The 132,952-nt window shown below is 40.3% G+C and overlaps 3 protein-coding genes across 8 annotated transcripts; 1 reads left to right on the plus strand and 2 right to left on the minus strand.

Moving 5' to 3' along the window:
• Nucleotides 1-568: 568 nt before the first annotated feature.
• Nucleotides 569-12,439, minus strand: prtfdc1b (phosphoribosyl transferase domain containing 1b). The gene is made up of 9 exons (XM_034138236.1): nt 12,288-12,439; nt 11,948-12,054; nt 6,059-6,242; nt 5,463-5,528; nt 3,470-3,487; nt 2,572-2,654; nt 2,327-2,373; nt 2,113-2,189; nt 569-1,417 (listed from the first exon to the last, which is right to left on the minus strand). The coding sequence occupies exons 1-9, from the start codon at nt 12,339-12,341 to the stop codon at nt 1,370-1,372; spliced, it is 684 nt and encodes a 227-aa protein (XP_033994127.1). The 5' UTR covers nt 12,342-12,439; the 3' UTR covers nt 569-1,369.
• Nucleotides 12,440-16,622: 4,183 nt separating this feature from the next.
• LOC117488957 (pre-B-cell leukemia transcription factor 1) lies at nt 16,623-65,660 on the minus strand. Of its 6 annotated transcripts, XM_034138146.1 has the most exons (10): nt 64,982-65,660; nt 64,149-64,222; nt 27,604-27,848; nt 27,207-27,257; nt 25,730-25,920; nt 25,332-25,467; nt 24,069-24,228; nt 23,054-23,166; nt 20,873-20,962; nt 16,623-17,028 (listed from the first exon to the last, which is right to left on the minus strand). In XM_034138146.1, exons 1-10 carry the CDS (start codon nt 65,164-65,166, stop codon nt 16,936-16,938), a joined length of 1,338 nt encoding a protein of 445 aa, XP_033994037.1. In that variant the 5' UTR covers nt 65,167-65,660; the 3' UTR covers nt 16,623-16,935. The 6 variants fall into 6 exon arrangements, with proteins under 6 accessions (XP_033994037.1, XP_033994038.1, XP_033994039.1 ...); XM_034138147.1 differs by lacking the exon at nt 27,207-27,257; XM_034138148.1 differs by lacking the exon at nt 23,054-23,166 and having other exon boundaries at nt 64,982-65,658.
• A 28,807-nt stretch (nt 65,661-94,467) lies between these two features.
• Nucleotides 94,468-100,643, plus strand: glula (glutamate-ammonia ligase (glutamine synthase) a). Its single transcript, XM_034137700.1, has 7 exons — nt 94,468-94,665; nt 95,328-95,515; nt 95,607-95,768; nt 98,845-98,991; nt 99,072-99,199; nt 99,311-99,510; nt 99,618-100,643. The coding sequence occupies exons 2-7, from the start codon at nt 95,350-95,352 to the stop codon at nt 99,928-99,930; spliced, it is 1,116 nt and encodes a 371-aa protein (XP_033993591.1). The 5' UTR covers nt 94,468-94,665; nt 95,328-95,349; the 3' UTR covers nt 99,931-100,643.
• Nucleotides 100,644-132,952: the final 32,309 nt, after the last annotated feature.

A 132,952-nucleotide genomic window follows, 5' to 3' on the forward strand; every position in this document is an offset into this window, starting at 1 on the left:
TGTAATACTATTAGGGTACTTCATATTTTCCTTAGTTATTAGGGCCTAATTCAGGTCAGAGTCAATTCACTACAATCCCCAGCCTGAGTCCATGAAAAGTACTGTTTTGTTTTTTTAGGCACATTGTGTTCCCTGCTTAAAGTCTGGGGAGTCATATGTCAGGTGTGTACAAAGAGCACTGCAGCTCAACACAACCATTCTATTTTTTTAATTAAAGAATTTCTAACCTCAATCTTCAGGATGCAACTGTTGGCAAGTCTTAAAATGAAAAAGATGCAATAATACACCAGTTAACAAAAGGTTAAGGAGTTTAAGAGCACTCCTCAATGAGCTAGTTTCCCTTGTCTTCACTAGTATGTAAAACATCCCAGCAACTCAGTAATATGATGTAGCACAAACATACATATTTAAATCACACAATTTAATATGTTTTGGTATATCACTAGCCTAAAAAAAACTTATGAGGTAGCCAGCCAAGACCTCACTTAAAACAAATTGTATTAATATATGTAGTGCATTATTTTAAGTCCGATAATGGGATAATATTAAACTGATAAATGACAAAGAAAATGTTTGAAATACTTTACTTGCATGTTATATTATAAAAGGAAATACAGAAATTAGATCACTATTACACTACATCTCAGTTTTAAAGTAGTATTACACTCAGTGTTTGCCCAGCATTAAAGGTGACAGCAGGAGAACTACAGTACCTAATGAAATACCAGACAGGCAATGTACACGTTAATAACATGTTAAAATATATCCCTAATTTCTTATTAAAACTCTGTTTCTGTCATTTTAAAAGAAGCTTTCCTTTGTTACCACACACTGACTTTAGAAAATGTATCACATTCATACAGGTCATGATTATCAAGTCTTTACAATGCATACAAGAAGCAAAGTTAAGATGAAATTTGCGTTAAAGTCAAACAAACTATGGCACAAAGTTGAGATTAAATTTGTGTTAAAGTCAAACAAACTATGGCACAAAGTTAAGATGAAATTTGCGTTAAAGTCAAACAAACTATGGCACAAAGTTGAGATGAAATTTGTGTTAAAGTCAAACAAACTATGGCACACAGTTTCCTTGCATTTCAATTATCAATACAGATAACTTCTGTAAACATTAAGAATGAAATGGCTACTTTAAAAGCAAAGTACACCATGTACTTGCTTTGATAAAATTACCAGATAAACGTCAGTGTCTATTGTTAAAACACATTTCATAGAAGGAATGTTAAAACAAATCAGGGGATGCTTGAGATCAAATGTCACGATAGCAGCTGTAAGTGAATGGCATCCCAGGGAAAATGTTCAGGCTTGCTGTTAGATGATCTGACGGTGGCCTCCTTTTGCAGTCCTTTTTTTAAATCTTGTATTTTGTTTTCCCACTTTCACTGATCACACAGATATGCTGAAAAAAAAGGAGAAATAGAACTCAGTACAAACCTATTTTTATTTAATGATGTAAGAAGGGGTGTTGTTCCCTTCTTCATGATTAGATTAAGATTACTCTGATAACATTTGACTTCAAATGTATTCTCGATTAAAACAATTTTGGGATCTATTCTGCACTAATAAAAGGTGCTTTGGCAAATTATGGTAAGAAAGCTGAGGTCAGGGTGTACAAGATTACGGAGTTTTCTCATTGGATTTCAATAATCTAACACACAAAGGTAAAACTATGACAAAAGGTGACATTCATGCTTATGTTGCTATTAGACAAATATAAACAGTTTTACTGAAATAAAATCTTAGTATTTCTAGATTCTCAATAACTTTATAAACAACAAGTTCTTAAAAATGCTGCCTGTTAAATCAATACAATTGGTAGGATTGGGGAACTTGCAACCAGTGTTATGAGTGATTTTTCAAAAAATCTGTTATTTCACAACATTTGGAGTTATTTAGGATTACTGTTCATGTCAGCAATAATCAGGTCCTTTTTTTGGATTTCTTTTTTCTAAAAGTGGTTTTGGAAAATAATATTCTCACTTGTAACGTTAATCCAGCCACTCCCTCAATGGTTAATGTTACTAGACAGTCATAATGACTTCTTTCACTAAAGAGTCATTGTTGTCTATAATTTAAAAAACAGCACCAACTCACATTTAGATCTCTAAAATACTCATTGTAGTCTAAGGCATATCCAACCACAAACCGATCAGGTATCTCAAAGCCGACATCTGAAATCAAAAGACAAAGTGGAATATTAATAGAAAATATTTCCATGGTCCAAAGACTCACTGACTAACAATCTGCAACGACTGTTTTAAGTGAGAATAAACCCATGAACACATAAAAGGGCTGGTCAGATACGTACAGTCAGGAAGACATGTTGAGTTATGTGGCACTCTCTTAACCAGCAATCTGGGAGGGAAAAAAAGCAGACATTATCATGAGATATCTCTTTCTAACTGTTAGGTTTAAATTTAAGAGTAGTAACCTGCATCACTTATTCTTTCTTTGTCTCCCTCTTTCTGTCTAGACTGGAAGGCGGATGTTGAGTGATTCACAAAGAGGAAAACTGTGCTAGTTTGGTTTTGAGGTCTTTAGAGTATAACTTACCCTGCTACTTTGATCAATTTGGGACTGAAGGATTCAACATACTTCAGGAGAGCCTTCATTGTCTTTCCGGTGCCCACAATGGCCTGTAAAGGAAAAGTTTAAAAAAAACTGGATTGAGAAAGCAAGAGCTTGCCAAGAAGTAAATGCAGATGAAAAAACAGACTTATTTTTACACTGCAGTACAAGTGAAAAGGAAAAGGTTGGTCAGACTGTACTTGTATTACATAACGGTTTATGAGCATTCTCTAAAATAACTTTACTTACACTTGAAAAAGAGGAATTTAAAACCAACATGTGATATTTGACACACAAACGCCTCTGTTGTCATGTAAATGTAGGTCAACAAGCCCTTCATATAGAAAGGATTGTCCCAACACACTTATGCTAAACATTTATTTTCACTTGTGACAGGATATGAGTGTAAAAACAGGTGGAAAGAGCACTAGATTATCCTGTTACTCATGTAGATGTGTTCATAATTTATAGTAGAACTATTGAAAAGGTAATCAAAACAATAGCAACTTTAAAAAATAAAATAAAGTATAAGACAATAACTGCAGGGCCATATTCACAAATGCTTAAGCACTGACTAATGACCATTGTTTCAAAATGCTGCAATGTCTACATAAAGAGAGTAACCATGACTCAGTGACCACAACGATGGCCTTCCTGTAAATGTCATTATTTCTCCTTCAAGGCTAACAAGAGTAGGTTTATGATCATATTTCCCAAATATAGGTCAGCCAACTTCAAAAGTTTCCTGAAGTTGAACTCAGGTCCTGTAAAGAGAATATGAGACTTTTAAGTGCCTTGACCTGGATAACCATCCAGGCTATGAAAACAACAGGCTTATTTGGTGGAGAAGAAAAACAGAGGAGCATAAACACGGTTGACTTACCTCCACAATCAGTACGTTCTTATGAGAGCATTTTGGGAAGAGAAGAGAGAGCAGAACAAACCATTATTCTTGGTTTGGAACAGAAATAAAACTGATTATCTTCATGTTAACCACACAAACAATGGTCATCTAAAAAGCAAAAAATAAACAATTACAGCTGAAAAAAAGAGGCAAGTAGTTTTCAATACTGTACTGCTTTGTTTGAAAAGCAACACAAATTTAAATTGTAATTTTGTAAAAGGAAATTAACATCTTTAAGCTTATTTTTTCTGGGAATAAGTAACAGCATAAGTGTTGAAACGTGGGCAATAACCATCCGTATTTGTTAATGCAGACCCTAAATCAGTAAGGGATAAAATAATCTATGGAAAATGTCCCTACAGTCGTTTAAATGCCACACTGAAATAGCTGAGATTCTGCAAATGTTTGACTAATTGGCTGAAGACAACTGGGCACTATTTATACTGACAATCAAAACTAAAGCTTCAGTTAACTCAGATAGGTCACAATTATAAAAAACAACTTAAACTGCCGTGTCATTGTCTACTTTACAAACAAAGGATTCAGCCAAGCATGCAGTCGTGCTTTGTTTAGGACTCATTATTCATACAGATTTATTTTGGAATGCAGTAAACCCTGGAGAAATGTAAAGGAATAAGTGATTTATTAAAAAGGTGAGCCACTGTCTGTCATATGCACTGTAGGGAGGATAAGGCATAAAATGAACTATGTAATATGTTCCTTGTCACACAATTGGTTTATCTCTTCCAGCAAACCATCGCAGCACTCTGTTACAAAAAGGTGACTAAATTTAGCCGTACATCACAGGGAGCTCAGGGATTTCACAAGCACACTTTAAATACTGAGAGCGAAGCAGCCGGCAGTGACTCAAGCTCACTACCTCACATCCTTTTCTTGTTGCCACGCCTGGCCATAGGGCATTTAGTGTGTGCGTGTGAGTGTGCGCTTAGCTAAGGGAGGTGCGTGTTTAGATCAGCTGATTTATATTAGCTAAAAATACTTTTGACTCCTGTAGTAGTAGTTAAGTAATCCATGACACGCACCACACGTGGGGAGAAAAATATCTTTAAAAAAACAACAATGAACTAACTATTTTGAAACTTGATTGATTGTTTAGGTTATTTTTCAGAACAAAAGGCTAGACTGTGAATCCAGCTTCTTAAATGGCAGGACTTGCTGCTCTTTTCCGTTTTATGTGAAACTAAAATATATGTTTGTGAGACAAAACTAGCAATTTCCAGTCGTAGTTTCAATTGTTATGTTCATACCACCCATATCCAAGTGCGTATTTCTTGACGTAGTGTGCATGAGTTACAGAGGAAAAACTATAATTCACTTGAAAATAGGCAAAGAAAGGAAATAAGTTGTCTGTCAGAATATTGGCTTCTCTTATTTCCATCCCCAGAAATGACTGTGACCATCCATAGTTTTGAAATTAGTCTGTACATTTCACTTAAAGTTAAAAGTATACACAGATATACACATATACAGATCTGGTGACACTACACAGTCACACACACACACCTACTCGAGCCCAGTGATGTACTACGTTTGAGTTCATGATAACAAGACAAGCAAATAAAGAGTGAGCCTGTAGCAACAATGATAGCAAGTTTATCCCCCCATTTACACAGATGCTACCCTTTGCTTCCACTGAGATCAAGTGAAGGAGGCCTTTAAACAATTACATTAGAACAATTGGTATCTGATGGCTGCTGGGTTTGTCAGAAACTGCCATCTTTGATCTCCGTCACGGAAGCACTGAACCATTTCCTCAGGATGGAGGGGGAGATAGCAGATGAGAGGGAAGGCTGCCCTCTTCAGGCTGACTTCTCTCAATACTCTGCATTTTCATGCCACTTGTAAAGAGTTTTTATTGGAATAGAGCTTATCATTATGTTTCACTGGACTCAAATGTAGTTCTTTATCTAAGTTGGGCTGGTTTTTTTAATGGTGTAGATGAGAAAATTACCTTTCCAGCTAAAAAAGACAAATCCTCTGCTCCGACTATGTGAAGATCCTCTGTTGACTGATCATTCTGAGGGATTCAAAATATAGAAAATCAACAAGTTAGTTAAATGAACGTTGGATATCCTATTTAAAAACAAACCATCATTGTCAGGTACAACAGATTTTTTTACGAGCCTATATTATTCATTCGTTTTTCTTAAGATTCATGGACACAAATCAGAATCAGTTTTATTACCAAGTACGTTTACACATATGAGGAATTTGCTTTGGTATAAGTGGTGCACAGAGACACCGAAAGAAGAATACGCAATCTTAGCTTGAATTATTTGACCAATTTAAGGTGTACTTGTATGTTATCTCACACGGGCAAATGCATATCACCTGTATAATTTCAAAATCTATGGTATTTTTCTGCTTTGCTTGTGATGCTGTAGCTACATGAGGCACATTTAAAGCAAAGTTACACAAAGGTACCAGTGTCATAATGTATTAAATATAACACACATCTTCTGACTATGTCATGGGACATATTCATTCAGTTTTCATACGTCCCTTAGCGTCAGAGTGCTGTTTGTGTCGCTTTGAGCAGGAGCTCACCAGGTAGCTCTTGAGTCGGATGAAGTGGACCCTCATGGGGAGGGTGCGGTTGGAGTTGCGGCTGAGGACCTTGATCTTGTCCACCAGGTCGACACAGAACTGGTAGCCTCCTTTCAGCACACACAGCACCACGATGTCATGGTCCCCCAGGTCATCCATGATGTTTCGAGCCAGACGTTCTGTCCTGTAAACAACGTGACACTCTAGCAAGCCATTTAATCTGTCTGGGACATTATCCAGCAGGCTGTCAATAAGGTCAATAAGGTGTCTTTGGTAGGTTTGGGTTTAAGGACTTGTTGCTTTGACAGCATTTTAGATATAATTATATCAGATTATATTATATCCAGACTTGTCTCGTCAACATCAGGCACGTGCATACAAAGTGGGCTTAAGCCCCTGCCCTTTTTCTTCCACCAGAGAAAGTGCCCTTTTTTTAATAAATTAATATATATCTACTGCTGTTTGCGCAGTTTCCCTTTCCAAAAATATATTGATTGAATACAAAATAAAAACATCAGGTCGGGAGATTAGACTGTGAAGTTCCGATGCTCTCTCTACCCTCCCTCCCCCCGTCTCCTGCACAGCGGTGCAGACAGTCATCGGCAGTCACTTCAGACAGACAGGTGTAAGCACCTCCCACTTTACAGTCCCACTTTATGCCGGCTTTTCTTGGCTTATGATGAACAAATTACTAAACTGCCAGTGCCTCGAGTTTACAGCTAATAAGCTAAAAGACAATAATAATTATAGTTAACTAAGGCTACTAGCTAATGGATAAGTTAGCTCAAGGTTTAGCTAAGGTAATTTATCATGGGCATACAGGCTGATGTACTGTACTTAAAGTGGACCTATCATGCTATATTTGAAAAATATATTGTAGGGCCATACCTATATAAAACATGTCTGTGAATTTTTTTTTTCAAAATACCAAACAGATCACCCATTGTAGCCATGCCTCATACTGCTCATACCCCTCTTTTGCAGCCCTGTTATGGCGCATTTCCACCATGGCGCGGAGCGCGGTTTAAGCGTGCCGTGTCGTGCCGGGCCCGTTTTTGGTTGCGTTTCCACTAGGCCTAGTTCCGGCCCGGGGGTACTTTTTCACCTCTTTTCTGGCCCGACAAAATCGTGGTTCTATCGGGGCCAACAAACAGGGCTGAGTCGGGCTGAGTTTGCTAAACTAGAGAGAGAATCGCTGGCAAGGGGGCTACAACAACAACAAGATGAACATATTTGACCGTGATTTAATTGTAATACACGTTTCAAAATGATGCTGAAGTAACAACATACTGATACCGGTTAGTAAAAACCATGAATTAATGCTTTGACAAGTCTGCAGACAGACGGCAGGCGAAAAACCTTTTAAAATGCGTGTTTTCTAAATGGAGATTGGCTAAGCTAACGTTGTATATGCTCCGTCCGTCCACACTCACAACAACGGCCTATACAGACATAAATAAAGCAGCGACTGTATTCACCATGACACAGACAGTCTGTGGTTTGTACTTGTTTAACTTTTGTCTAGTTTCTGAACAGATATGAGGAGCTGTGAGCTCTGAGTGCTAACAGCTAACGGCTGTGTTGTTTTTCTGGGGTTCTCATTGAAGATGACGTCACGGCTCCGCCTACACTGCGTTACTATAGATACTACCCCAGTTCCTAAACTGTAATGGAAGCGCAGCATGAAGTGAGCCGGCCCTAACGAGGCCCAACGCAGCCTAGCCATACCGAGCGAGGCCGACCGTGTGGTGGAAATGCGCCATAAGAGAAACGCAGATTTTGGGTCCTTAGCTTGAAAAAAATAAATAAGAGGAGGTGGAGCTAATGCCTGATCAGAATTCTACCAGAGATAAAAGGTAAATTCGGTTGTGATAAAACGCCATCCTGTTTAAACCACGTCAAGGATTATTTCTGAAATAGTATGGAGCTCAAATGCTTTTTCTCTTGCAGGTTTATCACAAGGTGAGTTCTTTTTTTAATTTCCTGCTTTTTAAACACATGTGCTCTTCAGTACAGGTTAGCTCTGAGTGTTAGCGAGGCTTGCTAATGTAAACAAAGACGTCCAAAACACGTCAGGCATTGTTTCTGATGGCAACTTTCTGTGGGTCCGCCGACGTCACCTCGGATGGACACGTCAGTTCGGATGGAAATCTGTATCCGCTCGTTGTACACCCGTTTTTAAAAGATTTGGGTACGGAGGAAAAGAGAGAGGGTTTTATTTTCTGATGCTGCGTGAGTTCCCCGACGCACCGGGGACACATATTTATGTATACAAGACATCACAAAGTGCATTTTGCATGATAGGTCCCCTTTAAGGGGGGACACTTAAAGTGAATACAGTAAAATGTGTATCTAATAACGTCATCACAATCGCCACATTGATATGCAAATTAGGCGTTAACTAGGCCTAATTAAAATGCGCTAATTTGCATGCAGTTACCAAGGCATTGCAGGTGAAAAGGATCAAACTAATGCCATATGCACACGGGAACGTTTGCGTTTATGCACAGTATGCGCTTTCAAAAAAGTCTTCCGTTCACATGCATTCGTTTCATTTAACGTGTCTGTTCAAACGAGACCGCTGGAAACGCTGTAGTACATATGCCGGGACTGTAAGTGGCGCTGTACTTCCACACGAGACCGCTCGAAAGCGCTGGACACGCTGTAGTACATATGCCGGGACTGTAAGTGGCGCTGTAACTTCCGCCACAAAATACACCAAAAGCAGCAAAGAAGACCCCGGAGCAATGTTGCCATGGCTACCCTTCTGTTTATGCCCCGCGGTGGATTTAGCAACAGTAGTTCATGTAATTCTCCATGTCCACTTGTTGCTGATGGTTGTGGTAGAGGAGCTGTAGATTTTGCACTAACATCTGTAGCATGGTCGAGCTGTAGATGTTGTACTAACATCTGTAGCATGGTCAGTAGCAGTAGCACTAGCAGTAGCTACTGACAGTAGCTACTGGCCATGCTACAGCAGTGAGCAGCAGAGGCGGGGAGAGGTGGGGCTATCGTTATTTTTTCAGGAAATATTCGTATAGAGGCGATTACACGGACTCGTTTGACCCCCCAGAGAGTTTCGTTTGCAAATCTATCCACCTTGGGACCCGTTATCGTTTGTGGGGTCCGTTTCTATTGGCCTCGTGTAAATAATAGGGCTATACGTAAGAGAAACTATGCAGATACAAGCCGTTTTGTCCTCGTGTAAACGGCACCTAAAAAACACATCACCTCACAACTTCCCCAGATAGTTACTTACGTCAAGTCAGTATTTTCCCCTGAAATGTTATGTTTAAATGCAGATTAGCTTTAAATCTATAGATGAATTCAGACATGGTAGTAAAACGAACACCATTTATATGTGTTTCTTTTATTTCCATTAGAGTGAAAGAAAACATGGAAGCAAAATAGACCAAAATAACAAGTACATGAAAAAACGATCTTTTTGCCTGTAATGTCCTTAAACAGTAACTTCATAATTTTGTTGGCTGCTCATTTAATAACTATTAATTGTACTAGTTTGTTGTCTGCTCTTGTGCTTAGTGAATACTAAAGAAGACCATTGTCTCTGTGTTAAGGCCCCTACACACCAGGCCGATATCGGCCGTCTTGCGTTGTTGGGCGAAAACGGGTTCCTTGTCGCCCAAAGACAATTTGGTGTGTCCCGAACCCTCGGCCGTGACACGCCTTATTTGGCCTTTCACGATCGACACCCGGCCGATTCAACATGTTGAATCGGCCAGGTGTTGGACACAAGCTATCGGGCCAAGAAACCACTCTGATCAGCTGTTCAGCTAGCAAATGAGAAGCGAAACGGAAGTGAGGGACGTAAACAAACGATTTAAATGTCCTCTCTTACCTCCCACACATAGCAGGGACATCTCTGATATCGGCGGGAGCGTCCCCGGCTGTCCTCTGCTGAGAGCTCCGTGATTTGTTTGGTCAAGTCCGGTTTTTCATCTCATCGTAAATTTAGCAAGAAGTGGCCATTATTACATTGCTGACTCAATAAACTACACACCCGCCAGAACACTGCGATCATCAGATGCAGGTCTATTAACTGTGATTTTATAGTATGTCTGCACTTTATGTGCTCATTTCATCATGCATGTATTTTTATATTCTAAAACATGTTTTCGTTGGACGAGAGTGAAAATGGAATGGCACCCGTAATTTGTTTGTATATCAGTCTGTTCTTCTTCTCTGTCTTCCGGTTGTTGCCTATTTTGAATGACGAATACACACTACCGCCGCCTGCTGGTAAGGAGAGTTATTGCCACTCACGCATGCGCAGTTCGTACGTGCTCGGCTGTAGTAAAGCGGTGTATTTCAGTGCGACACACGGCCAATACGCAGGAGAACTCGTCGATGGATCTGTCGGTGTCGGATGTCGGCGAGTTCTCTGGTGACTGCCTGGTGTGTCAGGGCCTTTAGCTGATTATTTTGTAGAATTCTGTTGAGTATTAACCTGTTAAGCCCTGAGCCTGTTTTTCAGGTCTCAGGCTCGAAAATGACATTCCCAGAACAAATGACCATATCTTCACTTCTAAAAGGGTTAAATTAATAATCTTTTTTCTCAAAGTAATGATAAACCTGTGAGTTGGATGTAGAAAAGTCAGAATCAATATAGATGTTTTTTATTTTAAAGAAAATTCAGATTTTACATAGTAAAAAACTGTAAATGATAGTGCCCGTCCAAAAATGATTTTTTACTTATAGTGAAGACTACCCTTGGATGATGGTAAGGTAGACTAAAAGCTTTAGGAATCCAAAGTACAACATATAATAAGTACCCTGTATCAAGATTGATGCAAAACAAGTGACATTTGACTTTTTTAGAGAGATTTAGCAAAAAGAAACCACTTCTGGGGTCATTTGGGTGGATTTTCCATATCTCTGGCCCCCCTTGCTCGATTTTGATGGTTGACACCTCTTTCTGACCGTTAGAGCCAATAGAATCGAAGGGGGAGTCCCCCACACACACTCATTGTGAAGAGAAAAGGTGCGGGCTTCGCGCATGCAGTTTTGCATTAGAGTGAAGCTACATTCTAGCTCTGACACCTAGAAACGGAATAGCATGGATTATCCGTTTTATTGGTCATGGATTATCAGAAATATTTTCAAAGGTGTTTAGATTCCTGTTTGTAAGTAAACATGCTATCTCAAAAACAGTAGCACATTTCATTGGAATTTGGTGAAAGGTTAGGCTACAAGTAAACATTTCTGGACTATCAGAACTATTTTAATACAGCGGCGCAATTTCTGAAGAATGTATGCTTTTCTTTTGTCATAATGAGGATGATACACTACACATATTTGAGTTTTGGACTGTTGGTCAACTAAAAAGACACTTGAAGATGTCACAACAATCCAAGTTATCATAAATGTAATGTTTCACTATTTACTGATGTTCCATAGTCAGAATAATATTTTGGCAGCTAATTCTTCATAGATTTAGAACAAATAAAATCACTGCATTCGTCACTATTTACAAAAATAATTTCTTCATCAACACAAAGACTTATACTGCCTTTGACTAAAAAGTATTCTGACACTTGTCATATTTCTTTATCACTGTATTGTGATGTAGATCAAGATTCAGGTCCACATTAATGTCTTCCATCAAAATCATAGACTTTAGAAATGTATGTGATATATCTATCATGATGCTTTATAATTTTCTGCTGGTGCGTTGTTTTTGGTTTTGTGTGACAGACAGTGATAATTTTATAGACATAGTGACCAAATCACAACAGTTGAAAACAGCACCATGTTTCTCTCAGCATTTTCAAAAGCAAGTATAGTTTGAGCCACCTCACAGCAGAAACACTTGGGAGGCTCAAAGGTTTTTGTTACAATGGCAGCAGAAGAGGGGTTTTGGGGCTGTACCTGTCCATAATGACACCATGTGGAACGACGACACAGTCTAAATCTCCGGAGTAGTGAGCCGGATAGCTGAAGAGATCTAAACTGTAGCCTGGCCAGTCATCGTCAATCTGCGAGCAAAAACATCAACTCAAATCATCATACTGCTTCACTGTTGATCGTTTAAAAGTTGCAAAACACCAAACGACTTGTATCACCAAAAGTTGCACGAACACACATGCGGGCAATACATTTACAAGGTGTGCAAAGTTGCCTGAATTTGTAAAAACTGCCTGAGCATCAATGGAAACTTTCCCCTGCGCTGTAGAACGCCATGCTTTCGTGTTTTCTCGTTTTAATTTACCACAATCCCGCCGCCTCCTCCGACTTGTGGTTGTTTGACGACAACGTCTGCCATGTTGTTTTCGTGTTGACCAAAAAAAAGTCTCTAGTTTGAGGAAAGTGGTGGTGCAAGAGGCTTTGGGGGGAGGTTTTGGCACAGTGCGGAGAGAGGAGGAGTAAAGGGAGGAGGAATGTTTGCATCCCTCTGTGATGTGTTATACTGCTCTGCTGCCGCCAGGGGCAGCATAACACTGACCATCTCTATCAATCACATGGATGCTGCATTTAGACAACACACACTGCCTGTTAATGGCTTCATTAGCTATACTAAGCAGTGATGGTGGTAAAGTATCACAATGTTATTTGTATGCTTGAATACAATAATATGTAAGTAGTCCTTCATTCAACATTTACATGTTAAGTGTAAAAGTAGAACAATGTACGCTTTTATAAGAAAAAATTGAAAGACACAATAGTGGAAAGTACCTTAATATATTTAGGCCTACTCAAGTAGCCTACTGTAGGCTACCGCACAATTTTCAGGTAATTGTACTATACTTTGTTATGCTGCTTTATACTTATACTCTACTAAATGTAATTAACTGTACTCCACTACATGTATATGATAGCAATAGTTACCTTGCAGATTAATATCACAAAAATGTTCTCAACAAATACATTAATATGTATTATTATGGATACACAGATATACCTTAATTGATCACTTGGTGAAATTCCCAAGCTTAATCAGCCTCATTTTGCTCTGCAACATTAAAGTGATGTGCACACAATAACACAGTTAAAAATAACAAAGATAATAAAAGAAACAACAATGTAAAAGATACAAATAAATAAACATTTTGTATTCTTTTTTCGTTTAGCCTTTGTCAAATAGTGATGTCAAAGGATAAATGTAAGGTATTTGATCTGTTGTTAAAGGTTTGAGATTTATTTTCCTCACTTCACCTTCATCTGGTGAGTGTTTTTGAACAGTTGTGTTATCAACGCCACCCTGTGGAGAGGGACGCTCTTGTCTTTTTTCACACTGCTTTTGTTCTAATCAAATCTTTTAGTTGGTAATCTGATGCAATAATTCATTTTCTTTATTCATACACCCTCTTGAACATTCTCAAACAATGACTCATTTAATGTGCCTTAACAAGAGAAAAGAAAAGACTTGACGGTCTGTAATTAAGGAGCTCCAGATGCCACACCCTGTCTCTGTGCACAATATAATTGGTGTCTTTGAGACAGAGTGTAAATGAGTGAATTTAGGACGAAGCATCCAGGGACTCGTCGTGTGGTCAGTCAGTCCGGCAGCAGCAGCGGGGTCCGGGCTGTTGTGTCACTGCACATTAGAGCAGTCTGCTGGGCTCTGCGAGAGGGGGGAGACAAGGTGTCTGAGCCTCCCTCCCATGCTCCTCTTCGGCAGCTGTAATTATAAACAGTGGTACAATGACAGCTGGGGAGGCAGATGTCAACACCAACATTAGATTTCAATCAGCCTGCACAGTGTCACCACCCCTAGGGAATGAGGAGGTGTAAAACCTACGCTGCATGACAACATCCCTAAAAAAATAACAGAAAAACCTCTGCACATCTTATTATATTTTTATGTTAGAGATGATAATGGAGAAGTCTTGATGTTGTGATCATCATGCTGATGAGCGTCTGAGTGCAGCCAGAGGATGTTTTTGGATGAAGTCTTGTCAGATTGTTTTTGATGCCCTCTCTGTTGGTGAGAGCAGGCCGGCTCCTTCGCTGCCCTCCAGGCGCAGAGAGCAGTCTGGCTTTGGCATTTCACACTCGCTCAGCAGTCAAGGCCTGTGACCGTCCGCAGACTTTACAACCAACTGCTCCCTCATACCCTGGCCCCTGTTGTTGGGCCAATTATGAATATTCAGTTGCTATGAAAGTAATTCTGTCAGACATGCAACTGTCCAGCCAGATAGTGTCAGTGGTATTGTTTGTAGTATTTGTAGGGAGGCTCTCTCAAGGACGTGACCGTGACCGTCAGATTTTGGATTATGTATGATGACAAAAACTGAGAGTAAGATGACCTAAATGCAATATGTTGCATTTAGGTCATCTTTTGATGTTAGTTTGTTTATTTTGTATTCCTCTGCAAGATTGACCTCCATTGTATTCAAAAAACTATAAACACATCAATAAACCCCATTCATGGTTGTAAAATGCAATATTTAGGCTTATTTTGGTGGTATTTCCTTAAAAACTGCACACACTCTGAACCACACATTTGTACCTGTCTTTATAGACTTACATCTTTACGAAAAATAAATTGGTGTGGGGTTGAGTGGTGAAGAAAAGTCAAATAAAAGGTATTGAGGGACAAACCACTACATTTTAGTCAATTGTTGGTGGTTTCATGGATTTTGTCAACATAATAACTTCAACACTATAGGTATACATTGATAATAATAATACATGGGATTTTTATAGCACTTTTCCTAATGCTCAAAGATGCATGTATTTGTTCTTATAAAATATTACATTTTCAGAAAACATGAATTTGAATAGATTTGTTTGTTGTATTATTGCTGATGTTTCTCCAATGTTTCTAAAAATTGGTTTTGGTATAGTGTGTAGACTAATATGTGGATAAGGAGCCATAATAGCAGGCAGGGAACACGCAGAGCCATAAAAGACTTTATGTCTACCAGCAGTCACTAACCTTGGTTGACAGTGACTGTGATTACCGTCTGATGCCTCTGTCTGATGCTGAGAAAAATAAAGAGTCTTTGCTCTCTTGTAAATTCCACAATAAAACGAAATGCTGAAGTATAATCTTGATGTATTACATATCATTTTTAATGTGTTGAAAACTCTTTCCAACAAAGCAAGTCAAGCACAATGAAGCACATAAACACATGATGAAAGTTCATGAGCTAATTCACGAGAGAAGTAAAGCAAAACAAACAAAGTAATAGTCTACATTTAGCATACCATTAAAAAATAACAAAATACAAAAAACAAATAGGCCACACAACATAAAAGTGTCTATAAACAAAGTTAGACTGCTCAGAAGACACATTATTTGACATGACTTATCCCTTATTTAGTGCTTAATGGGAAACATTTACAATGTTCATAGATGTTTGATACTGAAATAAATCAGTTTAATGGTACTGAGACAAGCATGAATTCAAATATCTACCTTTGTTTTGGTCTCAATTCTAGGGTTACTTAAGCAGTACCAGCAGAGTCATATATGTACTTGCTTTCTATGTAAATAAACGCCCAGAAGAGGACACCATTCATTAAAACGAGAAACATAATATTATATCGTCATCAGAGCAGGAGAGCAGCAGTTCAGGTACGTCCAGATGTTTTTTTCATGGCATTGATCGGTGGCTCCATGCTGAAGCATTTCTGGACCTGTGCTGTAGATTCAGGAGCAAGGATCCACCGTAAAACTATTAACATAATGACTTCCCTGTTTAAGTGGATTGTGGCTATGTATTGTAAAACAAACTCAGTTACAGACGCTCTTGACAAACTTTCTCTTCCGTAGAAAGTGATATTTCTTCTCGTATTTCTTTCTAAGGGACAGTGTTATTCAATTGGTTGTAGCACCAGAGCTACATGACAGAAGATAGTCATTAGGATGAGAAGAAAAAGACATAATGCTGTATTTATTTGATGAGAGAATATATATTATAACTGACTCCATGATGACACACTTTTCTTGATGGTTTTGTTTTGGTCACATCAGCATTTTGGCATTGTCAAAAACTTCCGTAGTGGCGGTGGTGGAACACAATAGGAAATGTCATAAAGAATTCAAGTAAATCAAAAAAAGTGTTCTCCTTGTCCAGCATGAAGCAAAAATCCTGTTTTTCTCTTTGCATCAGTGAGTCCTGCATTTCTTTGACTGTCACTCTACCAATATGCTGCAGAACCAAAACCAACAGAGTGAAAAATATAGTTTTTAAGGTGATATATATTCTACATCTTAATGAATGATGTCAAGCTTGTCCGATTTTGATGACAATTATTTATTTATTGTTTTACAGATAACATACTTCACAGGGTTACCTTAGAGGTAAAATCTCCTGACAGAACTCTGTTTTGACTCTCCGGAGACAGAGGGGAAGATGAACATACTTTTATCAAGCACACATTGTAAACAACTGAGCAATATTTAAGTCTAAATGGCGTACCATAGAATAGGTGAGAGACAACAAAATGTAAGTAAGAAGATGTGCCCCTTGCTTGCAAAGACAAAAGTTTCATTTTTACAAAACAAATAATGGTCACTGACATATTTATTCTACTTTTTTTTAGTGGCTGAGAGGTAGAATGAAGTATTTTCAGTTAAAACCAATGATTTGATTTATTTACTTTATCATATCATTTCATCATAATGGGTGAAAACATTACAAGTGATAAGTAACTCCAGCCCTCTGAATATAATGTGAAATCTGTACAAGTCTCCATTGATTGGGGTATTGTTTTGATTTTTATTGTGAAACCTTTTGTTTGTATCCCAAATGTCCAACGTTATAAGCAGAGGAAATATTACTTTTTTCTGGTAAGGATTTCACAGTACCTCTCCAAACTGTGGGGCAGTGTATTCCTTTGTTTAATACTGTGAATAGCAACGTCAGTCCATGTTTTTTTTTGTAGATGAGGTGGAGCGATGGATATATTCAGTTGGAAGTATCCGAATGAACGCTTCCGGGTCCTTCTGTGGGCGAAGTCACTGACGAAGGAGTCGGAGCATCTTGCCAGCCACCATTTGTCTGTGGAGATAAGACAGGAAGTACTTAGCTTCATGGTATCACATTGTACTGTTTGATACCAGTTTGGCATACAAGTGTCTTTAAGGACAAGGTTGGCACTATCCTATATTTTTCTTTCTGGAAGCAAATCCTATGAACACCTAAACAAACAATGAAGTGATCCCAGTATTGCCTTCGTAGAGCCTGATTCATCTTATTTCTAGAAAACGATTAAAAACATATCAGTGAGTCACAATGCTGGGCTGTACGCCATTTTTTCTGACCAATAAAACAGACACTGTTGTTTGTTTTAAGTCATCCCACATAAGCTGTTCTTCTGCAGTGAATACTCACTAAAGCAGCAAATGTGTATCAATCCGCTAATGAAAATATTAACTATACCTTTAATTTTAATTCTCTTTTAGTACAAAATGACATTGGCCAGCTGAGCTGTTATTATGTTTTATTAATGCACTATATATATTTATAAAATATTTACAGCCTTTTTTTAATAGAATAGTTGGATATTTTGAGGAAAGCACTTAGCACATTTTACCACTAGTTGTATGCATACTACATGGTATTTCGTTTTTTGTTTAGGCCGTATAATAAACCTGAGGGGGGTTGTCAAGAATAAAAGAAATCTGCGCAGCAAGCTTTGAAATAGTCCAGTCTTTGTAATTAAAACTCCATGTAACATTTCAGTTTTTGTACGGATTTAAAAATACATATAATGTGGAAATCAGGAGTAGCAACCTTTGAAGCTGTTGGTAGTGGTAGGTGGATTTTGTTACCTTTGGAGACCTTAGTACCATTTTTTGTTTACCTGTTGCCAGTATTTGTGTTAAGCTAAGCTAATCCTCTCCTTGCTGTGGCTTTATGGAGACAGACTATCACATTATTTGTTATGTTCTTTTTTGACGAGATCTTCTGACAATAACAGAAGTATAGAATATCCCCATCCTTATCCTTTATTTAAAATGAATGAAACAGGATATACTGCATCGCTCTGCTCTGAGTAGAGCTTTGAGTAGGTGTATTTGGTCCTTAAAGTAATACAAATTCAAATTTGAATATGAAAGCTTACTCAATAGCAGTGATTTCTGTCCAACTGCTACTTTACAGTCAGGAAGAAAAACTGACAAACACTGTTTTTAAGAGACTCTTCATTAAAAATATTATAGCGACACTTCCCTACATTTTTCCTGGAAACGGCATAATGTGAGATAAACAGAAGAGATGAAACACAGAATATGCAGACCTTTCATATATCTCAGAATACACCCCTGAGATGGTTGATAAAAGAATAAATTATCACAATGAAAAAATAGCTCTTTAAAGTGGAGCCCTTCTCAAATCGTGATAAAAGGTTGACTCAAGACCATTAAGGACATTAATTGCAATTTCCACGCTATTAGTGGAACTGGGGACATGCTTTGGCAGCCTCTTATTTCCAAACCCTGTTATTTGGCATAAAGACTGTCTATCACGGCATTCAGAGGCAAGAGGCGAGAAAAATAAAGAATGAGGGAAAAAACATTTCCAGTCTTTGAGCGAGGCAACACCCACCAGCAATTTGAGGGGTGTAATTGCCGTCAAGGATAAAGAAGGAGAGGTGAACCACGAGAGTTCAGTCAGTAGATCTTGAGAGGAAAAAATATTATCTAGGCTAAATAAATACAAGAAACAACATTTCATTCACTAGCTTTACCGAAACACTGCAATTTATGTTCAAAACTGAATTATTATAAACTAACTATTAAGGACTGTTTTCATCAACACCAATATCATTTTTTCTTTTGTGAGACTAATAAATGATTATTTTCACTTGGGCTGGATGATGTAGCCCTAAATATATTTCGCAATAAACTGCCACAATTAGTTTTATAATGATTAACGCAAATCCGAAAAAAACCATCATAACACAGCATCATATTTTAATTCCTCATGGATATTTCTTATTTATTTGTCTTGATTATAATAGTATTGTATTATAGACTACTTTGATTGGTTGAACTTAAGGTTATATGCCATTATTGAAGCTATTCTTATAAAGGATATTAAATAAAATCAGGCAATTCATTCTTTAATAAACTATTTAGTCCCAGTTTTACCACTCTTTCATTCATTACCATGACATTTAGTTCCTCTGAAAATAAATACCCTCGTTTCCTTACAGAAATACGGTATTTCTGACAATTGACTAATCATTGAAGCTTTACATTTCTAACTACCATCCTTGTTTGGATAACAAGAAAATACGTTAAAATATTTTATATGACGGAACACAAAGGTTATTTTTTGTCCAGATGGTTAGAACGGTTTGTAAGTATCTTGGGAATAACTTCAGAGCAGTGGTAAGATTTATTTAAAAACCTAATGGCCTTTTTAAAGTTCACATTTATTTTTTTGCAGAATTGGAGGCTAAGCTCTTTGACTTTATACTAATGTACTAATACTCATACCTGGACCAGTCATTTATAAGACTTTTATTTATAGTCAGTATTAAAATTGGATTGTCTTTGTTGCCAAGGCCAAAATCCTACTAACTAGATTGGATGTTTTTGTTTTAAGCATTTTGTCTACATTAAACACCTATTTCCAGTTGTGCCAGTTGTATGTTGGCTTGCTGCCTACATGTTCTTATTTTAGCACGGGGGGTGTTGCAGACTTGGCTGTCAGTGCCGCTGTTCCTGTGGATGAATGATTCGACCAATGTGCTTGGACTGTTAGCCCAAAGCCCCGCTCCTCGTGTCCCTGTGACTGTCGTATTGATTCTGTTCAGCCCTGCGCAGCCTGTCGCTATGGATCTACATGCGAACACATCGCCTCCAGTGTTGCCATGCCCCGCCCCGCCCTGCCCAACGTGGAGAAAACCGACCCGGCCTTAGACAGGCTAGTTAAATAGTTATTTTAAGAATGAGCAACTTGGAACTTTTTCTGTTAGCTGATCTTGGGAGGTATGATTTGCCCTATGATGCCAATGTTAGAGCAGCGGCGGGAGGGATGATGACACCTGTGTCCTTGTTCCTGTCGACTGCAGGTGTCTCGCTAACGCTAATATCCTGCGACAGACCAGGAGCGTGTCCAGCTCCTCAGCCTGGTAGCTGCCTCATTTCCTGCCACTGAGGGCACGTCTGGAGCAGGGGGGCAACCGGCTGGACCACAGCCCGAACTCTGCTAAGTGGCACCTCAACGCACACGCAGAATGACCCAATATTATACACAGGCATGGGAAGGAACAAATGATATGGAACTGCATTATATAATTAGGATTACAAAAAAAGCTATACACTGTTTCAGAAATAAGAAAGAAAAAGGATGTAACCTTTAGTACATTTTTGATTCTTTAAAGGGAAGATGTAAAGGATTAAAAGTGAGCAACATCACAGTAATGGGCACGTTCTGGCTTCCAGCGTGTGCACGTGCCTAAATCATTATCAAAATGAAGTCTGACTAGTGTACTTAAAGCAATGCTTTGTCAAATATAACCCCCCTCTATAGTTTGCCTACCAGTTTTCTCATAAGGCATGTAAAAACAACGATAGAAGAAGAATAGCTCTTCTCCTTTAACTACTACTTTTTCTCTTGCTACTTGCAAGTTTTCAAAAAAGGTTTCTTTTATCTTGTCTTTGTTTGCATATTTGTTATTAAGTAATCCAAAAGTAACACAAAGCAACCATGTTACTAAATCCTTGGATTAGGTAATTCACTAAAAAGAATTAACAGGCAATCAGCAATTGTATCGCAATACATTTAGTAAGTTACCCTGATTATACACATCTTGGAACTTGGGATTCATTTCAAAGTGAGACAGCAGAGGAAATGTAGAGGAGGACAGAAGGAGATTGTTTACAGGTCTTACGTTGATGCCCTGTGGACTGTACATCTGGCTGGCTGCGAGGCTGTCACTGTATCCTCCGGTCTGGCTGATAACATGGCGAAGGGTATCCACCTGGAACGGCAGGGACACAGACAAAAGGCCTGGTCAGACAAAAGCTCTGGATAACAAAGACAGCCATGCACAAGGAAAGGTCAGTCTGATAGTGAAAGGGTACAATAAACAGGAAAAGGTTACAAACAACGAATCTGAATGATTTGGCTGCTATTACAAGCTGGATAACAGACGTTGCAAAAGGACAAAAAAACAAGAAAAATGACAATGAGTAACTAATTATTCATTTATTTGTATTTGGGTTTTAATAACACATCAAAATCAGACATTAAAAATGTAACGGTGAGTCATTCTTCTACGTGTAGCTGCACACTACTCACAATATTGTTCACTGTGTAAGCAGACATAGAGGCTTGTTTTCAATGGCACACAAGCAGACTCCATCGTTTCTTTGTGTGGTTGTGTATTGTGTGATATATGTATATATTTCTAAATCTAGTGTATTGCTTTTAATTGTATGAATTGTTTTTTAATATCTACCTGCCAAGGGACTGCAGATGCACATTACCTGTACCTCTAACTCTGGCCCAACAGTCTGTGTGACCCTGTTAAATGATCTATTGAAATAAAATAAATGAACTCATGAATCTACTCATTAAAACATGTTAACCCATTGTTGCTGCCAATAAAAATGTGGTGCAACTGAGGTCAGATTTTTCATTTCCATGTCCTTCGCAGATTCACCACTGCAGCCCTTCAGGTTATGCATGAAAACACCCCTGCCTCAGGGATTTCCCAACAAAAAAACTCAACAAGCCAATCAAGTCGAAGTTGTACTTCATCTTTTGTCTTGGCTTTCTTTTAATTGTGAAACCCTGAGAGCGAGGCCATTCTTACATGTTCAGACAATAACCCTTTTAAAGGAACATGAGTTTTAATAATTAAAAGGCTAACCCTGAAGACCTCTTTACCTCTTATGAGGCTCGGTCCTTTTGCATATTCATTAACGACCTAAAGCGTTTGGAGAGCTGATCTGAATAGAAAAGGGGGGATGGAGGGATAGGGAAATGATGCCAAAAGCACCGAAACCAAATGAGAATATTACCACGGGTGGTGATTCCTTAATTTATGGTGAGAGTTGTAACACTGAGAAACATTGTGCTGGTCATCACTGTCCACTGGGGCAAGGTCAGGGCGCTGCAGTGCACCAGTGGCTATGTGAACTCTTGTCAGGAGTGCTGATGAGTGTTGCACCGTTTCCAAAACTGTCTGCAGTCGTCTACTCAATTGTGGGTTGACAATGACTTCTACGTTAATGTAGAGCTTCAGGCTAAGTGTAACCTTTGTTGCACTGTGTAGGTCAAGTTACTGTTGGCATCTGCACTCCAGACCGGACAGAGGTGGAACAATTTTAAATGCGATCTCAAGAGTTTGTCGACTTTCAGTCACTAAAGCCCCTTTTTCCCACTGGACAAAAAAAACCCACTCACACCTGCCATTTGTTTTCAGTATGAAAGGTCACATTCGGCATTCATTCCAGCGATAAATGATTCTGCAGTAGTCACAGATATTTATCGGCTCCAGCACCGATCGGCAGTGATAGATACATTACACCCAGATGGAGGATCTCATTTTTGTCTCCCTTTTTCTAGTGCCATGCTATGAGACACGTTATAGTTATTTGTATAGCAATTTATACAATCAACAGGGATTTGGGCAATTATTATAAGTAATTGTACAAAAAGTATTTTAAGTACAAAAAATACAATTTAACATCCTCTCCTTAAAGCCACCAGAGTCCTTGGACAACAACAGTAATGTTACCTCGCTGACCATTATAACACACACTTCATTCAAACAAACATCTCATCAAAAACGTTTTTGTTAGTCTTTCCACAAGATTCAGCAACTATGGTTCAGGAGAGACTGAATAAGTGACAAATATAAAAATAATAATAAAAATATTAACCACCATTTATAATCTACCCTCTTTCCGGTGTTTTAAAGACTTGACACGGCAAAAAAAGAAATTCCTACTCATCTACTAGAAATAGAAAAGGAGTACATTTACTATTTTCTAGCAGGTTTTCTCATGTTTAAAAACCTACATATTTTTGGTGGAAAAGGGTGTAAGCTTGGAGAGGCGCCTACCTGGGATTGTATGTTGGCCCCAACCTGCCCCCCTTGGTACGAGTCCCCATTGAGGGACTGCACACTCATGAACAAGTCTCCGGAATTTGACATGTTAAAAGAGCCAGCAGAACCTGAGAATACACAGAGGCAGAGAAGAGGAAAAGAGCAAGAGGGTAGGACAAAGGAAAGAGAAGAGAGAGACAAAGGAAGAAAAGAGTAAGAGAAAAAGGAGTTAAAATGATCATGCTTAAGCAAAAGTGCATTGAGTGGGTTAGTTGGTGGGGGCTGCCGGCATCATGAAAAAGGCTTTCTCTACAAACATGCTACAGAATATCACTGAAGCATAATCTACAAGGAAAAATCAACCAGCAAGATCCATGAGACAGAAAATCATCATAAAACTGTTTAAGTCCAGTTAAAACAAGCCTTATGGATTGTATTGTTGTTAAATGTCCAAGCTGCTAGTGTTTCATTAAGGAAGTAATAATTGATCCGCAGGAAGACCCAAAGAATTGTCTTCGTCCTTTAATGGACCCCAGCTCCCCAGATGTAAAGAGACCATCGCGTAACTTGATTTCAACACCCGGTCCTAATCCAATACAGTTGCGAAGTCTCTATATGACAAAAGACTCCGCTTGCCCTCTGAGCAGCTTAATGGCATGCACAGGGTCAACCGGACAAGAGGCAGGAAAAATTAACGTCCACAAGACCAAGAGGTCAATAACAGAGACGGAGAGAGAGAGGGAGGGAGAAACGGAGAACATGAGTGAGAGAGACAGACGGCAAAGGAAAGGAGGAAAAAGAGGGAAGAGCGAGAAAGCCTCATTATATTACTGTGTTAGTAAAGAAAGAGAGAGTCCTTCTGTTAGAAAGAAAAAACACCAGAGATCTTGAGTTGGGGATCAGGTGCAAAGAATAAGAACTTTATAGTGCTCTTTGTCATCTATCTGTTCTAGTATACAAATAATATGTTCCTATTCTTCTAACTATAGAGTTTATTTGTATTATAACTCAGTGGTCTGTAGGGGCTCACCTGCTGAATTGGGGGTGGATGGGGAGTTAGCCTGGCTGCCTTGAGCAGACACATTGGTTGCACTGACGGCGGTCCTCGCTGCGTACATGTTGGCCTCCTCTTGGAACTTGCCGATGTTTTTCTTGTACCGGATTCTTTTGTTCCCAAACCAGTTTGATACCTGTCAAAAAAAGCAATGACAAAACACAGCTGCTGAGTCGTAATGAATTTAAGCTGATATCCATGCACACATCAAGATGACCACAAGGGAAATAAGCACTTAGGCTTTAATGTGTTTCTATTCTCAATGATTTCTAACATGTAGAATTACTGCAGTCCAGTGGTATTTGTTTCTTTTAAATCATTGAATAAATTCAATCCAATTTAGAACCACTGGGCTAGAAAAAAAATCATTTGGAAACTGTTTTGCATTCTATGACCAAGATTACGTGGAACCCTTCTGACTGGACATTTCTCAATTAAAAACACCGCCATACAAATAATAATATGAACAGACATCTATATAAATTTTATCCAGCACATTTAGCAATGCTCTCAATATTAAACTTGTTTTTGTATAATTAGAAAAACAGTTTATATCTTTCAATTAAATCCTTAAAAAACATGTCTGTTTTAAAAACACAGATGACAATAGATTTTGTTCCATTCAATCACCTACACAATATCATTTGTGTGTTTACTATGAGCTCTAAGAAATTAATCAGCAACAAATTCTTACTGTAATACTTTCAGCACCATAACAGCCCATCCCACATGAGATAACACACCAAGAAGGAACATGCTGAGGGATGTAACAAATCTTTACATATATTTATGTTTTCACTGAATTTTGATTTAAACATTACCAAATGTGGAATCCGAGGGCATACATTCAGTAACATTTTACTTGCAGTGTTGAATATTAATACTCAATAGCTAAACCTGAATTATGCTTCTTGGACCAGTTAGCACAATACACGTGGCGGATTAGCGTTGGTTTGGTAAGGCTAGCTCCTTCCAAATGCAAACCAAATCACCAACATACACATTTTTCTTTTTTAAAGAGATGAAGATTTAGATCATATTACTTTCTTCTAAAATAATATAAAAATATATGACCATAAATGTTAATATAATGCAAAATATTGATACAATTACATGTCTTGTATCCCCCAGCTAATAGTTCATTTAGATTTGAGTTTTACTTATTGACCATAGAATCTTAAATCCTGCAAGGCCTCGATTGAGTAGCAATAATAATGTTTATTTTGTACGATTGGTTACCTGTGACATTGTGATGCTGCATTTCTTGGCCAGCTCTTCTTTGGCCTCCTCGCTGGGATAAGGGTTACTGAGGTGGGAGTAAAAGTACTCGTTTAGGATCTCTGTCGCCTGTTTGTTGAAGTTCCTCCTCTTTCGTCTGGCAGAAAGGAAACAGACAGAGCAGAACGTTATTAAAGATAAACCACTAGATGTATTCATTATTTACATCAGGATAGTTCAGTTTATTTGAACAATTCTGAAACAAAAAGGAACAAAAATAAAAAAATGGACATTCAGGAAATAAAAAAATCTGACCAGTGGCAACAAAAACACATTAACCTATATTTAAAATAAAGAATAATATTGGATCACAATGTATGGCTACTAAAACATTTTTTTGCCCACAGACACACACAGACCTGGCGTCGAGGAAGCGTGAGCGCAGGATCATGACGGCCTCGCAGGTGCTCTGTTTCAGCTGCATCTGGATGGAGTTGAACTTGCGGTGGATGATGCTGACCATGCGCTCAATCTCTTTGGGCGAGATGGGTCGTGTGCGAGACTGCTCCCTCAGCAAGTTCATCACATGGGTGGTGAACTCATTGCACGCCTGGATGCACAGACAGACAGGATTCATAAAAAGAAGACCTATCACGGCCGATCAACACTTACAGAATGAACAAAAGGCTGAAATTGGATTCTGGAGAGGCCGCACCTTCACTGGTGGGCCTTGGCCTCGTAGAAGCCTTTTTGACTGTCTATCAGCACCAGCGTTAGCGGGTATATGGATAGTCTAAATTAAAGCAGCAGACAGTGCGATGTTTCGCGCCAAACAAATGTAGCGGCGAGTCATACAGTGGAGGCTGCAAGACTCTGAATATTAAAAAGACTTCTCTTCAATGGAAGAGAAAATGTGACAAGTGAAGAGAAATCTAAAATGACAGCAGGCTTTCAGTCCCGTTAACGTTCAAGAGGTTTAAACTGTCTCGCTCTCTTTTTTACTCCATCTTTCAGTCTACCTCATTCTCTCTCTCTGTCTGAATCAGTCACTGGATATGACTGCGTTCAGAGTCAAGGTGTCTGTTGCTTGTCAACACCAGGGTTACGTCAGTCAAAGTGATGCAGAGAGCAGCCGTTCTGCTTGCACACACACGCCAGACACTACTCACTCATACGCGTGCGAGGTGTACATAGCGTGGTGACACAAAAATGCTCAGGTGTGTATTGACTGTGACAGTTAGCGATGACTAGCCTTCCTCGGAGAAGATGACAAACCCAGGACGCTTTGACTTCCGAGGAAATGACAAGATGTTACAGTCTTTGGAAAAGAGCTGGTGTGTGACTGATATAATGCTGCTTGCCTGCTGAAGATAACATCTCTGAAAGCTTGTGGTGTCACGAGTTGGCCTGTGAGAGCTGATTTTAAGAGCATTATGCTTGGTTAAAATATTCTGAGGACAATAGCTTACTTATATACCATTTAAACAGACTTATTCCGATTTTAGCTTCATAGGTGGAACTTTTTTCAACATGCACCGGACAGGCAAGGACAACTGAGGATAAGGACTCAGTTGCATGTTTTTTTTAAACATACAGAAACATAGGAATTGGGGTAAAGCATATACACTGGATATAAAAAGGATAAATGTAAATTCTACATCCCTGCATTCATGCATTTTCTTTTAATTATCATTAAAAATAAAATGTTTTTCAGCAGTCAGGTAGATTATTGTTCATCGCCCCTGAAACTGGTGTAAATCTGTGTAATGTACCACCACTACATCCTTTGTCCTCCATAGAGAAGACAGTAAACATGTTTGCAACTTAGTTATGTCAAGACACATATTTTTGTGCATGTCAACAACGTAATAATTTATAAAGATTAAAATCACTGACATTTTTTTTTAAGTTTTGTCCATATCCACCACCAGTCGAGACGATTTCCAACTTTTTCAGTAGTTGCACATTTAAACAGAAAAGAGAAATTTGAAATTACAACACATCCCATAGTCGTCACCTGAGTAGTGGGAAGATTTTGGAGGAGGAGACAATGATAAAACAATTAAATATACTGTTGCTTAAAAAACTAGTATTCAAAAGGTGGAACATTTAAAACAGTGCTTTTTCATTCCTATTATGGGGTTTGAATTAAAGCTTAGCGCAGGATTACTGTGTAACATCCACATTCATTGTGTGGTACATGGGAATACCACATATGCACATTTTCAAATGACAATATTAATTTGTGTTACAGAATAAATAAGAATAATAACAGCTGAGAAATGACCCCCACCTGTTCATATTTCTCCAGCTCTGTGTGGTAGATTTGTCTGATCTGAGACAGCTTGGCTCGGTAGTCGGAGTGTTCTGTTGAGTTGTCTGCTCCGACGCCGCCAGCGGCTGCCGCGGCGGCTGCTGCTGCCGCCGACCCGCCGCCTTTCTCCGGCCCGGCCACGCCCTCCGCCAGCAGCATGTTGTCCAGGCGCATCAGCTGAGGATCTGGAGGCTCCTCCTCCTGGCCGCCACGGATACTGAGCACTGTGGAAGACAGGAGAGGACGAGGTGAGAAACTGATACAGCCCTAGTTACATGGATGTTCAAAGTGAGAAGAAAGGTGTAATAATTCTGACTGAGAAAGAGTCTTAACTGCAGCCTACAGAGTGAACTCCTGTTATATGGCCATCGATGTAATAGTTCAAGTCTGTGCCATAAAACCCTGCCGCCTCACAGAAGCCGGCAGCTAGGCAGGACCATAAAACTATAATTTCATCGATTCTGACTATCATTTAATGTAAAAAAATAATTAACACAGCCTTCCACGAGAGTTCATCTTTCATTGCTCTCCTTATGCTCCGGCTATGTGTAGTTTTTGGCTGATGGCTATATTATCTTGTCAGATGCTTTCCAAACAGGAAAAACAGTAAGTAAGTAGGTAAGTAAGTAATAACACGTTAGACTCAGCTTGTTCATGCAAAGACACTTTCAAAAAAGAAAAATGAAGCTACTGTTAATCATTAAAATCCCTCCAGAAGAAGTTACACAAATATCAGAAAAAGAATCAAATGTATTGCCAAGTAGCTCTTGAGCAATATGCTTTGGTGTTTTTCTGCATAACATAAACATAGTTAGAGTATTGTTAAAATAAATGAATAACTAACATTAAGAGTAGAAGGAGAAGAATACAAAATATTATATAAAAGAAAAACTAAAAAAACAATATGTACAAGAAATATAAATATAGAATAGAAAAAAAACAGAAGGAAAATATGGACATATACTATTAAAATTATGTACAATGTTGCTGAAATATATACAACATATCTTCCTGAAATGGATTATAAGAGCAGTAAGGTGAAATTGTTGCAGTACTCCCTCAGTATTAAACTGTAACAAAAAAATATAATCTTAAGGTCAAACTCGATGTGCAGTTTTTAGGAGTGTCTACTCATAACACATAAATAACTACAGAGTTCTAACATTACACCTGGAACACCTGTGCAGTTTTCATATTGTAATCTCCATTTGGCAGGACAAAGGATGTCCGTGCAATGGACACTGAGGTCTGTTTACACACAGGTTGGGGGGGTCTGAACCTGCACGCATTCACACTCCAACAGCCGCTCAGCTCTCACTGACACTCGGCTCCCACCGTGCACAGAGTGAAGCATAAACACACAAAGAAAGCCCTGCTGAGACAGACACGCACAAACAACATACACATAATGTATGTACACATAACCAATGCAGTCTTGCTCACATCCACACACCCAGATAATCTGAGAAATATATGTAACACCGGCTCAAATTAAGTAGTGATGCGAGTCTTTTGGTAACCCATGATTTAAAGGGCCCATGTCATGGCCATTTCCACTGATCATAATTCCATTGTTGAGGTATACTAGAATAGATTTATATTGTGCAATTTTCCAAACTCACATTGGTTTCTCATACAGCATCTCTGTAAACTACGTGTATTTACTGAATTTCACTCTCTGCCTTTAACGGCTCGTTGGAGCTCCAATAGCTCCAGCCCCCACCCTCCCTGTGAGCACAGTGTGCTCTGATTGGTCGGGACCTTGTGAATCGCGCTGAGCTCCGTGGAGGTGTGGTTTCCTTGTTTAGCGATACACAGCGAAACACAGCCAAACTCATCCTGAGCACACACAAACTCACAGCCGAAGTAAAAACAATAAGTGTGGCTTGATATTGAGTAAGAAAAAGGTTGATAAACGCTGTGAGAATGGGTCTGCAGAGAGAATTTCGCCGCGATCCCAACTGTCTGTTATCAGCCTGCAGCCAGGGAGGAGAAATCAGCTGAGCTGCCTGCTCCCTGCACACAGATGTGTGTGTGAGGAAGTCCGTGGATTGGTCAATTTGGACCAATCAGCGGGGGCTTAACGTAACGGCTCCGCGGACGTAATGTAACAGCTCCACGGATTGGTCCATTTGGTTCCAGGTACCGCATGACCGTATAGCTCTGGGCGTGGCTACTGGGTATCCAGACGTCACGATGCCCAGGAAGAACATGAGAAATCTCCAACGAGGCGTTTTGGGGAGGTCTTTTCTGTGTTAGAGTTTTACTCCCTACAGGGTGTACTTTGAGGGTTTTTGACTCTGCAGACCGTTTACATGCATAAAAACCTTCATAACACACAAGGGGACGGGTAATAACCGGAAAAGCATGACATGGGACCTTTAAGACGATTTCAAGTCTTGTCACGATTAGATTGAAAAAACAATTCTGGATCTACTCAAGTTCACTGTGCCTTAACAAAGGCAGTGAGGCAAATGAAGGGTTGAAGTTAAGTGTTTTTAACAATATGAAGTCTTTATTTTTGTAAAGATGACACAAGGTATCTATTTACGCTAAGCGTGCACAAATCTTTTTTTCTGGGTATGTTTACATTTTAAGTTACTTAAAGAATAAAAAGCATACAAATAATTGCTGCCTGCTACATAAATACTATTGGTGAGTTAGGCTTAAAGCTTAAATCAGAAGCTTGACAATTTCCAAAACAAGTCTTACACACAGTCACACTGTAAAACTGTGAACAACACTATAGTGACACCATTTTCTACAGTGGTCCATTATCACAATATCTAGTTTTTTTTACATGAACTCATTTCTGCTGTAAGAAAATACATTCCCAATTTGGGATGAACTAAGGATCTATCTATCTATCTATCTATATATCTATCTATCTATCCATCCATCTATCTATCCATCTATCTATCTATCTATCTATCTATTGTAGAAATTACGTTTCTTTAATTAATTTTTAGAAGTTGTGAATTGATGTGTTGTTATCTCGATTATAAATGACTGTTTTCCCACATAAACCGTATAAAGCATAGCGGTTTTTCATCCTGAATTTTCATTTACAGACCAGCTGCACTGCTCTGCCTCTCTTGGCCACCAGAAGGCTCCCTCGGTAAAGCAGCAGAGCGTCCTGCTTTTCTCCGAGGTGCTGAAAACAGGCGACCAGGTGCAGCCCTCCATTCCATCCACTGTCTTCAAGGACAAAGACAAAGCCCACGCTGCCACAACATCTTTCATATTCACTTTAATCTACGCATCTATCAAAATGTTTGAGGAGGGCGATCTAATACTACACCCTGTATGTCTTCTCCATGATGACTGGGGACAGTGAGGGCAAATGACAGGTTGTGTGACAGAGCAGTGAAGCCATATTGTAGCCCACAGTCACAGCGACGGCTCTTTTGTAATGAGGATGTAAGGTTGAGTCGCCCTGTGACCTTTCTGGAGAGCAGGGGGTCCAGATGGATTCCCGGGGAGCTTGTCTACCCTGGTGCTTCTCTTTTCAAACCCCATCCCCCCCTCCTGCTCCTCTTTCCTTCCCTATCTTTTCCTCCTCCAGCAATAACATCATCCATTCCCATCAGCTCCAACACGTGAGCAAGCTCGGCTCAAGAGGCAAATGTCAATGGCTATCAGACGGCTGGAAAAGGTCAGGAGTTCAGATGTGGAGCAGACGCATGCGTGTGTGTGGGTGCCTTTGCACATGGGCTGGTGGACGGATATGTGGATATTTTTCATGTGAATCACACCAGCGGGAAATTATAACACTCGCCAATTTAATTCTGACAAAATAGTGGCACATCCCAACCAGAGGGGGAATCTAATGAGCCTAAGAGTGATTTATTCATTCTCTCCATGTCCCTGAGTGCACAACTAAAAGCATGAAATGGATTAAATAAATACAATTAATAAGGAAAATCAAACAATTCACTGTGCTGTGGCATAATTACCCTAACCACAGCCATCAGCTTTATTTATTTCTGTTCAGTAATAGCAATGAAATTGATTAGACCTCAATGCCAGTCAGAGTGCTCGTTGTGAACTCTGCAACCATGCACTATACATTAACATAATCACCTGACAGCGAGAAGGCCCTCTATTACAATACATCACATGCTCACATCACTTTTATTGCAACACCAGAAACCTTTCATACACACTTTCAAGTCTATTATACCAGAAACAAAGGCATGGAGTCCATACTGCGCTTTCCTTATTCCACAGGCAGTCACAGATTAGTATCTATAAAAGGAAGATGGCCATCATCTCATCTTGATCATTACCGACAGACTTAATTGAACAATGAGAGGACACAATTCCCCCTCTCTGTCGCTTCCTACCTCCCTCCCTCCTCCCTCCTTCCTCCACTCCTTTGTGCATGCACTTGTATAATTCCTTCTCTGAGATGTGGGGCACTAAACCCAAAAGGCAAGGCATAAAAAATGAATACGTATCATAAACAGTTTCCTGAATAATGAATGGAATTCTAAGAATAAGCCTTTGTTTTTGGCTATTGACTAAATTAATTTCTGCTGTTTTACTTCCTTAAGGGCTGGCTCAAACCCATTGCGCCACTGCCTGCTGTTTGCAGACAACAGGAGTGTAAATAAACATGACGATTAAGCCACCCACTCATACAGGGGATATCAAGGTGCACACACACAAACACAAACATACACTGTGTGCATGACTGTAAACACACACACACACACACACACACACACACACACACACACACACACACACACACACACACACACACACACACACACACACACACACACACACACACACACACACACACACACACACACACACACACACACACACACACACACACACACACACACACACACACACACACACACACACACACACACACACACACACACACACACACACACACACACACACACACACACACACACACACACACACACACACACACACACACACACACACACACACACACACACACACACACACACACACAGACTACCCTGAGCACCCAGCCGGCGCCCTGCGAGTGCTTTTAAATGAAAACATGTTTAATTAATGATGTTGAAGTATTCTGTCACAATTAGGAAGATTTACGGTCAAACAAGGCAGCAGTGATGTCCCTGACAGCCATGATGAAAGTTTACCCTTCCTGCCTCTGACTGGCAGTTATGCAGCCAACGCTGGACTGGATCCATTTCCCATCAATACAGTAATGCAATACACTCTGCAGCGCTGAAGTGTATATATGTGTGTGTGTGTGTGTCCTTCCTTCCCTAGCGCTTGTCCACATCACATGACCCCAGAGAGGGGCAGGCAGTGGCTGTGCTCTGTATTGATTGTGTGGGCACACGTCATCTAGGGTTTCAGCAGTTAATAAATCAGGCCTGCTCCTGACACAACCGTGTGTGTGTGTGTGTGTGTGTGTGTGTGTGTGTGTGTGTGTGTGTGTGTGTGTGTGTGTGGGCCTGTCACAGACCAGTCAGCAGGAGTGAAAGCGACAGCCACATGATAATGTAACATCACCACCATTCATCCCTGCCACACAGCATTCTGAGACAAAACAACAACAACCTAGGAACCTGAAAAAAGCAGCGTGATTTACAGCAGACATGACAAGTATCACTAATACAAATCCTCCCCTCCACGCTCCTCCAAGGAGTTCAGCTTCCTGCTCTCATCTGCATGTGATGCAAGCACAATAAAGCTCCACAGACTTCATGAGACGCAGCACGTTATTTTATGCTGACCCACACACCAGAGGTAAACTACAGTGCTAAGCAATGCTATTATCATTACTGAGAACACTAAATGAACATTATGTTACATTACATTTACTGTATATGTGGTCATTTCTACTGAAATTAATATGGGCTTTAATGTAGAAAGGACAGTTATTATGGGATTACTAACCGTATCACACAATAAAGTCTATGCAATGAAAACAATTGCTTTATTATAAATATTGTGTTATTAATTTAGTCTCAACTGTAAACGGAATGCTCTCAGTGGTGTAGACATGAACTCATAGGTCTTAAAATGTTCTCTTTAGTAGATTGGCAAGGATTATAAATCTTTCATATTTTCAACTCTTGCCAGAGACATTGTCCTTTTTATTCCATACCTTACACATGGCATCTGAACTACCCAAAATACACCTCCTACAACAGGAGTTTGGTGTGGAGATTTGGATATGTTATGTTAGCGGCAGTTAATGTAGCCTCGAGACACTAGCCTCACTTATCAGATTCTTGCAACTCCCTATGGAGCAACAAAATGCTTTCAACAACTTTAATCACACAAAGTAATACTCCCCGAAGAACTGTAAACAGAAAATGTGTAAACTCAGTGTTCATCCAAACCAAACAAGCAGCAAAACAAGGGCTTTTTCCTACATACAACAACAGACTGAAATTAGTCTAAAGGTAAGATTGGTTTTCTTAGTGCTCCATATATATTTTAGTTTAATTTTGATTTAAATGCCAACATTACAAATAAAGCATTCATCCTAAAAATGCAGCATTGTGCCATATTTCACATACAGTCACTACATAGTAGAGGTAAACTACAGTGCTATCGTTATAAATGTAATAATATCCAATTTACTGTATGTGGTCATTTTTTTAATCTGGGCTGTTATAAAGAAAGGATAGTCATTATGAAATCACCAAATATAGTTTAAGTCTATGCAGCAAGGAACAACTATTGTTTTAATCTGAATACTGTGTTGTTTAAATAGTTTCAAAATGTTCTGGTCTGTAAACTGAAAGCTAGATTTGTGGTGTATCATGGGAAACTTTCTTAGGCCAAAAATGTTCTCTCCATCACCAGATAATGGGAAGCTGTACAACCTCCGTACACAAGGGCATAGTCATAAAATACCTCTAAAACAGCTTTATGTTTTATCAGCCATCTCGAGTATCATGTGCAAAAGGGGGCAGAGCTGGGGTGTTTGTATCTGACACTGGGTGGGGGGAAGGGGGATACCAAGGACGAGGAAAAACACCAAAGAAATACTGGAGGGACCGGCCAAGACGAGGACATGTGGATGGCTCAGGCAAGGAGCGAAGAGAGTGATGGAAGAAAAATGAAAGGCGAAAAATTGAAATGGAATAGGAAAGCGAGGTGTCAATTAAAAAAATGAACCCCAGTGCATTTGGGAGGTGACAGCTGGTGGGAGACGAGCTGACAGGCGTCACATTAGGCGGATTTGGTGGCCGCTCCCCTCATCCCCTCCTTTTTTTATTTCCTCCTCTCCCTCTGTGTCTCTCCCTCGCTAGCTTTCTCCACTGGCGATCGGTAGTTTCTCATGCGACAGTGGTGGCGGCAGCAAGCGAGGCAAGAACTCAGCTTGGTGTTTTTCAGAACAAGTTCCCCCTGCAGCTACTCCTAATAATGGTAATTATCGTCATCATCTGAGGCTTAAGCAGGCCAGTTTGAGGCCTGAGGGGCTGGCCTGATAATGAGGCAGCCAGCGCCAGAGGAAAAGACCATTCGGAGCACCGCCCCGCCACCAAGCAGAGAACCCCCATTTAAGAGTCTTCATTAAAATAATTCATTATTCAGAATAGACAATACATTAGCCCCCTGGCTGTCAGTCTTTCTTAAGGTGTCTTACAATATATATATTCTTCATTGAATCAAACTCATGCTCTGCTCATACAGTTTGAACAGCTCCAGGCTGCACTGGAAACCACGGTAGCTGAATACAGTAGCTGAGGAGAAGTCACGAGCTTGTAGAGCAGCGAGCTGCACAGTCGGCCCTTAAGCAGAGAGACAAATGGCACTTTTCCACTGCAGCACGTAGCACGTAGCACGGTTGGCCCGGCCCGCTTTCTTTTGCTTTTCCACTAGGGGTAGTTCCGGCTCAGGGCTACTTTTTCACCTTTTTTCTGGCCCTCCAAAATCGAGGTTCTTACCGGGCCAACAACCGGGCTGAATATGCTAAACTAGTGACGTAAACACTCTCGACTGCTGAATGATCAGAGAGAATTGCTGGCAAGGGGGCTACAACTACAACAAAATGAACATATTTTACCGTGATTTAATTGTAATACACGTTTCAAAATGATGCAGAAGTAACAACATACTGATACCGGTTAGTAAAAACCATGAATTAATGCTTTGACAAGTCTGCAGACAGACGGCAGGCGAAAAACCTTTTAAAATGCGTGTTTTCTGACTGGAGATCGGATCGATCAGGCTAAGCTAACGTTGTATATGCTCCGACCGTCCACACTCACAACAACGGCCTACAGACATAAATAAACCAGCGACTGTACTCGCCATGACACAGACAGTCTGTGGTTTGTACTTGTTTAACTTTTGTCTAGTTTCTGAACAGATATGAGGAGCTGTGAGCTCTGAGTGCTAACAGCTAACGGCTGATGTTTTGGTTTTGTGGTTCGCATTGAAGATGACGTCACGGCAGTTTTACGCAGCGTCGCTCCGCCTACACTGCGTTACTATAGTTACTGCCCGAGCTACTAAACTGTAATGGAAACGCAGTATAAAGTGAGCCTGGCCTACCAAAGCCTAACCATACCGTGCTAAGCCGTGCTAGGTCCTGCAGTGGAAAAGCGCCAAAAGACATATATGGAGAGAGAACCACAGGAAAACATAAAGTACACTGGTCACACTAACTTTTTGTTAAAGCTTTGGCAGGGCTTGGTATATTATCACGTTTCTTAAGGGGGTTTTAAGCAATAATGATGTCTAAATTTGAACCTGGGCTAATATTTCTATTTCAACATATTTGATGAAAAAAACACCTAAGACCAATGACAATTCTAAATCCAAGGTAAAGCTTTAACTGTGCTTTAACCCGTTTAATCTTTAAAGCACATTGGTCCAAATTTAGGAGGTTTAATATTAGTAGTATTTAGTTTATACGCTACAAAAACACTTGAACATTTCACAAAATACTACAGAACATCGTACCAATTTGTCAGCAAATAAAGGCTTGGCTCTGATGAAGTGACAGCCAGCATAGTGATGCTGTCCAGGGCAACAGTTGGTGAGGAGGTGATGTGTGGAGGAGCCAGGAGGAGATGGTCCATGACAGTTAGCGTCCTGCCCTAACTGCTGCCCTACAAGCCCTCCCTACGCACCAGGACAAGACGTGAAACAAAAGGTCCAGTAACACAATCCACCTCAAGTCCCTGCGGTGTGTGTTCCTGTGCATGGCACATTTCATAAGGCTCCGCTCTTTGACTGGTGATGAGTTTATGCGAAGGTAATTAACAGTAATTAATCCTTAATTACAGCAATTAGCAGAGTCGCAGTAAATTAAGCCACATCTGGAGGCATGGAGCAGGGCTACACAAGCAGGGGCTGGGCTTTTTGACAAGGGGGAGACGCAGAGAGCATGTGACGGAGATTGTTTAGGTCTACCTGGGATGCTCAGGTTGCCGTCCCTGCTCCAGGCCCTCGGCTGGGATGTGATACAGCATGTGATCTCAGAGGTGGCTGATGGGGCAGGGTCTGATGAACAAAGAGGGCTGAGAGAGGAGCTTTATTTCTGAACAAAATTGTTTCATCTCAGGGAGAAAGGCTCCCTTAAGCTACCACGCAAGGACACCCACCATATGGCCGCTCGTAGACAATAGTGCTGGTGGTTCTGCTTCGCTGTGCTCGGCTTCACTCGACAACATGTGAACATGCCTTTTACACGACGGCGCTAGATAGCAAACCTGGCTGGCAGTTTTTCTTCCCGTGTGTACAAATTACACACAACTGGGAAAACTTACGTGAAGGCCTGCTCAAATCAAAGCAACAACTTGAAAACAGGTATTTATATATTATTTAAACTCTTTGCACACTGAAATATAATCTTCTTTGGGGCAATGTTATTTCAAAATTAGGACTTAGACCTCATTAACACAAAGAAGTCGTAACAAGAATCTTTCCAACTCTGGAAATGGGACAATCCCAGGAGCACCTGAATGCACCACTGGCCTTGGCGTGCCATTCTAGTTATTATTACCCTGTACAGAGTCCATTCAGTCACATGGTCCAGTCTGTACTATACTATTAAAACATATTCTGAGGGGTTACTTAGATTATCCCATGATGCATTTTGTCTCCAGTGGGAGCAATGTCTTCCATGATGACAATGCTCCTCCCCATAAAGCACAAGTGGTCACTGAGTGCTTTGAATGGCATGATAATGCTGTTAGCCATATACCCAAGCCTCTTCTGTATATAGATATGATCCAATTGTATATTCTATATATAGATACGATCCAAACTGGGCACCTACGTATCTACAGTACCTGGTCAAATAAGTGTTACATCAGGGAGTACATTTCCTTTCAGAATAATAAGAATTGACAGGTAAGGTCAGCTGTGATACTCCTATAGTGTAATGCTTTTGGCTTTACCTCCTATATTTTGAACTCAAAGATTGTACTGGAAGGATAACTGGCACGCTCTTTAGCTTCCCTCATGTCTGTGTAACAGAAGAAGCCCTGAAGCCTCCCACAAGTTCAGATCACACTCTGACAAAACTACAAAGGACACTTCTGTGGTCCCAAGACAAATCAAGGAAAAGCTACAAATATCAGCAAACAGTCAGTGTGTGGTGGGTGTTGCAGAAGGATTGAGATTGAAATTGCAGCTAATAATGTTTTAAATGATCGATTAATATCACAATATATTATTTGATTAAACAACTTTCTGTAGCCAATCATTATTTTCATTATTGGCCAATCTGCAGATGTTTCTCTTAACTGATTGATTGTCTATAAAATGTCAAGGCACATTTTAATTTCAATATGATGTCCAAGAGAAAGATATTAAGTTTGTGATCATTTATGAAACAGAACATTATTATTCCTCACATTTAGAAAACTGCACATTTTTGGGACTTTTCTTGAAAAAACATGATTAATATCAATAGTAGTCGCAGATTAATTGTCTTTCAATCAACGCATTAATTAAATCATAATCATAGATCTAGTTTTGTCCAAATCTGTGCTGAGGAAAATGCAACACATTCTGATAGTTCAGCAGATGTTTGGTATTTTAACTTGCCGCATTGAATCTGGCAGGTGGACCAATGCCATCCAAATGTTAGATAGGCTTTGAGGGCCCATTAATATTGTAACACTTGAGGGATTTGCTCCAGTGGGAAATATAGCCTTTCCCTGAATTTATCAGGGAGCCTCCCATCAAGGCAGACTAAATCATACCAGCTTTGTTTTGCTGTGTGTGCAGTTTGTTTGGACGCTGTCACGGCTACAGAAATCCCAGTGAGGTTTACTGTTTGGCCGAGACTGGTGATGCTTGGTCTGCCTCTCGCTGTCAGGAGAGAAACACAATGTGAGGGATCACTGTCAGTTAGTGAGACCAGCAACTGATCAAACAATTGGTTCCTTTCTTAACATCCGCTTCGCAATCCTCTCTTTAACCTCATCAGTGAACCAGATATAAGTGACGGATTTAGTTTGAATAAACAAAATAGACCACTTAAAAGACAAATGAGGTGGTAATTCCTTGTGCATGATTGGTCACTCCACACTACTGAAACTGACCTAATGCAGGAAAAATGTAAATCATATTTAAAGCATGTTTGCTATGAGAAGCTGCAGCCCCTGAACTAATGAGGACAAAAGCAGAACTGGAGTTCTTGGTATTTTTCTGTGTGTGGGTGTGTATGTGTATGTGTATATGTGTGTGTGTGTGTGTGTGTGTGTGTGTGTGTGTGTGTGTGTGTGTGTGTGTGTGTGTGTGTGTGTGTGTGTGTGTGTGTGTGTGTTGAAGGGGTCAGCTTGGGACAGAGGTTTAGAGCTGTAACAATGAATATGACAATGCAATGCCTGTAGGCAACGAGAGAGAAACATGGTGAAACAGAGAGGCAGTGTGTGTGTGTGTGTGTGTGTGTGTGTGTGTGTGTGTGTGTGTGTGTGTGTGTGTGTGTGTGTGTGTGTGTGTGTGTGTGTGTGTGTGTGTTTACAGCAGAGGTAGTGGTCCAGGCAGTCTAAGTGGCCCGGCTGGCAGGCCTACCACACCACTAGCGGATAAAGCCTAGTCATTAATCACAGGCCTGTGGGATCGTCCCACTGTAGCAGAATACTGGGTCAGGGGGAGCTCCTGCTGTCAATCATGATTTTGTGTGTGTGTGTGTGTGTGTGTGTGTGTGTGTGTGTGTGTGTGTGTGTGTGTAAATGTGTCTTAGTCGTGCATCGGGACTCTAAGCGGGGGAGTGTTTTTTTGATGAGAATGTGTCATTTTGCCTCCAGCTAAAAAAAGCATATAGTTCTGAGGAATTAATGCATTAATGCATACACCAGTGTGCAAGTGCTAGACGTCATTTACATGAAAAGCATATCGAGTCATCCGTCGGGAATGAAAGCACCATTTTCTGCCCTAAAAGCTGAAGTTTGATTTTAAAAAATAACGACAACACTGCTCTCTGTAATGCACCAAACTATTATACTATGCAGACAGCCCTGTGGCAACAGCGGCACATGCCAGAAACACTAATATCCCATTCAAATAAGAGAGAACGCATGTTCAACCAATGCTTGACCCATTTTTTTCATGCTTCTGTTGCAGGTTATTACACTTGCAGTAGAATAGATTTTACTAAACAAAAGCACACGCTGACCCATTCAGACCAATGTGAGTTGGGTCACTGTGCCGGTCTGAAAGGGTGACAAGGGAAATATCATCTGCCAAAACAAACATCAATTCTTTGGACTCAAAACATAAAAATAAAATCTGCTGAAACAGATGATTTAATGACAAAGGAACTAGGGATGCAAAATCATATTTGTATCAGTATTTTGCAAGTAAAGGCTTTAAAACAAAAATATTGGCATTGTATATTTCGTCCAATATGACAGGCTGATATGATAATAAAATGGCATTTTTAACATGTTTAGCTAAAGTAGTTTTTTTGTGAATGTGTACATTGAAAAAAAACATTGCGTCTAGATCTGTCTCAGCATGATAACGGTAGGTATAATAATATGAGATTCTTGGTGTGTGCTGCCATTAGGTGGAAAGAATATGTGCGTATACTAACAATTGGCCAGAGTGAGTTGAAAAAGATCATGCATCCCTAAGGTGATGGCTATATTAATACATCTTGGTATACTTTCTATATACTTGTTAGATATTGTGCTTATCAAACATGAGAGCCTTTGCTCATTTATGCCAATCAGAAGACATGAAGCAGTTGCATTGATGCTGTGGTCAGCTCTGTCGATATAGTGAAGTGCATAATGCAGAGGTAAGGATGGATCAGTCCTTCTTTGTTGCAAGATCAATAAAATATATACTATGCATTCATAAAAATAAGTCAATAAAATGTAAAACCTTACATAGGATTAAACCGCAACATTACCAAATTAAATCACATTAAATGTACTATAATGTAAGTTCAAACAGCACTTATAAACAACATTAGCGTTGTCACAATAACCCATATTTTTCGTCTCACTGCACAATAATTTAAATACACAAGAAAATGTTTTATTATTTTCACTCATTTGGTTCTGTATGCTGAAATTTCAAATGTTGCCTTCAGGGGTTCAACCTGTGCAGATGGTGCTGAGATAGTGGGGGGAAGGAGAGGAGAAAGAAGAAGGACGGTTTCAGATAGAGTCGCCGTTTGCAGCAAAACATTCAACAGTCAGACAGCCGTAACCATGGAAACAGCGTCAAACGATCTATCAGGGCTGCACTCAGTTCATTTTAACCACCTCACCAAACCGGGGCAGAGAACATACAGAGGACTGCACACGTGTGTCAAAAATGATCAACACCACCATGGTGTTACAGTTTATTCCTCTTGTAAAGGGACATGGTTTTTCTTTTTTTAATCCACGTCATTTCTCTACAATATGTTTCACTTTCTAAAGACCTCAGGGGAATTATATCTTTAGTTTTTACTTTTGTAATTATAATAAAAAATGTAAACAATTATAAAATCAGTTCTACTTGATCACATTAGGACAAAGCAGCAACTTAAAGGCAACACATTTTAAATAGTATAACTCCACTGTCAGTGTCTCTTAAAAAGCAACATATTTAAATAAAGAATGTTATTTAGTGTCAAGAAATACAAATGTCTTTACATTTAGACTTGGCAGAAGGGTTTTCTTTTGTAACATTGATCCTTTCTTTTCATTTTCCAACTGTAGGCCTACTGTATGACACTCAGTTAAAAAAATGTATGTAATGCATGTATATCAACATAGACTTTTCAGTTTTCTCTTTTTAATTGAATTATGTCAAATGGAGGCATAATACGCATTCAAATGTTTTTTTCAGTGTGGGGAAGTGTAACAAACAGTTAAATATTATGAAATTAACTTTATATGATAATGAACTGACTTTTCAAACTGGATCTGCCTCCCCTCCCTCCCTCCCCTCCCTCCCTCCCCCCCGGCCCCCTGGGTGAGACAGCAGTCGTATTCTGTCGGTCAGCCTCTATACACACCTGCATCCCCAGCTGGACCTCTCCTCTCTCCCTCCCTCCCCCCAGCTCTACAGCGCTCTACTCCCAGCTGCCCGTCTATTTATAGGCCCTGTTTCATTTCCACACCTGCAGGGAGGCAGAGTTGTCACAGTGGGCCCACAGAGCCTCTCTGGAATACTGCATGGGAATGAAAATGCACCTTGCTGATGCAGAAACTTATTCTTGTCACTCCCTCCCCGCGGGCTCGCATGATACTGTTTTGTAGTGGATGTGCCGTGCAGTATGTGGTGCAAAGACAACGAGTGAAAAGGAATCTGTGTAAATAAGATTCCCCTGTGAGGAGTGTGAGGTATATTGGGATGGATTGCACTTTTTGAATAATCAAAGCGCAGTCACACAGGCAGACGAACGCAAGCTAGATATGTTTTCAGTACATTTTCACACAATAGGCTCTGTGGACGTTCCTACTTCATAAGCTTGATTAACTAGAGGCAGATAGGTAATGTTAAGTAAATGCAACAACACATAAAAGTATTTTTTCCTCCTACATTTTCGTTTTTTCCTGTCATGCTTTTCTTTCAGGATGTAGTGGGCTGAGGATCCAGTCAGCGGATTACATTATCAGTCTGACCTAGTTGCCAGCTATCTCCTGAGACCTGAGGAGCCAGGCTTTCTGCACAGCCTTCCGCTGCTACAACACGCACACTGTGTAACTTTAATTTATCAGGGGGAAGAGGAGGGAGAAATGTGACAGGTTGACAGTTCTCTTTGCCTGCCACTCCGAGCTCTCCCTCTCCCCACAGTGTGCCGGTTAAGGGTCCTCACCATGGAACAGTACATTACCGAGAGTGACTTTTATTCAGCGTGGTGGAAACTCATCAGCAACCCTGGAACCCTCTTATTAACGTGGACATTTAAGGCCAGACTTACAGAGCATTATGGGGACCAGGAGCTACATTTCAGTCATTGTTCCCTGATTAAAATACCCAACAAAAGAAAAAAAGAAGCAAATACACTGTTATTCATATTCACCACCTCCATTGGTGGAGATCGCATTTAGGTCATACACTTAAATAAAAATAGCAATACAACAGATTAGAAATACTAAATGTACTTGGTACCAAGTGTTAGCAACAAAATATACCGCATTATAAGAACTTTACATAACTATATATCATATTATATTAACTAATTTAAGGTTTTGTATGATTCAGTAACAGTTATTACAGCTACATAATATAGATAGAGCAGGAAAAGGAGTATATTTCTCACTGAGGTGTTGTATAAGGTAGAATAAGATCTTATCTAATCTAGTATTTGAGTAAATGTACTTATTTACTTTACAATGCTGTTCATCTGAAAAAGACAAAGTGGATATTACCAGAATAATCATACCAGTAGGATTCCTTTTTATATTTTCTTAAGAATAACGTCTCCATACTAGCGTTTCATTAATTTATTAAATTCAATCATGTAGCCATTCAAGGCTAGGCATAATTTACGCATTCAAAAAGAACTATTTCGAGCTGTTCTTCGAAGAGCACAAAGGATTTAAAATCATAGCGCACACAGTTGTGTGAAAGGCAATACACCACGAGAACAAAAGACCAAACTAATCAGCCTGTAGATAAAAAAAATGAAAATGGAATTTGCAACAAAGGGAACACTGACGTACGGAGGAGGAGGAAAGGTGGATGTAAAACTGTTTCTGTAGACCTCATCAACATACTCTTAAACCTTGAAAAAGAGAAGATGTTCAGCAGAGGGAATATTACAGCATATAGACTCAGGGACAGATGATGATCATCCAAATAACAAAACAAGCTGGACTAAGATTACACCTGTTGTAAGATCACAACAAGATCAAAAAACCTAAATGGTCTTGATAATGTAAGTCACATCCAAATGATATGTTAACATTTCACACAAATGGGATGAACCACACATGCAGATTGAGCTGAGTCTTTTCGGGTCATGACTGTTTCCCCCAGTTGGAGAGAGAAATGGCCAATATGTTTTTTCTGTGGAAATTTGGGGGGGTGGAGGTGGGAGCGATGTGCTGCTGCCAGATTAGGCTACAGCCTGTGCCAGGGTTATAAACAGGCTGTTATCAGACCTCCAAACAGAATAATCCTCCCTGTATCAGCGCCCAAACATATGGGGCCACACAAAGCAGCAGCAGCCCCTGACAGACACCCCCTTTTAATTACACAGAGGAGGGGGGCAGGACCTTTCTCCCCGTGCCTTTTCCTTTTCTGCTTCGGTTTCTCTCTGTCTGCCTTCCTAGGAAATCTTTTCAAAAGGGCTCAGATGTAAAGTCAAAAACTGTTGAAATCTTCTTATTTTTTATTTGATCGCGAACTGATATCCATCTTTGGGTTTCGGACAAAACACAACATTAAAAGAACCCAATTTAGAAAAGACATTTTTAATTTCAAAATTGTGATAGACCAAAAGATGTAATTACCAGCAGATTAATCATTAATGAAAATAAGTGCTGCAGCCCTAGATTTGGACTACTAGTGGGACAAAAACATGCGAGCACACCCTGGGATTCGGGAATAATTGAATAAATTAATTGAAATCAGTAATGAAATATAATTCTTTTTGTCCAAGGCATCATTTTCATCCTGGGATTTCCCTATAAGATCAGTATGCAGTGTGTTTTAAGATTTTTAAGGAACAGTGTTCTGATTTTCTTTTGACATTTTATCAAGAAAATAATTAGCAGATTAATTGCTAATGAAAATAATAGTACATCTATATACCAAATAATAATATAAGACATCTATAAACCTTCTTTGTCCAAATTATTCGATGCAACAAAAACATGTCAATCCGCTCTACTCAAGTCTCAACTGTTTGGGGACTCTCGCCCCATCTGAAAGAAATAAATTCTCCCATCTTTTATATACTGCCTACAGATTTTAAAGTCTTGTTCAATAAAGTTTAAATGTCACAGAGGTGTAATAACGGGATCATATAAACGCTGGGCTTGGAAAAGCTATGCAAAAATGACTGCGTCCCTTTCCGCTTGTGTAATAAAGTTTTATTTGGCTGAATCTGCCAATAAAAGTGGGCTTTGAAGGTTGTCAATGGGGAGTAATTGGTCCGTTTTACAGGCGCGATCATATTTCTCCGAAGCTTTTTTTCATACGGCATGAATTAGTCTTGACAGCGGCACAAGGAGAATGTTCTTGTTAGAGATGTGACTTCCTCAACAACCTTCAACTATAACAGAAGGGCATATCAAATGGAAAAGAGAAAAACATCTGGAAATCCAGTACAGTGCAGGTAAACAACACTGGAAGATGAATATGCAGGTCTGTGCTGTGAGCCATTCTCTGAGATTTCACACGGACGACGATGGAGATACACAAAAACAGTCCATGCTTTTGGCAGCAGCAGAGCCCATTTCACACACCCCCAGACAGCAGAGAGAGTGTAGACCTTAATGACGTCCAATCTTCTCTGTCACGCCGGGCTGGAGGCTCACCAGGGCAAAAATCGACCGACAGCTCAAAGTGCTGTTAACCGGTTTTGAGAAGTCCTCGCTGATGCACAAAGCACACCTTTATGTCTAACATATGTTGCAAAAAGCATGCCATCACTGTCCTTCCCTACAATTAAAGTTCAGACATTCAAGCTGCATATAGAAAAACAAATATAGATTTTCCAACAATCAACCGTACAGTCGTGTGAAGCTTCAAAAACAGCCTTTCAAAATTACATGTTTGGTCTGAAGACAATTTCGCTTTTGATAAAAACATGCACTTATAATGTGTTTCATCATACCTACAGTAGTGAGACACAAAATGTCAACCACTGTAATGATTTGTTAACAAACACAGACCAAAGCCGACAATAACCTCGCAGAAAATAAAAGGAGGCATCTTTATTTTGCCATAGACGTTCACGATGAGACCTGAAGGCTTTTTGTCTGCACGCTTCTCAAACTATCTCTGTGTGAAGTCAATTTCTCTTGTGATTAAGACTTCAGTTGTGAAATATAAAGATATGTTACCTTGCTGCTTGTAACATAAAATGTGTGACTACAACTGTGATCTTGTTAATTGATCAAAGTCAAACCTAACCTTGATGAAACAGAGTAGAATTCACTTAAATCACCTTAAGATCTCAACACTTTAGAACCATAATTCTTCTTAATGACCCAATGACTTAATCTGCTTGTGGATATCTAAAACAAGATTAAATAACGGCAACATTGAGAAGTCAAGGAGATTTGGTTTTGTCATCAGGTCTTGACTCGCCATTTGATTTGATTTCACAGCTGGAGAAGCATTGGTAAGGAAATATCTGAGCTCAGCTGTAAGCCACAGTGTCAGTGTCTATCCATTCCGGTAAGAAAGGCCCAAAATAATAATCAAACACTCTTGCCTCTTTGGAGCAATGCTGCCAGGGCCACCGAAAACAGACAGACAAACACAATGAGTGTCTCCACATCCCTGCTCTGACAGGAGATGCTGGCAGAGTCGGGGTAAACGGACGGCGCGGTGCGGCACGGCAGCCCCTAATGATCTCCCCTCTGTTTCACTGGACTGAGAAAAGCCATTACCTCCCGCCACATTACCCTGCCATCCCTCACATGGTGGATGGCTCCTTTCTCCCATGAGCACCTTGCTCCAGTTATGGCTGGCAGTGCTCACCTCCTTACCGCCTCCTCCTCAACCCCGTCCACCCTCCTCCCTCTGAAACCCCCAGCTCTATACATCACATTTAACACTTTGACACTAACAGTCTATAATGTTTCTATTCTACAAAATCACTCTGCCAACTCCAGGATAGCAGAGCAGAGTGTGAGGAAAATAAATACCACTCTCAGCCGCTGGCATTAAATAAAAGTACAGAAAGAGCCTCATCCACACTCTGCCTCTCCGCCCTGCACCTGAGAGGTGCTCTGGCTGCAGTGGGAAAGGATCATTTCAATCGATACACATTACAGAGAAAAACTGACAGCAACAGCTCACACTTTACATGGAGGATTGTTTGCGGCATATAAAGAGGCCATATAACCATATTTTCAGAGACGTCAACACTCCTTGCAAGCACTTTATGGCTGAATGAAAGAAACATTTCACTGCATTAAATTATTAAAATCAAAAAGTGGCATGAATAAATAAAACCAGCCTGAATAAGTGATGTGACAAGACAGACTTGAGGCATGACCTTTGAAAGTGTCTCAATGTGTCAGCAGACAAAAAGGAAGGGACCTACTCTAAGGATATGGCTGGGTAAAGAATATTAAAAAAAGAGGGTGAATTGTATAAAAATTAAAATAACATAGGGTTTAAAAAAGGATATAAACAAAACATGTCTACTAAAAAACACAGACGCCCATTTCTCATTGCATCACAATTTGTTTCTTTTGTCTCTCTCTTTAATATAAGTGTTTACTTGGGCAAAATCCAATCATTTCATTCTCTCCAAGCGTATTTCGTGTATATAAACAAACATTTGCTCAACCTCGCTCGTGTATTAGCTTTAATGTATCGTCAGCAAGCTCGGCTTTGAGAGGGCATTAATTTCAATTCGCCGATTTAAACACTCCAGTTTGTCGCAATCCTTCATCGCAGTACGCCACCAAGTCAACACACACAATGGCCCTATTTTTCAATCTAATGGCGGAGCATTCTTGCCATTAGTGGAAAAAGAACAATACAGCTTTTGCCTTTGAACAAGCCACTCAAAATGTAACCCTGCATTTCAAAATGAATCTGAATAATTAATTGCAAGTTAAAACAGACATGAACCCCCAGAAACGCGGCTGAGGATGGGAGCTGGAAGTATTTTTTTTTGCCCTGAGGCCAGAAGATCGCTCATCTCACCAGAAAGCTGGAAAATCTAGTCTTTGAGGATAGAGTGTGTAATCTCCAGTGAATCTAATGAAACAAAGTAAAAGATAACGCCACATTTCATCACATCGGAGACAGAGTGCTTCCTCTGGCTCGCCCTTGAGGTGGCAGGAATCCATAATCTGAGGAAATCATTCTTTTTATGTAGTTGAGGTATCACAAGCCCCTGTTTGACCTGAGTATCAAGACAATTGATTTATGACTAAATCCGTGATTTAGAGCAAAAGTCTAAACCTAACCCTCAAATGACTATTATTTTTGTTTTTGTGTAAAAAACGTACAAAACTAACCACTTTCAATATCAATAAAGATGGCCTCTTCTTTCTTCTAAATGATTCCTCATTTAATAGTCACACAAATAGTGACCCAATATAAAGACAACCATATATATCAAGTGATGAATACGACATTTTGTGTACCCAAATGTTATTGCAATATCACATATTTACAGCACTGCATCCTCATATATGTCACAACCAGACATTTAGAAAAGCCATATCTCCTTTTCTGACTTGTCCTTGGCCCATTCCTTTGCAGAGAGCTTGTCTTTATTATTTAATTAAGCCACTACGGCCGTTACATTAATAATTGAGTGTGAGAGGAGACCCAGGGCAGCCGCAGGCTCTGGCGCATTGGGCTTCCTGGTGAGGAGTGTATTAAAAATGTGTGTGTTTATGTCCCCGGGGTGTCTGTCCTGGCTGCATAAAATTGAATTGGTTATATCTAATATATCATCCCCTAAGGGTGGCTGGCTGGGTGGGTGGATGGGGAGGAGCTGGGGAGAGCTGAGATGGTCGCATCCTGCCAGCAGGGAATGAGTCCGGTCTTAGAGATTCACAGAGACGCATGAGGCTGTGACGTTAATGTCCCTCAGAATCAAATCGATGGCTGTCTGAATCCTCAATGTGCATGGCCTTAAGCTAGGAGCACAAGACAAGCCCAGGACCAGATTAAACCCACTCGTTACTGCAGTCTTTGTTCACTTCTGGTGTCTGGTGATGCATTCAGTGCATCAGGGGGAATGGGTGGAGGATTTCTTATGAAAACGGATTACAACCAGATACAAAATACAGTCAAGAAAAAATAAAATAAAAGCTTATGGCATTCATATAGATACTAAGAGGATGAATGTTGGTGAAAATGTGAGCTTGTGAATGTAGAAGCAGGAAAAACATCACTCATGATCCCTCCTTTCACAGAGCGAGCGGCAAATACACGCTCCCTCTCTTGCCTTTCTCCACCTCTCTTCTTATCTGCTTCTCCCACCATCCCCCACTCCCACCTCCGCATCCAGCCAGCGCCGTGGCTTTATCCAACTCTGCACCTTTAAGGCCTCCAGACTCCAGAGGAATGAGCGTTTTAACACCACCATTAAGGTCAGGGCCTAAATTATTGATCTGCCACCTCTATCAGCATAACGGTCACGTAGCCAGTATCACAATCTAACCCTGCCGCCCTCGGCCAGATCGCTGCAGCTCCCTCAATTAGGGAGAGATTCTCATTACAAAGAGAGACAGCGAGAGGGAAAGAGAGCAAGGTAGGGGAGGGGAAAAAATGTGAGAGAGAGAGAGAGGTCCATTTCAGGCGGTGGAAAAAGGGGGACAGCAGGCATTCTTTACACCCATCGTCCTCCCCCTTAAAGTCTCCCATCATCCCCCCAGACAAGACCCAAAGATGACAGGTCTTATCCTCACCAAAATGCGGCCGATAAGGCAGCTGTAAAATAATAATAAAAGAATAATGTATGGAGGATGAAAGAGGAAGGCAGACAGGGAAGGAGGCAGAGAGAGAGAGAGAGAGAGCAGGCCAGGGAGGGGGCAGCAACATAAATAAAGATGCAGCACAGTTGTGCTGGATCTCCTAATGAATTCGGAAGGTCCTGGATCAATAACATCAGCGCGCTGACGACACATCACAAATGCCAAAGGAGCTCTCTGCCTCGAGCCCAGCCTGAAGAAAAACAGACATTTACTGCATCCTTCTGCTCTAAGAAAATGACTGAAAATGACCGAATGCATCAAAAATTGTCATGAGAGAGAACAGGGAAGAGTGTGTTTGTGTGCGATGCTGCTGTGAGGTGCATCAGGAAGCAGGAAGCAGCCTTGATGCTTGGTAATAGGGATGATTTCCACCTAGGAGATGCTGTGATAGTGCCCGTGCTATCTGTGCTATTAGCGATGCTGATGACAAATGGTTTCTTTGTCTCTATTCAGATTTATTTTCACAGCCGTCGGAGAAAAACACACTGAGTACATCATTACCCAGTACAAAAAGCCTGAAAAGAAGCAACCCCTGACATGACGGTCAAACTGTTTGCTGTAGTGAAGATCTATTGAGTGAGAAAACTACACAACATGTTGGAAAATGTTTTGGCAAATAGTCTCCTAGAAGTGGATCAAAGCAGACATTGACTCGGGTCTCTGAAAACGTGCCCTCTCTCCCCATTCGCTCATACACAATCATGGCCTAATGACATCCCATTAACATAATTGCCAACATAACTAGCGTTCCGTGTCTGAGAGCCATTCCCCAACTACACGTGAAAAAAAACAGAAAGATGAGAAGAGATGAAATTGAGCCAAACTGGGACCATCCCCAAAAACATATTGTGGGTGTTGAATTTGGATCCCCCCCACCCTCCTCGCCCGCTTTTCAAAGCTACAGCGCTTTGTGGAGACCCCCTGGGAAGCCTCTGGCATCTCAAGGAATGTGATGCCAGAGTATGTGTGTGTGTCTGGTGTGTTTGAGGGAACACGCGCACATGTTTGTATGCAGCGCAGATAGCGGGGTGGAAGAGCAGAGCTTCCTCCACATGTTGGTAGCTGCCTCAGCATTCAAAGATTGGGCCCGACGCACGCTTCACACCAAACACAACCTGCCAGGCGAAATGAAATTCTCATTATTTTTAATTAATCCCTAATTAAAATATATTACTCCACAGATTCCACAAATCTCTCTTAATATGCAAATGTGGCCAATTCAAGGATATTTACATATCATTAATTAAGGCAGGCACATTCTCTTAGTCTAATGAGCTGTGGCCTGGGTCTGCCAAGGAAAACTAAACGCCGGGCTCAGGAGTGAGTAAGCACAGCCACCGGGGGATGTTGGCTCTCTGTTGAGTCAGGACTATCAACCGTTAACGCCGGGGTGAAACAGACAACAACAACTCCGCTAAGGCTCGCAGGAAAAATCCACCCTGAAACACTTAAACATCATTAAAAAACTGCCACCAGCGATGTAGCAGCATCTTTGTGTCTATTTAGCGTGTTTTTTTCATCCTGAGGACCAAAGACCAAATTAAGGAGGATATGACATCATGCAGAGGTGTTTCCTGCAGAGCTATGAAGTACTATATGATATGTTATCACTGTCACAAGCATTATCACTCTGTAATACAACCCACTGTACATGCAGTGAATGCAACAAGTTCATGCCCTTCCTCTCTGGAGACAAGAAACGACTTGTGTGGACAGAAGGAAGTCATGAACTGGAACAAATGTAGACGAGGTAAACTGAGGTTACGCTCATAACATCCACTGAGATTTTCCCTGACGTACATCTAATTCTGTCACTTTCACATATTTTCTTTATCAGTATTTTCCTACCTTTAATTGGAGTTGCAATATTAAAACCCATCCACACTATTCTATTAAATTGAAATATTCTAAGTGTTTTTTGGCATCATTTTTATAACATATCTTAAAATCAGCCTGACATCTTGCAGTAGGTATGTTTGGATATATCGGGATGCCAGCTAGGATTAAGAAATAACATTTCTTACAATGAACAATTTAAGGCTGCACAGATCGAGACTGGGGCACGTAGTAAAGACATTTGACTAAATGTTATTTAAATCAAACAGAGTCAGATGTGTGGGAAATCACGGAACTGCATATTCAACAAAGGCAGACGTGCTTTATTTTAAGGGTTACAAGCTACAAAGCTAATAACACATAAAACTCCCCAGCAATATATAAAATAGATTTGAAAATAGCTTCACTCAATCGGCTGCAACATTAAAATGCATCTACATATTAATCTATTAATCAGTAATCTATTATAAAGCGCTTTGGCACCAGGAAAAGCGCTTTATAAATAACATGTACAATTATTAGAGACCATTCTGCATAATGTGTTTATTTCCTTCTGACTCTTTCAATGCATTGTGCTGAAAATACTTGTGATTGCTGCTTCAGATGGTTGCTCGGCACCTGCCGCCGCCTGATGGTGAATTGGTCCTTTAACAGTCATTTCAGTGCACCCTGTATGAGTAGCTTTTTATTAACTGCAGTAGCAGCTTCTTAATCATTAAAGTGGAGATGTGGAGTGTATCCAACCATTTTTGCATAGTTGTTCATGGAAACGATTCATGAATATCCTGTTGTATTAGGTGATGTGAAGGAGGGTAAGGAAATGAGGTGGGGTGAGATGTACTTTGTCCATCTCCTTGTTCTCCCCTTTTCCAGCTGCTCTAATTTGACACCTCGAGCATTGGAGGGGGGTTGGGCTAACTAGGTGGGGGAGTGAAAAGACACAGTGGAATTCATTAAGAATAGCAAAGCCCTCTCTCCCTTCAACCTCCCTTCAGCCTCCCTCCAACGCTAATGACATCAGAGGTTAGCAGGAGCGAGAGGGGGAGAGACAGAGGGAGAAACTAAGAGAGGGGGGAGATGTATGTAAAATAACAATATTCTATATGGAAAAGAGGAAAGTGCTGCAGCTTGTACACAAGATAGTATCTGTACACCAAGGCCTTGTACTCTTGGTTTGGTCCGAGTGTATTTCTGCATCCTTTTAACTTTCACACAAAATGAAAGAGGTTTCAAAAACTGCCGTTTTGCTTCTGACAGTCCTAATGCACTATGATGACATACCAACAACGACCGCAGACCTTCGAAAAACCCATTTATGCCACACTTTGTAGGTTGGATGGAGTGCAATCAGACCTTTTTCAACATTGTGATTACCACGTACTGGCACAGTAATCTGTGGCTGAGGAATTGGCTGGCTAATGGCTGTTTCACATCAGCCATCTATAGGGACCTTGTAGACAGGTAAAGTGGTGGTTGCAAGATATTGAAATGGCCAGTGCCACCTGGGATGAAAGACCTTTAAAAAAAGTATTAAGAACTTATTTTTTTTCCTTTTAAAAAGGAGCAACAGTGTGTAATACAAGAAGCGTTATATGTGCAGTCACTTTAAACAGTGTTTCTCAAATGGTGCCACAAAGACAGTACAACAGGAGGTACTCAGAAGGGGGTACGTGAAATACTTATAATTCAAATGTAAGTTTGACAAATCACATCTTTTGTCACATTAAATTCAATATTCGTATTTCAACGTCTTCGTTAACCGTCGTAAATGGTCAACTGCAACAACAAACGCAATGACGTGAACAATGACGTTTGTTCAGTGTGATCTGTAAGCCACTTTTGATGTTTAATGACAAACAATATTCAATAATATGGATATGTGGCAAGACAGAGGGATGTGAAAAATAAGCCAATGATTCTCAATAGATTATAAGTGCAAATCTTAAGGAATTATTATAGGTTAAGTATTATTAAGTTCCAAGATTGTAGTAAATCAGACACTGATGGTACAGCGCTTTCTTTTACCTTTATATATAGGCTACGAAAATAATGTTGTGCTGCTCAGGGGGTATTAGACTCAAAAACTATTTCAAAGGGGGTTCATTATTGATAAAAGTTGGAGAACCACGAGCTTAAAAATTCAAACACCACTTTTCCTCAAAGCCAAAGCCTCTGAAGCTGCTGCTTTATTTAAGACCTGGAGGAGAAATGATTGAGGGGCAAGATAAAAAAAGAAATGAAAAAAAGTTAAAATGCAGATCTGAAATCCTTGCTGAAAAAGTGTCCCGAGACCTTTCAGATGCTCATTTCCATTTATCTAGCAGTGACATTTTTCATGACGTACTCTCTGGCAAACTATCTGACTCATAAATCGAATTCAAGCCTATTACTGAAGAACTTTTAAAGCTATCCTTCATTAATGTTAATGGGGTTTTTTAGTGGAGGCCAGTGGTGGTTAGGACTACATGGCTGCTTTCCCAAGCTTGTTTAACAGGCTTCAGACAGAGATGGATGCTTCTTGCAGTCCGATAGGCTCCCTGAGCCATCTATCACCCAGAGGACCCACCCACAGAGCTGGCGTTCCAAAACAAAGGGCAGGCAGGAAAGCTCCTGATTGACAGCTTTATGTGTGTGGTGGCTAGTCAGACAGCAGAGAGGAGACACAGTATCTGTTTCTGGCCTCAGTGCTGGCCCTCTTTCCGAAAATGAGTTGTGAAGAACAGAACAAAATAATGAGTGAGCAGGGGAATCAATCAATACGCCGACACAGGAGATAAATGAGAGAATCAAACACACACAAAAAACATCCCTAATGTTGCTGAGTAGGTACAAAACTAATCAGGCAAATGAAGCTGCCCGAGCAACGTAAACTGTGAACGGAGAGCAGTGTGGAGGCATAAACAGTTATTATCATAAAGATTATTACCCTTACACCTCAAGACTCGCTAATTAGTGCAATAAACAGCCATATTCTAAAATGTATGGCTGGAGCGTGCAATAAAACCTGCTGAAACATGTAAATAACGCAAAGACACAAATAAAGGGATAACACACTGTTCTGCAGTCACTAAATTCCAGTTAAAAAAAACATCAAATCTATAATAATAAAACACATGTCCGAGTATAAACTGATTTTCTGCTGCTACAGCTGTATTCATTTTACTGGAGGCCACAGTTCCTCTCAGGGCTGTATATATTCTTGATATGCAGACAAAAAGGAAGATGGGGGGGAGGATGTTTCAGAAGAGACACACTAAATTTGGACAGTAAGTAGTATCACCCCGTTGGCGCGGTACACCGCACATTCGCAACGCCCCATTTAACCGCACACGGCGCTTCCCTCTACTGCCTTCATTTGCATACTTCAGCGAGGCCCTGACGGATGAAGACGGATGGGGCAAAATCAGCCTCACTGAAACAACTGTTTTATCAAGGTTAAACTATCCAAGAAGCTCTTAACCTCGGCGCCTTTATCACACTACAGCTCTCCCAATATCAATCTATCAATATGATCTTATCGGAAGGGAGGGGGCTGAAGATGCTCTTCATAAACGCAAGTAATAGGAACATAAAGGAATTTTATGCGTGTTTAGGGGAGGAGAGAGCTAAACATGGTGCTGAAGGACATGTCCAATAAAAAAAGGATACAAGGTGGTGCCAGCAAGCCAAATAAAATATAATAGAAGAAGAAGAGCTGCTCGCCCGAAGGCGTTAGAGGCATGTGCCGAGTCACGGGGTCGTCGGTTCAGATCTTGTGGACGAACGGTGAAAGCATGAATAAAAAACACTAAAAGCCTCTTCAACAACTAGGCTGAAAGTGAACTTGAACAAGCTACTGACACACACACAAACCCTGAAGGTGCCTTTTTATGTAAAAAGTAAAAACCATACAGGTCAACTTTTGAAAGCTCCCACCTATCTATAGCAGTGCTGCAATGAGTCATTCTTAATAAAAAGAGACAATAAATACAGATTTTTGAGTAGGATCACCTTGTGTATGGAAAAAGTCAAATATATTATTTTTAAATTAAACTACTATTATAGCTATACGATTATACATGTACAATGGTCATCAAATTCCTCCTATATCAATAGACACATAACAATTAATGAATGTAAAATGTCTTAATTTACGTTCTCATGTGATGTTGTGTAACTTAAAGGTGGGGTAGGTAATTTTGGAGAAACCATCTTATTACTAGTACTTTTTTTTTTTCTTAACATAGGTAACATAAATCTGTGGCTCTTTCCTGCTGTAACGATGCAAATTTCCCCTCTGTGGGACTAATAAAGGTATTCTGATTAGATTAAAATGCAGCAGTAATGAGGAAGACCAGTGTTCTACTTTTGCACACATTTGCAAAAAAATAAAATAATAATAATAATTTGGACAATTGATGAATTGTTCAATAAATATATCATGCAAAAAGAAAACATCAGGTATAGGACTTACAAAACAAGGCATTTAAAGATATCACCTTGGACTTGAGAAACTGGGATTGACATGTTTCATTAATTTTGACATCATGGGAACAAACTACCTCCTAACTTTTGATCTTTGAAGGGTAAAAACTCGGTTAGAAGTGGCTTGGTAATAAATGAACAGAACTATTTAATTTGCTGATTATGCTCAAGTAGAAAAAAGAAAATGACAGCAATTAACATAATTTCAGTTGGAGTTAACTGTCCAGAACTAACACCGCCAAAGGCAAGCTGGCAGACAGACGGCACGAAGGGAACCCACAGCTTTCACTCTCTGGGTCGCTGTACGGATATCTACAGTACAGGGAACCAGCGAGGAGGCATTATCAATCCTCATCGCTGGTACTATGAAAAATACTTTATATATCACATCAGACTTGAGACTATAAATATCAAGTTTTGATTATCTTTCACACTGAAACATATCATAGTCTAGAAATTAGTCATTTAATATCACACTAAGTAGGTTTTCAATATTAACAAGTCAAGCAGCTGGTGGTTGAGAAAATCGACACTTTTTCTGATGCAATTTCAGTTTAATGATAATTTGTAGCAATAATGTATAACTGATTCAAGTAAACAAAGGAAATGATCTCAGACTAATGGCAGTTTTGTCTTTCTAATTGTTTTTTTAACAGTAATGTAGACATAGCAAAGACAAAGTGTCTAATCCATATCATAGTGAGTTTTTTTGGTTATTGTCTTGACTCAGACATGCTGAGGGTTCCCTTGTTGTGCCTGGAAAAAACCGACACTACTTCAGAAGCAGATTAAAGGGCCCTTATCTGCCTCGATGAGAAGGTCTTTCCACTGCCAGGCAGCTAGGCCAAGTGCTGACCTCTGCTAACACTCATGCTCTAGCCCCTCTGTGCTAAATGCTACCTGTGGTGTCACATCTGCCCCGGGAAGTGATCCAAAACTGCAGCACCCCGAGTCTCTCTGGCCCCCACGGAATTAGCAGCAACAATCCCAAGAGACCGCCTGCCTGCCTATTTCTGCCCTGACAACACTCACTCTGGCACACACACACACAGAAATAGTAAATACCACACACCACACTGAAGATTGCCAGCATGAAGTCGTTTGATTTTGCAGCCACAAAAACAACTCTTTGTGTGGCTAAATTTATCACCACTCTCCGCCGCCGCCACAGTATTTGTGTCTTTCTCTACAGTTCGATATCTCCTCTTTTCTTTTTCTCTCAGAGTGTGTGTCTGCATTGTTCTTTGTCTGCGCGTTTCCTTTCCACTGAAGGTGCCGAGGTTACCAAGGCTCATCTGTGGCCCCTTTGTCTCTCACGGCAACAGCAAGGTTTATTAACATAAATTAGAATAGCTCACAGAGAGAGTACCTTGTCGCTATGCGTTACCCACGGCAACCTCACCTCCACTCTCAATCCACCTGAGTGTGTGTCTGTGCATGTGTGTGTTTGTGTGTGAAATAAAGAGAGAGAGAAAGAGAGAGAGAGCACACTCCCCTGCATCTAAATGTGAAACTACTCTGAAACGAGGGAGACACATCCACACCCATCTCTCCCCTGTCCTGATTAAAATAAATGGTGCTATCTGCACTGCATGACTCACTACACCATGGCATTACTATCAGTAATTGAAACATCCAATCACTACTGAGCCATCAGCCTCACTGCTCTTCCCCATCTGACTTTGTGGCACCTGATTGAACACCCCACTGTATGGGAAGTAATACAGGATATGCCTATGAGTATATATGAAGAAATACAGAAGAGAAAAACTGCATCAACGTGGGCGCAATTCATGTTCTTTTTTTTTCTCGTGATATTTGTCTGAGTTAAAGCTGCAGCAATAGGTTGATTAGTTAATGGACATACAAATAAACTATTTTGATAATCGATTCATTGTTAATGCAAAAATGGCAGAACATGTTGTTTTCAGCCTCACAAATATAAGGATTTCCCTCTGCTCTCTGGTTTATATTATATTTAACTGAATATATTTGCGGAACATGACATTTAAAGACCCTGGACCTTGAGAAACTGGGAAAGACATTATTCAATAATATCTGACATTTTATAGACCAAACAATTAATCAAAAAATAATTGGCAGAGTAGTCAATTATGGAAATAAACGTTAGTAGCAGCCCTAGTCTGTATGGGTCTGTGTGTACACAGGATATATTTCAATGTGTGTCTGTGTGTGTGTGTGTGTGTGTGTGTGTGTGTGTGTGTGTGTGTGTGTGTGTGTGTCACTGCTAACATCCTAAGCAGAGATCCGGGGAGAGTCGGGTAGCCTCATTGATTGGTGTTGATTCCATCTGGGCAGCGAGCAGCGACTGACAGTGGATCTAAGCCGCTGCGAAAGGCAACCATTAATCTTGGTCCCGTTTAAGCAGCATGTATTAATTTATGTCATTTTTACTAAGTCAGCCAGGGAAGAGCGCTTGCCATTTTACGTTTGACTGTTCATCTAAGGCGGGGGGGTTCCTTTTATACAACCACAGCATGCTGCCAACACGCCACTTACACCGTAGTGGCAGGGTGCCAGAGAAATGAGATCCCACACCCACGAATCTGCATGTAGGAGGTAGATTTTTGATATAAAAAAGGAAATGTCTCTTCAGTTAAACAGAGGGGGGAGAATAGGTGACATGGTGTGCATGTAAGCTAACAGATTTAATATGAGATATAAAAAACTAAACTGTGTAATTCAGAGGTAGTTGGAGTACACAGTTGGAGCCTCATGAACATATCAGTAATAAGATCTGCAGGTGTTTCAATGCCAACAATATGAGGATATATCCACCGGTCCAACTGCGTGAGGCAATTCCACCAGACTGTGGAAAATCCAATCATATCCAAACAGCACCAATAAGAAAAACAATGGCTGAGGCAATTGCAGCAGCAATAATGTCACCAGAGCTGTTTTGTAGACACTAAAAGCTGCTCCAGAGACAAACATCTGATATAAAAAAAAACTCCACTCTGCCATAGAGCAAATTTCCTCTCTAAAGCAATTTTATATTCGATAAGTGGGAAGGCATTCTTAGCGTAATGGATCTGAATATGATCTCTGTCAGAAAACTAAGAACACAGCCCTGTATAAAAGCCCGGTTTGCAGAATGGCCAGTACCGCTGCATCAGATAACCAGATTGAGAAGTGCAGGAAACAAAATATTGATAGAGATGCAATGCATTAATTGTTCTGTTGAGTAGTTGAACTGATAGATATCTGTTTCTCCTTCTTGCTATTTACATGAAGGTGAATTGTGAAAAGAGTATGTGGAGGGACAAATAGTTTACTGAAATATTAAACAGACAGGGACACACTTAACTTGCGTGCATGCAGAGACAACAAACAGATATGAAAACTTTGGTTAACTTAAGATGCTGAAAATAGCTGATACAACTTCCATTAAAAAATAAGCAAAAACCAACATAAAACACACCTAGCGACCCTAGCTTTGCTCACTCAACACACACACACACACACACACACACACACACTCGCCATACGTCGCCACACAGAGTATGACCATTCTACATCCAGATCTGTTATCACGGCTAATTACAACTCCCACCTCAGATATACAGGGCTGTAATTAGCCTCTTAAAACATGATTAACATGTCTCAATTAAGCCAGTCAACATTTGCATAATATATTAGCTGTCCTAATTGCGAGTGAGTTTATACCAGAGGACAGGAAACAGCAAAAACACACGCTGTTGGTTCTGAAGTGCACTGATGCTGTAGAGAATATAAATATAGAGGAAATGTCAGTGGGTAAAAAGGAATCCAGTCTATTTATGTTTGATATAACTCACTGTAGAAGCAGAGATAAACGTAAAACTATACACATCCCCGCAAAGACTGCTTCGAAAAATATATGACTTGTTTATTATTATTCACAGTGAGAAACGTTTCTGCTAAGTGGAGAAATAGTTTCCTATAAACACGCAAATCAAATCCCAGCAACATTTTCTAAGGAAAACTTTGCACTCGTTTAGAAGTTATTTATTCAAAGTCATTTATGAGAGAACAGACAGAGTCCTGTTCAGTCTTATTTCCGTGGAAACTAAAACATGGGGGGGATAAACTGCTGCTTCGGCACTTCCAACCCGGGGACAGATATACAGTCTCCCAGCCGCGCGGGGAAACCAAGGACATAGCCATTAGTTTCAGGACAGCGCCACATTGGAAACTAATGCCTCCATCTGTCACTGGAGATGAGAGGAGAGTAACAAAGAGAGGCAACACTAACCCCTGAACTCATCATGGACAGCCATGTCAATTAAATACTGAAAAACAGCAGCACTGGGAGCCATAGTGACCAGTCCGTCCACCGCTTCATGGGAGCTCAACTAGTACCTCCATCAACGTTTAACGATAATGTTACAGGAAGTGCCATAAATAGTCATTTGACATTTTATCATCATGCAGCTTTACATTTATCTCCAGCCTACGGACTACAGTTAAGACCGATTGATGAGAAATCAATTTGTTAATTTTACGAAAATGTGCAACTTAAGTGATTAATTATGTATGTTTTTTTTTGTTGCAAAAAGCCAAACTTGTGTTGTTTTCAGCCACTCGGATGGTGATGATTTGCCGTTTTTCTCTGTTTTACATTACTGTAGGTTGACTATTTCAAAATGTTGCACTGCTTGGTCAGACAAAACAAGAAATGTAGAGTCAAATTGGTCTTTTTTTTCCAAGGTTATAGACTAAAGGCGCTTTTCCACTGCAGCATGTAGCACGTTTTCTTTTGCTTTTCCACTAGGGGTATTTCCGGCTGAATATGCTAAACTAGTGACGTAAACACTCTCGACTGCTGAATGGTCAGAGAGAATCGCTGGCAAGGGGGCTACAACTACAACAAAATGAACATATTTTACCGTGATTTAATTGTAATGCACGTTTCAATATGATGCCGAAGTAACAACATACTGATACCGGTTAGTAAAAACCATGAATTAATGCTTTGACAAGTCTGCAGACAGACGGCAGGCGAAAAACCTTTTAAAATGTGTGTTTTCTGAATGGAGATCAGATCAATCAGGCTAAGTTAACGTTGTATATGCTCCGACCGTCCACACTCACAACAACGGCCTACAGACATAAATAAACCAGCGACTGTATTCGCCATGACACAGACAGTCTGTGGTTTGTACTTGTTTAACTTTTGTCTAGTTTCTGAACAGATATGAGGAGCTGTGAGCTCTGAGGGCTAGCAGCTAACGGCTGATGTTTTGGTTTTGTGGTTCGCATTGAAGATGACGTCACGGCAGTTTTACGCAGCGTCGCTCCGCCCGCCGAACAGCCGATCGCCCCGCCTACACTGCGTTACTATAGTTACTACCCCAGTTGGTAAACTGTAATGGAAACGCAGCATAAAGTGAACCTGGCCTACCAAGGCCTAACCATACCGTACTAAGCCATGCTAGGTCCTGCAGTGGAAAAGTGCCATAAACTATTTCTCATTTAAACAAGAAAGTAAGTGGCAGACTAATCAATAGTGAAAATAATTGTTAGTTGAAACCCTTCTCACAGCACAGCACTTTCAGGACAGTTATCGAAAGAAATGTCTAACGATGAAAACTACTTCTACCAAAAAATCCATGGTAGGACCCTTGAAAGTGACCAGACCAGGACAACTGATTCAGCAGGTCTACAGCTTTGATAAGTTCAAGCGGTGTAATGCATTATCCGTCTGATCACATTAGTCATGCAGGAGCTCTCCATCTGACCCGAGCGAGCATGGGGGTAATGTGAGGCTGCTGACACAGAGTGGCCTGACCAAACAGTCCCAGGCCTACAGATAGAGAGACACAGAGAGGGAGAGAGGGGGAGAAACAGGGAGAGTAGGCCTGAAATCTGACACCCAGAAACACTGACTTGGTGTCTGGCTTCTCTTACTTAGTCAACCTGTACGTGCCAGCTTCCCTCGCTGTAATGGTTCCACGCAAACAAAGAAGCTCTCCAACTCTCTTCACAGGATGTGAAGCAAACACAGGAAAACAAATTCTAAGTGCTTCTCAGGAAACTGTAGAAACAATGATGATAGTTTTTTTTTTATGTGTCAAGGGGCCGGTAGTCAGGACAAACATGAAATACAACACTGGCGGCCAAAAGGAACGTCTGTGAGTGGTAACTCAAACCTCCGCCGCTGGTTTTCCATAAGCCAGCGTGCAAACCTGAGCTTGTTTAAGCTTGCTAAATACTCTCTCGTCGTGACACAGGCCCGACCCCGGCACAAATATACAGGGAGCGGGGTGGGGTGGGGTCATCAGTTAAGGCCTGCTCTGTCTGCTATTGGCATGCACTCCCGCCTTGTTTGTCAGCTGCTTGCCAATGGACACCTCTCTGCTGCAATGTCCCATATTGCTGCTGTCAACACTCACACAACACTGATATACCATGAGGAGGAACATGCACCACACGTGAATAACTACATGCAACAAATGATATATGATCTAAAGAAATTTCTCCTCTCTTCAGTAAAAGGTTGAGGAGAAGCTGCTTTAAATCTGAACTGCTGCACTCGTCTCCTCCTGATCGCACTTCTTCTCAAAGACACTCTGACTGCAACAATGTAAAAAGCAAGGAGAAGCTGACTCTTTGTAAAGAATATAAAAAAGACCTGACAAATTACAGGCTGTACTCCGCTCGCATACACTGCACTCAGCACATTTGGCTGTAAATGCCATGGTGAAGGTTTGAGTCATTTTCTCTGTCACTGCAGTGAAAGGATTTTCAGTTTCGTCTGCACAAACCTCCTATGGGCGAAGATGAGCCGCAGCTCAGCTCTTCAAACATCGACAGGGAGGACAGAGAGAGGCAGCCATTAAGGCTCGATTCTCATAAATTGCTCGGGTTATTCTTAACTTTTAAATGCTTTTCTTTCTTTATCAAAACAACGCAGTTATTTACGACCTGCTGATTTGTGGCTTGGGGCATGCCTTTCAGAAACCCTTTGAGTAAAAATAGCGGATCCAATACATAAAAGAAGAGAGAGTTGAAATATGTTCATTTCCAAACTTGGTCCTAATTTGCAGGCTGAGGGGAGCCTCTCTCTCGTCACAAGCTCTGTGAAATCTCGGGTTGCCAAGAACGGTGGGAAGAGAGGAGAGGCAGGGGGAAAAGCCAGGAAAAGGTCCAAGTCACTTTGTTCTTCTTTTTGGAAACGAACTCTGGTTGAACCCAGGGAGACGCCAGACAGTTTACAAAGAGCCAGGCATTACTCTCTTACTTTTCCAAGCCTTGCAATTTAGAAACAGGGCCCCAACCTACTGTGGCTTCCTCCTAACAGACAGCACTCTTCAGCTTTCAAATCTGGTGAATATCCCAGAGTGTCATTTGTACTTTTTTTGTTTTGAAAACCTGTGCCAAACTCTGACTCATACAAATTAAATGTGGGTGAATAAGAGTTTATGTGAAATTAGGAAAAATGGTTTTCCCTCCACACCAGCTCTCTATTTTAAACATCATGGCTGTGACTGCGACCAGACAAAGCAACAGGGCTATCTCAGTAACCTCAAAGACAGCTTTAAAGTTGTGTTCACAGATAAGGTTGAATTGGATATTTTCTTTTATTTCCTCCCTTGAAATGCCACCTCTTAACCAGCGTTCTGTGCCACATCCCTCAGAGAATATTCCCAGGCTTTCATCATGTGAGCTACTCTTCTTTTAATCTGCTGTTAAGTGAGTAATAATTCACACATTCCCTTTCGTGACTTTGACCCATGTTGCAAACATAAACAGAAAATCCCTCTGACCTGCATCTGCATTTTAAAACAGCTCACTTAGCAACACTTTCAAATTGGGAAAACAGACAGAGAGGGGGGGAGAAAGCCCAGCTACAGAAAGGCCCAAATGTCGGCATGAAAACACTCCTGTCCAATGACAGCGCCTCATCTGGGGCCAGTGTTGTTCCCATGCATGGTGTGTGACATTTGTCAGGGAAACATGTCAGAAATCATAAGATTCTTAATTTTTTTTTAGCCAAGTAAATTACAGTGGCTTTGAGAAGAATGTGACAATGATCATGGTCTATATTATTTTCTTATAAAGAAATAATTGATATTATTGATAAATAATATTTTCAACACTATCAGTAAGTGCAAGCAGACAAAAACTAAAATCCAGCAAACAAAAGAAACTTCTTACCTGTTTTCTCCTTTATTTCACACAAGACGTTGAAGAGAGCAGGTTTCATTCTGTGGCAGTTCAGTGCATGTTTCCTAAAAAGAGGACAGGACATCCCTTTCCAGATCAATATTCAAACAAGTGTCAATAGTAACAAAGTCGCCTAAAAGATTCTTAGATAAAAAAAATTGATCATGAAGATGATTTTTTTTATATTTTTCTGCTGTTTTCACCTTTTAGATGTAGCTTAATTTTAAAACACTCAGGAGCCAAAGCAATTAAAATGTGAATCATATTTAAACTGAATCCATAGTCTTTGAATGAAATTATTTTAGTCACATAAATACACTATTAGACAGTATTTACTTGAAACATAAGCAACTAAATTAAACCAGTTACCCCTGTAACATGACTCATATGTATTTTGCATTATATTTATGATAATTACTGGGGGAAAAAAGTCAGTGGTCAAAACTATAGGAAAGGATCTGCAACATGTTATTATAGCAGAGGATTCCAGCGTAAACTCCTTTGTAACAAGGTAGAAGTGTTTTGAGTGCCAACTGCTCCACAGTTTAAGAAAACTGAAAAACAGATCATTCTTATCTACAATAATCGATAGTTTTGATGAACAAAATTACCCCAAAAGTTGTTATAAATATTCAAATATAAACCGTGGCAAGTTTTTGTTGTATATTTTTCGCTTTCGCGCAGCCACGGCACTTCATTGGGCGTAATTGCTTTCATTTAGAGACACGAACCACAATGTTATTATCTCCCCCGACATACCCAACAACATTGGCTAATATTTCCGCTCTCTGGTTAATTTAAGTGTTTTTTGTGTAAATCCTCACCTCGCCTGTGCTTCGTCTAAGCTTTGGTCTGTGATGGTCATTATTTGCTGTAATATGTCTCCGATGTCTTGCTTTCTTCCCTCTCCGTCCGTCCCCGTCGTGCCATCCTGCATATGCTGCGCCAGGCCGGGGTGTCCGGCCATGCCTACCCCGTGGGAGTGCATCAACCGAGTCTGATCGTCCATCCTTGACCACGGTCCCTGCTGCCTCGACTCCAACTTTTAAATTTTAATAGCAAGAGGGGTAAAAAGAAGAGAAAATATCCTCGGAAATTCCTCTGGATTCCTCTGCGTCTCTCTGAGCTCCGACACTCCTCCTTTTTCCTTGGTAAGCTTTTCTGGATTTGGGAGGAGGGATACTGACAAACCCTCTCCCTGCTCTCTCCCTGTTCGCTCTCTCTCTGCTCTCGCTCTCTCTCTCTCTCTCTTTCTCTCTCTTTCTCTCTCTTCGTGTCTCTCCCAGCTGGTTTAGGTGAAATCTGATCTGAATCGCTGCTTTTGGCTTTGGCCACTCCTGCACCGCTACTGTAGGGAAGAAAAAAAACAGGATTGAACATTAAAGGCTCCTAATGTGATTAAAAGTGGAGCGCGTTGAGCTCCTCTTATAAAACCTCGGATATGAAACGAGAGTTGATGCGCTAAAACACGCAAAAGACTAAACTTGCCTTGGAAGGTTTGGGACACAAACTAACCACCAATTGTTATTGTTTCGCTTATGTCTGGTAACTGACTCATAATCAGAGTATGGATGGAAAGCCTCCGCCCCTCGAGCCACGATTGGAGAAGAAGGAGCGCGCAAGTCCCACCTCGGTCCTCTCCGAAAACGTCAATCATCCTCCTCGGGAAGGTGGGACACTGTAATAAACATAAAGAGATGTGACCGGACCGGGTGGCTATACAGTGATGGATAGAGAGTGAATATGTAGCCTAATAAATAATTGTGAGTGGCAGTGAAGCTCTGACCCAACAGGACAGCATGGTGGTGCTTGTGGAAGACACTCTGTCACCCTGACTATATATTTTCCAGCTGAATATTTACATCCTTGTAATCAGTCAACGCAATAATAAATCAAGATGAATTTATTAGTTTGTGGGAAGCACTTTTACAAGCCTTTTGTTGTAACGCGGGACCACAACAGTTGTTATAGCAAATGCACCGTGCCCCAGCCTTCTATTTAAACATCCTGATGCGGTTATATGGACAAATAATTAAAGGGTATGTCCATCAAGTTTTCACATGAAATACTTTTTAGATATTACTGAAAATGCTACTCCATTTGTGAGGGGAAAACGTTGTTTGAAGCCTTTTATGGCTCTAGGGAGCTGTGCAAAATATTACAAATTGCCTCAAGTGATGTCAATTTAGTCTATTGGGTCTGAAGACTATATGTTTGAAAATAAAAACACAATTCGACGTGTGAAGTTAGAAGAAATTCATCAAACCTTTATAGCTACTCCCAGGGCCGTCCCTGGCCAACTTGGGGCCCCAAGCGACATTGTGAGATGAGCCCCCCCCCCTCCCCCCCCAACCGACAGGAGTGAAAAAATCTTTGGGGGAAACAAAGTACTTTGCAAATATAACTCCTGTTTATTATTATTATCAACACAGTTACTTTTTTATACAGTGAGGTAAATAGTAAATGTATGTCGTTCGGTATGCGTTTACAGGTGAATACGTCTGCATTTCCTGCCAAATACTAGCCTCAAAAATATTAAAATATAATGAATGCAAATAAACTACTTCTACTAATAATAATAATCATAATCAATTCAATAATAACAAGAAGAACTGCCCTGAGAACTGCGCACAAGCCGAGCTCATAAGCCGAGGCCCCCTGCGCGATGTGAGGCCCCATGCAGCCTGCATGATCGGCCTGCAGGGAGGGACGGCCCTGGCTACTCCTCCCTTCTTGATGCTAGCACAAGAAGTGATAGCAGGCTTGAACGTTTTTTTTGTAGTGGCCAAACCGTGGAAATACAACTTCCGGCCAAATGTTGCCATTTAGCCATAAAAGGCTTAAGACGCCTTAAATCAGCAAAACACATTTTAAAAATGTAAATCATCCAACAGGTTGGTTCAGGTGAATGAGCTTGAGAATAAGCGACTAGGAGGCGGCTTTTAATAATACTTTGGTGTGCTAGATCTTTGGGCCCAATGGTTGCTGAAGATCACGCACAACGCAAGTAATTTTATATCAGGAAATCGTCTTTGTGCAATCATGCGCCACTGAGCAACTTTCACACGCATGAACGGGACTCCGCCCCCAATGCTTTATCTATTTCTCTTTATACGGTGTTGGAGTTGCATTGTTGGTAGATACCAGGTTTGGAAAAGGAAGAAGAATCTTTGGAGAGATAAATAAAATCATTATCTATTGTTCTACGCATCAATTTTGACCCTTTCGATCAAATATTCATTGTGAGTCTGACAGTGTTAGTGCAATGCTACAATTGCTGAGTACTCTTTTAATCGTTAAAGAAATACCAAAATTGTACTTGGTCCAACTCCTTGATTTTGAATGTTGTTTTAAAATCTTACATGGCAAGATTAAGAATACTGTGTTTGGTTTAACATCTGCCAAAACAAGCAATTTCATTAATACAAATGACCCGTTTGTTGCATTCCCAAAGCAAACCAGTATTTAAACTACAACCTGCATCCAACATGTAATATTTGTATTGCATCTAAACTATCTCCCATTAACAACAAAATCTCAATCATCATGGATATGCTGCAGTGCTGTGCCTCAGAGTCTGGTCTCTGCTGTATCCAAATGCTTCCTTTCCTTCTTTTACTGGCCGGACAGAAATCGATCAGTCAGTTTTCTCATTACGTACTGAATAGGGAGGTAGGGCAGTAATTGTCACAAGGGGCAGGGTGAGGTTGAGGGTAGTGGTGGTGATAATGTCTGACACTAAGGAGCTGCAAGACTGCACAGTACAGCCCTGAAATGAAAGTCTGCAGTCCAACAGCCATTCTGCTTTATTTTATACCCTATTTAACAGGACCATAATGACCGGAGATTATCTTTGTGTTGTAGACCTTACAGGAGATGCTGGTTCAGTGGAAACATGCATACTCTAACGCTTGAAAAAGATATTCATCAAACATGACAAAAAACATTATTCTTATATGTTTTAACCCAATCATCTCCAAAACAGACAATAATAAACCACAATTTGAGGTTAGTTCTTCAAATCCAGATCAATACCTCGCACACATCAGTCTTCTTAGGTTCGATTTTAAAATGGGGGCTTCATAGATTAGTGTGAATTATGATGTAAATAGCTCATTCTTTTTTGCTTTAAATTCTAATTTATTCCACTAATTCAATAGGCTGAAATTGCCTTACTGCTTGTGGATGCTTTTGCTAAAGTAAACTCTGAATAGAATAAATAAGACCTTGTTTGTGGCACTGATTGCTGTATTTAAAAAAAGAAGTGCAGTCTTAATGAAAGCGAAAGAAAATCATCTGACATTGCATATTTTCCCTCAATTAAAACTAAATGTGTTGTTGCAGCATTAATAATCCTGCAAATAAATAAGAAAAAGAGGGATTTGATTATAATTGCAAATGAATTTTGATGTAAAAATATTCTCATAAATAGATGTTTTTCTCCAGAAGTTGCAGAGTTGTTTTTCAGGGAATAAAAATGTTAATGCCAAGCATGTCAGTATTCCCAATAGAAATGTGAACTAGTTGAGTTTGTTGAGTTGTGTTTACCATCATCCAGTGAGGCTGCCCTCATTAATATGGAATAAGGCAGAATGTACCATGGATTATAATGCACTTGTGATTAGAAAATGGCTGCTTTAGTGTTCAATTGTTATCTGCACTAACATAATGTAACAACGCATGTAATGTGTTTGATTGGTTTATTCAATATAACATCAACAAGCAGTATAGAAACACTTTATAAAAGCTAAAACACTTTAATCTTAAATTATTTTTGTTACATTTATTGGTTTTTCTATGTAATTGCCAATAAGTAGCGCTTGAAAACACTATAAAATGTAGCTGTATAAAGCATTTATCAACACATGTATAAAGTATTCATAGGTCAACTCAATAAAACATAATTCCATATAACTAAAACTATGAAATGTTTTCAAGCATTCAATAACTGTTTATGGGTGCTTCGTATAGAGGAGTTGAAAAAGCCTTATATCTGCTCTACTCTGACAGTGTGTTATAGAGCATGTATTAGTAGTTATGAACTAAACTGCTTGTAGATGCTCAAAATGGGTTTCTAAAATAAGTGTTAGCAGAGGTCTTATAATCAAAACAATCCTCAAAGCTTCTTAACAAACATCATAAGGTAAACCCACACAGACTCCACAGCAGTGGTTCTTCTAGCAGGACCCGGGTCAGACTGCTGCTCCCAGAGAGCTGCAGGTCAGAGCAGGGTAAGTTATGCATGAGCCAGCCAGGAACAAACTGAGGGAGAGAGCAGCAACTGCAAGGCACATCTCTCCAGGAAGTAACCTTGATGAAAAATGCAGTTGTTTGCAGCTCTTGGCGTCCCTCAGGCATGAATAAAGTGAGGCCCAGACAGAGAGAAAAGACCTGGGCTCAGCTTGAAACTACTCACTGCTGAAGAACACACACATCGGCCAGCATTAGGAGATGGGCACGAATTAAACTTTAATCACACCTCAAATAGATTAAGCGACAGGAGCCGAGTCAGCAATTCCAAGCCCTTGCTCTGCCTCTGTTGACCACCCTCCTTTGAAATAAAATTAAATACTCACAAGTTCCAGTTTCTTTGCACCTTGGATGAGTTTTTAAGCAAAGGGGGTACTTGAAACAAACCTGAGGAAAACCTGCACAGCTGCCCCGGTGTTAATGTGAAGTTATAAATCATCTCATTAAAGGGTTGCCTCGGAGATTTAGTATCGCTCCTCCATAAAGTTAAGCGACTTGCTAGAGACATATTAATTGTCAAAAGTCATGCAGCAGAGGTCAAGAAATCCATTTAGTCATATATGTTTTATACTTTTACTATACTAGAAACATGTCAACAGATAATAGAGAGGCATTTCAAGATGTTTAAACCCATCGTCATATTACAGCGTTTCCTATTGTAGTGATTGTAAAGGCTTAAAATAACGATCGTGGCCACTATAACACAATTGTCTTACAGCCTACAGACGTTACTTGACTCTGGCTCATTGTCACTGTAATGGCATGAATGGGACACTTGAACAAAACCCAGCCATCGTTATTGTAGTTTCATCTGTGCTTTACCTATGCTGTGCCAACTGAAAATGTCAACTGCAAAAAAAAATAACCTATTTCCATAATGCAACGGAAAAGCGTCTTTCATTACATGTTTCCTTTCAGGGCTAGAGCCCCAATTTCATTTTGCAAGCTTTATGAGAAATGTGTAGCTTCCTGATGACACCATTATTTAACTTCCTTGCAGCAACAGAAAACATTAACTGTTTTTACTGGATGAGTAATACTCATGGTGAATCTGAGGATGTGTAAAACTGACATACACCTTAAATTCAGTTGTGGCAATGAACATAATGCATTTTTTAGTAACCACTTGAAGATAAAGCTTTTTCAAAGAGGTTTTTTCTTCAGGAGAACAAGTCATGTGATGTTACCGCTTTCTTTGGTCCTTCAGTTAAGGACTAGTCAGTTACAAATTGAGATTGTATGCCGCGCTTCCTTGTTTTTTTAGAATAACAAGTTCCTGCTTCAGCCCGGCAGGATTTTCCTGTATCGTGTTGCTATTATGATCATTTTTAGTGTGGATGATCTGGATGTATCTGTGTGTAGCTGCGGCTGGGTCAGGGTGAAGGATGACTGATATTAAGGGGTTGACCTGTCACATAGCATTTGACTTACCATCCTTGGAACAGGATAAAAGGGGAGCCAAATGTCAAGTGATACAAGTGACGCATCCTCACTCATTCACACGCGCGCACACACACACACACACACACACACACACACACACACACACGGATAGAAGGTTGAGGAGATTAATGTTTTATAATAAAACCTAAAAAACCCACCAGCCATTCTGTGGATAGCATGTAAATACAGTAAGCTTATCATTTCCGTGAAATAATAGTCACCAGTGGCAGTGTGCGTCAGCCACAGGATTTCCATGCCCTTTTCCGTGAGTGTGTCTGTTCTTGCTGTAGGGCCCCTGTAAGCCCTTAGACCTCTTGGCAAAGCGTGGGCTGTGCCTGGTGGGGGGAGATGTGACGGATGCCGGAGCCTCGGAGCCCGCTAGCTGCTCTGTGAATTTTCCCAGACTCATTTGCATTCATAAAGAGCCTGCTCCTTGTCACAGAATGTTTTCTTTTTTAGTCTGCCTCCAAAATCCTGTGTGACTCCTGGTGGGAGTGCGCCGGGAAAATCCGACTGTCAAAGACGACAAGATGAATGAATCCCCGTGTCAAACAAGTGTGGCTTCAACGATGACAGATGGAGGAGAGCTGTCCCTCCGTCAATCGGTAGGCTTCATTTTGGAATAAATAAATCTGAATTTCTCCCCCTCCCATAATTACAAGTGTTGCTTTATTTGACAGCTCTCTGTGTTTGTTGATGGGAGTGTGTCTGTTGGTGTGTGTGTGGTGGGCGGTGGCACTGACCAGGTGACAGCTTGATTTAATTCCATATGGGAGTGACTGCAGTGCGGCGCAGTGGATTTCAAATCTGACTTTTTATTCTAGATTTTTAATCAAGCTTTGCTGTACACATGGAGCAGCAGGTGAACGTAAACATGCAATTAAATACAATTAACTTCCAAATTCTCCTTTCTACTCATGCACCTGATGTCCTCGAGCAAAATGCTGCATGTTGTTCTGTTTACACTCTGACCTCTTGTAGATGAAGGGCAGGGACTTCACAAGGAAATCTGGGGCCCATTGTCTTTATTTTCTTCTAAAGAAAACAAACACAATGAACTGCTGCTACTCGAGGACCCGAAACATTCAATTTCACAGTTTTTTTTTTTAACTACACACGGCTTTGAAAAGCTTTCCCAACAACAGTAGGAAACAACAGAGCAAGTTGAATGTGAGCGACACAGATTCCCTAAACCTCAAAGAACACGGCGCAAGTGGAGGATGATAAAAAAGGAGAACATCTGGTGAGCCGAGCACAGTGCCAGGACAAGACAAAGCCATGTGTCTGGCAAACACATACCTACACACACACCCAAACACACACACATCCAAACATTTATTCATGCATGCACACACAAACCCGCCTGCCCCCAAACTTGCAAACAACCACAAAAAAATCTCCCCCACACACACAAATACATGCACGTTACACTCTTTGTGCTGGCACTCACGCACAGCAGGGTGCAGTTAGAGAGAAAGAAGAAAGAAAGAGTAGGATGTGATTGGAGAGTCCGCTGTTCAGACAAGACTAATCTGCATACTCAGAGGCTTAGAAGTGAATATGCATGAGAGAATAAAACGATATGCCTTCAAGCAGACCACCCGCTCTCTTTGGATTACTGTGCCCACCTCCGAGCCTTTTTTCTTCTTGTTGGCGTGCAATCAAGCTGATTTAGTGTGCACTGGCTGATGGTTTCATACTACAGATTGGACTTAAGAAATGTTAACCTGTCGAGAAAAAAAACACTGTCTTCAAAGCAAAAGGAACATCAAAAAAAGAAAAGGTTGAACATTTGAAAAAAACGATCCTGAGGTGTTTTTGCGCATATTTTCAGGCCTGATTTGGTGGAAATAAGGTTTCAACTGTATAATGAACCTTCTTGGACTTTGCATTTTTATAATCCCAACACTTTTAGATGTACTGCACCTGCTGCATACAACAAGGTACAAAGTTATCTTTAGCTTCAAAACGTAGTGGAATCTATTGAGTCCAGGTGGTCTGGATTTTCCAATGTGAATCTGATATATGTGCTTTTATGTTAATAGTTCCAACTGTGTTGCTCATATTCTTTGCCAGGCGTCCCTTGTTAAATAGATATTTCATGTCAATGGGACAAACCTGCTCAAATAAAGGCTAAATACAATGAAATAAAACATGAAGACGAACTGAAGACAGGAAAGTAAATCAGGAGAGAATGAATATTTGTAAGAACTACGCGGTATTAGACACAGAGCCCTGATGACCCATCAAATATTGAAGAAATGTCTTCTGGAACCAGGAATTCATATTTCAGACTTGCTCTAAGACTGTCTTCTCCAATGAATGAATATTTCATTTCAGAAAAGAGAGTGGCCCTGAAAGGCACCATTACCAAACCCTAATGTCAGGGGGAAAGCATTCTCCACATTTAGTTGGAAGTTAGGGTGAAATGATAAGAGCCATCCATGCGTAACACAATCTGATGGGGTTATGCATTGGCATCACATTAGCATAGCCTGACTGTGTGTGTGTCCCAAATGACTGCAATAGGAAACTAGGGGAACTTGGAGCACAAGGGTTTTCAATTTATCATCTCGCTCATCTGGTGAGAAGGAACAAAAGTCTGAAATGTTTAAAAACTCAGCGCTGACACAGTCAATGCATCAACGTGCAGAGAACAATCTCATCTTTTAGGGAGTGATCTAATTTTAGCAAAGACAGGTAGTTCTTTTCTATTTTCAGGCTAAGAATATCCCAGTTCACACAACAAGAGTCCTGCTGGAGATACCTTCTCGCTGAATTACATTTGTAAGCAAGTGAAAGGTCCGGTTTCAGGGACACAAGGGCAGGCAGTGGTGGAAACTATAATGGCTTAAATACAGCGTTTCAGTACATTTCTTAGATACTTTATACATAACTCCACTACCTTAAAAAGGATCCTGTTTTCCTATATGTCTTCCTGAAGCTCTGTAAATGTGGATGTGTAATGTAAGGCAAACTATTTCTTCCTGAATAGGTAATGTGACTGTCATATCTTCTGACTTGTTCATATGGGTGCCTTCAAATATGTGTAATGTGCTTACATTCTCAATCTTAGCATGCCTACAACCTGCATATTAAATAGGATTAAAGCAATTTAAAGTCTTCTTTCAGTTTTGTTCAAACCAAAACGTTTGAAGGTTTATTTGAGCCTTCCTGAAAGTTGGATGGGTTCATCTGTATATTACATTTTTGCATCTGCAGCAAAAGTAAAACGTTGATGAAGTAATGTTTTTGAGAGTGCAGGAGGAAATCTGATCAATCACCATGCTGCAATTAAACCGGGGCTTGAGAGTAATCAGGCTAATGCGACACATGCAACCGCTTTGATTTCCTGCCTTCAATCTTTTGTGTGTGTGCACAGTCACTGCCCCGCATGTCTTACTGCAGCGTGTACACCGAGAGGATCGGAGAGGTCATCCCTGAGCAACTACACCTGCTTTTTCTTCCTCTCTAGAATTTTCCCTGCTCGTACAGAAAGACAAAGAGAGGGCAAGAAAGAGATATCCTTGGTGTGGAAATAGTTAAAGCCATAAAGACGTACAGTACCTCAGCCCTGACCCCATGCCCTCCTAGGTATCCCCCTGCGCGGAATTCTTATTCCCTACCAAACTGACAAAGTGTTTTTAATCTTTTCTTTCCCTCTCTCCTGGAGATTGGGGAAACAAAAATCAATAGCTCCTGGCAGGCGATCTAGCAGGCTGGTGAATTACAGGGTCTGCGCTGCAGCCAGAGCGCTGCATCATAGGGGCCTTGGAATGAGAGACCTTGGGAGAGGCATCAGAGACACAGGAGGTTGCAGGGTCACTCTGGGTCCGCAGTCTGAGGAGCCGGGTATTTACTGCCTAGGCCAGCTCGCCGCGATGAAAAATAACTGCCACACTGAACAGAGAGAGGGATGGCCGGGGTGAGAAAGATGGCGGGAGAGACAGATAAGACAGACAGAGAGGAAGAGAGAGAGGTGGTGCATATACGAGCAGATGAAGTCTTGGGAGACTTTGCTGTGATTTGTGTGTACTCCCCTTATGTGCTATGTGCAGTACAGGTATGATGTCAAGCAGAAGACTAATGTGTTTTTTTCCCCCCTTCTCCCTCCCAAATGGGAAATGATTCATTAGCGTTTGGTTATTTAGAACGTGGCAGCGCAGGCCGATCAATATGCATGGGCCCATCTGTCAATACGTGATTTCTGCTGGTAATTAGCTGATGTGGGCCAGTGGTTGTGAATATTGCCTGGCAACTGACAGCCTGGTTGTTTCTGTCATCACTGGGGGGTGCACAGGTGGTAGTAGCTCACTGCCGATCGATAAAATACTGTGCTTCAAGGTCCAAACCAGGTTCATAAAGACATCATCCATGATAATATATGGAGTAAAGAGTCATTTCTAAATTTTCATTAATTCCAGTATGAAGGAGGGTGTAGATTTATGCTCAAAAAACCAAAGTCATTCAATCATGAATCATAAATAATAACAATGAAAGTTGAGGTTTTACATAAACTTTGAACAGCTACTTGTGTAAACATACATTTGCTCCAGAGGTGGAAATTGCATCTCAGGCACTATGAAAATGTGTCAAATCACTCAATTATAACAACTCGAGACAGCTGGCAGCGAGACAATTAGGAGTGTGAGAATGATAATGATGATTATGATGAACAAAAAAATTAATTGCTTTGTTTTCAAACCGAGGCGATATTTACAGTCTCATGTGCAACCCCTAGTCTGTTCATGGCTAACGTTCATTTCTTGGTTAGTTGGGTAACCCTCAACTGGATTCAATTAAAAAAAGTCAAATCATCGCTGAAAAGCTGTGTCAACAAATATAGAGATTTGGGAAAATTCTGATAAAATGAAAAATGTTATTTTAAAATCTTGAGAAATGTCTGGTAAATGTACTGTCACCATCGTTGAATTATTTAACAGGGCCCACCAGGCACAGGGGCCAAAGGGGTCAAGAGCCTCTGTTTGAAAGGGCTGTTCTAGTTGGAAAGTCAATCAAACGAACACAAAGACAATGCATACAACCACAAAGAGACAGAAAGGAACCACAAAGAAACCTGAATTGACAGAAAGTGAAAGAAAAAACAGCCACAGAGATACGTCAAAAACCACAAAGAAACACACAATTGTCTAAAAGAGATACTAAACAGCCACAAAGACACTCAAAATAACTCCAAAGCTAAGCAAAACCACTGGAAAAATATGTATATCTAAATAGTAATTGTTAATAATCACAAACGTGGTGCACAATCTGATTCCCATAACATGATTGTCATAAAGCCGAGAACAAGGCAGGTTTTCAAAATTATGGAAATTCACAGTTTTTACAGGATAGCGACAATGTGAACTAAGCAGTTTGAACAAAAGCTAATTATCCAGTCATACCAGAATCATTTGAATCTTTTGATTCACTTACAGATAAACTAAACCCATTTTCGTTATTAGATTAATTGACCTTGTTTTGGCTTATAGTTGCTTTTCATTACACTTGTAGTAGCTCTTTAAGGAGTCAATTGAACGGGATAAAAGTGATGTCAATAACACAATACTATTCATCCAACTCTAAGAAAAAAATCTGGTGAAATGTGCCTCTATTAAACAATTTCTCTTCACCTGAGCCATTACATGTTATATTCCCTCATTTTACCCTCGCAGTATATGTCTAAGTTCATCAGATCACTCAAACAGAGAAGCCAACGAGCATAAGGTGGTGTAAACCTCTGCAGAAGGATGCCTCTCTGTCTCTCTTTGGCATTTGCATATTAGAGTGTTTTCTGGGGAAAATGAGCTGTAGAAATTAATTCAGGATTAATTGGTGCCTTTATCTCGTTAGGACAATCTAATTTAGGGGATGATGGAATTGTTTAGACTCCCTTTTGCATAATTGGATTGCGGTGAATGGCTGTCATTACCGTCTTTTTAGCATCGTCTGTGGGCCCCCTCTCTCTCCTGCCGGCCCCAGCCTCATAAAGAGCGATGATGTGTTACGCCAGTGTTTTGCTAACCCCTGGAACACACCAAGCATGCTGCAAGAGGCAAGCATGTGGCTAACCGCGCAGCAGTGATTAACTCTCTTCTCAGAGCCATTAGCATTACAGCAAGCAGCACGCTGTTGAGGAGATCTCACATGAACACATAAGCATGTGGCTAACAACACGGCGATCATCGGCTGTTAGAGACAGCCATTAGTTTTTAGTCTCAGACGTTGGCATGCTTTGGTGTGTGTGGTTCTGACAGAAATACCTGACCCCCACAGGAGCTGGGCAAGACATCTCAAAATATCTCAACGCTTTTATTTTGGTTTATTCTCCAGCACACAGACGGTTTGCATTGGGCTAGGTTTTTTTGTTGTTTGTTTAACGTGGGATGAAAATCAATATGAGAGAGGCAAAGCTCATGTAAAGGATCACTTGCTGGAATACCTGATCTTCTCACTTCAACAACATTGATGTAACTATGGAAACAAGTTCCCAAGATAAACGGAGATATGCCTATCTCCTGACAAAAGGCTCTTTTATATCACTCCCAGCCAGTTATACCCTATATCACAACACAGGAGAAGCGTATATCTGCTGCTCCTCGCTATGATACCATCATCATTTTTCTGAAAGCACAAATTGTATAGATATTATTCTGCGGGCCGCTCTCTGGTAAACAAGGCAGAGTGAAATCTAATCTATGGTGCTGATACTCAGGCTGAGCCAGGCTAATTGAGTTGATGTAGTCTGTCCCCGGAGGAGCTGGACATACAGTCAAGACGGACTCTATTAAGTCATATAGCTCACATACTGTACTTACTGGAAGTGACTTGCGTTTATTTTGTCACAGTTGTCAACGGTCGTGACGCACATAAAACTACGGAAAGTACAATCTGATTACTTGCATGTCATTATGAGCATTAAACTGCAGAAAAGTAACAACAAGCAGCAGTGACTGTCCTTATGTCTGCCGTCATTCCCTATGCCTTCCTCCCCATGTTCGTGATGCACACTGTGTCATGCTTTTGATGCATTTCAGCCCCCCTCTTCTCGTCTAGTGCCATTTCCATTCTTTGCATAAATGCAGTCTAACAGTATTAAGTATTCATGCGTGTTGGGGAAGGTGGTGCCTGTCCTTCAGGGTAAGTGTCAGGCCTGCGTGCGGCACAAGAAAAGCCCCGGGGAGAGGAGAACATTAGGATCCATCAGCCTGACAGACAAATCATTCTCTCATGTAAACATAAATATGAGGGTATGTTTCCACCGCCATCCCACTATCTGTTGCTAGGCTACCTTGCATTAAGCAGTGTAGCTGTCCCTGTTCATTTTGCTCCAGGGATTCCAGCAATACCATCATATAACCTGCTGAGTCTTAATGAGAAGGCCTGCTCATATGAGTGGATATGAACATGGTGAGATGTGAAATTTATTCAAAACACAGGAATTCAGCTGTCTGTCAGCGTCGTAACGGCATGGAAATGTTTATGAATTTGAAGTGTTTTGGAAAAAGAAGCTTTGAGGGAAATATTTCTCTGCCTCTGCACAAACACACCTGACATAAGAAAAGGTCACAATGGATCAGCACACACACACACACACACACTCACACCCACTGATGCAACACACGTTGGCTTCCACAGTTGCTTAGACACACATTCACACACACACACACAATAAACAATATGTGACGCTGAGCTCCATAAAGGTCATTTGTTGTTGAGGAATCACTGATCCCCACGAGCATTAACAAAGTCAATTAACAATTCTTCCACAAAGAGGAAAGGAACCCATCTCCCATAAAAATAGAGCGCCGAGTGTCGTCCAAGCACCCCCACAATTATAACAACTCTGCGTCCCCCAGATAATTATGTGAGCCATAAATGGGGAGAGAAAGACAGTAGAAGGCAATGGTCACTGAGAAGAATGAGAAGGGAGATGAGGGGAAGCAGCGCCAACAGCTGGTTTGAATAGATTGTGTGTGGGATGAATTAAAAAGTTGAACCTTTCCCTGGCCGTATTCAGATGTCTGCCGCTGGGTGATTAATCATGGCCGTCAGGACCTGTAATCCCTTTCAGTGGGAAACAAATGCAGCCACTGTCCTCTCTTCTCCAATGCGCCCAGGGCCCAGGGCCACCAGCCCGCCTGCCTGGTCACAATACCTGAACCGCAGAGAGGGCACCCTGGGGAGCGGGGATGTGTGGACACACTGTAATCTGCTCCAAACATGATGGGAAGAACAAAAAAGCTGGATTTCAACAAAATTGTATGGCACCCTTTATTGGTTTTGTAACATCCTTTTTGTATCTCGCAGTCAATAGTTGAGGCAGGTGGCACGGCGGCACGTCCAACGCAAATGGAGCAGCTATGAAAAAAACAAACATGCCTTCGGGGACCTAAAGAAGGCTGTGAATGGCTTTAGATGACAGAGGAGTTATTTTTTCTCTGACTGATATCAGACCTCTCCTGCTTGCAGCTGCTTTAGTCACTGAACTTCATGTCACGTTCCTACACGGTGGTAAACAGCTGATCTAGTTTAGAAAAGACAGTGAGAAAGTCAAGAGCCAGCAACATTCAGAGCCCGGGAGAAGAAAGTGTGTCATCAGCATAAAAATAGAAGCCCTCTAACGAATTCCTAATCATATCCCCCATTTCCTCGAGGGGCTATGCTAAAGAGGTTAAAACACCAGCCGGTAGATGAGAATATGTGGCGCATTAGCTCTGGAGATTAATTCTTGGCATTCCAAAGGTTTTCACTCTTATTGATTGTTAAATTCCCCATTATCTCCTCAGAACCACAAAACATGACTATTCTCTGTGCAGCCATGTGTCCTTTCTGCAAATGTTAAAAGCTCAATAATGGGGAGTAATTTCTCCTTAATGTCTAACACTAGTGAGGATATCAGGGATGCTCTGTGCCTACTTTGTCAATCAATCAAGGGGGAATAATATCCTAAAAGCAAAATGCACTACTTACACATCAAAGGCAGTGAAGAAAGCATCAATCTTGACTTAAGCTCGACTGAATCAAGTAATGCCTGTGTGGCTTTTACGAGTGAATAAATTGAATGCCCTTCAAAAGGGCGCCCCCGTACTGATTCTAATGGTGTATATGGCCTCACAGTGATCACCCAAAAAAAACTTAGTATTAAAAAATCCTTTGTATCCAACAAAAGGCAAATGTCAGTGTTCCCACTGAGTGAAAGAGTGCTTTTATATGTGTGAAAGGTTGTGAGGGTAGTAATTCAGCGCGGCCGCAGAAGGTGGTGTGTGTTGGCAGCACGGCAGGCTGTGGAGAATGAGCCACGGCCAGCCGTTTCCAGAGCCTTTGTGTGTCTCTGTTTGACCAGGCGTCTCCTGGTCCACAGGAGCACAGCTTCAACACATGGAGCAAAGGAACAAAGCAGCCATTATCAGCCCTATCTCATCCCCACCCTGCCTCGACTCACTGACACCCAGGGACAAACAGTGGCAGGGCCCGGCCGCTCAGCTTTGCTGGGGGACTCTAAAGCGGACACTGAAGCGGACTGGGAGGTCCATTAAACACATAGGCGACACCTTAGCTGTAGACAAACATCAACACAATAGCATGCAGCGCTGGTTGCCACGGAGATGGGGGAAAACAGAGTACAGCGCCAGCGGTGACAAAGAAAGGGAGGGGTCAGGCATCGTGGGCCACTGACAACTGAAAAGCCTCTGCGAAGCACACAACACCCTTTCTTACTTTGTGTCACAAACACTGTATACCTTAAGCATCCATTCAGTAACACGTAAAGATTTACCGACAAGTAATTTGCATACAGGATCTCTGCAACGCTAAGTTTATGCTAATGAAAATAGAGTTTCCCAACAAAGGACTGAAGCATATGTGCAGTTTAAATTAGTCTACTCTTGTACTAAATGCTCTGTATCAGTATTTACTCCTGTTAGATAATAAACATTACAAATTCCTTTAGTGAGTTTAAACATGCCATGCTTGGTAGCAGCTCCTTTTTAAGACATAGACACAGTGGTTGAAAACACTACATATGTTTCCATATATGTTGATGAAAGTAATAACCCTCAGTTTATCATTCAATATATGTAGAATACAATCCAAATGTGCGACAAATATCTTATTTTTGTTATTTCATTCTTGATAAATGTAAGGATTAGCAACGCACTCAAGAGATCAACTTAAAACTAAGTTAAGACACAACAAGAAAAAAGGGTACGACTACTTTACATGAAGTAAATTAAGTGTTTGCAATGGAGGTGTAGTGAAGTGTAGACGTTTTAAATTCTAAATGTTCTCAGGCTAAACCTTGAATCCCATAAAATAGCTAAAGAAGTCTGTCAAAATGTTTAAAACAAGCCTGTTTTCTTAAGTTGACACTTTGGAAAGTCCTGGCTTTCATTGGACAGTGAGAAAGGGCTGCACTATCAATCTGTTAACAGAAGCTGTGTTTGTTTATTAATGATGTATGTCTCATGTCTGCTCTCAGTTTGTTAGAACTACAATAAAGTTCAATGTGTGACATAGACTACGTTTCAAATGTTGCATGTAAATTGTGAAAGTACAACTGAGTGTGAAGTGAGTGAGATGAGAGAAATTATCAAAGCTTTACTAAAAGAAAATGAGTGTGCATACATAAACACAAAGAACAGTTTACCTGTTTTTGTCACTTGGCTGTCAATTTAAATACTATAAATTCAAATCACTGAATTACAAAACCTGCTATTCTCACAAACCAAAGTAAACCATGTTAATTGTCTATTTAAATGGATGTCATTTATATTAGTGTAATGTTCTTGATGCTGACACATTTGCACCTGAACAGTTATATGTTGGGTTTTTTGCCCTGTCTGCAGATTCCATGCTGAAAGAAAATATTATAATTTGTGTGCTACAGTCGAGTACTCGATGCCTTAGTCTAGAAATGCCATAACTCATAAAGTATTTACAAATAAATGGAGTTGAGGTTTTGCCTTTAGATGATGATTCCAAGTGTAAATGAAATTCAAAAGCGGAGTGGGCTAAATTAAATTGGACAAGTAAGCTGAGGTAGCAAAACGCTGGAATTTATAGAGAGGGCATTGTGGAAATTGGAGTTTCCTGTTTTGATTTAGTTTTCATTCAGCACAAACTGCATGTGGTGATACATAGTGCTTTTCTGCATCACAAGAGTTTGCTGTTCGAGCCTGCTTTCTGTCTATCTTTTCACTTACGACTAGCGAATAAAACCAGTCGATACAATCATCCCCTCTGACCTCTGAATCTGACAGCATGTCTGCTAAACACTTCAAGTGTACTACGAGAAGTAAGTCAGTTTCTCTTTCGCTTTCCTTCCCTCTCCTCTCTTCCTGTGCTGCTGTTGTGCACAGCTCTTCCTCCTCTCCACCTGCCTGAGCTGCTGTGGCCTTGTCTGAATCCTCTGAATTCCCACTCCACTGCAGTGTATCCGCCTGGAAACACCACAGATGCCAGCACTTGGTAAGTTGCAAAAAAAAACAAGGAAAGTGATGGGATGAAGATGTCAGTTATGGCAAATAGAACTCTGTCACACTCCTATAACATCTCTGTCACTGATTATCAGACCGGAGAGTCGAACACACACACACACACACACACACAAACAATGTTGGGCTGATAAACAGAAGCACGAGAAGAGCTCTAATAACACTGAAGTAACCAGATGACACAGATGTGGAAACTAAATATACACAATGAAGAGCCCTGAAAAATACTCGGCACTGAAAACATTTTTTTTAAAACAAGGCAACCGCAAAGTCCTTTATAGTTTTCCCAACTTTAGGTGTCGTGTTAGATCACTGTCAGACTCATGATGGACAGTTTTTTGTTTTTTTAAAAGGATAAAAAATGTTGAAGCAAAACCAGAGATATCATCTTTTCTACTGCAGGCTTTATTCTATCTTGTCAAAACATGATGCCTACATTACCCACAGAGTCGTTGGAGATTTGGGCAGTTGGTAAAACAACCTAAATAACAATACAAAACAAAGTCCGTTCTATGTGTGTTCAGCGCAGCATTTCCATTTATTTTCCAATAAAAGTAGCTAGCACTACAGTAGCTCTAAAAGGCACCAGATGACATCAAACGCTCATTTGCATATCCGTGCCATCGGGATTTACAAAAGCTTAGCGGTTGCAGTAAGAGAGAGACCCCTTGTGGTTGAGCCGTAATTAGGAATAAATTATAATATAATACATATAAAAATATATCTTGGTCATTTCTTGATGATATGAAAAGTAACTTAATCTGTCACTTTTTGGAGTTAGAGTTTGCCAAATTGATCAAGTAAACCTCCAGTTGGCAGGAATGGTAAAGTGTTGCTGGTAGTTTCTAAGCTCTGAGAAAACACAGAGAGCGATTTGGTTGACTTACAATACAACTTGGAAGCATTAGACTGAAACAGTTGAAAATGTGTCTGATGCGCGATACACTTTTGTTAAGCTTTTGTTATACTACTTCTATGGTGCAACAGGCGGTGCTAGCACTTGTTGAAACTAATTTACTTTTATTCTGCAAATAAGATGTGATTCAAGTAAAGTCTAGTTCATCTATAATGAAAGAAGAAAAGAAAATGGCTGAAATATGCTGAAAGAAAGATGCCCGGTTGGCTTTCTGAAATCTGTTGAAAAACCTTCACTGGTTAATACCCAAAATCACATAATATGCACATTTTAACTTGTTGATTAGGTTATTCATCAAGAGTGACAAGATGTATTATTAAGAGAAAAGGGCCCAGGTTTTTGTGTTACGTTGCTGCCAGGAGACCAGAGTGCTTTGTGAAAACAACCTGAGGACCCAGCATTGATTTCATATCTAATTTATTTCCTTGTAGACAGGGGTTTGAGCAAAGGGAGGGTCTTAAGCACTTGGGTTGTTTTTCTTGAGTCCTCCAGGGTGGGAGGAAAGGATCACGGGGTGAGGAGTCAAGGGGAGGACAATGTGACTGATTGAGCTGAGGCATTAGGTCAGCGTCGGGAAGCTGAATCAAACCCAAGCAAGACCCTCCTCACAACTAACTATGATCAAATACATCATCCGGCTCTGTCAACACATGTGTCCAGCTGGACGCTATATGACTTCCACATGTTCCTATGAGCTGGGCTACACAGCAACACACATTAGCGGCCTTATCAGCACGCAGCTCAAAGCAGAGCCCTGACAAAAGCAGCGTTACAGCGGAATAATGGATGCATGAAATCAATCAGTGAGTTTCAAAAGGTCATAATGTGCAAAGAAACCATATCATCTCTAAAATGGTCCACAAAGAGAAATTCAACAACAGGACATTAATTGGAAACGGGTGAACACGACTTGTTTTAAAATTCAAAACGTGTGTGCTTTTTACATTAGCCAGATAATTAATGTGCTGCAATCATCACTAGTCACTATTGGGATGAGAATTAATCTACACAATAGCTCCATTTCAAAGAAAATGTATCACAAAGTACATGTTTCTTTTCAGTATTCTTCCAACATTCGTCCACGGTACTTTCAATACAGAATTCAATTATGCGGAACACCTGAACAAACAATATCTCACAGCCAATTATTCAGCGCCTTGGAGACCATTGGCAAACAAATTAGCAATGTTAATGTGAGAGAGTCTTGATATTTTTGGCTGTGTGTGCTTACAAAGGCAGCAGCACTGCTCCCCCGCTCTATAGCTTTTCGGGCTATTGTTGACTGATAAATTAAACAGATTTGACTTGATTTGAGAACAAAAAGGAAATTTCAGATGTCAGTCTGCTCCTCTTCCTCAGATAGGAGTCATCTTCAAACTGTGATTGCAGCATTCATAATTGTCAGAAGCTTCTAGACTATAAAGAATAATGTTTTTGACTCCAGACAGCCGTATTTCAGGTTCAGTCTGAGCAGTGCTACTCTGCTTGACATTTCAGCTTCCAGACAGAACAATGAAAAACTACCATGAGATATCTTGGCAAGGCTATTGCCCTGTGTATTGATTGGGCAAAGGCCCAACATCCCCTCACTAAAAAGAGATTAAAATATCAGACTTGTCTAAGACATTTATGGAGTCTGTGACCTCAGCCAACGCTAAAGTGGAGTACATACATCATAGTCCATCTCTGTGAGCTGCACTGAGTCTTGAGTAGCACTGACAGAGAGAGAGAAGAGAGGCTGAGCATTCAACTGCACCTCCATGGGCTGATGCGGAACAGATTAGGCTCCAAACTGTAGGTGTAAATCAACTAAGTTGTTGTTTAATTAAAAATTCACACCACGTTGTTGCATGTTAATGTTTAACACTGTGAGCTGTTGTCTGGGATGCTTCTCTTACACCTTCTTTTTTTTGTTAAAATGGATGAGATGGATTCTGTGGGAAAGGCAGGGAGACAAAAGCGTGAAAGATGTGTGTATCCATTCACAGCTCCAGAGGACCTTCATTACAGAGCAAGCAGGTCCTGTCAACGTCTTTTCATTACATGGTCCCATATATCCACCCCTGGTGTCCAAACGGTCCGCTCTGTCGCCTGTCAAGAAAAGGCACTCTCGGGGAAAGTCCTCCTATCTCCCCGATCCCCTTCACCACGCCTGATTCCAGACTGCGAGGCGGGAGAGGCCAGGCAGAAAGGGAGGAATCGTGTTTGCCATCAACAGCTCAAGAGAGTAGCATGGCAGCAAGATTGATGACACCCTCCCCGAAAGTAACAAAAGAACTCCTGTGCACGAGGGCCCGCTTATGGGGCTTGATAGAGTTGTCATCCTCTTAATAAACAGCTCTGATATGTCAGCGGCAGTGGCAGCAGGGACTACACCATGTTCACCCACCAAGCCATGGGCAGGACCACCTACTGGCACCACAGCACACACATCCGCGGGCAATCTCTCCACATGGAGCCCCTGTGGGCGTTAGCAGGACGATTACTGGAGAAGAATAAATAAACGCTAAAATATTCCTGTCTCTTAAAATCATTGTTGTGCAAGACAGACTCAAGGTAAATTATGCAATAACATCTGTGGAAATAATTTACATTCATGGTGATTTTGTTGGGGCGTGAGTTTATCTGTGAGACACAAAGCAAGTGCCATTTTTACCTCAGTCAAGGAGGTTAGGTTTTGAACTCAGTTTGCATGTCTGTCAGCAGGATTACAGGAAAACTACAAACTCAATTTTCATGAAACTGGATGGTAGGTTGTTGTTTGGTCAAAGGAAGAGACCATTACATTTTGGAGCGGTTAAAAATAACAGGGAGGTTGAATAAATTATGTTTCACTTTCATTAACGTTGCTATATTTTGGTGCATTCGTGTCGTTTGGGAAAAATCCCAAAAATGAGTTCCTCACCGAAAAATAATTCATGTGTACATCATCTACGGTCGGAACAACAACATGGAAACAGATATTAACGTGTTGCTTTGAGCCATTGACCACAACATATCTACTTTATGGTGTCCACCTTGTTTCCACATCAGGTCTTGAACCGCATGTACAGCAAAATCTTTCCAACTCAGGATAACGGGCTATCCTAGGAGAACGTTAATGCAACATTGGCCTTGGGAAACGTCTGCGCTCTGAGTGCAAATCTAGTGTTGTCGTTCAGTTTGACAGAAAAAAACTAGTGGCATTTTTGGATCTTGTACTTTTTGAATATGGGAGAACAGGGTCAGCTTAAGCACACATTAAAAAGGGGGACTGTAGATTTTCACAGAGAGGCTGTTGTATGCTCACAATGTTTATAAAACCCACAATATTCTGAGCAGTAAAACAAAAGAGTGCTGCTACTTTAGTTCATCAAAAGAACCACCAGGATACTAGCAATCACAATAACTAATGTCTGTGGTGACTGACAAGCCAGCAAAAACGAACAAAAACCATAGAAAATCAAGCAGTTGTTAAATAAATAAGTTAAAAGCAATAATAAATCTTGCCAATATTATTAATGTACATTTTCTCAGGATATCAGCTACTATAATATAGCATTACTGTATACTACCATTGCTTTTTATAAGGTTGTTTCACAGTAGCATGAGTTCTGTGTTTTAATTTAAAGAAGAAAAACTAAATAAAAAGGCAGCACATTTTATCAGGAATATGAGAGACGAGGATGACAAACACACAAATTCCTGCCAAGAGAATGGACCCAAAAATCGTTTTATATAGTCTGCCACTTACAATATTCACTTATTTTTCACCAGAAATGTTGTTGTCTCTGTCACGATTCAATCTGCAGCACTCTCCCCACATGCTGTATAATACCTAGTTAAAGCCAGCAGGGTGTGAAATGGTATTTGGAAGTAAATGAAACTGACTATGAAACAGTGGAGTTGGGAGATATTGCCATGTCAAGATGACAGACAAGTCCTGGAATGGAGCAAAAAAGTTATTATCCCAAAGAAGAGCAAGGCTGGATTAAATATAACCCACGATGCCTCACGCCGCTCTGCCTTCATCCTCGCAGACACCGGAGAGAGAATTCATACAAAAAACAGGCAAAAGGCAAAAATCCCAGCTGCAGCCCGGACTCCTGCTGATTTTCATTTGAACAATCAATAGTATTTCATGCTGCCGTGCCAATAAGTGTTATTGCAAAGTGTTTGGTTATTGATGCTCCATATAAAGTGTTTTTGAAGGAGCTTTAGAGGAACACAATCCCTCGAGGCTCCTCCTGGCCTGATTTACAGCTGAACCGATGAGTCACAGAGGACATGCTGGGCATTGAAATAGCGACAAGCATGTTGTCGGCCTTATTAATTTTTAAGGTAGAGTGTTGTCCTGTGGTTTAGTAGAGGACATGATGATTAATGACGGCAAGGGATCGTAGGGGTTAGAGCCTAACTGTTATAAGGTTGAGCGGGGTGAAGGCATATGAGGCTTGGCGCGGTTATTCATCAACCTGTGCTGAGTGACGAGCTGCAAATCAGTTTCAAAGTCTGTAGAGAACATGAGTTTTACTTAAAATCCATTTCCTGAGAATTTGCAATCAAAGAACACAGCTCCATTGGAAGAGTCAAGGTGAACATCATCCTTTGTTTGTACCTCGGACTGCAACACATTATATTGATATCACTGCTAAAAATAGCCCCCCTGCACCCTGCCCTCTCTTTAGTTTCATCTATGGAGACCCTCGATTAGAGCCTGACAAACCAGTTTGCATTTAATCACACAAGATAAGACATGTAATAGTACTTATCAAAGTGAAGTTTAATATCACCTTTATAATCAATGAATTACCCTAAATCCGTTAAAGAAACATTTACAGGTTAAAGGGGAAAATACCACTTCAGTACCTCAATGGTTGATTCAAATAAACCATAAATCCTAAATTGGTAGCTGCTGCCCTCTGCTGGAACATCAAGTGATTCTCCAAAACAAAGAGAGCTTTGTTGACAGGCATGTTTTAATCTTTGTCATGTGTATCCTCGATGAATAGCTTTGAAGTGAAACTGATCTTTACTATTAGCGAGTGTCTGATTTCACAACATATTAAGAACGCAGTATTTTTGTTGAACACTTAGATGATGACCATCACAGCACCCAACAAGTGGATCTGCAAAAACTATTAAAACAACAGGTACTTCTCACACAAAATAAACTAGTGTTTAATTTTATCTATCAGTCAATTAACTACCAATGTTGTATATTGGACTGCATTTCTTTGTCATTTAATAAAGCTTTCAGTTGATTGTTTTTTGCTAAATGAGCATTCAAACTCTAAATACAGATTTTAATATCTCACCTTAGGAGGTCTAGCAGTATAATAAAATGTAATAATAATGAAACAATGTGATGTCAGTTTTTTATCTTGTTCCAAATTGTAAAATCATTTAATAAAGAAACTGTAAATAATGTGAATGGGTTGCATCACAGTCAATACCCGTTCTGCGTCATCAAGTCTGATACTAAACAGGTGGATTGCAGCACCAGAGGTAAAAAGCACTAAAATAATTAGTGTGTTTTTGGGACATTGATTAAAAGTAAGATTCTTTAAAAATATCAGATTTTCAATAAAAAATTATTGTTGCCAAAAAAGGTATGCTTATGATATTTAGGCATTGTTTAGATATATACCATGGAATATCTAAACAATGCTATTAGTTCAATTCATCTTTAACTCTGTATATTGTGCGTTTTGTCTTCAATCTTTGCAAATGCACAAAACTGGTGGAAAAAGTGTCCGTTATAGTGTGTATTAGGCGCCGCTAAAAAGTAGCCTTCTGCGTCATTCTATGCGTCAAAAGAGATTTTTGTGCTCCCTGACCTGGTAGAAAGTCTCTCTCTTATGAAGTCACTCATTTGTTTATCTGCTTTGGGATAATAAGTATGATAAAGAGAGATGTGGGACACATTCATGAGATGTACACACAGTAAAACTTCTTCTAGTCACTTGTATTACACTTGTCAGTTGTATTATGACATGACAAGTGTCATCATATTAAAGTGACATTAACCGACAGTCACATCAGATTCCCACAGTATCAGCAAGTCGACACTATGCACTGATTTATCCTGGTCTAAATGTCTACAGCACTGTACACAAAATAACCCTGACTTTCAGATGTATTTCAGAATTCAAAAATATAATGATAAGTGTCTGAGATTTATAATAATGATGGCCTGGTTACATACAGTAAAAAACAAATCATCCTGTAAATGTCATATTTATGTAAGCTACCACTATTCAAACAATAGGTTCCTGTGGTTGAATCCATAAATTCTCTAAATAATTGCAATTACTAAATGTTGGGGAAACCAATAACTATGTATTTTATTAAGTTTGTATGAATCGTAGGATACCCTTTAGTCTGTTTATTATATTATTTAGTTTGGGCTAGTTGTATTGACAGTAGTTCTGCTTCCTGATGCAGACAAAGTGAAGGTCTTAGCCTTGTAAAAAATAATGTCATTTGTTAGAGATAGCCAAAGATATGTCAGTCAGACAAAACATTGGCATCAAATAATCTGTGAGTATGTGTCCTTATTAGTATTAGTTGATTATCTTGCGAAAAATAGCCCAGATACAAGATTGTTGTCAGGGATTGTGTTTCACTATTTTGGACTGTGGAGCACAAATGTCAATGTATAATTAGATTTTACCTTAAAATGAAATCTTACAGTGGAAGGGTGAAAAAAATGACCAGAGAAATCTCTGGTAATAAATGTAAAGACTATACCATTCTTTGAAAAACAACCCAGGATTTATGAAAATAAAAAAACAGAACCCCACCCCTCTTTTTCGGAAGTTCCTATCCTCATATTTTCATACCATTCTTTAGTTTCTATTGCTCTTTGTCTGCCATGGATAGCGATATATAAGTATATATGTATTGCACATTCTTACTTTTGTTTATATAAATATTTCATTTTATTAATCTTGTATTAAATGTAATTCTTAGATTACTCTTTTTTTAATGCAAGTTGCAGCTACTATGGCAATTTCTTGATATCTGAACACGTTTTGGTTTCAGCGTCCATCCATCTCCATGATAACTGGGCAAACTCTCACAACTCTGAGATGTGGTAAAAAGCCCTAAGCAGTTTGAGGAACATTTTCATTAAAAAAAATCATTGTTTTATATGTGTACTATGTGGTATTTATACATATTTGAAAATGATACTTATCAATACCATGACTGACTCCAGATATACTGCTTTGTGAAAACTTAATGAAAAATAAACATCAGTATTTTCCCCCAAAATATGTTTTCAAATGAAAGCTGAAGCCTCAGTTCTTTATCGTTTTTGTCTTACTTTGGTCTTGACTCCTTAGGTCCTCCAGAGTAGATAGAAGTCTGATGGTGTTGTTTTTATTGCCACAGCAATCATGATACAGTGCCGCCTCCTCCTCCTCCTCCTCCTCCTCCTCCTCCTCTTCATCTTCATCTGCTGCTCTGGAGGTCTGAGTCCATCAGGTGGTGCTGTCCATCCACTGAACTGCAAGACAAAACAATATCAGAAGGTTGTTCATGATCATTTTTATGATGTCATGCAATGTTTTTAAGTGTGTCACAGATACAGGTTCATTTAATACAAATAAGAAAGATGTATAATGTACAACAACAACAATATGTAACACTAAAAATCAATAAAGCAGAATATAAATAAAACAAGATAAAAATCCAGATCCAAATCGTAATCAATGATAAAATGTAAAATGCATGAATCGTATAAAAAAAAAAACTTAAAATGGTCAGTATAAACACAGAATGAATGCAAGACTAAATTAAGTATTGCACATTATTACATTATGTTACAAAGCTTTTGTCATCGGTGTATCAGAGGGGGCCAGAACCAGCCCAAACAAGAAACGTTAAAAGGGACACAGTCGACCTGAATACTAAAGCAATAAAATGTGATTCTGTGTCATAGATGGGAGAGTCTGTAAATATGAATACTAACATTTTGTTGCTGAATTCACTTGGCACACTTCGTTTGTCCACTAGTTTGAATCCAGGGCACACCATTGCCAGAGGGCTGCAGGCTGATAAGCTACATGTTTGTGGTTCATTTCTTCCTACAATGATTCAAAACAACATACATACACTGCAAAACCCCTGTTTTCCAGAGCCTGCTGCAGAGCTTTGGTGGAGACATCCTCTTTCTTTAGAAGCGGGATCAAATAAATGTCCAGTTTCTGCCACAGTCAGGGTGGGGAAGCTATTTTAGCCTGCAGTCAGGCCATTAGCCGACAATCATTAGTAGTTTTTCTACACTGTCTCCCCCCAAATTGTCCAGGGTAACTACAACTAAAGACTTGTTCATCCTTGTCTCAATTCAGCACCACCTTTACTTACAGTTCAAAGCAAGCTTAATGCCACAAGGTCAGTTGGCATCTTGAGGATTAAGGCCTGAGGCGACGTCTCCATGCTCTTTGGCCCTGGGAACATTTCACGTTACTTTGCAGCCGCAGAAGGTATCCAAAAGGGCCGAGTTTTGTCAACTACATCAATGTCCATACCAGCTGATATGATGTAACTAAGCATGCATATAGGACAACTAACTATTATTTCATTATTGATTAAATATTAGCCTTTGAAATGTCAGAAAAATTGTGAAATTCTCAAAGACCAATATATATAATATGTTTTGATGAATATGATGCATTAAAGTGTTATCAAAGCTGGTAAAGGTGCAGCATGTCTGAATACTATGCTGCAGGGTAGCTTGTGAATTTACTACAGCTTCCAAGTGTAACTAAAGTCTTTTTTAAGTGTAAGATTTTTCACATCATTAATCAAAATCTGCGCTATAACTAAGGGTAGGCTATTGAACAAATGTAGTGAAGTAAAAGTACACTATTTACCTCTGAATTGTAGTGGGGTAGATGAACCAAGTTGTAAACATGTAAATACTCAAGTAAAGTACAAGTCCTTCAAAATCTTACTTAAAGGTAAGTTTGAGAAACCGGCTCGAGATCGCTAGAATTTGAAAATACACAGGGGGTGTTTCTCAATCGCGAGTAAAGCTGCTGCAGAGCCACTATTTCAAGCATACTACGTCATCGAGTGCCGCCGAAGTACTGTTCCAATCTCCAGCATACTTGGAAATCTACCAAGCCCGGCCTACTCCGTTTGGAGAAATATCGAGGCTGCACATGAGTAGACTCCGCGGTCTTAAAATCCCCACAATGCTTTGCGCACGGACCAATTTCCCCAAATCTGTGGCGGAAGATGTAAGGCGGGGCCTCTCATATGACGCACACCTGCACACTTGCTAGCCTGTTCCACTCTTTGTTTTCCGAATGCCAGGTAGTATTCTTGCCTCGCTTCTGAAGCAAGATGCTCGGCAGACATGTGCTACCAAGCAAGCGTACTCGCGATTGAGAAACACCCACAGCCGGAGAAAAATCTGCCACTTACAGAGCCCTTCCTCCAACACACACGAACGCACACATGACCAATGAGGACACGAGATAAGTTTGTGCACAGATGGAAGGCTGACAGGCAGGTAGGCCATCCAGTTATTTTAGCCGGGCCGGCTAAAATGATTGGTCGTGCTTTTTACAGTACTACGGCTTCCACAGATGAAATGTTTGTATGGATGTTTTGTCAAAGCACTTAAAGGTGGGGTAGGTAATTTTGGAGAAACCAGCTCGAGTGCGGAAGAATTTGATAGCAATAAATATCTTAAGTGCTTTGACAAAAAATCCATAAAAAAGTCATCTGTGGAAGCCGTAGTACTGTAAAAAGCACGACCAATCCTTTTAGCCGGCCCGGCTAAAATAACTGGATGGCCTACCTGCCTGTCAGCCTTCCATCTCTGCACAAATGTATCTCGTGCCCTCATTGGTCATGTGCGCGTTCGTGTGTGTTGGAGGAGGGGCTCTGTAACGGACCGTCTACACAGCAGCGTTAAAAAAATCTTGGAGGTGGGCGTATCTGAAGCTTGAGGATTTTTTGCGAGCAAGGCACGAACCACCAATCACATGAATCTCCCGCCCACGACATACGAAGCAAAAAAGCCCGAAGTAAACTGGATATAAACTCCCCAAAACAGGCGAAAACCTACCACTGTCTCTGCCACCTCCCTCCATGCCTGGCTCCTCCGGTTTATATCCCGGTAGGTCTGGTCATAAAGCACCGGGTGATTGATTCGCTACCGCTAATTTCTCCTCCATGTTTTGGAATATGAGGAAATGACCTGCGGTATGTCTCTCCCAGCATACACGCCGTTTGATTGGCTAGAGCTTGAACTGTCAGATTTGCGTACACGGGATTTGATTGGCTGACGCTTCCACCTCAGCCTCAAAAGTTGAACATTGTTCAACTTTGAATCCTGAAAATCCTGAAAATCTCCGCTCGCCTGCCCACAATGCAGTTCGGCGAAAAGTGAGGGAAAGTGACGTCACCCCATTCAAAGTGAATGGGCAGAAGCGTTTCAAGATTTTGTTAACGCTGCTGTGTAGACGGTCCGTAAGGAAGTGGCCGATTTTTTCCGGTTGTGTATTTTCTAATTCTCGCGCACTCGAGCTGGTTTCTCCAAAATTACCTACCCCACCTTTAAGATATTCATTGCGTATTTGTTTTCCTCATCAATTTCCTCTCAGTGTGACACATTAAGAAGGCCTTTCAAACTGTTGAAAAGCCTTCTTAATCTTTCATTCATTATTTTGCAACCAAACTGCATGAGTACCTTGGGAACATGAAAGACCCAAGTTAAGCATCACACTCATTTCAACCAGAGGAGAAGTCAACCCATTTTGCATTGTTACAGATTATTGTAAGGATTATTCCCGTTTACGCATGATTTGGTCACGTGTGCATTCAGGACAAAACCGGAGTGTACCGGACGATATTTTTTAGTGGGATTACATAACCTTTCCCATTTAAACCATGCAGTACCTGGCTCCCCCCACAGGGTGGCGTCTTGCACTGTGAACTATCTGAATGTTTTATGCTGAGGTTGTTCTTATGTGTTGTTCCACACCGTTGATTCTGTCTCCAATAGTGAAGCACGTTTTCCATCGCAGCATAGTTCATACTTGAAATATAATTCCTTACATCGTTCTTACATGAAAATATAAGGATGCACACATAATAGTGTGTGGAGGAGCATGCACTAGCAGTAGCAGCATGCGGTTGATCTCCTGCTAGAGGGCGTAGCGTTTCGGTGTGCAGCCTATCCAATGACCGGGCTGCATGTGCCTTCGATCAGCCTTGGAGTAAACACGCTGCCGCCTCCTCAACCAATCAAAGAGACGACGTACCAGTTCCTGCTCTTATAAATGTGCAGGGATCCCCGACACTTGGTACCGGAGAATGAGAGAGACACTAGCGAGATATCACACGACAAGACATTGGACCTCTAAGTCCTCTAGTTTTTATTTCGATTTCCTCGTTGTTCCAGGTAATATAACTTCTTTCCTCTGTGTGTTCTACTTTCTCTGTGGTGCTCAAACTCAGCGTGTAGGCCTACTCAGTGTAGCCTACCAGACTTTTCATTTTTACAGTTTTAAGACATTGATCTTACCAACCATGGGTATCTAATTCTCTCCAGTGGATTCAGCTTTTGATTTAGTTTAGGATGGTATATGTAAAAGTGTTATGTTTATATTAGTGTTTTAGTGTAAGTGATGCTGGTTACCAACGAGGGAGCCTATGATGTAATGTTGTCTCACCGTGGCAGCCAACTATAGTAACCATGACTACTATAACAGGCGTATTGGCAACAGGATGTACAGTAAATGTACATTTTTGTCCGAATGTACATTTGTGTTTGTTGCCTTGTAATTACATTTTCCACGAGGCATCCTTTGTGAGCTTTCCTCATTAAATCCAATCGTAATGGTCATGGACATGCGGAGGCAAGTTCTCTTTGTTTCCAAACTAGAGAGGGGGGAAAATACTGGAAATGTGGCTTCTTTTGACATCCTCGGTGTGTTTTTCGTCCCTCCTCCTTTCTGGAAGAGGAGACAATGGTGGTGTTTTTGTTTTTCTGCGCCCAGTTACGCAACATGTGATCCAGAGCTCACCTAGGTCTCACACCGGCTCTCCTCTTCTTATCCTCAGGTGTGTTATAGAAGGAAATAAGATGGCTACGTCCTCAAGCGCCACGTTGAGTAAAACTGTGAAGCAGCAGTACATGGAGCTCCCTCAGGGGGATAAAGTCCAGGCCATGTACATATGGATTGATGGAACAGGAGAGGGGCTCCGCTGCAAAACCAGGACTCTGGATTTTGAGCCAAAAAGCATCGAAGGTAAGCAACACCCTCAATCTTCCATAAACTGTCAATAAATACATATGATTAAGTCCTTCATAATATAACTAATCTGTGCCTTTTCTTGTAGATCTACCTGAGTGGAACTTTGATGGCTCCAGCACCTCCCAGTCTGAGGGCTCCAACAGCGACATGTATCTGATGCCTGCTGCCATGTTCCGGGATCCATTCCGTAGAGACCCCAACAAGCTGGTGCTCTGTGACGTGCTCAAGTACAACCGCAAACCTGCAGGTAACAAGAGTGAAACTCAGGGTCTCTAAAGTTTTAATGAATGGGATATTTTGCAACCGAGTAAAGAAAATATAAACTCTTTTAAAACGATGGTTCCCTCTACAAATTAAATGAAATTGATAGTAAAAGATGCTGTAACTTTAGCAGAAGTATGCCTGCTTCACCAGAAGCAAATTGATTGGTCTGACTGCAAAGTGTGCGGGACATTACTTTATAAGGACAGAAAAAAGTACACTTGGATCGAGATGTCTTTATATATATATAATATATATATATAATATATATATATATATATATATCTATATATCTATATATCTCTTTATTTTAATATATTTGCTTAAACCAGCATGTAATCTGAACTGAATAGGTCTGCCCTCAAACTATTCAAATACTAAGAGATTTAGGTGCTTGCCCCACGGGAACGCATAGGATTAACGCAATCGCAAAAAAGCTTCCGTCCACACACAATATACACCGGATAGTGTCTGTTCACACCATGGATGTATAATAAGAACTGGATACAGCGTGGGAGGCGGGGCCTCATTCATTCCTATGAGAGTTGCTCATTCGCGCATGATGATAAAATGGCCCAACTTTTGAGAGAGCGAAACGTCACAGATTACCCGGCATGCCTGAGAAGTACCCGTATGTGCGCTCATAGCGCATGCGCAACTTTAACCATAACCCCCAAAATGCTCGTTCACATCAAGCACGTCAATTTGCGTACACGTAACAGCACCGCACGTTCATGACAGCATGGTAATGGTTTGTTATTATGATAGATTTGATATTAACGAGGCGGCAGTTAGCAGCTAGCGGTTAGCTAGTAATTATGCTAATTTACACATCAATCGTTATGTACTTTTATATTACGCTGTAACAGGATCTAGTGATATCCAAGCAACAGAGCTTCATTTAGCATGAAAGAATTATTGCACTGTGTGTATATATGTGTGTGTATATATATATATATATATATATATATATATATATATATATATACACATACACATACACATACACATACACAGTGCAATAAGCTTCTTAGTGCAATAAGAAGCTACAGGGACGTTAATCTACGTCGGTAATATTAACTTTATTTAATACAACATTTACGGTACAAGATTTAATCATACAGCCCATGTAGTATAATATTTTACAAATTATGAATTACAGCAAACATGTGCAATATATCCATTATTACAGCTCCGTGGGCTGGCAGTAAGGCGATATGGGTCCGTTCTTATTGTGCATCCATGGGTAAAGATAAACGCATGTAGTGCTGAACACGTAACATGAACGTGCCGGGCGGCGCGGTCCCGTGGGTTAGATGCGCGTTCATAATGCAGAGGGAAATGACTCACAGAATAACGTTATTAGCACATTTTTACAACTTGAGGAACGAATGTTTTTAATAAGGGCCATACAAGTGTTCATACTGGGTAGTTTATTTAGTTTAAAAAAAATTATCCAACGATTTACAGACCACTCTTTCCCCATGTAAGTCAATGGGAAAAAGTGTTTCCGGGCCTGGCAACCAAAAGGAAGTGTAGTACCGCCGTTTGGCCAGCACGAATATTTTCATCTGAGTCCGGCGCACTTTCTGGGGGCTTGGTTCACACGAGACAGCTCCGTTTAGCTCCAACCGCTTGAAAAAGCTGCAGTACATATGCCGAGCCTGTACGTGGCACTGTAACTTCCTCCACAAAAGCAGCGAAGAAGCATGGTTGCCCTTCTGTTTATTCACCGCGGTGGGGGTCGAGGGAACCGGGCAGAGTTTTTCGCCGGTCAACGTGTGTAAAAGTTTAAATCTTCCGGACAAAATTATAAAAGTGCCGGTCAAAGGTCTTCTTTGTTATTTATTGAGCTTTAAAACAAATGAATAACGACTATATAATAATAAAATACACGGAGCCTGTCCTCTCTTTTTCCTCTCTTCTGACAGCGTCAGTGTCTGTCTCATGCAGCAGCTGATCCAGTAATGAGTGACCCGGCCGACAGTAAAAAATAAACATATTTATAACTAGTTTAGGTAGTTTGAGAGGTAGGCTAATTAAAATAGCTAAGGGTGATGATCTGACTTGAAGTGTGTGTTTTGCTCCTCCCGCTGCATCACAGCGAGAGGAGCTGCGCGTCTCTGTCCTGTCAGATTAGACTTCACTCGCGTTTATGTCCATATCGAGATAAAGATAAATACTCTGAATTCAGTGTGCAGTTTACTTTTGCGGGGGTGAGCAGCAGAGGTGGGGGGAGGCAGGGCTATTGCATCATCATTATCACAAAATGATCGTATAGAGGCGATCACACGAAGCCGTATGACCCCCCAGAGCGCTCTGTTCCCAGATCTATCCACCTTTGGACCCGTTATCGTTTGCGAGGTCCGTTTCTATCGTTTAAAAGGGCAAAAAGGGCTATACGCAAGAGAAATATGTGGATACAACCCGTTTTCGTCCTCGTGGGGCACCAGCCTTAGCCTGACTTTATTGCATTCCTTAGGAGGGGGAGCACACATTTACATGCTTTGACACAAATTCGCTAATTTGCATATGCATGCGATCATTCATCATGTGCATACAAACTGCTGTAGGCATTTCTTTTAAATGTAAATGGACGGATAGTTAAAAGAAGCCCTAAATAGAGAGGACTAACTAACTATAAATGTATTATAATGTTTTTATTTTCTAAGCAAAAGGTTTATTCATGGGTTATGTACATTAACATGATACACAGCTTCTTTGTCAGAATGACGAACAGATGCTAGTGTAGTCAAAATCCACAATTAAATCAGCACTCTAATCTAAGCAATCTAAAAAAAGTAATTTACATAAAGTTTTGCAGTATTTTGTGAATACTTTTATTAACCTTTTTAGGCATTAATATTCTGGAGATGTCATTGTTTTTTCAGCCAAGATCATATTTAATAAATACTGAAGCAAATCAGTAATTGTTGCCTACCTTCCAAAGGACTACTTGTATAACTTGCCTTGCTATTTAAACGGCAAAACTCGTCTTGATCCGGGAAACTGTATTTTACTGTACCGCTGTCAGTCTCCTAATCCGAGTTTATTTCTTGCAGAAACCAACCTTCGTATCACATGTAAAAAGATAATGGAGATGGTGGAGGACCAAATTCCCTGGTTTGGCATGGAGCAAGAGTACACTATTCTGGGCACAGACGGACATCCTTTTGGCTGGCCATCTAATGGTTTCCCTGGACCACAAGGTAAGCAGCCAGTTTGGAGAGTTTGTGCATAGAAACATGAATTTGTCTGGATGTTTTGTTAATAATGAATGCATTTACAGGTCCTTACTACTGTGGTGTTGGAGCTGACAAAGCCTATGGCAGAGATGTAGTGGAAGCCCATTACAGAGCTTGTCTGTATGCTGGAGTCGACATCTGTGGCACAAATGCAGAAGTGATGCCTGCTCAGGTAAAAATGATAAAAGCTTAATCCACGTTTTGCCTTTGCTCATGTGTTTATGAATGACATTCACTTAATAATGCATCATTTATAATAATCAATTTGTGTTTGTGTGTTCAGTGGGAGTTCCAGGTTGGACCTTCTGAAGGCATCAACATGGGGGATCATCTCTGGGTGGCGCGCTTCATCCTGCACCGTGTCTGTGAAGACTTTGGCGTTGTTGCCTCATTTGACCCCAAGCCCATCTCCGGCAACTGGAACGGTGCTGGCTGCCATACAAACTTTAGCACAAAAGAGATGAGGGAAGAAGGTGGATTAAAGTGAGTGTCAAAAGCGTCATGAAAGTTGACTTTAACCGCTCTGCTTATCTAAACATTTTTTCACATGAATGAATTTCTAATGGGAATTTTGTCGTTTCTGCTTTCAGAGCTATTGAAGAATCCATTGAGAAGCTTGGGAAGAGGCACAGCTATCACATCCGTGCCTATGATCCCAAAGGGGGTCTCGACAACGCCCGCCGTCTCACCGGCCACCATGAAACCTCCAACATCCACGAGTTCTCCGCAGGCGTGGCCAACCGTGGCGCCAGCATCCGCATTCCTCGTATGGTCGGCCAGGAGAAGAAGGGCTACTTCGAGGACCGCCGTCCATCTGCCAACTGCGACCCGTACGGAGTGACCGAGGCTCTGATCCGCACCTGTTTGTTGAGCGAGGAGGGAGACGAACCTGCGGAATACTAAACTCACAACTCAGTGACTCACTTCCACTGCCCTCCCTGACATTATCTTTTCTTTAAACTAGTACTGTATTTTTTTTTTCTCCCGCTGAGAATTTAACTTTCATGTAATGGCTAAAAGTTGGCTGGTCAACTTAAAATATGACAAGGTAATGATGTCCTTGGTAGTTATGCGCTGGTAATGGCAAGGTATGCCTTTCCCCTTGTCTTTAAAAGGGATTGGCTTTTGTAACACTGTTTTCTAGCCCATGTCATATCTTTCCCTTTCCGTTTCTTGGTGACTAAAATGAACTAAAAAGCACATGGACACTGAAGAGTAGCGCTGCTAAGCTGAACAGCATGTGTAACTAAAAGAATCTGACTAGCTCATGTACTGTTAATATATGTTGACCTGCCTTTTCAAGTATCCAGTCTTACATGTTACTAATTCTTTGATTTATGAAGTGTCTATTTTTAAATGGCAATGTTTTGATGTCTTCAGATTTTGACACACTGGGTCAACTTGTAAGGTACACTTTGTAGATGTCTGTAGACTGTACCCAGACGTTTGTTGTTCAAATGTGGTGGATCTGTCCATAATGCCATTTGTAGATTTCCTCAAGGAGTTTTATCCTTTTGTTAACTGAGATATTGTAATGCACCTGATTTGGTAAAACATCATGTTTACTGGACCTGGTGTTTTTTATTGAAACATTTAAAACTTTTATTTTATCACAACATGGCTCTGTGACTCTTGACTAAAAGGTAACGTTTTGCCAAATACTTCACAAGCAATGAAGAAGAGCAATACGACTGTAATAAATCTAATGCTACAGCTAGCAGCTTGTTGGCTTGGAAAAAAGACTAGAAACAGGGAAACAACACTTATGTTTACTGATCAACACATTCCTCCAGAGAGAGCCAGGCTAGCTGTTTCCCAGCTTAATGCTAAACTGGAGATCAAAGCTTAGGAATCTGAAGCTCCAAGCTTTTTAAACACAAGATTTAATAATGATTGAGCAGACATCCTATACATCTCTGGGTAGTTCTCACCCTAATTTAATGTAAAGGCAAATGTGTAATTGGCCGCAAGAACAGTTGTAGCTAGTTTCTAGTCTAATGCCCAGACTTGAAAAAGCTGTTTAACCATCTGGTGATATACATTTCCTGCCGGCAGTAAACAATAACTCGGTAAAACACCTAAAGGTAAATTAAGTAAAGCCTTTTCTCTTGCCAAATGTTCTGAAGTGTCAGTCTGGCTCATATCTTGGCAGGAGCTCAACAGCAGCTTTGTTCTTGCTGGTGTTTGGGAGCCTGTGGGCCGGAGCTGTAAACTGGTTTACTCACGAGACATTCACTGGAAAACCAGCCCGAAGCCAATATTCCCAGAAGTGCTGTGTCATAAACTACACAGCACCTCTGACCGTTGTGGAGAACAAACCTTTACCTGTCTGGATCCTGTTATTAACCAAACAAACCACATAAGCAAGTTGATATGGCAAAAACACATTTATTTTAAGTTTAGTTACAGCTGAATGGGACCTTGATTTAGGGGTCAATGTCCACAAAAAAGTAGGATGTCAAGACAGAATATATGTAAAATTGCATTTCTGACTCATGCAAATACAGGGAAAATGTAACTATAACATTATTCAAACATTTCCTAGACAGAGCATCTTAGCAGATCCTAAACATACTGTAAGCTCTGTGACCAAGATTTGCAGACATTTGTGCCAGAGCATTATTTAGGTCAAGGAGATGGAGTCAGAATGTCAAAAATAAAACCTTAGTAAAGGGATTCTTTGTTACCCTACTGACAGAAAGGCGAGGCTATTCCACCGCACTTCACAAGAACGCGTCTTCATTTCACGGGACATAAACATTTGCTTCTGGTGTTCTACCCACACTCGGGGGAAGGGCAACCAAAAGTTTGCTCTGAGACCTTTCCCCTACATCCCGTCTGCCTCACAACTGCACGTTATTCAGCTCCTGATTGGCTTTGCCGGGAACCTGTTGCCCAATCATGAAGTTAAGGGCAGGTTTAATCTTATTTCAGAGGATGTTGGCTGGCCTGAAGCCAACACATGTACTCTAACTTTGTTTTTGTCTGGGGGTTTTTGCTTCATAAGCCAAAAATCTGAAACATCACCACCCCTTAAACTTTGTTATGTGTCCTCCAGGTTCATCACGTTTGTTTAAGTTTGAATCAAAACATGTTTAACAGAATGCTAAGTTTAGATAACATGTTAAAAGGTGTCACATAGCAATGCTTTAAATGGAATACACATAATCCAAAATCAATCATTGACTACCACAGGGGCATTCTGCAATCTCACTAACTTCCTGTTTTCCCAGTGGCAAAAAGGGACATAATGTTTTTTCCTCAACCTATCCACTCATCCCATCTGTGCATATACTTGTTTGTGTCTCAATGACCATGTGGATAGTCAAAACATAACCAAAGGCATCCCGTTCTCCCTCTAACAGATTTTCCCATCTAAATATCTGACAGAAAACTATGGATCTTTTGTGTTCAGCTCTTACACTCGAGTGTTAAATGCCATTGCAGGATGTGCTGAGTTTAACACCCCGCCAGGATGTATGAAAAGCACCTAATGACATTCACTCATCGTTTCAACTCCCCTCCACTTCCTCGCTTCGAAGCTCAATCAGGGGGGCTTCAATTTGCATGCCCCTTCCGCCTGGGAAGCTCAAACGACGGGGAGACACTGGACAAAGGATGGAGAGGGATGCTGCCCTGTTGCTATGACGACCACCGGAATGTGCAGGCTGGTTCTTGTGGGAGAAAAAAAAACTCATGTTATGTAAGGAGCGGAAAAAAATGAAATGGGGTCTAATAAATAGAGCTGCACAATAAACCCCCTGGCCAAACACAACGTTAAGATGCTAGTCAGTCTGCATGCACTCACACTGGCACTGTGCAAAAATGCCCTCTAACTTTGTACAATCTTATACATGTAATTAAAAATAATGACTGATGTTTTGGTAACCTGACGTAAAAATAGCACACCAAGCTGCACGAAAAGCAGCAAGGAACGTCTAACGCTTTTAAAGGTTACGGCTTTTCTGTCAGTACATGTACAGTTGTATGAGTCTCTTCACTCGTGCTGCGTTGTGTAACAAATCATACTAGTTCAAACCAGTACTGGCTCTTCTTGCTGCAATGTGCAACAGGGAAGGGATATTTGCATTAAGGCCATGTGTTGGTAAAGATGAGGGAATAATGAAATGTGCAAAACAGCTTCAAATTATGTTTTTTTATGAAAAATACTGCATAGGAAAACAAGAGATCGAGATAGAGAGCAGATGTCAGTGGAGGACAAGTTGTTTTATGGCTTATTTATCTGCAAGAAGCATGCATAATCCTATTAAAGATCAAAAGACAACAGGATGAGTTTGCGTATATCTGAAGTTTTTGAGTTTTGAATTAGCAATAGGGACAAACATGAGCTGTTTTTTTTCCATTTCATCATAACCACATCTTTTTTTATAGAACAATCTTTTCTTGCACATTCCTCTCCCACACATGTACAAAATATTCACTCTCACATGCATTTACACACAAAGGGAAGCTGCTCACACGTGCTCACGTTAGCCCCCGTAACACATGTGCTACCACAGCACTGTCTACAGGGGCAGACGATAAGAAGCAGCTGCATGTTTACATCCACGCTGCATTTACACATTCTCAGTTTGGGGTTTTACACTGATGTTGTGCCCTGACTCGAGGTGTCCTGATTGGCTGAGCACTCTGGTGTGATTGGGCTGATGCTAGATCCTCCAACAGCCACTGAGGCTTACCTGCGCCGTGATTGGTCACGCTCACGCTATTACATATGACACAGTGACACACTTTTGAGTGCTGCTGCAGTGCAGACAGTTATCTGCCATTGTTTTTTTTTTCACACAGCACAGATAGTCAGAACTGATTAACGTGTTATTGGCGGTGTAACAGGAAGAATTGTCTGGCAAAAAAAAAAGCATGTTGGGGTTAAGCATCTGCTCAGATATACAGTATATAACCCGGAATAATGTTTTAAGCATTAAGACTTATAACCCCTGGCATAAAAATGTGGTGCAATACTTGGCCTACTTAGATTGAAATTCTTTGCACTTGAGTAAACATTCGCTTTGCATCCAGCAATACGAAAATGTTTCTTTGCTTAAAGGATGGTTTATTCACTATCGTACACTGCACGTCAGGGCTTTCTCCCATAAGTCTCCTGAGGTAAATGAAACTTTATGAGGATTAGGAAAGGTTCATGGTTTGGGTTAAAATACACAATTTCTGGCAGTTCGCACTGAAGGATAACTTCTCCCATGTGCAGAGGAAAAGCAAGTGGTGAATATATAATCAAGCTCTGGCATTTTAGTTCACAAACTGTTCCGGTCACAACAACAGCTCAGTTTCACCAAAAGCCACACTATGACTTGTTGGCAGGGTGAATGGCCAGATGCCAGCACTCATGTGACACCAAACACTCAAGAAGGGCTCCCCTCCCCCCAAAAGACGCCTGCTGATCTATCTGCAGGGGTTGTCCGTTCTCTAACACACAAAACAAAGGGTGACCCGCACACCCCCACAAGTCCACTTTCTGAGAAATTTTCCATTTCCTAATTAAGCGTGCCAAACCCATCCGGACCATGTCCCAACAGAAGACAAAACATCTCCTTGTACTTTTTGTCCTTTTAGTGTGGCAAATCTAAAACTTTTTATACATTAATATGATGCTTTATTGTTTTATATAGAGACACTGGATTACAGCAGCAGCAGATAGTTCAAATATAAAAGAACAGAAGACACGGGATCCGGAGTGATGGCTGATCCTGTTGCTGTGGTCCTGAGTCCTGGATCGCGAGCCCTGGATCTTGAGTCGTGGCTGTGCCTGTTGCTATGGTCCTGGATCATAAGTCCTGGATGGATATCCTCGTGGATTTATCTTCTTATTATAGACACATGCATTTCCAAACATTTGGACTACCTATGTTGCAAATGTATTATCTTTTCAATTTACACACGGCATCTATTGCACGTCTGTCCGTCCTGGGAGAGGGATCCCTCCTCTGTTGCTCTCCCTGAGGTTTCTCCCATTTTCCCCTTTAAACTGTGGGTTTTCTCCGGAAGCTTTTCCTTGTACGATGTGAGGGTCTAAGGACAGAGGGTGTCGTATTGTCATACTGATATTCTGTACAAACTGTGAAGTCCACTGAGACAAATGTAACATTTGTGATATTGGGCTATTTAAATAAACATTGATTGATTGATTGATTGATTGATTGACACGCAAACAATTTAAATCACAAAAATCGTTCTGAATAATGGAAATTACAATAATATCCCATATTTGATTAACCCTCCTGTTGTCTTCGGATCAAATCTGACCGATTTACTACTTTCATCAATCATAACTTTTTAGTTTTACATTCGATTGCATTAAGGCTTTATGATATCCTTCACAGTAGACATTTAAACATATAAAATTGCTGATCACCACTTTCATTGAATTTTGGATGATTTAGTCAACTTTGTAACACCCATGGTGTTCCCGGTCAAGAAATGACCGCCATAAAGAAAAGGAATGTAACCATCCGGATCAGATAAAACACACACACACACCCCTTATGTGCCCAATCCCCCCATGTGAATCACACCTGGCACTCACAAACACACACACACACACACACACACACACACACACACACACAGAACAATTTGACACATTTCCCGCTCTTATGTGCCCATCCCCCCACATGGATCACACCTGGCACACGCAATACATGTTCAGTGTCTATTCTTTGTATATTTACTGCAGTTTTCCATGTATACCAGTAGTCTGATACAATATTTACAGTTTGAAAGGGTGTTAAATGAAATTTGGTGATGATTAATGGTTTTTGTGTTAATGTAATAGCAGGTAAAACAGGACCGGTCAAATTTGACGCGAACACCAAAGTAAGGGGGGGGGAACAAAGACAATAGGAGGGTTGAATAAATAACGATTTGTTGATGTGTTGAATGTAGTTTGTTTGTTTGTAGCCTTTATTTAACCAGGTGAAATCCCATTGAGATCAAACGATCTCTTTTTCAAGGGCGACCACATGCAAAATAAAAAAACTGAAACTGGATCACATGAAAATGTATTTGTATTGAAAGCAAGTTCAACCAACACATCTGGTGATATAATTTGATAAATTTCATGCAAAAATGTAAAGCAGATTAAAAGCAATATAATGCTACAGCATTCTTCCATGAGCATGTTGAGGTTTTCCGCAGGAGAAAAAAGAAAGAAGTCACATTTTGCTGCATGAAGCCAACAGCTGCCTCTCACATGGCAGCCTTTATACTCAGGCTGTTTGCTTAAAAGATTGACCCTCAAACAGGTCAACGTTCTGGGTCAACTTCACCACTGAATGGACACTTCTGCCAGACATATGCCTAATGAACAACACCACACTCACATGAGTCAGCCACAAATTCTTTCTCTCCAGAAGCACTCTCTCTCACACCCACTCTCAGCATCACAGCTGTACACACCTTTTCTAAATTAATATGTGCAGTAACAATGACACAACACTAACAGTTAAATACGCACTCTGCACTTTGTGCGTCATATAAAATACAACGCTTCAGGTCACCAACCTTTAACCGGAAACGTGACAATTTGTCTAAAAATGCTTTTCACAGCAAACAGACTAATCTGATCTCTGACTCCACTGTTTCAATAGCAGGGAAGGGCAGAGGAGAAAAAGTATTCGGATCCTTTATCAATACATTCCAATACATTAATGTAAGAATACACAGACAAGTAAAAGTCATACATTTCAAAGAACAGAAGTATTATCAGCTAAATACATAGAAAGTATGAAAATGGCCCCTGTGACTAATATGTTCATGATGCTAGTAAATACTTATACATTAGTGCATAAGTAGAGTACTACTGCTGACCCTGGTTGGGTTGAAGCTTGTTTTAATTCCTTAAACTATGTGATGTGTATAAAGTTGCCCACTTCACATACATTAAGTAAGATTAATATAGTGTTTCCCAACTCAGGGACCGGGCCTCTCCAAGTGTTCACAAGAGGGGTTGTAAGATTTACGAGGTAGGAAGAAAGAAGAAAATATCTTTGGTTTAAGTACTACAACTCATACATAGTCTCATAAAACAACTGAAAAGGGTCAGGGAGCCCCAACTACACACTCCTTCTTTTTCTATGTGGTCATAAGCCTGAAAGAGTAAGAACCAGTGTGCTGTACAGTTCTTGAGTTGATGCACTTTGTTTGTTTCCACCACTATAGAGGTGTGAAAATCTATTGATGGAGAAATGCACATCTATCAGAATTCCTTTATTTGTCCCACAGCGGGGAAATGTACAATTTATCATCATATTGTGAGACCTGCAGACAGTGAGCGTCAAAGTCACATGCAAAAAGAAACATATAAAATAATCTGCATGGTTGTGTATATTTGAACTGCTGTGGTAACAAAAGTGAACCATAAAGACATAATTTAAAATATAAACTTTTATATTTGTCATAAGATAGATTTTTATACTTTGAGGACCACATCAAAATCCTTGAAGCAACTCTAAGCATGGAAGGGACAGCTCTTTACCTTAGGTAGGAGATGCGGTTAACCCCATTGCTTGGCATTTGAGGCTGCCCTTGAATGTGTGATTGACGAATGAATAAAAATGTACACTTAATTGTAATGGGCATAGAATGAGCAATGAAAATGTATGCCTAACAAAGTTGGTCTGTATTTAGACATGGTGCATAAAGCTGTTTTGCAATGACCATCTCTGTTGAATAATAAACCACAATTTAAAAGTAGCCTACATTTTTTGGGAAAAAACTGTCTACTAACACAGTAGTCTATTCCTATGCTAATATTTATTTGACATCGACCATGAACATTATCGTTTCACAATGTTATCTGTAGCATTCCTTACTTGTTGTTTTCTGCTTCCTTTAAAAAGTCCTCTACCCTACTCTTTGAAGTGTTAGGGCTTCGTTGCTATGACAATACCAATTATCTTGTCTGTTAGCGTGTCAAAAAGTGAGTATTATCAAAAAGATCATGACGACACACAGTATGCCTCATAAGGGAGTGGTTGGCTTGTTGGATGACACACCCTGGCAAGCACATGGGAAATTGCTTAGGGAGATCTTTGAGATGTTTTAGATGCAATTTATTGGTATTGTGTAACAAAGTGGAAAATATGGTGCAGGTCAAAAATAGCAGTGTTTGTATTTCAAGCCATGTCAGGAAATGTATGAGCAAACTGGTTGGTATGAAGATAAAAATCTATGACAACTGACAACATCAGAAGGGAATAACCTAACATTTATAATGTTAAAAGCATAGTCATTATGTCATCATGTATCATATTTATCTGGCTATAGGTGGTTGACCAACAGAGACAGCCTACAGCCTTCATCAGAAGCACTAATCTTAGTGTGACTACGTTTCTACCAAACTAGAAATACTTAAAATGTTGGTTTTAAATTTGATGTGATGGCAAAAAAGAAAAGAAAATGTGTACAGTATACTACCTCAGGGATTACGGACTAAATGAGACAACAGGGTGCCAGAACGGATGGGTGTACTCCAACATGCTGTACGAGGCCACCATAGTCATATTATTTACTTCCATAAATGTTTCTGCTTTGCTTCTTTTTTCGGTGATTTGTTCCACACAGGTTTTTATTATTCATCAAAACCGTCCCAGTAGAATCTTTGCCAGTGCCGCAGTCAAGAACTGTGAAGATTTAAAATAACAAAAAACCCAACACACACACAAAATCACTACAATAGAGTTAATTATGTGATATCAGTGTTAAAACTGGCCTTAAAGGTGGGGTAGGTAATTCACTTCAGAAACACTTTTTGTTATATTCCATGGAATGCTCTTAACATCCCGATAGCAATGAATATATTAAATGCTTTGACAATAAATCCATAAAAAAATGTCATCTGTGGAAGCCGTGGCGCTGTAAAAAGCACGACCAATCATTTTAGCCGGCCCGGCTAAAATAACTGGATGGCCTACCTGCCTGTCAGCCTTCCATCTGTGCACAAACTTATCTCGTGCCCTCATTGGTCATGTGCGCGTTCGTGTGTGTTGGAGGAGGGGCTCTGTAAGGAAGTCTGAAGGAAGAGGCAGATTTTTTCCGGTTGTGTACTTTCAAATTCTAGCGCACTCGAGCTGGTTTCTCCATTCTTACCTACCCTACCTTTAACATCAAATAATACAATAAAGTAGATCATTCTACACAATGACATGGATTGACCACAATAATCATCGGCTGTTAAACAAACAAGTATGTTGTGGATGTATCACGTCTAAAATCTATTAATAGTTTAAATATTTACTGTTTGACATTTATCACCTCGAGAATATGGTCAAAGCTTCCTCCAAATCACACAATGGTTTGTAGCGGAAGTGGTGTTCGATGTGAGAAAAAATGTACTTCCTCCTATCTCAATAGCTCATAAGGGTGTATCCACTTCTGTACTTTCTAGTGATTTCTATTGTGTTTTTAATGAAGCGTCACCACTTTTAAGGAAATAAAATCTATAAAAAACAGAGTCGGTAAATGGTGTCATTCCAGTCTTAACCAACCCGGAACTGAGCTCCAAAGATTGTGGAGATACGGGCGTTCTACCTTGGTTGTACAGTAAATGTTGAATCATTAAGGATTGTCTTTTGTGGACTTTATTTATTGTTTACTTTTTTATTGTTAAATAATTTATTTTAAATTCTTCCTTTTCCCTTTCTTTTCTTCTTTGTGTTTGCATTTTGATGTGCTTCGAACCCCCATAAGCTGTGTCCTTATAACAGTCTGAATTCAGTTTACTTGGTTTAGCAACAAGGAAACGATGGCACAGACAAACACAGTGATCTTGGAGCTGATAGTGTTTTTTAAAAAGGCACAATGTGGGTGCACCATTGCACTTCTAATGTTATTTTATTTGTTTTCACTTCTGGTAGTATCTTAGATAATGCAAAGCAAGTCAAACTTCCAATTGCTTTCTTGAAGGCAAATTAACAAATTGTTTCGTACAATTTACTCAACACACAAACGAAATACTGCATGTTGACCTGAGGATATTAAGACAGGGCTTCACTCTACATAAGGCAAACATCATGGGTGAAGTCCAGTGTTGGTGAACATGCACTTCCTAAGGCCCAGATAATAGGAACAGAGTAAAAACACAACTGTTTTGTCGTCCTTTGTTCGTCCATCCATGTGCTTCTAGTCCCGACCAGCTAAGACAGGAGAAGCCTGTTTGTCATTTCCCCATTGAACACCTGACTTTTGTTTCTAGGCCCGACAAAGGGAATGCTTATTCTTCCAGGATTCATGTTGAACTGATTTTCACCAGCCTTTAAGCAAACACACGTATGCCCACACGTATGCTACACTGCACACGCATGTCTCTGGCAACATGAAGGGGTGTGTTGATCAAGTAAGCTCATTACTCAAAACTGCAGCACAAACCACAATGTCAAAGTGTTTCTTCATCATTGAATACCAATGCACAGTATGCCTGATCTGAGTCTAAGTAAGAGTCACATGGAAACATTATAGTTGAATGGAAAACAAAGAGAGATTATTTGTAAATGAATTAATCGTGAGACTGTTTGTTTTTGTTGTAGACGCAGATATGGCAGGTTGATGTTACATAAGATGACAGAGAGATTGGGTGTGGCACAGAGGTAGATGACGTGGCTTTGTGATGTTAAAAGTATTAAATGTGACGACTGGCAAAAATGAGCCAATGTATGCCTTTTTAAGGATATTGATACACAAAGGGCTTTAAGAAGAGTCTAAAAACACTTGGGTTTGGCTAGCTTTTAGTGAAATGCAGTTTGTTTTCCTCTCTTTTTTCTTCACTTTACCAAGTTAATCATGCTTTACTTAGCATTGATTTGATATGTTATTGATTTGTATGTTGTGGAAATTATATAATACCTGTTTTTGCAGTTACATTTTTTAATTGGGTTTAAATAGAAATATTAACAGTACAAAATTAAAACAGCTTGACAATAATGTTGATAAAACTTGAGTCAGTTTTACTCAAGGAGCAGAAGAAGCAGAGATAGAAGCAGTAAATGCTCAACAAATACGTTTTCAAAACTGTAATGAAGTACAGACTTTACTTGTTTTCCACCACTAGATACCCAGAAACACACCCCTGCTTTCGCACAAGGGAGGCTTTTTTTATTTAAAATACCTCCTAATGTAGACAAACTTTTTGTATCACTCTGTCTTGATAATCACAGACTGGAGCAGCAGAGAAGTACTAGCTAAGTCAAAGCTAACAGGGATCCTCCCCAGTTAGTCATGCTGGAGCAATGGAAAAGGTATGAGGCCAGTAAGTCGTGTCGACCAGCTCAACCAGGCTTACAAACACATTGGATCTAAAAACAGCACACAGTGTTAACAGAGTGTCTCAATCTTTAGATAACCTTGTAGTGTAATGGACGATAAAACGAAATTTGCAATGGTCGATCACTAATTAATACAGACATAAACTGAGATATTTTGAGTCATATTCTGCTCTGCATCTGCGTTTACTCCTGGCCTCCTTCCTTTAGAGATGCTGAGCTACACCAAGATTATGTAACCTATTGAAAGTATGGCCTCTGTTCTTTAACACATGAGCAGATTTTACCCACACGATTAGGCACATAAAACACACTGACCCTCTGTGTAAAGCTGCAGGATTTTGTACTCATTCACGTTATTGTAGTCTGCCATTCAGCGTTTACATAATGCCAAAACTGTTCAGTAATTACTCGTGAGAAACTACATGAAAAGCCCAATTGATGGTTTTAATTGATGATTACATAATTATTATTTTGTGAAAGGACAGCATTCCAGATAATAGTTTCTCATTTACTGCCAGTTTTTTTATGGGTTTGATCTGAAAAAGGTGAATATTTAAAGATAATCGTTCTGAAAAGTTTTAACATGTCTTTTTCTTACTCATTATTTCCCTTTATATAATGATATAATTGGTGTCACTGTGAAATAAACAGTTAACCAGGCTCAGGCTTAATCTTTATTCCGATCAATTGAATCACATCACAGAGATGAGGTCTGTTGTTGCATAATTGCCAATAGCTAGTCAGGGTTACGAGCCTTCTCAGACAGAGAAAAGATGAGTTCACACACACCAGACACACACATACAAGCAAACACACAAACAAACAAACAATTGCATGCCAAAGCAGTTGTGCAACTTTCTACAGCTTTTGTCTGCTTCTTGCAATCTGCCTACAAAAGCGGACAAATTGCTTGCTGAATAATGGAGACCTCCCTCTAACCCAGATTTAAAAATGATTACACGAAAGCAGTGCCCTTTCCAACCCCCACACACCCTCTTGAGCTGCTGTAAGATTAAGGCCTGATAGTGTATCTGATGGAGTCACAGCAAGTTTCCAACAGCCATTAGTCTGTTGCAAGGGCCTAATCCCAGCAAATCCTTTCTTTTCTTCAGAACATCCAACGTACACACGCACACGCACACACACACACACACACACGCACACACACACAAACAATAATGCCAGTCTTAACTGCAGCACAACACCAAGTAGGGTACATGACTAAAGTAGGAGTAAAGCACTGCTGTGTCTTTGCTCAAAGGATTGACATCATGGTGAATAGGTTTTCCTCTAATCCACAGCCAGTAATCAAAAAAAGAGTGATGCACATTGGACAGGAATGACGCATTTCACCATAAGGCTGTGTTCTTGGAGTCCGTCTGCGACCTGTTCAGAGAAATGTAATGTTTGTCTTACTGGTGAATTTATTTCGAGTCATTGAGTCAAATTACATGGAAGCTATTAAAATAAATTCAAGAGATTTTAATTAAAAAAACTGCAGATCTTTTTCAATATTCATATAAAATTGAAAAATACCTCAAATATTTTAGGACTTGTTGAGTCCAATAATAGTATCTGGCATGTAGTTAAATTCACTTGGTAACATATCATTAAGAAAATTGAAAAAACATAAAATTAATTATTTTTAATTATGACACATAATCAAAAAAGTGGTGCCACATAATACACAGTGAATATAGAGCATGGAGGTATTGAAAACAACATTGTTTTTGTGTCATTCTAACGGTAGGTGAGCGGTCCAGCACTAACCTTGAAGGCTCATTTGAACATGCTGTACACATTCAGGGGTGTTCTTAACAAAGTAAATAAAGCGCATACCTTATGATAATCATTTATGTGAACAGCCAGGCAGAGCAGCTGTCACTGTAACACAATCTACGTCATTAGCAAGGTGAAATGACTGAGATTACAGGGTGGATAGGCCGGTTTAATCTCCCCCACCGATGTTTGATTTAACAGCTCAAACAAGGAGACGGGGACATGCAACTCTACCCTTTAGATAAAGAAATCTTATCGTTTTTTTATTGTTATTGTATGTCGGATACCATTTGTAGTTTTACTTTACTGATTCACACAGCAGTCCAGTGAAGCTGTAGTTGCAAATGTGTCAGTGTTCATTTCATGTCACCAAAACCTGCTTCACTCTGAGAACTGTTCAGATGTTCACCTCAGATAACGGGAAGAGCGAGGGCTTGTTGACTCTTTTATTTTCTCCCCCCACAGGCGATGGTGTTGTTGCACCTGCTAGTTTGTTGGTCGTTAGCCAGGACGTCTCAAAGACTTTCCATAACATAGACAGACCACTTGTTTAAAAGAATAAATAATGTGCTTTGCAACATAAAAAAAATTAAAATAAGATTCAGCACTGAAATATATTAAGGTGGTTGAAATTATGCATTTTTGGATGTAATAGACAAGGGAATTGTTTTATGTTGGCAGGGGTGGTGTTTAAGAACAAATGACTATTTAGGGCACAGCTGAAGTCCATCAAACTTAATTGAGTCCAAGACCAAGTCCATGGAAAATCGAGTCCCGATGAAGACCACAAAAGGCAAGAGTGTCTTTCCAATGCTTATCCTTTGCTGAAACTGAATTGCAAATACAGCAAATTAACTCATTGGGTTAACGACACAACCAAGACCAAAACAATTCCCAACCCCAGCACAAGTTGTTGTTCCTCAGTTGGAGAGCGCAAACACAGCGAGGTGCAGCCCGGCGTTAGCTTCAAGTGCGTACACTAAACGTTTGCACCTATCTTGTTTTCATAAGAGTTTCTTTCTCTTGCCAGCTGGCCAAACAAGGGTGTGTAAAATTCACCTTAATAGCAAGTGACAGTATGACACTCTCAGCAGAGACAACCCTGGTGAGTTTGGGTGTTGGCACATCAAACTCACCAGGGTTTTTGGCATAGTGTGGGTGAAGAACAGCACTGAGAGAACAGTTTGTCACACTTTGCATGTTTTGTAATTAATGGGCTGATTATGTTTAGAACATGTAGGTTAAATGTGGTTAACACAAACACCTGCAACCCCTAGTGCTTAAAACGATGTCCTGCCCATCTTTATCCTGTGTTGCACAATTTGAAATCTCGAGAGTCCAAACCAGTGAAACCAGTGTGGACGCTGAAGCTAGGGATTGCCCTCCAGTGGCCAGATGTAATGTCTCTGAACATTGCTCCAGTATAACATACGCAACAGTATCTCCTACAACAACAGAGCATAACAATCACATGATTGTTTCCATAATTTGTTAAGCAAGAAAAATTGTTTAACCCTCCTGTTATCCTTGGGGTCAATTTGACCCCATTCAATGTTTAACGTATCTAAAGAAATGGTTCACATTATTTTTTTTGCTTAGTATTTCATGACTTCTCCTAATTTAGTGAGGACTAATGGGTAAACATAAAATGAACATGAAGATCTTTTTTAAATGTCCTGTACGCACTTTGTACGCATCGGTGTTCCTTGGGGTCAATTTGACCCCAGGCTGTTTTAGTAGTATAAAACATATACAAATGTCAATATTTTACACATATTGGTGTTGATTGTGTAGGATGATATTGAGGTGACTATTACATGCAAATGTATCATTGTAAAACAAAACTACCCTCTGCTTTAGTTATTGGTCCTTTAACAACATCAAAAAGATTTTACTTTAACATTTTTATTTCAATCAGTGAGATTTTATGGTGATTTATGTATTTTTCGATAGTCACATAATAGGAATTCTGGATGTATAAAGGGGTTTGTAGGGGGGAAGGTTGGGGTAATGTGTTATTTAAATGGTTATTTAGGTAGTCAACTAAGATACCTAAAGCACCAGAGACATACATGTTGGTTAACATTTGGAATATGATCATTGTCTTGAGTTTTAAACTACTGGGGTAAACCCAGAGGATAAAGGGTGTAAAGTAAATCTGAGGATAACAGGAGGGTTAATAATCTAGAATTCAATTTACTGCATGTATCTGAATCTTTTCTTTGGGAGTTTTTCATTGTTTCTGGCACATATGACACTAAATGCCCCTTTAACTTGGCTGTAACTCTGATTGTTACCAAATATATCTAAAAAAATTCAAGCAAACAAAGAACATTGAAATTTGTTCAACTAAAATAAATTCAAGGAAGAGATTGCCTGGGTCAGCCTGAGAGGGTTTTCAAATATTCTCAAAGTAAAGCTGCCTTAAGGGAAATACTTTAGCTTAAAACACAAACAGCCTTGAAGCAAATGTCTAGAAAAACATACACCCTGACCTAAATGCACATTTTCCTCTCTCCTTGCATGTCTGGAGAAACTTCCTCTGCAGCATTTTCACATCTTCTTTGTCATTTTGGGTTCTCAGAGAAAGATTTCCCAATAGCATGAGAAAGAAGGTAATTTATTTCTACCTCTAAAAGCCTCCCCAGACTATTGAACTTTCAGAATGGGTATTTTTAAAAAGGTGTTATTGTCTGCTTTTTTTCTTTGTATCTCAAAGTTTCTTCATCCCTGTTCTTTGGATGTCATTTAATCAGTTCCCTTTCATGCTGGGCTACTAAACAGACACTCAGACACAGGTAAGCCCACACTGGTGCTTTCTTACAGCACGAACCACACAGTGTGTCCCAGGTTCCCCAACGTACCGTGGGAACTGCATCCGCGAGAGCAAGGCATTGTGGCATAGGAGCTGTCAAGAGGGACAGCGGGATAAAACAGGAATTGTCCCTCAGCATGGACCCAATTCATTTAGCTGGCACACAGCAGCCTGTTCGTGTAACATCACCCGTCCCGGCCCGAACCAAGTCAGGCTGGAAGCATCTGATTGTTCGTCTCTGGGGTGCAAAACTGAGCACAGACTGAAGGAACTATTATCCAACCTTCTCTGATACAGTGCAGCACATGCACACACTGACAGAGACATTTAGCTGAGCCATCTTAATTAAAACTCCAACACAAAGACAACAAATGGCCTCTTTATGTTTCCAGAGCGGTGAGAGAAAATCTCTTGAATAGGAGCCATGATCAGGTTAAAGTTTACAATGACTCTCTGACACCTTGTTCTCTGTGGCAGGAGTTCAACCCTTTGTCAGCGTTTTCAGAAATTCAATATGTCTGCTGTTTCCACATAATAAAGAATTTTGTCACGGAACAAGGTTTTATTTATGTGTATAAAACTAGCCTTGTTTTCACTTTCCTTCTTATTGTCACATTGTGAGGCAAATTAACCTGAACCTTTCAACCCTGTGCTCAGTTAGAATTGAAGATTCATAGGAGAGAGATATATGTTATGGTCATAACATACATATTATTTGTAACAGTTTATAACAACAGCAATAATAACCAAAACATACAAGTGTTTTTGTTAAGTTAAGAAAGCAACTACACTTGCATAAAGCTTAAGCAAAATAGGACAAAATACATACAAATAAAATTGGTCTGATTTGTATGTGTTTTTTTATACACAAACTATTAAACAAAGCATTTTTTCAAAGTGTGATAATACTATCATTTTAATTTTTTTTAAATGCAATACATCTAGTTCTTTGGTCTATAAAATCCAGTAAAAAAACGATTATAATTCATTTGAAAAACACCATAAGTGACATTTTTTAAAGAAACTTCTTGTTCCACAATGTACTGAAAAACAGGAGAGATCTTTTTAAAATATTGCGATGATCCTTAGTATTTTTGCAACAACCCTAGCTAGAGTGATGCAAAGAACAAAAGCATATCCACACATTGAAGAAGGTAATTGTTTTTCCTATAAAATGTGTTTTTATTGACAGTATATTGTATTAGCTGGAGCTGCCTTTGTCCTTATGTTAGCTGACTGTGTGGACTGGTTATGAGTTCACTGAGAGGTCGGAGTAAACATAAATGACATGTGAGAATGCTACTGTAGAGGAAACCTTATCAGTAACTTTTCTCGACTATGGGACTGAGCAACACCTGCTGGAAAAAGGATAATCAGCTTTGATTTAATGACTGAATTATGCTGCAGTAAAAGTCAGGATGATGTCACAAAATGTCCAAACCCATCATAAAACAAAGTCCAAACCAATTCTGACAACATGAAGTTCAGCTCGGAAGCCCATTGTTTGTGGCTATATGATAATTAGAGTTGGCCCTGCTAGCTGTTTATGTAAGAGGGAATTGTTTATTCATAGTGCGTTCAGCTCCATCGGATCTCAATGGCTCCATTATTTGGAAAGTGGTTAAAGCTTCTTTCAAACTTCAAACGTAAATAGCCGCCCACTCGTGCAAAACTGGCCTGGTGATCGGCAAAAGCTGAGATGTAATGGCTGTGCATATGCAGCAATGTTCTGCAGAATGAGAAGAGCATTGTGCCCAAAAGAGTTATGCAACTTCTATACCTTTGATGAGCCGTCTGGGAAACACCTGAGTACAGAACACGGAAATAGTCAGACAAACGGCTGAGGACACATTACACTTCCACTGACCTGCTAACACAGCTTTCCATATATTCTACCACACCAAAGAGAAAAGGTCCACACACAGCTGGGTCATTGTTCTTGACAAGGGGGCCTGCAGTGTGCAAAGCCTCATTAAGAGCGGATGGCTATAAGCCTCTTTGACTGTACTCTCTGCACGCATGCACTGAACCAGGTGGAGCGCGCTACCGGTTGAACATTGCTAGTCCAAATCCTGGTTTAAGGAAGGATAATTTCTGCAAGGATATGACGGAAATTCTCATCATTCCCACACCATATCAATATATTAGCGTTTTTGTTGGGCTGTTAGGATACGTCACCATTCATTTTAGCTAAAGCTGGTGGAGCATTAGCTTACAGAGGAAATTTAAAAATTACGAGTTGGATTCTAGGTAAGCATGATTGGACTTAGCGGTATTCAATATGCCTATTTCCATCTAATTTTGGCTGATTGTTGATGCCATTACGCTACTAACCACTAACAGATGCAGACATAAGCAATGCTTTTCAAAATGTACAAATTCACGCGGAAAAAAAAGAAAACTTTATATGCAAAACATTAGTTTCTCGCCCATGCCGATATATAATTATAAAGCCTTTATCTGCCTATACCAAGGATGAGCCAGTATCATCCCAAAGTATTCTACTTCAACTTCCATTTGCCATTTTCATCCCATTTTCTTGTGCAAAAGAGAATATTATTTCCCAGTACAGACTAAATGTCAAACAAAGCTCATCTGCCAAAACTGATCTGCTAAACAATCTCTGTTCTAACTGTCAGATTGTTCCTTTTCACAGAAAAGGAGGATATAAATCTACCATAACAAATGTGTGAATCTCTTTTTCATCACGCGGGTGCATTACTCAAATCAAATGTTATTAAGATGTCAAGCTGTTTTCCTCCTGATGTTGCAACAGTTTCCAAAAAAGCTGAAGATCTGAAGATGAAATGACAGGAGCCATTGATCGAGCGGTTATGTGTAAGCAGTGTCTCTTTGTGGCCTCTTTAAAAGCTGATCTCACTATCATGCTGGCTGCATCACATGGCTCTCCTTATGCCAATCACAGGGTGAGGGACACTGACACCGGGCACAGCTATCCTGGCACCTCTCAAAGCCTTTGAGCTCAGCTGAGAAGGCAAGTCCTCTCAACTGAATGACAACATTACACAACATTGCAAATGATCCTTTAAAGAGATGGCACTTGCCTGTTGAGGTGTTTTATAAGTGCAAAGAAAAGACTCTTTAATATTCTCAGTAAGTGAGCTTCCACCTCACCTGTATTGTCATCAAATGATAAAACAAGTATTGATGTTTTAACAGTTGATATTCCACTTTAAAATGAACATGAAATAAAAGGAAGGTATTTTTCAAGTGTGTTGCTCATTGTAAATTAAGAGAATTATCCCCTATGCAGCTCTATGCAGCTTTTAAGCTAGTTTTAAAAAGCACATTGACTTTACAAGTCAGATTTTTCATCAACGCTACTACAGCAGTCTCAGGCAGCGACTCGTAGCAGGCTTGAGGTATGCCTAGATCAACAAGCTTACATTCCAATTCCCATAATGTCAACATGCTTATGATCAACAATTACAATGTTTACCATGTTCATTATCTTGAACAAAACCACTGTGATACCTGATGAATGTTAACCAGTTGCTGCTAGCTAGCTAACAAATGCAAACACAGTGGGTGTTTCTCAATCGCGAGTACGCTTGCTTGGTAGCACATGTCTGCCGAGCATCTTGCTTCAGAAGCGAGTCAAGAATACTTCCTGGCATTCGGAAAACGAAGTGTGGAACACGCTAGCAAGTGTGCAGGTGTGCGTCATATGAGAGGCCCCGCCTTACATTTTCCGCCACAGATTTGGGGAAATTGGTCCGTGCGCAAAGCATTGTGGGGATTTTAAGACCGCGGAGTCTACTCATGTGCAGCCTCGATATTTCTCCAAACGGAGTACGCCGGGCTCGGTAGATTTCCAAGTATGCTGGAGATTGGAACAGTACTTCGGCGGCACTCGATGACGTAGTATGCTTGAAATAGTGGCTCTGAAGCAGCTTTACTCGCGATTGAGAAACACCCAGTGTGTCCAACCCAGTCTCACGGCATTTCGTGTTATAGTCACAACATTTAATCTATTGATTCGTGTTCACCAACACGATTTTCCCCTTTTTTTCGTGTCACACAGAACGATTTTATAAGCAATGTACCACGTCTTTTTGTCCGGTCGGGTCTTGGAAGACCGGAAGCTGTGGGGTTCATAAAAACATGTTCTTACTCAATATCAAGCCACGATTATTGTTTTTATTTTAAATCGTATAATGTCTGACTTTTTTTGCCGTCCGTGAGGAAAATAAATGGGGCTCAGAGCCTCAGAATACTGAAATCTGTATTTTTCAAATCTTTTTTTCCTTCTAATTTGTTATTCTTTTCTAAATAACACACTGTTATTTACTCAACAATAACACACAATTATCCTTGTTTTTATTTATTTGTTTAATTCTATAATCTCTGGCTTTTTTGCCGTCCGTCAGGAAGTGAATTTCAAAATAAAGTAACAGGAAACAGACGTAGGCCTATATGGGACATTTCGAGCATCATTGCGATACCCACCCACTGAACTGATTACCCAAGATCCTCAGCTATGGTTCAAGCTCGGTGATTGCATGTTTTAGCCGCAATGCACGTTGGGATATGGTGTTAATGCGATATGAAATCCGAAAAACATTTCAGAGGCCGTTTCTCAATCGCGAGGATGCTGGCTTGGTTGCACAGCCGAGCCGAGCATCTTGCTTCAGAAGCAAGGCAAGAATACTTCCTGGCATTCGGAAAACGAAGAGTGGAACAGGCTAGCAAGTGTGCAGGTGTGCGTCATATGAGAGGCCCCGCCTTACATCTTCCGCCACAGATTTGGGGAAATTGGTCCATGCGCAAAGCATTGTGGGGATTTTAAGGACGCGAAGTCTACCCATGTGCAGCCTCGAAATTTCCCTCAAACCAAGGACGCGGCCTCGGTGGAATTCCAAGTATGCTGGAGATTGGAACAGTCCTTCGGCGGCACTCGATGACGTAGCATCCTTGAAATATTGGCTTGGAAGCCAATATCCTCGCGATTGAGAAACGGCCAGAGTTTAGGATGGCCGAAGACACTACACTACCCATAATCCTCAACTATCGTTTGGGACTACAGTCCCTTTGCTTGACAAACCCTGTGATTAATCTTCAAACTCTGGGATTGGATGTTGGAGTGGCAGTGCGCCAAGGTTACGCTGAGCGTCAGACAGCTCTTTGAAATGGAACGAAACCACGGCAGACTATCCAAAACTGGACTCAAACGGGACCAGCCCCCCTCCCCCCATAACTACACATGCTGGGTGTGTTTCGCAAAATGTTCTATGGTACGTCTCTACTGGGAACGTTTTCGTTTTTCCCACAATTAGAAGTTGCCAGTATTAAACACATTGGTGTTATCAAATTTAAAACATATAATTAATAAATGGGTGAAAATTAGTGTTGATACTGCAAGGAGACGTATTGTGTGAAGAGAAATTGAAGATGTTGTTTAGTTGCTGATATATTTATGATCCACGTCACGTATTCAATTTCGGTGGCAGTTCTTCCAGTTTGTCCAGAAGTCTTCTCATCAGGGCTCTATAAATAAAGAACTACGTCAGATGTGTAATATTTAATGCAGACGAACCGTGTATTACAATGCCGTTATGTGATGACTTTCAAAGAGAAAAGCAAGCACACTCGGAATAAAGTATTATTTTCTTTTTTTTTATAAATGTTTTTCAGATTTCATATCACATAAACACCATATCCCAACGTGCATTGCGGCTAAACAATCCAATCACAGAGCTTCAACGATAGCTGAGGATCTTGGGTAATCAGTTCAGTGGGTGTGTATCTGTTTCCGGTTATTTTATTTTGAAATTCAGTTCCTGACGGACGGCAAATAAGCCCGAGATTATAGAATTAAACAAATAAATAAAAACAAGGATAATTGTGTGTTATTGTTGAGTAAATAACAGTGTGTTATTTAGAAAAGAATAATAAATTAGAAGGAAAAAAATATTTAAATTTAAAAACAATAATCGTGGCTTGATATTGAGTAAGAACATGTTTTTATGAACCACACAGCTTCCGGTCTTCCAAGACCCGACCAGACAAAAAGACGTGGTGCAGGCACGAAACACACTACCAATAGAAATACATTGCTTTTAAAATCGTTCTGTGTGACACGAAAAAAAGGGGAAAATCATGTCGGTGAACACGAATCAATAGATTAAATGTCGTGACTATAACACGAAATGCCGTGAGACTGGGTTGGTGTGTCACAATGCAAAGTCCATTAAGCTAACAACAAACCCATTCAAACTGGCTTGTTTGTTGTCCTGGGAAGACAACAAACAAGCCAGTTGTTCAAGATGACAACATATCATAGCATTAGTCATTGCAATAAGGTACTCACAGATAGCTACTGTCCACCTCAGCTGTTGGACGCCTCAAACAGTGGAAACAAAATGTCTAAACTTAGCAAGCTAAAGAGACAGATATTGTGTCTAAGAGTTTACGTACAATTACCTTAAATGAGGAAAACATATATGACTTACAGACACCTCTTTTCATTTAAACACCAATAAACTAACTTTCCCTGATTTCAGTCCTATTAAAGCTATAGGTGATAAATAAGAGCAGCTGTAGTTTTGTCACCTTTCCTTCAGGTGATGAAAAGAAAGACTACAATCATGACATATAATTGTTAATGTGCACATTCATTGACCGTTTTTTTAAAACAGTTGTTTGCTTTTTTTTAAACTTGCATGATTTTAAATACTTTATGAAGTAATTGTACTGTATGCACCCATGTTAAAAGTCTCCACCATTTGATATTCTAACTACAATTTTTGTCAAAACGTTATGCTTGTGAACATTCAAAGTAACACCAATCCTCCCTTCCCAATTTTAATCGTACTCTTCTACAGTAATGACATCTACAAACACGTAAAGGAAAAACCACCAGTTCAAGTGTCTTCAGAGAATCAGACGTCTTAGTAAGCAGTAAGTGAGCATGATGCAGGGGAGGTGACTCTGTTCTTCATGAGTCAGCTGTGTCAAAGCCATGAGTCAGGGAAAGCCAAGGAAACAGCTGCATCCTTGTGTCGCCTGACTTTTTACGTCCACTCTGAACCCTGGCAGCCTTTTAGAGCAGATGTAAAGCTATATTTGTTCATGCTCAATGGTCTTTTAAACATAAAGGATGTGATCATAGATTCTTTTTTATCTTATTCAGCAACGATCACATCTCCAGTAAAAAAAAAAAGACCTTGTTTGGTTTAAACCTCCTAATGACCAGGTGTTACAACAATAGTCTACGTGTCTGGACTTTGACATGGTTTTCATCTCAGTTACACGTCCTAATGTCTGGTATCCAGTTTCATGTAATTATTTCTCTCATTCTTTCTCTCAGACTTTTTTCCCTTTGAACTCCGACAGGTGAATACTTGTAATCAGATCAGGAAGAGTTGTGTTCATTTTCAGTTGGGTAACTGCGCACTGTGAATGCCAACTCAGAAACAAATTATTGTTCGAACATTCACTTTTCAACTCTCCCAAGGTCACTTTTGTTTTTTGTCACTATTGTACGGTGGCTGAGAAGGGCAATCGACAATTAAAAGTGTGAACAACTTTAACAAAGCTTGAGACAAATTTACATTTTATAAAACAAATTTACATTTTATAAAACAAATGTTCATTAGCAAAACACTTTTACCAAAGAAAAACAATTTAACATTAACAAAAACCAATTAACAAGAAGCGAAACACTTTTACAAAGCCAGAGACAAATTTACATTTTATAAAAACAAAATTACATTTTATAAAACAAATTTACAAGTCCCGAAACACTTTAACATTTGCCGAAACACTTTAACATTTCCAGAAACACTTTAACAAACTAGAGAATCAAACCGGAAAGGGAATGCCCATCATACCAGAAGTGACGTGCAAGTGATTGACACAAACTTAAGTTTGTTTTGGCTGATAGACCGCCGGTACCTATGGACGGTACGAGTGTGTTTATGGTCGTTAAACATGTTTTGTCCGTTCTGTGGAAACCACCTGGGCCAAGTGACATGGTTTTGCTCATCACGATATACTTTCTCGTGCGCACGAGATACGTTCTCTGAGTGGGGACACCCCCCACTTATAAAATAGCACTTTACCTCTGTTTACACCTATATGCCATTTTATATGCTGTGAGCTGATTATCGAGCCTTCATTGTAAGAGTCGCGGGTACACTGTGTATGTGCGTATTCCACTGTAGCGCCCGGTACATTAATGGGAAACCCTAGTTTGTACATGTTCAATACATTTGTAACACTGTACACATGAACGTTTATTTTTTCGTTCCGGTAATGCGGTCAAGTTGACCGCATTACCGGAACGGACGACAGTATCTTAATATCTTCTGAAAATAAATGTGAGTGTCACACACACACACACGCCCTGGCGACCGGACATCTCCTTCATAAAACGAATAATAAGGCGTAATAATCGGGCAAGATCAATTATGTGAGATGGCATTTCTTCTGACTGAGACACACAGACGCAACACGGTGCGCTGCCCCCGGTGTGCACCGAGACGCACGTAGCATCTGACAGGTCACCCCGCAACGGAAATGGAGGGAAACCGCTAAAATATGCGAGGCATCTCTCCGGTAGCCGGGGTTGAGTCGTCATATTTCATTTTTACATATATGTGATGATCTGCCGCGCAGAGCATCTTCTCTCCTCCATGGACCTCTGGATGCGACTCCCAGACTCCTCCTTAACCATCCATCCTTTAGTGTTCAACCCCTGTGTGTGTGTGTGTGTGTGTGTGTGTGTGTGTGTGTGTGTGTGTGTGTGTGTGTGTGTGTGTGTGTGTGTGTGTGTGTGTGTGTGGGTGTGTGTGCTTAAAACGAAGCAGCCTGGAGTTGCTCTTTAGCTGTCTAATGAAGGTAAACACAGCGAAGGCTGTGTGTACAAGGCACAGCTCCACTTCGTACTTGGCAAACCTGTAACTTTCTCGTGCGCACGAGAAAGTATATCGTGATGAGCAAAACCATGTCACTTGGCCCAGGTGGTTTCCACAGAACGGACAACACATGTTTAACGACCATAAACACACTCGTACCGTCCACAGGTACCGGCGGTCTATCAGCCAAAACAAACTTAAGTTTGTGTCGATCACTTGCACGTCACTTCTGGTATGATGGGCATTCCCTTTCCGGTTTGATTCTCTAGTTTGTTAAAGTGTTTCGGCAAATGTTAAAGTGTTTCGGGAAATGTTAAAGTGTTTGTGACACTTGTAAATTTGTCTCAGTTTTGGTAAAAGTGTTTCGCTAATGTACATTTGTTTTATAAAATGTAAATTTGTTTTATAAAATGTAAATTTGTCTCAAGCTTTGTTAAAGTGTTTCACACTTTGTAATTGTCGATTGCACTTCTCAGCCACCCCTATTGTATTTGCTCCTGTAAAAATTAGATAACTGCTCATTTAATTCCTGACAATAGCTTACAGTCACGCTATAGCACCTGTGTAAGGTTACACTGAGGCTCAGGGGTGCTTTAAGGTTAAGGCTCACACTTAATACTAAATGTAATAAACATGCTGATGTTAAGCAGGTGTAATGTAAACTATGTTCTACTTCTTAGTTTAGCATGTTAGCTGGAGCTTCCACAATTTATCGATCGACAGGAAAATAATAAGCAGCTCTTTTTATAATCGATTGGTTGTTGATGTAGCTTTTTTTATGCAAAAACAGCAAAAGAATATGTTTGCAGCTCATCAATGAGGGAAATGTGCTGTTCTCTCTGTTTTGTATTAGCTGAAATCATTTTCAAGACATGTCAAGAACTCACCTTGAACTTTGAGAAAGTCAGATGGAGGTTTTTCAATATTTTATTACCAAACTATTAATCAGAAAAATGATTGTTAGTTGCAGCCCTTTATTGTGACTAAAGGAAAAGTCAGGACACCATAGAGATAGTTCAACACACTATCACTCAGTACTATATTTATAACAAGCGTGGGGAATTTTTCCAGCATGCATAAGGTAGTCAACAGGGCAACGTCTTGGAAAGGTCACCCATTAATCATAAAGGTTTTTAGATATGAGAAGAACTCCACCATATGAATTGGTAAATGCAGTATGCAGTCACAGCTAAAAGAATAGGATAATTGATGTGAAATTGTTACTATTGAAGGACACAAGTGTTTTAAAGGAAAGCTTAGACAAAGCACATACTTAACATACATACCCTCCTTATTGGCTATAATACAGACACACAAACACTCACACACACACACACACACACACACACACACACACACACACACACACACACACACACACACACACTTAGACACACAGCAGGCTCAGGGAGGATTTATAGCTACAGCGTGGATTATATTTTATAACACATGCCTTCCCTGGCTGTAATCCACTTTAACAGGGCCTTGTTTGCTGACACATTGCAACAAGAATATACAACTTAGAGAGAGAGCGAATTATTCACTTAAAGTAACAGCTAAAATAAGCATTGTTAACTTAAACAATTACACTTTGAACTTTGTTAGTTAGGAGGACAGGTCGATGACTATAATGTGGATTGGTATCCATTTTTATTCGGAGTTGTACCTATTTATCATACTGTACAGTCTTATACAACATCCTAGATGCCAAGTACACACATACAGGCCTCTTACATCACCAGAATGTGTCATAACCTCGCCTTCATTCAACAAGGAGAAAAGAAATAGATATAAATAGCCTATACATCACTCAGGAACTGCAGGGAAATGTGTTTAACATGAGAAAAGAGGGGGCAAAAAATGAAAGGTTGTGATGACATTGTGTGTTTGAAGCAATGTTGACATTACTTCCCCTTTTCCCTTAAGTAGAAATGTGTATATTAGTCCTGTGTCACACTTTGGTAATCACTCTTTTTCCCATCTGTCAACAGTCAACTCCAGCAAAACAGATAATCCTTAATAAAGTAGAGGCGTGTGGCGCAGTGGACAGAGCCTTGGTGTTCGGATAAGGGGGTCACAGGTTCAAACCCACTGCAGTCAGCATGTCGTTGTGTCCCTGGGCAAGACAGTTCACCCCAAATTGCTCCTGTGGGGATTGTCCACAGTATTGAGTATGTAAGTCGCTTTGGATAAAAGCGTCTAACAAGTAACAAGTAACATGTAATAATACATTTTTTTGGACGGAGACACTGTCAGCTGCTTGCGTTGAGCCACTTAAATCCCAGCTCTGCATATTGACTTTTATAAACCTGCCAACAGATTATAAAAACAAGATAGAGTACCTGGAAAGGGACTGTTATTAAATTAGATGTGAGAGAACACATTGCTTCATGTGTTTACTTTAAACTGGACGTCCCCTGGCTGATGGGTCAGGACTTGTTGTTGGTGGAAGTCGGTGCACAAGTTTTGGTTTGTGGGGGTTTTGCAACGTGACCATGTGTTGGACCCAGAGGAACAATCAGACCAGGATAAGAGAGGGGGCTGTGGGGACAATACTGAGGCTGTCCCCTGTAGGCCCCATGCCACATAAAGACCTGATTATTCCCCCCCTGTTGGCTGGCCTTGCAGAGTGGACAGACAGTGGACTCAGTATTTCCCTTCCTCTGGTGAGCATTGGGGACTCTCCTCTGGTCTCCACCAGGGCAAAGCAATTTAAGGGGAGCTGTTTTTTGGAGAGCCACTGTGGGAAAGTCATTAAAGTGTAAAGCATCTCTCTTTTATTTCCCTGTAAAGGAGCCCTGGAAGAGAGGTCCACCAAGGCTTGAGATGGTAATGAGTGCTGACACAGAGCGAGCACCCCCACAGTGCCGTGTGTGCCGATCGCCGCTGCCATGGCAAACCGATTCTCTGCTGTGAAACTTGCCTAAGGGCCGCACAGCGAGAAGACTTCCTCTCTTCCACAGGTGGCCAGTGTTTACCAGCAAAACGCTAAATCAGACCTTTTTCTTCCAACCGGAAGAGTACGTTTTCCTCTTTATACTCTTTGTGTGTGACATTCTGATCAATAATAATAATAATAATAATAATAATAATGATAATATCTGTTTAAAAATCTAAGGGATATGTAGTGTTCTGTTAATTATAATAGAGGGAGGCCCAAAAGGAGTGAAAGTATAGTATGTATAGCTTCAAATTATTTCAGTACAACATTGCTGCAAAAACAGGCATGGAAACAATATATGTTGTTCAAAATGCAATACTCAATATTGGTTGGTTGGTATTTGCCTTAGTGTGCTCATAAGGGAACAGCAATCACAGCCTAACAGTAAGGACACACATTAAAGGTGGGGTAGGTAAGTTTGAGAAACCGGCTCGAGATACACTTTTTGTTATATTCCATGGAATGCTCTTAACATCCCGATAGCAATGAATATCTTAAGTGCTTTGAAAAAAAATCCATAAAAAGATTTCATCTGTGGAAGCCGTAGTACTGTAAAAAGTACGACCAATCATTTTAGCCGGCCGGCTAAAATAACTGGATGGCCTACCTGCCTGTCAGCCTTCCATCTGTGCACAAACTTATCTCGTGCCCTCATTGGTCATGTGCGCGTTCGTGTGTGTTGGAGGAGGGGCTCTGTAAGGAAGTAGCAGGCTGTGTATTTTCAATCTAGCGATCTCGAGCTGGTTTCTCCAAAATTACCTACCCCACCTTTAAGAAATAAAACACATAACCCGCTCATCATAAAACATTGCATACATCTGTGGGTGTGAGGGCTGCCTCCTTAAGAGAGATTCTCTTGGATAACAAATACTTCAAAGAAAGGTTATTTTGCAGGACTACTGTCTCAAAATGAATGAACTTGGAAAAATTGACTTTCAGTTTCTACAGTGGTCTTCTTTAGTGTGCATCAAAGATCATGTCATCATTTATTTAAAGACGTCTCAGTGAATACCTGATACGCAACACATGGCTTGTAGGGATCCTGTGAGGAGGCCTTTAATTTAATCAAGGGGTCATTCCTCAGCCGTCTCCTCTTACGGTCATATCATTATTATTCCATGCAATGTATATTTAAGTGGTAAACTGAACAGTGCACAGGTACAACACTACCTATCATCCTTTCTCCAGTGATGCGACACACATGGCAGGCTGTTATCAAAGTATAACTAAACCACAAGAGGAGACGTAACAGCATGCGAGGACAAAGGCACAATAAGTAGCTATCTGCGCCACTGCATTGTAATGACAGAAGATTTCCAAAAACACAGATCACGGGAGTTCCCTCTATGCACAAATAACAATCAGAGGTGCTTCACTTGTCAATTCATAACTGATGTCCAGATCACATTGGTGCAATCAGGCCCAGAAAGAGCTGACAGCTGAGTCCAATGTGGAATTTTCGAGTATGACAACCTCCCTCAAATGTGGACCACACAAACCGGTCTGAAGCAGTCTGCTGTGGAGAAATGTTATTCATTCAATGCCACTTTAATTTCTATGAAAAATGGGGGCCTCTGCTGGAATCCTTCAGTACCACATGTTGTTTATCGACATATTGCACCCCAGGATATCCCAGTACAATATTCAATTGATTCAAATTGGCCTGCACCATAACATGCAGCTGTCTCATTAAACATTATCTATAAAAAAGAAAATAATCCCGGGGATGTGCTCTTCTAGAAATCACGTGCAACTCTTCTCAATTATGTGAACTTCCTTCCCTCAATCCGAAAAATATTGTTTTGACTTGATGGACTGAAAAGTGAAATATTTGTCCAGTCATCACCATATTGGCACACCGCCGTTCTATTTTCAGTCTGTCTATCGATTTATTTGGTTAAACATAGGGTCATGTGCAACAGGAGAACATTCACAGAACAGGTCAAAGACACCCAGTCCCTGAGTTCAGAAACATATAGATGTGAAAAGCGAGGTTATGCAACAGCCGGGCCACTTGAATAAACTGCCATTTACTGAGGGTGAATGGAGGAGTTGGGACCCATTGTCACCAGCGATTGATATGCAGAGCACTGTAGCTTTACTATTTGGACTCTTGGTGGGTTCGATCAAATCTGCTGTATCTTTACCCCGTTATATGCGAGGAGCTTTCTTCCTCAAGTCGTCCTAACACTTCTCCTTTCATAGAGACAAGCAGAAAGAGCCCAGCAGTCACAAGGCTTGCACATGCATCAAATCACATAACGTATTATTGACACAGCCCAACATCACATATTTTAAATTTGCCTGAGGGGGCTTTACAATCTGTACAGCATTGACACCCTCTCTCCTGCATTGCACATGTAAGACCAAAACACCACCATCAACACTTGAAATGAAGTTTGTCTGCAGTGTTTTCTGATCATATCACGTGTCCAAAGGTACTCAGAGACCAATCTTGAGTAAATACTGGCTGGGTTGCAGGCAAAGGACCTGAAATATGTTGTTGTACTCACCGGTGCAATGAAGCAATAACTAAAAGGTGGACACTAAAGTCAATAATAACAAATCATTGGATTTTTTTTTTCCTGAGAAAAAATAAGGTCAATGCTTTTATTCTGACACACCTCATTGTTACCTCCATAATGACCTGGGGAAATAGAGTTTTGAATTAGAGTTAGACACCCTTTGTTATTAGACAGACACTGCGTGCAGATAACCAATGACCTCCTTCAAGGATTCTCCCCAGTTCAGTAAATCACCCTCCTCCAAGTCCGCCTTTGGTAGCGGAGTGAACTGGGTTAGGGTTATATAACCGATGTCTGCTCCCATAGATCCTCAGCAGCTCGTCTTCCCCTAATCTTTTCAGCTTGATTACACCCTCCATCCCCCTCCTCTGCCGACTCACTCAACTGAAAGTCTTCTCACACACAATCACATCCAAACAGAACCACATCAACAGATCCGCCACGCTCCGGTTTAGAGCGGATGGGATGCTTGTGATTGCAGGTGTGTGTGGCTGCAGCAGTGATTTGTCAGTGTGCATTTAAACAAGAAGACATCTGAGGTTAGCTGTGCATGTTTGCCTCTAATCTCCAGACCTTTACAGTGTATCATAGCATCGTGAACATCAGTGTCAGTCATCGCTGCAGCTTGATATCTGTGTGAACAAGAGCGATGTTATAATCTGCTTAAACATGTCAACAAAGAGAGACTGTACACTGATAATATTTGATGTACCAGCAGCCTGTTAGTTGTTTTGTAACACAGTGCTGCAGAGGGAAGCCTGCTGTTACCGGAGGTGTTTCTGCAATTCATCAATATGGATGCAACATGCAACTAATGTTTGAAAGAGACAAATAGTGGTAGTGTCAACATTTAGTGCAGCTTGTTTGCAGCACGTCTGCACTCCCTTATATCTTTCTCTTAAGATTTTCTGACAGAAATCAAACACAATGCTCTATGGTTTTCTAAAGCAACCCTTTTGCAATCACGGGACATTTGATAGCTGCTGTGATAGAAAGAAATGCAGGTCAAAGGTTCAGACATTGTGTCCTCCAAAAACATTTATCAGTACACATAATTTGGCATGAGCATTCACGATGACAAAGAAAGAATAAAAAAACTGAAATTTGAAGTGCGGAGAATGTGTACAACTGTAAAATCGCTATTTGGCAATGCTAAAGGGGATAAAATGGCCAAGCAACATTTTCCGAGTGTACTTTTTGTGAAACCGAAAGCTTTTCCCACCAAAAGGTGTTCATAAAAATTGATTTTTAAAAAGGTAGAGAACACAAGGGAGACATGAAGGTCCAAAGTGCAAAGGGTGATTTCAATGTGAGCCCTTCTTTTGTGAAAAATAAGCTTAACTGCAGTGGCATGACCCCTCTCCGTGACCTTTGCTCACCAAGAGCATAAACACTGGAATATTGTCCTCAGGCTGCAGCTTACCTACAAACCTGTGCACCTCCAGAAGGCAATAAATCTCCCAGCTTCCAGCTGGCTAAACATTTAATATGTTTTATGAGCCTTTTCTGTGAAGGCCAACAGGCAGAAGATGCAGGAAGTGGGCATGTTTCACAGTTGTGACGCAACATAAACCTGGAAGCTGTTGAAATGTGGGAAAGGGGGGTTTAAGTGGAGTAGTGGGTCAGTAGTTTTCATGTATGACTGTTCTGGTGTAAGCTTAATGACAGAAAATCCCATTATGTGCTGCTGAGGTATTGCTGGTCTGAAGATTTTGGTTCATACAGGGTTCTCTGACAGTTGTACTTACCTTATCGTTATCGTGTTTAAAAGGCATAAGGGATCTTTATGAGCAGAGCAAAGAAATGGGTTGAGCACAATCACGTTGTTGTAATATGTATACAAATTCGAAATTCAAATGGATTTTATCAGCAAAATATCAGTGTCTTAATCCTCATAGGCTTTCATCTTTTGCACTGCCAACCAAGATTCACTGGATTTAAAACTCACACTGGAAAACTATAACCAAAGTTTTATCGAAAAGTCAACTGTGAAATTGCAATCAGTCGCTTTAGAGCTGATCTGCCAGAAGAAAAATTGATCTTAATTCCTTTTTGTCATCAGTGGGCTCCCTCAGAAAGTAGGCCAGTCTAGATTTGTGCTGTCATCATCTTTGTGAGCACAAGGGGAGCTTTATAGCATTGTGGATACTCAAAATGATGCTCTCATTACCTTGGTATCGTATCATTAGTGCTATCTGCTGAGATAACACACCGTCTAATGTTTTCTCACAACGATATAAGTTATCTTCTCGAAACATGATGTAAACAAACTGACAGTTTTGGCAGTTTTATCTTGCAAACGTCTCAACACAATGCTTTGTGAAACAGCAAACAATTTCGAATGATTTTCACCTACGAATAATCAATATGCGGTTGACTATGTCATCAGAATTACTTAAATAAAACCTACTCCTGCAATAGTTATCTTGAAAGCATCTACAGACATTAGTTATGATCTACTGACATCTATTGACTTGATGTAAAACGGCAACCGTATTTTATATAACTTCACTGAAATTCTTAGAAGTGGCTCTGCCGCCCTCTAGTGTTAAAGTCTTTAAGCACACATACTCACGTGTAGTAGATGAGCCAGATTGAGCTCATATTAAAGGTCCCATGACATGGCCATTTCTACTGATCATAATTCCATTGTTGAGGTCTACTAGAATAGATTTACATGGTTCAATGTT

The sequence above is a fragment of the Trematomus bernacchii genome, unplaced genomic scaffold (assembly GCF_902827165.1).
Source record: "Trematomus bernacchii unplaced genomic scaffold, fTreBer1.1, whole genome shotgun sequence".
Taxonomy (NCBI): domain Eukaryota; kingdom Metazoa; phylum Chordata; class Actinopteri; order Perciformes; family Nototheniidae; genus Trematomus; species Trematomus bernacchii.

Bases quoted from the DNA above. Each gene is read 5' to 3' on its own strand.
- LOC117488957 (XM_034138146.1), bottom strand. From the start codon at position 65,166: ATGGACGATCAGACTCGGTTGATGCACTCCCACGGGGTAGGCATGGCC. The intron at 23,167-24,068 runs GTGAGCCCCTAC...GTGTATTCTCAG, and splicing joins ATCCACCCCCAATTCAGCAG to GTTCTGCTGGCTCTTTTAAC. The intron at 17,029-20,872 runs GTAAGACCTGTA...TTATCTCCACAG, and splicing joins ACAGTCCACAGGGCATCAAC to ACAAATGGTGGCTGGCAAGA.
- glula (XM_034137700.1), top strand. From the start codon at position 95,350: ATGGCTACGTCCTCAAGCGCCACGTTGAGTAAAACTGTGAAGCAGCAG. The intron at 95,516-95,606 runs GTAAGCAACACC...CTTTTCTTGTAG, and splicing joins TGAGCCAAAAAGCATCGAAG to ATCTACCTGAGTGGAACTTT. The intron at 95,769-98,844 runs GTAACAAGAGTG...TATTTCTTGCAG, and splicing joins GTACAACCGCAAACCTGCAG to AAACCAACCTTCGTATCACA.
- prtfdc1b (XM_034138236.1), bottom strand. From the start codon at position 12,341: ATGGCAGACGTTGTCGTCAAACAACCACAAGTCGGAGGAGGCGGCGGG. The intron at 12,055-12,287 runs GTAAATTAAAAC...TTTTGCTCGCAG, and splicing joins GAGGAGGCGGCGGGATTGTG to ATTGACGATGACTGGCCAGG. The intron at 5,529-6,058 runs GTGAGCTCCTGC...TGAATCCCTCAG, and splicing joins TCCGACTCAAGAGCTACCTG to AATGATCAGTCAACAGAGGA.